General features: G+C 45.3%; 2 protein-coding genes across 5 annotated transcripts; both read right to left on the bottom strand.

Moving 5' to 3' along the window:
- Nucleotides 1–31,174: 31,174 nt before the first annotated feature.
- ZFAT (zinc finger and AT-hook domain containing) lies at nt 31,175–128,458 on the bottom strand. 2 transcript variants are annotated; one of them, XM_072151150.1, is made up of 17 exons: nt 128,324–128,458; nt 114,571–114,681; nt 113,699–113,860; nt 107,416–107,664; nt 106,171–106,347; nt 105,647–105,800; nt 99,903–101,254; nt 95,557–95,789; nt 86,474–86,561; nt 84,642–84,791; nt 84,275–84,448; nt 83,184–83,272; nt 68,329–68,467; nt 49,850–49,968; nt 46,655–46,778; nt 44,686–44,810; nt 31,175–31,640 (listed from the first exon to the last, which is right to left on the bottom strand). In XM_072151150.1, exons 2-17 carry the CDS (start codon nt 114,623–114,625, stop codon nt 31,401–31,403), a joined length of 3,630 nt encoding a protein of 1,209 aa, XP_072007251.1. In that variant the 5' UTR covers nt 114,626–114,681; nt 128,324–128,458; the 3' UTR covers nt 31,175–31,400. The 2 variants fall into 2 exon arrangements, with proteins under 2 accessions (XP_072007251.1, XP_072007252.1); XM_072151151.1 differs by lacking the exons at nt 31,175–31,640; nt 44,686–44,810; nt 46,655–46,778 and adding an exon at nt 48,313–48,471.
- A 5,302-nt stretch (nt 128,459–133,760) lies between these two features.
- LOC140132404 (speriolin-like protein) lies at nt 133,761–142,289 on the bottom strand. 3 transcript variants are annotated; one of them, XM_072151147.1, is made up of 5 exons: nt 142,211–142,288; nt 141,684–142,044; nt 140,442–140,477; nt 135,109–135,251; nt 133,761–134,135 (listed from the first exon to the last, which is right to left on the bottom strand). In XM_072151147.1, the coding sequence occupies exons 2-5, from the start codon at nt 141,991–141,993 to the stop codon at nt 133,803–133,805; spliced, it is 822 nt and encodes a 273-aa protein (XP_072007248.1). In that variant the 5' UTR covers nt 141,994–142,044; nt 142,211–142,288; the 3' UTR covers nt 133,761–133,802. The 3 variants fall into 3 exon arrangements, with proteins under 3 accessions (XP_072007248.1, XP_072007250.1, XP_072007249.1); XM_072151149.1 differs by lacking the exon at nt 140,442–140,477 and having other exon boundaries at nt 142,211–142,289; XM_072151148.1 differs by lacking the exon at nt 142,211–142,288 and having other exon boundaries at nt 141,684–142,166.
- Nucleotides 142,290–144,179: the final 1,890 nt, after the last annotated feature.

Here is a 144,179-nt window from a genome sequence, read left to right as displayed (position 1 = left end):
GATACACATCCACGTCTACCGCTATAATCAGAGCGTCTAATACAGAGTGAGATATATAGATATTACCAAACCTGGAGATGATAATGGAGATCCGAGAGACCAACATAAAGCAGTTCTTAAATTAATGCCGACATCATCCGACCTCATTACAGGACGAATATTCCAAACTTCTCATTTCAAGAGACAGAATCACTTAACAATGAAATACGTCAAATTCAAGCTGCAACTTACAGGAAGTGCAAATAATAAGCGGGAAAAAGATTTTTGGCAAAAAAAGGGGTTAACCTTGAAATATGCCCAGGTTATACCATATTATAAACTGTACATATATCATTATATACAGGAGATCCCCAGGTTATACCGGCTGTACATATATCATTATATACAGGAGATCCCCAGGTTATACCGGCTGTACATATATCATTATATACAGGAGATCCCCAGGTTATACCAGCTGTACATATATCATTATATACAGGAGATCCCCAGGTTATACCAGCTGTACATATATCATTATATACAGGAGATCCCCAGGTTATACCGGCTGTACATATATCATTATATACAGGAGATCCCCAGGTTATACCAGCTGTACATATATCATTATATACAGGAGATCCCTAGGTTATACCGGCTGTACATATATCATTATATACAGGAGATCCCCAGGTTATACCAGCTGTACATATATCATTATATACAGGAGATCCCCAGGTTATACCGGCTGTACATATATCATTATATACAGGAGATCCCCAGGTTATACCAGCTGTACATATATCATTATATACAGGGGATCCCCAGGTTATACCAGCTGTACATATATCATTATATACAGGAGATCCCCAGGTTATACCGGCTGTACATATATCATTATATACAGGAGATCCCCAGGTTATACCGGCTGTACATATATCATTATATACAGGGGATCCCCAGGTTATACCAGCTGTACATATATCATTATATACAGGAGATCCCCAGGTTATACCGGCTGTACATATATCATTATATACAGGAGATCCCCAGGTTATACCAGCTGTACATATATCATTATATACAGGAGATCCCTAGGTTATACCGGCTGTACATATATCATTATATACAGGAGATCCCCAGGTTATACCAGCTGTACATATATCATTATATACAGGAGATCCCCAGGTTATACCGGCTGTACATATATCATTATATACAGGAGATCCCCAGGTTATACCAGCTGTACATATATCATTATATACAGGAGATCCCCAGGTTATACCAGCTGTACATATATCATTATATACAGGAGATCCCCAGGTTATACCAGCTGTACATATATTATTATATACAGGAGATCCCCAGGTTATACCAGCTGTACATATATCATTATATACAGGATATCCCCAGGTTATACCGGCTGTACATATATCATTATATACAGGAGATCCCCAGGTTATACCAGCTGTACATATATCATTATATACAGGAGATCCCCAGATTATACCAGCTGTACATATATCATTATATACAGGAGATCCCCAGGTTATACCGGCTGTACATATATCATTATATACAGGAGATCCCCAGGTTATACCGGCTGTACATATATCATTATATACAGGAGATCTCCAGGTTATACCAGCTGTACATATATTATTATATACAGGAGATCCCCAGGTTATACCAGCTGTACATATATCATTATATACAGGAGATCCCCAGGTTATACCAGCTGTACATATATCATTATATACAGGAGATCCCCAGGTTATACCGGCTGTACATATATCATTATATACAGGAGATCCCCAGGTTATACCGGCTGTACATATATCATTATATACAGGAGATCCCCAGGTTATACCGGCTGTACATATATCATTATATACAGGAGATCCCCAGGTTATACCGGCTGTACATATACCATTATATACAGGAGATCCCCAGGTTATACCGGCTGTACATATATCATTATATACAGGAGATCCCCAGGTTATACCGGCTGTACATATATCATTATATACAGGGGATCCCCAGGTTATACCGGCTGTACATATATCATTATATGCAGGAGATCCCCAGGTTATACCGGCTGTTCATATATCACTATATACAGGAGATCCCCAGGTTATACCAGCTGTACATATATCATTATATACAGGAGATCCCCAGGTTATACCGGCTGTACATATATCATTATATACAGGAGATCCCCAGGTTATACCGGCTGTACATATATCATTATATACAGGAGATCCCCAGGTTATAGCGGCTGTACATATATCATTATATACAGGAGATCCCCAGGTTATACCGGCTGTACATATATCATTATATACAGGAGATCCCCAGGTTATACCAGCTGTACATATATCATTATATACAGGAGATCCCCAGGTTATACCGGCTGTACATATATCATTATGTACAGGAGATCTCCAGGTTATACCGGCTGTACATATATCATTATATACAGGAGATCCCCAGGTTATACCAGCTGTACATATATCATTATATACAGGAGATCTCCAGGTTATACCGGCTGTACATATATCATTATATACAGGACATCCCCAGGTTATACCGGCTGTACATATATCATTATATACAGGAGATCCCCAGGTTATACCGGCTGTACATATATCATTATATACAGGAGATCCCCAGGTTATACCAGCTGTACATATATCATTATATACAGGAGATCTCCAGGTTATACCGGCTGTACATATATCATTATATACAGGAGATCCCCAGGTTATACCAGCTGTACATATATCATTATATACAGGAGATCCCCAGGTTATACCGGCTGTACATATATCATTATATACAGGAGATCCCCAGGTTATACCAGCTGTACATATATCATTATATACAGGAGATCCCCAGGTTATACCGGCTGTACATATATCATTATATACAGGAGATCTCCAGGTTATACCGGCTGTACATATATCATTATATACAGGAGATCCCCAGGTTATACCAGCTGTACATATATCATTATATACAGGGGATCCCCAGGTTATAGCGGCTGTACATATATCATTATATACAGGAGATCCCCAGGTTATAGCGGCTGTACATATATCATTATATACAGGAGATCCCCAGGTTATAGCGGCTGTACATATATCATTATATACAGGAGATCCCCAGGTTATAGCGGCTGTACATATATCATTATATACAGGAGATCCCCAGGTTATACCGGCTGTACATATATCATTATATACAGGAGATCCCCAGGTTATACCAGCTGTACATATATCATTATATACAGGAGATCCCCAGGTTATACCGGCTGTACATATATCATTATGTACAGGAGATCTCCAGGTTATACCGGCTGTACATATATCATTATATACAGGAGATCCCCAGGTTATACCAGCTGTACATATATCATTATATACAGGAGATCTCCAGGTTATACCGGCTGTACATATATCATTATATACAGGAGATCCCCAGGTTATACCGGCTGTACATATATCATTATATACAGGAGATCCCCAGGTTATACCGGCTGTACATATATCATTATATACAGGAGATCCCCAGGTTATACCAGCTGTACATATATCATTATATACAGGAGATCTCCAGGTTATACCGGCTGTACATATATCATTATATACAGGAGATCCCCAGGTTATACCAGCTGTACATATATCATTATATACAGGAGATCCCCCAGGTTATATCGGCTGTACATATATCATTATATACAGGAGATCCCCAGGTTATACCGGCTGTACATATATCATTATATACAGGAGATCCCCAGGTTATACCGGCTGTACATATATCATTATATACAGGAGATCCCCAGGTTATACCGGCTGTACATATATCATTATATACAGGAGATCCCCAGGTTATACCAGCTGTACATATATCATTATATACAGGAGATCCCCAGGTTTTACCGGCTGTACATATATCATTATATACAGGAGATCCCCAGGTTATACCGGCTGTACATATATCATTATATACAGGAGATCCCCAGGTTATACCGGCTGTACATATATCATTATATACAGGAGATCCCCAGGTTATACCGGCTGTACATATATCATTATATACAGGAGATCCCCAGGTTATACCGGCTGTACATATATCAGTATATACAGGAGATCCCCAGGTTATACCGGCTGTACATATATCATTATATACAGGAGATCCCCAGGTTATACCGGCTGTACATATATCATTATATACAGGAGATCCCCAGGTTATACCGGCTGTACATTTATCATTATATACAGGAGATCCCCAGGTTATACCGGCTGTACATATATCAGTATATACAGGAGATCCCCAGGTTATACCGGCTGTACATATATCATTATATACAGGAGATCCCCAGGTTATACCGGCTGTACATATATCATTATATACAGGAGATCCCCAGGTTATACCAGCTGTACATATATCATTATATACAGGAGATCCCCAGGTTATACCGGCTGTACATATATCATTATATACAGGAGATCCCCAGGTTATACCGGCTGTACATATATCATTATATACAGGAGATCCCCAGGTTATAGCGGCTGTACATATATCATTATATACAGGAGATCCCCAGGTTATACCGGCTGTACATATATCATTATATACAGGAGATCCCCAGGTTATACCAGCTGTACATATATCATTATATACAGGAGATCCCCAGGTTATACCGGCTGTACATATATCATTATGTACAGGAGATCTCCAGGTTATACCGGCTGTACATATATCATTATATACAGGAGATCCCCAGGTTATACCAGCTGTACATATATCATTATATACAGGAGATCTCCAGGTTATACCGGCTGTACATATATCATTATATACAGGACATCCCCAGGTTATACCGGCTGTACATATATCATTATATACAGGAGATCCCCAGGTTATACCGGCTGTACATATATCATTATATACAGGAGATCCCCAGGTTATACCAGCTGTACATATATCATTATATACAGGAGATCTCCAGGTTATACCGGCTGTACATATATCATTATATACAGGAGATCCCCAGGTTATACCAGCTGTACATATATCATTATATACAGGAGATCCCCAGGTTATACCGGCTGTACATATATCATTATATACAGGAGATCCCCAGGTTATACCAGCTGTACATATATCATTATATACAGGAGATCCCCAGGTTATACCGGCTGTACATATATCATTATATACAGGAGATCTCCAGGTTATACCGGCTGTACATATATCATTATATACAGGAGATCCCCAGGTTATACCAGCTGTACATATATCATTATATACAGGGGATCCCCAGGTTATAGCGGCTGTACATATATCATTATATACAGGAGATCCCCAGGTTATAGCGGCTGTACATATATCATTATATACAGGAGATCCCCAGGTTATAGCGGCTGTACATATATCATTATATACAGGAGATCCCCAGGTTATAGCGGCTGTACATATATCATTATATACAGGAGATCCCCAGGTTATACCGGCTGTACATATATCATTATATACAGGAGATCCCCAGGTTATACCAGCTGTACATATATCATTATATACAGGAGATCCCCAGGTTATACCGGCTGTACATATATCATTATGTACAGGAGATCTCCAGGTTATACCGGCTGTACATATATCATTATATACAGGAGATCCCCAGGTTATACCAGCTGTACATATATCATTATATACAGGAGATCTCCAGGTTATACCGGCTGTACATATATCATTATATACAGGAGATCCCCAGGTTATACCGGCTGTACATATATCATTATATACAGGAGATCCCCAGGTTATACCGGCTGTACATATATCATTATATACAGGAGATCCCCAGGTTATACCAGCTGTACATATATCATTATATACAGGAGATCTCCAGGTTATACCGGCTGTACATATATCATTATATACAGGAGATCCCCAGGTTATACCAGCTGTACATATATCATTATATACAGGAGATCCCCCAGGTTATATCGGCTGTACATATATCATTATATACAGGAGATCCCCAGGTTATACCGGCTGTACATATATCATTATATACAGGAGATCCCCAGGTTATACCGGCTGTACATATATCATTATATACAGGAGATCCCCAGGTTATACCGGCTGTACATATATCATTATATACAGGAGATCCCCAGGTTATACCAGCTGTACATATATCATTATATACAGGAGATCCCCAGGTTTTACCGGCTGTACATATATCATTATATACAGGAGATCCCCAGGTTATACCGGCTGTACATATATCATTATATACAGGAGATCCCCAGGTTATACCGGCTGTACATATATCATTATATACAGGAGATCCCCAGGTTATACCGGCTGTACATATATCATTATATACAGGAGATCCCCAGGTTATACCGGCTGTACATATATCAGTATATACAGGAGATCCCCAGGTTATACCGGCTGTACATATATCATTATATACAGGAGATCCCCAGGTTATACCGGCTGTACATATATCATTATATACAGGAGATCCCCAGGTTATACCGGCTGTACATTTATCATTATATACAGGAGATCCCCAGGTTATACCGGCTGTACATATATCAGTATATACAGGAGATCCCCAGGTTATACCGGCTGTACATATATCATTATATACAGGAGATCCCCAGGTTATACCGGCTGTACATATATCATTATATACAGGAGATCCCCAGGTTATACCAGCTGTACATATATCATTATATACAGGAGATCTCCAGGTTATACCGGCTGTACATATATCATTATATACAGGAGATCTCCAGGTTATACCGGCTGTACATATATCATTATATACAGGAGATCCCCAGGTTATACCAGCTGTACATATATCATTATATACAGGAGATCCCCAGGTTATACCGGCTGTACATATATCATTATATACAGGAGATCCCCAGGTTATACCGGCTGTACATATATCATTATATACAGGAGATCCCCAGGTTATACCGGCTGTACATAAATCATTATATACAGGAGATCCCCAGGTTATACCGGCTGTACATATATCATTATATACAGGAGATCCCCAGGTTATACCGGCTGTACATATATCATTATATACAGGAGATCCCCAGGTTATACCGGCTGTACATATATCATTATATACAGGATATCCCCAGGGTATACCGGCTGTACATATATCATTATATACAGGAGATCTCCAGGTTATACCGGCTGTACATATATCATTATATACAGGACATCCCCAGGTTATACCGGCTGTACATATATCATTATATACAGGAGATCCCCAGGTTATACCGGCTGTACATATATCATTATATACAGGAGATCCCCAGGTTATACCGGCTGTACATATATCAGTATATACAGGAGATCCCCAGGTTATACCGGCTGTACATATATCATTATATACAGGAGATCCCCAGGTTATACCGGCTGTACATATATCATTATAAACAGGAGATCCCCAGGTTATACCGGCTGTACATTTATCATTATATACAGGAGATCCCCAGGTTATACCGGCTGTACATATATCAGTATATACAGGAGATCCCCAGGTTATACCGGCTGTACATATATCATTATATACAGGAGATCCCCAGGTTATACCGGCTGTACATATATCATTATATACAGGAGATCCCCAGGTTATACCAGCTGTACATATATCATTATATACAGGAGATCTCCAGGTTATACCGGCTGTACATATATCATTATATACAGGAGATCCCCAGGTTATACCAGCTGTACATATATCATTATATACAGGAGATCCCCAGGTTATACCGGCTGTACATATATCATTATATACAGGAGATCCCCAGGTTATACCGGCTGTACATATATCATTATATACAGGAGATCCCCAGGTTATACCGGCTGTACATATATCATTATATACAGGAGATCCCCAGGTTATACCGGCTGTACATATATCATTATATACAGGAGATCCCCAGGTTATACCGGCTGTACATATATCAGTTAATACAGGAGATCCCCAGGTTATACCGGCTGTACATATATCATTATATACAGGAGATCCCCAGGTTATACCGGCTGTACATATATCATTATATACAGGATATCCCCAGGGTATACCGGCTGTACATATATCATTATATACAGGAGATCTCCAGGTTATACCGGCTGTACATATATCATTATATACAGGAGATCCCCAGGTTATACCAGCTGTACATATATCATTATATACAGGAGATCCCCAGGTTATACCGGCTGTACATATATCATTATATACAGGAGATCCCCAGGTTATACCGGCTGTACATATATCATTATATACAGGAGATCCCCAGGTTATACCGGCTGTACATATATCATTATATACAGGAGATCCCCAGGTTATACCGGCTGTACATATATCATTATATACAGGAGATCCCCAGGTTATACCGGCTGTACATATATCATTATATACAGGAGATCCCCAGGTTATACCGGCTGTACATATATCATTATATACAGGATATCCCCAGGGTATACCGGCTGTACATATATCATTATATACAGGAGATCTCCAGGTTATACCGGCTGTACATATATCATTATATACAGGACATCCCCAGGTTATACCGGCTGTACATATATCATTATATACAGGAGATCCCCAGGTTATACCAGCTGTACATATATCATTATATACAGGAGATCCCCAGGTTATACCGGCTGTACATATATCATTATATACAGGAGATCCCCAGGTTATACCGGCTGTACATATATCATTATATACAGGAGATCCCCAGGTTATACCGGCTGTACATATATCATTATATACAGGAGATCTCCAGGTTATACCGGCTGTACATATATCATTATATACAGGAGATCCCCAGGTTATACCGGCTGTACATATATCATTATATACAGGATATCCCCAGGTTATACCGGCTGTACATATATCATTATATACAGGAGATCTCCAGGTTATACCGGCTGTACATATATCATTATATACAGGAGATCCCCAGGTTATACCGGCTGTACATATATCATTATATACAGGAGATCCCCAGGTTATACCGGCTGTACATATATCATTATATACAGGAGATCCCCAGGTTATACCAGCTGTACATATATCATTATATACAGGAGATCCCCAGGTTATACCGGCTGTACATATATCATTATATATGCCAGACACTGGACCCACTGGAGATCAGCTGGACACTGGACTCACTAGAGATCAGCCGGACACTGGACCCACTGGAGATCAGCCGGACACTGGACTCACTGGAGATCAGCCGGACACTGGACTCACTGGAGATCAGCCGGACACTGGACCCACTGTAGATCAGCCGGACACTGGACTCACTGGAGATCAGCCGGACACTGGACCCACTGGAGATCAGCTGGACACTGGACACACTGGAGATAAGCCGGACACTGGACTCACTGGAGATCAGCCGGACACTAGACTCACTGGAGATCACCAGTAGAGTATAACATAGGCGGTTTGGGCGGTAGCCCGGGGCCCAAGCCTTCTAGGGGGCCCATGGCCACCCAACCTCCCACCAAATTTTATACTGAGAAGGACCTTTACTAATGAAATCCTTGTACATCTGTTCCTGCTCTCAATGCACAAAAGAGCCATTTCAGGACCTTTGAAGGTCCTCCAAAGGTCCTGAAACCGCAGTTTGAAAGCAGCAGAAGGGACGGATCCTCCACTCCCCAAAAATCTGATTCTAGGACCAGATGTAGGAAGTGATTCCAGACTTGTAGGGGCCATAATATCCATACAGCCCCGGCCCTGGTGGTCTTATCCCCCCCCCCCCCCCCCCCCGGTGGAGATGACAGTGCCCCGATGTAGCAGAGCAGAACCAGTGATGACACAGCAGATATCAAAGCTTTTTCATCACATATAGAACTTTTTATTTCAGAACTTTTTTTTTTAAGAGCACCCGGCGCCTTGTAACCTCTTCTATGCGGCGGGGACGTGATTATTGGGTTGGAGCTTTCAGCCCGAAATCACAGGAAAGTTCAATCAGATTCCGGCGCTGTATCCAGGTCAATTGCTGCTCTTAGCAGACGGAGATTTCATCAGATGCCGGGGAACGGAATTGCTCTCATCTCGGAGGCTGACGATCCCTCCCTGAGGTTTAGACGCTGCGCTCGGAGCTTTCACACATTCGCTTAATACTATCAGGTAGTGAAATATTTGTGGGGTGGGGGAGGGGAGTTGGTTTTGGGAAATAATTGTTTAAAAAAAATTGTATTTAAAGTGAAAAATGCAGATGAAGCAGTGCTGAGAGTGTGGACATATATGCTACATCTGGAGAGATGTGTAATCAAAGCTTTGGGTATATTTTTAGTAGCAGCAGGACTGTGATATATGTTTTTTCTATTCCAGGATTGGAGCTTCTCAAAGTGCACTCAGGGCATGTCCTCACACTGTTGTGCTCTGTGCTCTCTACAGCCAATGTTAGGCATTGTCCCTGGACAGATGTGTAATTATAATTAGAGCTTTGTGTATGAGGTTAGTAGCAGCAGGACTGTGAAATATAGATTTCTATTCCAGACTTGTAGCTTCTCCAAGTGCATTGGGGTTTGTCCTTTCACTGCTCCTGTATTGTCCCTGGAGAGATGTGTTATCACACCTTTGTGTATGTTGTTATTAGCAGCAGGACTGTGAAATATGGATTTATATTCCAGGATTGTAGCTTCTCCAAGTGCAATTGGGTAGGTGTCCTCACACTGCTGTCCTCTGTACAGACAGTGTTAGTTATTGTCCCTGGAGAGATGTCTATTTATACCTTTGTGTATGTTGATAGTAGCAGCAGGACTGTGATATATGGATTTATATCAAAGATCTTAGCTTCTCCAAGTGCACTGGGACATGTTCTCACACTGCTGTGCTCTGTGCTCTCTGCCAAAAGTGTTGTTTGAATATATAATAGATCCAGCTCACTTCCCTCTATGTGAGGACTCCACTAGCACAGAATGCCAAGCTGTCAGGGGGGGTCCAGCCAAGGAGTCCAAAGTCTTACAGCATTAGGCAAGACATCCAGAAATAACAAGCGAAAGCTCAACGCGTTTCAGACATTTTCATGTCCTTAGTGCTGTGTATTGTCCCTGGAGAGCTGCATAACCTTTGTGTATTTTGTTAGTAGCAGCAGGACTGTGAAATATGTATTTATATTCCAGGATTGTAGCTTCTCCAAGTACACTGGGGGTGTGTCCTCACACTGCTGTGCTCTGTAATCTCTGCAGTCATACCCCTCCGTAATCATACCCCTGTGTGTGTTGTTAGTAGCAGCAGAACTGTGAAATGTGGATTTATGTATCAGGATTTTAACTTCTCCAGTGTGCACTGTGGCGTGTCCTCAAACTGCGGTGCTCTTTATTAAACTTCTCGGTGATTCCTCCCCACTGCTCTGAGTTACTGCTGTAGAATTCAATCAGGCGTCTTTTATTCAGAGCAGAGGGGAGGAGCTGAGAAGTGCACCTTAGCTTTTCCATTATAAAGCCAATCTCGGCCGAGGGAGAGGGGGATTTAGTAATAATAGTAACGATCTGAATCTCTAATGGGTTGAAGGGCATCACTTGTTTCTCTCTTTCGTGCAGGATCCTTGTGTAAGGGACTCGCTGAGACGGTTCAGTAAATTGGTCTCCAACTATGAAGGGCGAGGATTGGGGACTCCTATCATTTCTACTCCCAACTGGTCGGGACGTCAACTTTACTTTGTCACCAAATTGGTTTGTCTTGAGACGACACCTTCTCTATTCTCTGGGCTCCCCAGTTCTTACTCTCTTAGGGATCCACCAGGTCGCTACCTCTTGGAGAAGTCGCAATGCTGTAGAAAGGGAATCCATAGAGGTCGATAGACACCAGCGAGAAGCAAAAGAGGGACAAACAGGGACAATTTATACTCAATGTACAGGTAAAGGTAAGTGGAGGTCATGGACAATCACAGATCAAGGGGAGGTCAGGACAGGGTCAGATAAAAGGGCAAAGGTCAAATAAGGAACAGATGCCAATATTACAAACCAGTCTCACAAAAAAACAAGCCCTCGTACAAAGCTACGAAACATTGAATAACTAAGGCTCCTCCAATCCAATAACAAAGCAGACTTGTACACAGAGGGGCCGTGCAATAGAAACAGCAGGGGGCGCTATTCTAATATTATTCCGGGAATATCTACAGCTAAAAGATTTTTTAAATGAAGCATAAAAATGTAAAAAAAAAAAAAAAAAGATTTAATTATAGGTAAGATTTAACCCCTTAATTTAGCACAGTTTATAATAAACCTTAGCTGAATAATATAACCCATGTCTTGGTCTTTCCTCTCCCTGTAATTTTATAAATATTTTACCTCTGGAATGTAATATTTTGGTGCAGCTAATAACCGCTTCCCGCTGTGCGGTTACACATCACGGAGATACACGATCATTATCCGACTATTCCATTAATAGAGAAATAATAAGAGGCTCCAATCAGCCGGATGCCTGGAGAGCCCTCCCGCCGCCGCCTCTACGGGGTTATAAGGATAAGCAGCGTGATCACATAAATACATAAACACCCTGAGATGGAGGGTCCGCACACAGGAGGATGGGAAATTATGTGACAGGCAAGAGGAGTTTATTGGACATCACCTATAGGAGGTGAAGGAAAATGTATATTCCAGTATTTGCTTTGGGCTTAGGATCAATATCATATTTGAGGGGTCTGACATCCAAGACCCAAATCTTTGCAGCTCAGCCCCATTGAAGTGATTTAGGCCAATAACTGCAATACCGAGCTCAGCCACTATACAATGTGTGGCACTGTGCTTGGTAAAAGGTTGCAGCTGTCATTTGATTGCTGCAGTTATGGTAGGGTATGCATCCAGTGAATGGCACAAAATGCCATGAAGTGTTGTCATGGGTACATAACAAACAGTTTATAAATCTATATATTTTATATTAATTGTAAATGAAATGTAAATATAAAAACACATGACCCCTTTGAGAAGATTCCCTCCCTAAAATACCGTTTTTTTTCAAATTCAAATTTTTACTTCCCTAGACTTTCAGCCACCCTATGAGTAGACCACCCCTTTAAAAGATCTGTCAGGCTTCTGGGGTAGTGTACCCACTGGACCACCGCGGATGATGACACAAGCCAACACCAGGGACCGGAATCTAAGTAGCACCCGGTCTTCACCAGAGCCCGCAGCACAAAGCGGGTTGGACTTGCTGTGGCGTGGTACCACCAGGTCATTCCACAGGTGCAACTTTGTCCACAGCGGAAGCCGAGGCGAGGTGCAGAGTTGGAAGGCAAAAGCGTGGACGGGGACAGGCAGGAGGTGACAATGGGAAATAAAATCACAGGCACAAGGCAAAGATACAAGCTTTTTCAACGGCATAGAGTACGAAGATCCGACAGGGAATGCTGGGAGAGGTCGGCTTTTAACCGTTTCTTGAAAAGGGCCAGCACCAATCAGCGGTGTGCTGACTGCTGAAGCCGGCACGCGTGCGCCCTAGGAGACAGGGACATGCCGGACAGTAGTCGGTTACGGGGACAGGTGAGTGATGGTATCGGGGAGATGGGGCACACGGAGGATCACTGGTGAGCCACCCACGTGGGTCGTGGGAGCACCCGTGACAAGATCAATTTTATTTGCAGAGGTTTCACTGTATAAGGCTGCATTCACACACATGTATGGGGGACATATATACAGACGACGTATATACGGCCGATATACGTCCACCCTTACACTTCTATGGGCTCACGGCCCTGCACGTGCGGCACCGTACCGCTCCGTAGCCCGTAGAAAGATAAGACATGTCCTATCTTTCTACGTGATACGGCTCCGTGCACTGTATATGCCTATGGAGAGGGGCGGGGGGTGAGATGCGCTCATCCCCTGCTCCTCTCCGCAGCGCCGATGTATGCCCGCCATACTACGGTACAGTGGGCATACATCATCTGAAGGTAGGCTAAGATAAATGTATATGCATATATACATGCAAGCACACAAAAATAAAATATACACAGTAATATATATATTTATATAGGATAATAAAATGAAGATTTGTACGACAATTTATAAATGAAATCATAATTTTCAAAAATTCTTATAATATTAACAATAATTTACCAAATAAAAAAAATTATATGAAGAACATACAATAATATCAATTGCAAAAAATGATCAATTACATTGTGGGATATAATAATCAATATTAGTAAAATAAGAAAAAGTTGAACTGAATAATTAATGTATATTATTATTATAAATATTCAGTAACGCCCGGACGTCTCCCTCTAGTGGTGGCTGCAGGGAGAGACAATTTTAACATTTCTCTCGGTTACTCTCGGATAATCTGTATTAGGAATATGATCATCATATTAGGAACCGATGACTATAAAAATAAAAAATGCACATAAAGTTGTATCAGTACATAAAGGAATAGCTAAAAAAATTGTAAAAATAGAAATCTCCTTTAAATGTGCTGCGTATCAGATCACAGAGAGGTTGTTGCTGTACTCAATGCTGTGATGTGCGTGAGAGAGGGACAGAGAGCGATGTCTTCCAGGTGATGACCACAAGTGACTGCCAGAGCGTGAACAAAGGGAGTGAGAGTGAAAATCCAAGATGTGACCCAGAGCAGCCGCCCCGGGCACACGGAGAGATCCGGATATTATACATGATGATTGCCAAGTGAAGCAGAAATGATACAAGAGAAGCTCTATCTATGTTCTGTCTTATGCAGCGTGGGGGGCGTGGAAGAGACGGCTGAAGGGCCACAGAGGTGACAGATCACAAGACGAGTGTCGTCAGATATCAGAAGGAAACACAGAAGAGAAAATGATCCCAGACTCCAGGTATAGAAGGAGACTTCACATTCATACGGAATTGTTATTGCATCTGGACTCCACATTTCTGCCCTGACCTCGGCCTATCTGTGGCTGTTCCTTGCCTAACCCCCAGGTGCGTTTCAGTGACTTCTCTCAACCTGCTTGGACCAGCTGCTACCAGTATTGGGGCTTCAATCCTACCATGACAAAGTGTGAGGGGTTAAAGGGTGGAAACCGATCTTGAAATTAGCACTAAGCCAAACCGATCAGGTTACACAATGGGGGTGAATTTATTATTGCCCCTAAGCCTGATTTCAGGCAGATTTGGGCCAAAAAACATTCTAAAAGACCTTCACATTTATCATGGCTTTTAGACATTTTGGCACTTTTCCGACATTTTGGCCTTTCAAAGGAGGCGTGGTCTCAAGAAAGGGAGTGGTCAACCGGGAAATACTAATAGCTAATGGCAGGTCTAAAAGTAAGACTCGAAAACCTTTTGCTGCGCCAAATTCATCATTGTGATGTGCAAAGTAATTTGATACAATTCACTTAGTATCAGTCAATCAAATGCCAGGATAATATAAAGCTACTCCTGTAGCTGCATGCCCCTCCTCACCATAAACCAGTTACTATTTTACACTAGATGTATTTTTTGGAGGCCGTTATCTGAACACGTACAAAAAAACCTGAAACAAGAGGAGGAAAATTATGGGCTACTGCATATGATGGTGACGAAAATATCTCAGTCATAGTGGCCTCAACAACATGCAAACTCAATGGGGCAGATTTACTTACCCAGTCCAATTCCGCGGTTTAGCTGAAACCATCCGGTGGTCCAACGGCCACGCCCCCTGATTTCTGTCGCGTGAAAGCCGGCAACGAAGCGCCAAAATCCGATCATGTGGCAATTCGGCGCAAAATGGAAATCGCCGGGAAACCCAACGAAAGTGCGCAATTCGGACCCTTAGTAAATGAGCCCTATAGCATCCACAAACCTCTCTCTTCCCTTGATGGCTTCTGGGTTACTCACAAGCTCTTCTCCTAGTACTTACACCTTCTGTGTGTTCCTTGGTGTTACCTGGTTATCAAATGCACATAAGAAGGTGCCTAAGGATAATCAGTTCCTTGCCCGTTAATGCCTTTAAAAAGCGTTTTGTGATCTCCTACTGTCTAGTCTCTGTGTTTCTGACACCTCTGGCATGACCTCGAATCTGTCCTGCCTGCACTGGACCTAGACTCTACTACAATTCCACCTGCCTAGACCTCGGCTTGTTCTTTTCCATTCTCTGCCTGACCCCTGGTGCACTCGTATCTCCGTATACGTCTGGGTCATCTGATACATGAGAGATGGAGTGGTCTTGTAAAGTCCAGATACCGATCTATCACTTGGATCAAACCAATTAGGAAACACAATGGGGGAGGTTTATTATTCCTTCTCCCCCAAGTTTCTGGATGGAGCCTCATAGTAGATCCGGGATTCCCCGTCTGTCCACATCCCAATAAAGTCTCCAAACTTGACAAATCACTTGATCACTATTTCATCTTCCTCCTCTCTTTCCAATCCAGTTCCTCTCTTCCCGTAGCCCGTGCCTTAACCTCATACGACTTGTCTGCTTTATTCTCCTTCTCAGCTGTGTTCCAGTAACTGAATTAATAACTAAGCAGTACAAAAAAAAAATTCTACTGAATGATGAGATCAGCATTGGGACCGAGGAAAGCTCGACGGAAAATTTGTATCCAGACGTCGGAACAATGAAAAATGTTCTATAAATGAGCGCGACGCCTCGGTATTCGAAGCCTTTACACTTATTAGGAAAACAAAGTGCGTAAACCGTAATACCGGATCACCGAGACGCCGTGATTGGAATTGCACTTGTCGTTTGTCGTCTCCACCTCCCGCTCCTCCAATTTTTCGTATTCTGGGGTTGAGCGTGTGAAGATAAATAATTGATTAGGCCTTACCTTGTTTCACCTTCTTCCTTGATACTGCAGGATTCCGAGAGCGTATGTAGCGCACATTAATACCGGATCACAATGGGAGCGACGCCGATACTGATAACTTATTTACTCACTTGAAAAATAATGCATGACCTCATCGCGCCCAGCTCTTTGCTTCTGGATTCAGACATTTATGACTAAAGAAGTTTCGGCTTAAAGGGAACCTGGAAACAAGTCCCCGGGCTTGGCTGTATTCCTCTATTTCTTTCATTTTCTTGATCATTTATATCGTTTTTGTGATTTTCAAGCAAGATGGGCATGAAAAGGGACTAAGCGGAGAAAAACAGCAATAAATAACATTGAAGGAGGCGTCGGAGACTCCCGGGGTCGTATTATTAGGTTTTTTACAGTCATAATTTTCCTATTCTCCTTGGTGTACTATGTCGTTGGCTGTAGAGGCAGCTGCCTGGGATTGAGCACAACTTATGGAAAAGATGGGACCTGGCACAAGAAGTAAAACTCAAACTGCACAAACCTTTGGAAAGAACCAAAAAATAGATCAAACCAATGGAGTTTACTAAAACACTGTGTGGCCTGAGCCCTAAGAAAGAGGAACTTTTCGATTCAAACATTTGGGTATCGTCTTACAGTTTCCGACCCAAGGTTGGGATTTATTAGGTGAAACCTCAACCAATTGACCAGTGATTCAAAGATTTTATATGAAGTTATGAAGGAGAAGCCTTGACTAGTGTTGAGTTAATACATCACAGTTCTGGTTCAATGAGTTTGGCAGAACTTTGAACAAAAGTTTGCATTGGGCACCCCAACTTGACCTGAAACAGAATCATATTGAAATTAATGATGACCCAAACTTTGTGACCCCAAAATGGATGGAAAATAAGGAAGGTGGCCGTGCAAACCCTTAATTTCGAGGTGGTGCCAATGCTCCTGCAGCATTGGTGACTTATATTCTATCATTTTCCATCACATTCTAGTGGTGGAATGAAGCATGTATCTTCTCACTGCCCCTCCAACAGCCTACTCTCCTTACCTACCTGCCCTGAAAAGGGCAATTTTACATTTTTCTATTTCCCTGACTGTCCCTATCTCCTACCTGTAGCCTTTCTAGCTGGGAAAACATGTCAGCAGGGTAACATGGCCCGCCAGGACAATCACAGCCATATCCATACTGGGCAAGGCTGTGACTACTAGGGGCTAAAAGATGGTTGATGGGCTTCTCACCCGCTCATCAACCAGCTTTTCCAAATGAGCCAAACACCAATCTGAACCCACAAAGTTGGCACAGACCCAAACAGTGCAGTTCGGGTCTGCTAGTCACTAGCCTTTACACAAGTCCAGGACATTCGCCAACAATGTTTGTCAGTTGGTGGTGCAGTGTTGGGTAGAACCGACTTTATAGATACACAGTATTGGGTTTGTCTGTTGAGGATAGATATTCTGCGATACATTGCACTTCAATTAATTTGGTAAGTCAGCCAGATGTCCCCACCCATGTGGAAATCAGGACGGCAGGACTATGTCATCTACACCACGTCTGGTTGTACAAACCATTCATTGTCAACCAATATGTCTTCCACCCAAATCTCCTGAAGGACAAGGGTTTCTTCTAAATCTTGGATAAAATACAGTGAAAATTACTGCTATGTTGTCCAATGTGCATGTGCCCATGCTCTCTTTTCATAGTCTGCAATTCACTTCTATCTCATAGGAGCAGCATGGTAGTGGGCAGGAACGCAAAAAGAGACAACTAACTTAGAGAACGTGGTCCCAATGTTTGAAAAACATCTAGATAATCAGTAATATGACGGCCATAACCCCAAGATGGGGGCCATAGAGAGGAGTCCTATAAATTACAGACCTTCAGGTGTTCAATTTGCATAATGAATACTATAACCAAAAGTGGGAGTATAAGAAAGTGGAACAAGTTTGCAAGAAGAGGTCCAAGAATTTGAGCATTGGTGACATTGGCATCACAGCCAGTCCCGAGCCGTCTATGAACCTTATCCAACCATAGTAGATGGAACCAACGAGAGTTACGGATGATGTTCTCCATCAAATAAATTGATGTAGGATTTATCCATTTCATATAACATTTGGTTAAAGAGTCACTGACTCCTCATTGTGTGCAGGAACGTGGAGCACACAACGTTTTACGGCAATATATAGTCAACGATGGAGACAATCAATCGCAATGTACTCGGAGGTAAAACCAGAGACAACATAATGGATCCATTCATCCTACTTCATCCTGTAATGACCTCTCATGTCAGTTTTGAAGACTCATCATATAAAGACTGAAAACCCCCTCGATGACCCTCTTACGTTCCGGTCATGTCATTCAGGGTTGTCTTATTACATCCAATCAATGCAGATAATGTCTCATGGGATTTAATGAAGTAATATAAAGGGGATTTGATAAGTTCACACTCCTCTCTACCAGGTCACAGTCACACAGCGAACGGAATCGAAACTTGCAGTAGATGTAGGAGGAGGATTCACTGGTGGGACTTGGGTTTACCCCCAAAATGGTCCTCAAAAACCCAGTATAAGACATCCAATATGAGAAATGTGGAAGTTTATGGATGGCGAAGACCCAAAACAGTTAATTTGATGGGTCTGACACACACGCAAGGCCAAAAGTGACCACCTACCCACTCCCGTACCTCAATTCTACAACGAGGTCAACTACTACACCAACGTACTGTACTGCTCTAACGAGGGACAGTCACATACAGAAATATAACAGTTAATAATTCAGAAATTTTTTTCGGCTTCTCGCCTTCTAATGAAATTCTACGCTTCAATTTTTAATAGGAAATTAAAAAAAAGTAAAAAGTAAGTCTTAATAATAGATATTTATCATAATATCTGCAGCTCTCATTAAAAAGAATCCTAAATGAAGACTAATTACCAGGAATATTAAGCAAGAGGCGCAGTGGTAGAAGTATCTAAAAGTTTTGAGAAGACTCTCTAGTACAGTCTACATTTTGATGTTTGTAGATGGGATGGGAGAGAAATGAATGACCATGGGGGACTCCACCACCAGGACCCCCAGAATCTGGAGAATACTGAATGTATCAGGAGTCAAACCTGCCCACTGCTCCCTCATGTAGAGTCTATGAGGATGATAGAGATGGCCAAGTACAATGTTTCGCTATCTTCGTCAGTCTCATAGACATTGGGGGGGGCAATGGGACAGTAAGGCCACTGCTCTATTCGAACTCCAAAAAATCTTACATTAGAAAATGGAGTCCTAAAAATTAGAGCAGTTGACCACACCTCCAAAATTTTGGAATTTGCGAGAGACATTGCAATGCACGTAGCCAAATCACCTAACCCTACCTAACATTTTTTTTGCCCACACAGATTTCCCACTGTAATGGCCACAGCTCTGTATAATGTCCCCTTCCTGTGGGCCCCACTATATAATGCCCCTGGTTCTGGACTAACCACTGTTTATAATGTCCTAACCCCCCCACACTTTTAATGCCACCTTTTTGCGTAGCCCACACTGATAAACCCCCTGTTTATAATCTGTGTAGCCCCCCACGTATAATAACATCCCTGCCAGTGTCTTCTTCTGTCTGCAGAAGGCGGCTTAAAATGCGTTGGCTTGTTTATTTTGCTTGATATTCCAGTGTGAACTGTGGCTAATGTTGCTGGCTGTATTAAACTGATTGCTCCACCACAAGTTCATCTGCAGCTCATCTCTGGCCCAGTTAACTCGCGGTCACTGGGCCAACTATAAAGATTCCATTCACAGCTAGTCCCCAGCTGGCTATATTTCTAATTTTGTCTATCCCTTTTGACTTTGATTTTGTGCCGTACTCGCAATCTTCGTTGTGACTCAGCCCTTGCTTTTGGCTTGTGAGTCTTGTTTTGTCTCCTCACTTTGGTGTAGGGAGGGACTGTCTTCAAGTTGTCCTGTATCACATTGGATATGCAGAAGCATGGAGGCAGGTGACAGTTTGGGGGCTCAGTTTAGGGCTCATTGTCCCGTGAGTTCAGAGTCAGCATTACAGAAGTCTTTTGTTGGCCCCAGACTTTTAGTACCACTTTCTCTGTATCGAAAAATCCTCATTTTCTGTAGCAACTCCCCACTGACTTCTAACACCCCATAAAGATATTTACACGTTACCTAATGCTTGTTGAGTATCATAGCATTTTACTGCTTTTTACAATCACCTTGTTTCAGGGGTGACTTCAAGGTCCCACGTGTTGTGAGAACCCATGCCTATTGTCCTCAACTAAACCCTTCGGCCCCGGGTTATGAAGGGCATTTTCCCGCACAGGACTCATACATTGTGAAATCCTGTAGGGGTATTCGCTGTTCCTTTTATGTGAACTGGTGGTAACTCCAGGACCAATGTTTTTACTGCAATTTTCGCTTGACAAATAAAGAAGATCCATGGGGCAGACATTATGGAAACAACGTTGAAGGCTTGTGATGGATTATTCTTTTTTGCTATTCTGTGTTCCTGTCTGCTAAATGTTTCCAGAGATCTTGACTTTGGCTTGTACACAACTCTGCTTCAGTTTCTCAATGGATCTGCTGTGTCAGCTCTGACTTGTTTCTGACCCAGAGTATGACCTGACCTGACCCCTGCAAGAACTGCAACTGCCCTGACCTCAGCCTATACCCGACTACTCTTTGCCTAACCCCTGGTGCTTTGCACTGTGTAACTTGGTCCTTGGCTGCCAATCACCAATCCAGGGACCAGTCCAACTTTGGAATAAAACTGTGGTATTGGATCGGTGAGTGCTGCCACAAAGCCCTGGTCACTCACAGGTCTAATGCATATCTTTTTTATACAGAGAGCGTGACCTGGTGACCTTCCTCCAGGGAAGTCATTTTCCCTGTAAAAGGTTTAAGTGATAAAAAACCTTTGAGGTTTCTGGTAGAACGTCCTTTGGATTATCCAAAAGTCAAAAACTTTGGTGGCACACTTCGTCCCTTAAGACTTTGCACCTTTGGTATAAAACCAGTGCTCGAATTTTGGGTTTAAGATGACAATGAGAACAGAGCCACCATATTTGGTGGACTTGACCCGACTCCATATCACGTGGTTAGCGGTGTCCATCAATATCAGGTGATTGTCAGAGGTTTTCAGAATCAGAACCTGAAGTTGCCATGAGACAACCCTTTCCAATTGTCAACGATATTCCCCATAGCCAGAACATGAAGTCCGGTTAGTGAATGGTCTTCATAGCTCTGACCATCTTGTGGTCCATCATCGATACATTGGAGATAATTCCAGCCATCCCTGCGCCTCTTCTGCTCCGCTGAACTCACAATGAGAAAATTCTGGTGTCCAATTTTAAGGCGGATAATTCCTTTATTATTAGCAGCTTAATCCAAGCAGAAAAAAATCCTGTTCTGTTCTAACGTCTTGATTACAGGAGCCGCCGCGCGATAATGAAGCACATTGTTACTTGTCTGCCGTTACTCCGGGCTACCGATCCCTCATGTTGACCACTGACAGGCACGAAACTGGAGATTTCGGCATTCAATTATTTGCTTCTTTAATTTCAGAGACTTTCTCAGATGATGTAGCGGCGCTGAGTAGCAGCGTGTGGGTGTGCAGCGTAATTGCCAGGAGCATTAAGAGAATTGTTAACTTTTCATACAAGTTTTTTTTAAAAAAAAATATATGAAATTCAACTTTACATAATAAGAAAATGTACCGGAGGAAGAAAACCCGGATAATTACATTTATATAACACGGCTGCTGCACTCATCGACCTCCATGGCGAATCGCCTGGTTATTGGTCATTAAAGTATGATGAGCTATGAAGATTTTAGTGGTTTATCTATAATAAATTTGTTATGTTCTGCTCCGTTTCCGCTTCCTATATTTGGTCTTTATGTAACGTGCTGAGATTCGCAGAAAAGTCCATATTGTAGAAACCACTGGGCCGTGTTCTGTTCTGTCTCCGGTGTGGAGCTGATAGATGAAGAAATACTTTAAAAGATTCTATTTCTGTAGGATACATTCCCAATTATTCTTATGTGAGGAGTGTGAGAATAAGCAGAAGGTATCACATAGCGCTGTGCTCAGTATCACTCAGTAGGGGGCGCCCAACATCACTCAGGGCAGTAAGGGATGGATAATAGGGAGGGTAATTCGGTTCTGCTGCAGCTGAGATGTCTATGAAGAGGTTCTGCAGCAGCGGAGGTGTCTATGAAGAGGTTCTGTGGCAGAGGAGGTGTCTATGAAGAAATTCTGCAGCAGCAGAGGTGTCTATGAGTAGGTTCTGCGGCAGCAGAGGTGTCTATGAAGAGGTTCTGCAGCAGCAGAGGTGTCTATGAAGAGGTTCTGCAGCAGCAGAGGTGTCTATGAAGAGGTTCTGCGGCAGCTAAGGTGTCTATGAAGAGGTTCTGTGGCAGCTGAGATGTCTATGGAGAAGTTCTGGGGCAGCTGAGATGTCTATGAATAGGTTCTGTGGCAGCTGACGTGTCTATGAGTAGGTTCTGCGGCAGTGGAGGTGTCTATGAGTAGGTTCTGCGGCAGTGGAGGTGTCTATGAAGAGGTTCTGCGTCAGCAGAGGTGTCTATGAAGAGGTTCTGCAGCAGCAGAGGTGTCTATGAAGAGGTTCTGCGGCAGCTAAGGTGTCTATGAAGAGGTTCTGTGGTAGCGGAGATGTCTACGGAGAAGTTCTGCGGCAGCTGAGGTGTCTATGAGTAGGTTCTGCGGCAGCAGAGGTGTCTGTGAAGAGGTTCTGTGGCAGCTGAGATGTCTATGAAGAGGTTCTGCGGCAGCGGAGGTGTCTATGAAGAGGTTCTGTGTCAGCTGAAGTGTCTATGAAGAGGTTCTGCGGTAGCGGAGGTGTCTATAAAGAGGTTCTGCGGTAGCGGAGGTGTCTATAAAGAGGTTCTGCGGTAGAGGAGGTGACTATAAAGAGGTTCTGCAGCAGCGGAGGTGACTATAAAGAGGTTCTGCGGCAGCAGAGGTGTCTGTGAAGAGGTTCTGTGGCAGCTGAGATGTCTATGAAGAGGTTCTGCGGCAGCGGAGGTGTCTATGAAGAGGTTCTGTGTCAGCTGAAGTGTCTATGAAGAGGTTCTGCGGTAGCAGAGGTGTCTATAAAGAGGTTCTGCGGCAGCGGAGGTGACTATAAAGAGGTTCTGCGGCAGCTGAGCTGTCTACTCACTGAGAAGGTTCTGTGGCAGCAAAGGTGTCTATCAAGAGGTTCTGCGGCAGCGGAGGTGTCTATTAAGGGGTTCTGCAGCAGAGGAGGTGTCTATGAAGAGGTTCTGCGGCAGCGGAGGTGTCTATGAAGGGGTTCTGCAGCAGAGGAGGTGTCTATGAAGAGGTTCTGTGGCAGCTAAGGTGTCTATGAAGAGGTTCTGCGGCTGCGGAGGTGTCTATGAAGAGGTTCCGCGGCTGCGGAGGTGTCTATGAAGAGGTTATGCGGCAGCGGAGGTGTCTATGAAGAGGTTCTGCAGCAGTGGAGGTGTCTATGAAGAGGTTCTGCAGAAGTTGATGTGTCTAATGTGGCAATAAAGAAGATTTAAGGGCACCTGTCAGGGCAATAAAACGCTCTGGCAGGGCTTACTTAAGGTAGATTTAATCTCTTTCTCTATTGGAATATACCGTAAAGCTTAGAAACATTGACGTACTTCGAGGTCCAATCGATGGACCAAGCTTTCGGCAGTCCGGCTTATTCATGAGGGGGCCGTCCGAGGCACTCCCCTGTCTTCAGCTTCTCTTGGGGGCCACCCCTACCATACCAGATGCCGGTGGTGACTGCCTGGTTTGATGCTGCAGTCACCTCCTTCTCAGACCCCTCCTCATGAATCGGAAGCTTGGCCGCAGTGGTCACATGACCAACAAATGCAGCCCAGCTGGAGAAGTCATCATGGCACACCAGAGGAACAGGGTGTTTTTCCTTTGTCTCCAGTTCCTTCGGGCCATCGCAATCACTGTTGAACATCCAATAACCGTCATGGCCACTGATTGGCCGCAGTGGTCACGTGAGCAACACCTGAGGCCCTGCTGTAGAAGTCATCATGGCACCAGAGGAACATGGTGCTAGAGAATGCCGAGCACCTTTTCCCCAGTCTCCGGTTCCTGCAGGCCACAAGTTAACTGGAAAACACTGCAAACTCCACGTAAATTTTCCTGCAGAGCGTCCCTTCCCTGGACTGATGTCTTCCCCCATCACTGTCCATCTATTGTCACCCCCTCCTCCGCTCCCTAATACACAGCGCCATCAAAGACGACGGCCTGACGTCTCACGGATCACAGTCACCATTAGCTACAGCAATTTGTGGCCTGACTGGCTCTCATTAGGTCTCCGGAGCCGCGATCCTGCAGACTGTACAGTAAATTGCCACCCGGCTCAGCGTCCGTTGTGCATCTCAATGAGATTAAATAGAGAAGTAATGTAATTAGGAAACGTCTCAAAGAAAAAGATTTCATTATTCTCCGATGGGGAGAAGTCGCCGTAATGATGCAGACAGTGTCTTTTATATCTCTGCGCAATAATGATTGTTTCCCAACTAAGGGGTTTTCGGAGGGATTAATTCTGCGTTGTCTCATTACCGGAAATCAGGTCGTTTATTGGATGCTGGAAGATTATGGGATTGATGGGCGACTACGGAACATATTGGGCTCAAATAACCAAGATCTGGTTACAAAAATATGGCTTGAAAAGAATGAACAGCGCCATCTCTGACCATGGCTGTGTCAGGTATTACAGGTTGGTATCATTCAGGATAAATATCCGTTCTAGGGTTGAGATAAGTACTGCAGCTCAGTACCTAAGGTCCAAGCTGTAATACCATAGACAACCTGTGGACAAGCATGATGTTGTTTAAGCAAGAAAGCAGCCAAATTTCTTTAAAAAGTAAATTTCCTTTTCTCCACACTGAACCCCTAAAAATATCACATGTATGTGCACATGACCGTGTACATGGGGTATTGAGCTTGGCACACAATTTGCGGCTAGCTCATAGACCCAATAGAGGTCTATTGTGAAAGGTCATGTTGTCGTGAGCACGCCATATCTCACTGTACCATGACCACGCTGCGTGGCCTCTCTGCATTATGGACAGGAAAAGGGCCTGCTCTATCATTTGCAGTAGCCACTCATCTCCTATGGGACCCCATCCATCTCTAACCGCCCAAAACGGGCTGCAAACATTACTCTGTTTATAGTATTATGTTACCGGGTAACAATCACACTGTGCTCCTAAATAATATATATCCCAAAAATATACCAATGTATAAAAAATATACTATGTCCCTTTAATAGATTTAATATACAAATTATTTACATACGGTGCCCACTACTGCACAAGTCCCTAAATTAGTTGGAATTTTATTACTCTAATTTTATTATTCTGCTGGAATTTATTTATTTACCAGCTGGATTCTGAGGCAAGGGTCCCTGTGGTGCCCCCATAGGGCAATTGAAGCTTCATAAAGTGTCCATTCATATGAATGGAAGACAGGACAGCTGAGGTCCTCCAATGCGAGAAATGCTCTTTATGACCCTTCTTCACTATGGCCACAAAATTAGGAACCTGAACAGGGGGACATTTCCCAGTGGGTTGTATGAATGCACAGTCCCTTTAGATTTTCTTCTATATGTTTTTCCATATCTTTTATCTCAAGATATGCGGAGATGAGATCAGAAAACATACTTGGTGCTCTCTGCTGTTTGTCCATCCTGGTGCCTTGTTTGTGCGATTCAAAATGGCAGCCATGAGCTCTACCTTCTTTAAAAGACTAAGATTTGCCACCCCGATAGATGTTAAAGGACCTTGGAAGATGTCATGACCATGTAATCCAGAAAACGAGTTAGAATATGTCTTGGGTTTTCACACTGTGCATATTCTAAACCTGAGGAAGCCATTTTGTACTATGAAACGGGACTACAGAATGGACAGAGGCAGCAGCTTTCGTAAAGAGGATGCCAAGTATTTGGGCTGGAGAATAACTTTAAGACTCTTCACACACAACCCAAATTTAGGTGTTAGATGTCAAGTCCTTTAAAGTATCCGGAAACTTAGCAGACGACGCAATGTCTGACAATTTCCAATTTCAACTTTTTCCTTCATCTGCATCATTGATCTTCTCATTCCGTGAGCAGAAAGTCAAGAAAGATGAATAGACGCCATTAACTTCATTCTCATTTCCAAGATGGATAGTACGAGGAGGAATATTAACCTATTCCATTATCTCAATATCTTAGCGGATGTGAACGTCTTCATATTCAATATAGAATCAGATGCGGAGAGCTGGAGGATCAAGTCGGGTAATGAGGTGGTTGATGAAGATGCGGAAATACTGGATTTACATCGATATCAGTGGAGACTAAGTAATAAATTGGACTTTTTGATTGAATATTCATATCTCTGAAGACGTGTTGGTGAATTTAGTATCGGAGGTCTAAAATTCATTCGAGGGGATCTACATCAATGCTTATGGTTCTGAGCAACGGCTCCCAAATACGAGGCCGAAAAGGCAAAGATCAAAACGGTCATAAACACACCTGGAGTTCTGCTGGTTGGATGATACAATACTGAGTGTAGTTTTCGGTGGGAGATCTGGGCGTTTCACCTTCCAAAACCAGCTTGGCTTCTACATCTGGTGTCCTCAACTCACCTGCCCCACCTGTAACCACGGTTCTGCTAAATATTACATTCAGTGTGAACCATCGCCTACTGGATTCCAGACTGAAGAACCTTTAGGCATTCTAGAAAGAGGAGTCATGCAAAGCTTCTCCCTTATTAGGGCCAGATATTCCGGAATGACCGCTCGAGGTTCGTACAATCTTGATTCTGAGGTAGTCTTCTGAAATCAAATTAAAATTCTAGGATGCAAAACCTAAGAGATACAGGTAGAAGAGTACAATAGATACTGTAAAAAACTAACACTCAGTAATAAGGTAGTAATAATGTAGGATAAAATAAGAACTGAAGACAATGGAATATGGAAAAGAGCAGGAAGTCAAGGAGAACTGGATACTAGACCAAATCATAACCAGATCTTCCACTGGTGGCACTAATCAGACCAGTTAGAAATCGTTTCCAGTTGCAAACATGAAAATATTGATTGTCGAAGAAGAAAATTTTGGTCATAAACACATGAGAAGGTAAATGGACACAATCATAGAAAGCAGAAGACAGACCAGTGCAGCCATTAAAGATCTTTGTTCTGAGGGAGTCATTGAAAATGACCTAGACTTGTACCCAACTTTCTAGTACAGACTTACGTGGTCACACTGAAAAGGAGGGGGACACAAGAGGAAAATATTCTAAAACCAGTGCCCAATAGCCATAACGACAATGAGGTATGATAGAACGTGTACTAACAACAATGAAATAAGTTGAAGACCAAAAAGAAATTGATTCTTGATCATGTAAAAGATGGTCCACTTGTAGACAGGAGGGACACTGTATCCAATTGTGGACAATGAAAATACGACGTGAAGGTGAGGTGGACCACAACAAGATGGATCGAGACATGCAAAAACCCAACCACTGAAGAGCCTGGAAGACAAAACGGGAGACAGTGGTAAAGTCCTCCAACTATTAACTGTTTAAACAATCCTTTCCCATTCTTACTTTAGGAAGAAAAACTCTTAAAGACCATTCTACGACCTCCACCAGCTTCAAACGTTCTGCATCCTATATTATGTTTCACCGATTCCAGCAAAGGTAGAATTAGTTCTCCAGTACTCAACATTTCCGGGAAATCAGCACAGTTTCAGCACTGTGGGAATATGGTCAGAATTTAATGTTTGAAGTCCTCCTTCAGCTCGTAATTACATTTAGAATCAGAATTGGGACAGATGTCAGCCATAAACCTAGGAAGACCAGCACATCAGGAGGCCCAACCACCAAAGCTTGCAAATCAGATAAATGTACACATACTCCTAGGGATGTGCAAACTTAACAGCATAGCAAGGATGAAAGAGATATGCTAATCGAAATTCGGGGGAGCCTGTCCTAAACTAGGATGAAGAAATCACCAAACACAGGCAAATTACATATTTCTTACTAATTTGGGCATAACCTGGAGTTATGAGCCCCCTGCTAATAGGATAAGATCAGGAGGTATTGACCCACATTCCTTTCAAATCTTAGGATTGTATCTTTCCGTGCACCGCACTAGAGTACATACCCTCCCTGATTTTAGGTGTACCACCCCCAAGTATGGGGTGATATAGAACTGTGTACCCAGTGAATTGAAGATGGCTGCATCACTGTTACCATTTTTGTGAGTTTTATAACAATTCATTACAAACGTACCTCATTGAAGGGCAGCACAGTTCACATTAACATATGAACATCCCTCAGTCAGTGATGTCCCAAACTGGGTGGTGGGTGGGCGGAAAATCCAGAAGCTGAATAACTACTACTATTATTTTATTTTCATAACTTTTTATGTATGTATTGTATGTATGTTCTTGCAACTATTTTTTAAATCTAAGTTTTATGTTTGCACTGCACATCAGTGTATTAAATCTTGAAAATTTAATAAATCTCCGCTCGTTGACTTAAAGAGCTTTAGTTTACAAAGAGATAATGTTGCCAATATCAATTTTAATTGATCTTACAGCTAATTGGGTATGCTGTAATTTGGATTTCTAAATTGTTGAGGGATTTATGTAGACAGGTGCCTATTTGCCTTCTAACTATAGTTTGATAAAAAAAAAAGTATAGGTGGTGGCAGTGAAAGATTTGAGTGAGTGTCAGGGCTAAGAGAGTAGATTTTAGCATAAAGGCCCCATCTTGCATAGATGGGACGGGCTTTATATACTAAATTGTGAGGCTCGCTACTGTAAGTGGGGCCAATGACGTGACCTGAGAGTGGGGAATCATCACAACACTTTATACCTCTTTGCCTTTCTACTGTCAAGAGGGCTTTAATGGATTAGAATAGATAACTTGAGACCGCCTATGTGACAGTAAAGATCCTAATTAGCATATAAGGTGTTAAAAGTAAAAATACTGATTTCTCGGTAACGGCAGAGGCTAGAGAAAAAATTCCAACTGCACCAAAATCAGTTGAGTTCATAGGTGAAGGATAAATATAGAGATTAACGCAGTTCATCACCTCTGATGTGTCTTGTGTAGGACTCATTTCTCGACATCTTCCTGGAAAGCTTAATACCAGTATTTTATGTCCTATTGATTCCGTGCAGAGGTGAAGGAGACGTGGGGCTGTATATCCCATTACCATCCGTAATAACCACTAATAATAATAATAATACATTATAAAGGCATCTGCCGCACGTCTGATACCTGCTGATAACCCGAGTCTGTCCTTCAGGATGATGAAGTCTGGGCTACAATGTAATCATTACATGTAGATTATTAGAATCTGCGCTAAACGACCATCTGGACGTGAAGAGAATCACCAAGAAATTCATGAGGGTGAAGATGAAATATAATAATATTCAAATTACTTCTATATAGGAGACATACATGTAAAAATAAAGGTCATATACAGAATCTGAATATTAAAGTGAGGGGAATACTGCTACAAGTATTTGAAAGGGAACCTGTCAGCAGGTGTGAACATACACACAGCAGCCAGTGTTAGGTAAGTGCAAGGGGGAGGGGGTTTCCTCACACTGCTGAGCTCTGTGTTCTCTGCAGACAGTGTCGAGTATTATCCCAGAGAGATGTGTAATCATACATTTGTGTATGTTGTTAGTAGCAGCAGGACTGTGAAATATGGATTAATATTCCAGAAATGTAACACGTCCTGCTGTGTTCTCTGCAGCAAGTGTTATGAAGAGCTGTGTAACCTTTGAGTTAGTAGCAGCAGAACTGTTATATATGGTTTATATTCCAGGATTGTTAGGTATTCTCCCTGGAGACATCTATAACATTTGTTAATTTTGATAATAGCAGCAGAACTGTGAAATATGGATTTATATTCCAGGATTGTAGCTTCTCTAAATGCAATGGGAGAGTGTCCTCACAATTCTATCCTCTTCGCAGCAAGTGTTATGTATTGTCCCTGGAGAGATGTGGAACAAGACCTTAGTGTACATTGGCAGCAGGACTGTGATATATGGATTTATATTCCAGGATTGTTAGGTATTCTCCCTGAAGAGATGTATAGCCTTTGTTAATGTTGTTAGTAGCAGCAGGACTGTGAAATAAGAATTTCTATACCAGGATTGTAGCTTCTCCAAGTGCACTGGGGGCGTGTCCTCACAATTTTATTCTCTGTGCAGCCAGTGTTATGTATTGTCCCTGGAGAGATGTTGCTCAGTGCACAGGAATAAAAGTACAGGAGTGAGGACATGCCCCCAATGCACTTGAAGAAGCTACATTATCACAGTCCTCCTGCTACTACTTATAACTTAAAACGTAGATATTTCTCACATGTGAAGATAAATCTGGAAATAAGAAAAGTACAGAAGTAGCAGTAGACCATCCATTCATGAAGTCCAGGACTCCAGGCCAATCGCCACAGAGTTTATTCTATATAAACATTCCTCAGGATCAACTCCAGCTAAAAACAGTTTGTACAATTATTGCTCAAAATTATAAAATTAAAAAAAAAAATGTATTTCCAATGTGGATCTTTGGGGCAGTCATTGAGTAGCCGCTGGCGGCCATGATGTCTGGCGACCACATATTGGGATGGCGGGATGGAGTCCGGGTTAGATCTCCTGCAGGATGTGCTCCATGGTCCCGTCGGTCCCAGGCTGCATGGCTTCCTGGACGTATACAATGAACTCCGAGGTCTCCTCTCCTTGTGTATACACGGTGACTGTTTCGATCCCCTCTACGTCATCGGAGGAGACCACCAGGTGATGCTGCTCCCCCAACCCCACTGTGGCTTGTTGTAGAGCCTCCTGTATCATCACCGCGTGATTGGTAGAGCGCTCTTCTTCCGTCACCTGATAATGACATCACAACATTACATCATAGATTTGTGCGGCAGAGTGAAGAAATGATACAAAGACTCTACCAAATACAACAATCCCAGGAGCGCAGCAGTCTTGTACCCTAATTTTCAGCATGACCCTGTCCTGCCCCTCCCAGATGTCGGCATGACCCTGGGCCGCCCCCCAGGCGTCGGCGTCTCACCCTCCCCCTCATGCGTCCACGTGCCCCCCCCCCCCAAGGGGCCGGTGTGTCCCTCGTCTCACCCTCCCCAGGTGCCGTTGTGTCCCTGTCTCGCCCTCCCCAGGTGCCGTTGTGTCCCTGTCTCGCCCTCCCCAGGTGCCGGCGTGTGCTTGTCTCGCCCCCCAGACGGCGGCGTGTGCCTGTCTGGCCACCCAGGCGTCGGGGTGTACACAACTTCCCTAATATCTTTTATATGTTATATAAATCGTTAAACCAATGGAGGTTCCAATTCACACTGCCAACTATATTCAAGAAAAAAAAAATAAGATATGAAATTTAAGTGAAACTGGACATGCAACAAACTAATATTCTGCAAAAACCTTTTCCCGAAACGTTCCAAAATGTCATCTATTAGTAAATGTGGCTCTTGGTTTCCATCAGTGAAAGCCTTCCAAACCAAGAGAAAAGAATATCCACTACTTTATTGTCCAAGTAACATCGCAACGTTTTAATAAGAATCTACAGTCATGGTTAGTGGCAGCCATGAAGTATAAGTACATAATGGGGAATATTCCCCTAAACTAAACAAGTGAAACAGTTATTTTGTATAAAGACTCGTGTAAAATACAAAAGAGCAAATGCTATACAATAATTTAAAACCAAACACAATGGGGGGAAACAGAAAACGTTAAAGGACACCTACCAACAGGATGAAGGATTGTAAACCAAGCACACTGACATACTGGTGTGCGCCCCCCCCCCCCTGACAGCATCTTCTTTTAGCTTCTTATGCCCTTGTTTTTAAGAAAAAAGGCTTTAAAAATCATGCAAATAAGCCTGAGAGGCCCCAGGCTCCATAGATTTTAAGCCCCTTAGGCTTATTTGTATAATTTTAAGCCTTTTATTTTTGTTAGAACAAGGGCATAAGATGATAAAAGAAGAGCAGATCCTGTCAGAGGGGGCACACACCAGTATGTCAGTTTGCTGGGTTTACAATCCTTCATCCTGGTGGTAGATGCCCTTTGAATCTAAAGGGGTCAATACCGCAAGCTTTAGTTAGTATGGAAAAGCAATGAGACTCCCCCATTCACAAATCACAATCAGCTGTTGATGTCCATGTGACATGTAGCAGCCAATGAATGACTTCAGTGTTTTAAAAGGCCACATGGTGGACCCTGTTCCTTTGTCAAAATGGTGAAGACAAAGCTTTTGGAGGACATTGAAACTGCTATTATTAGCAAACACAGCCTTATACTCTTTGGAAGACTCATCTCCGAAGACCTTGGTATCTCAGTTTCAACATTGCACAATGTTATTAAAAAGGTCGACAAGCATGGAATGGTCAAGAACCTCCCTGGATGTGGGAGAAAGAGAGAGGTCTTCCAAGGTGCGAATGATGGAAAATATACCACATCAAACATCTAAAGACCTGAAGGTCAACCTGGAACTGTCTGGGTTCCTGGTCTGACAAGACCCATATGCCGCACACTCAACCAAGCAGAGCTTTATGGGTGAAGGCAAAGGAAGAAACCATTGCTGAAGAAAAGACCTCAAAAGTTACAAATGATCTTTACCAAAGGGACTTCTCGGGCCTTCGCCCTGGAGATCACAGAAGCTACTCCAGGCCTTGAGTAGCCTCTTCAGGCAAATAGCATAACGATTATAACAGATAAGTTAGGTTTTAGAAAATAGTAAAATTTGTTTAGATTAGCGGAATCTACAGTTGGGATCTACTAAATAAGTAGATTCCTGGCGGTAGGTTATTACTGCAGCCCACCATCAGGAACCCATGGGGGAGTCTCTTAGAAAGATGCTTATATCCTTTCAGTAGAGCTTGCTCCAATAAATGACTTTCTTCATGCTTAAAAGGGTCATCCAAAATCGTAGCATGAGACGAGGAAGACGTGCTCTCCAAAGAGCCTTGGTAACCTAAAGTGGCCAACGGTGGGGTGCGCATTGTTTGCCGGTCCGCAATGTCAAATGGACCATCTATCCTAAAGCCAGACAAATCATCAGTACAGATAACCATCTATAGCCGCCATCTTTCTGTAGCCTTAGATTCTTTTCACAAGGAACCGAAAACCATTCTCCATTTACACAATTTTCTAAATGCCCAGGTCACTGTGTGTCCTATGTGACTATATCCTAACATAAGTAAAATATGAGTAAAATATCACTATTTTAAGCTTATTTCATACATAGGGTCAGATTTACTTACCCGGTACTGTTGTGAAGGGGAATATCTGTACATGAGCTTTATAGTTTTATACATAAAGGGGAATATTTGTATATGAGCTTATAGTTTTATATTTTTATACTTTTATATAGCTGGCAAATACTAAAGTTTTTCCTCCTCAGCAATATGCTCAGATATATTACTTAAGATGGCGCCGGCATCCACTGATACTACCCAGCCAACACCCTATTCCTGGAAGTAGATCAACATGCTCAATTCCAAGAAGGCTTCATCACTCATATCGAAACTTAAGGTTTTGACAACGCCCAGGACATTATCTGCCCAGATACTGGAACTGACCAATTGGAGTGCACCAGATGTTAGACTGAATTTGCTTAACCCTTGCCCACTATGATGCTATATGATGTATAACCACACCTTTCTCTCTTCTGTATAAATCTGCTAACACGGAAATAAAGTCAGTCTTGTTGTCATGAGAGCAGTAGTACGGAGCTTGTTTGAGATTGAGACTGAATAACCTTATATCAGATTCCATCTTGAAAACGTGCACACTTGCTCTGTCTAATTTGAGGTGACTGACCGGACCGGTTAATTGTTGATTACGACCTCGACACTGTCGCGATGCGAGGTGCGTTGTCCGACGTGGATTTGGGTCTGCCGTGATTCACCAAGGTCGTGCGTGTCTTGCGACACAATTCTAAATGTTAAATCTTGTGCGTTGTCCGAATCCGTCAGGTTGTCCGATGGCCACACCCCCCCGATATCTGTCGCGTGCAAGCCACCGCCGTGAAACCCCACTTAAATGCGCTCCGCGGACCCTTAGTAAATGAGCCCCAATGTATCTATTCTAAAGCAAAGTACACAAATGTAAATTATATTATTGTAAAAGACACTGATCAGAATTAGAGAACACTTTCTGGTACGTTATTGGTGCTATTTTGGCACCTGTTGCTAAATTCCTTAATTATCTGACAAACCTGATGTGACTGGTACCCAACCACATTTTGCCAACTTTGCATAAATGTTGCGCCGTTGCAAAGTGACTAAAACCCTACGGCAGCAGGTTGTCCAAATGAAGGCCAAAGGGGTGACCCTGTCAGCCATAGCAGGAGAAGTTGGTCGTTTCAATTCTGTGATATCTAGACTATTGAATCTTTACAACATTAAATCTCATCCAAGTCCCCCAAGCAGGCGGGTCGCCCATAAAAGACAAATACAAAAGAGGACAGGATAATGCGGATAATCTCCATGGGTAATTGTTTCATCACTGCAGCTGGAATTGCTCATCAGTTCAGCTCTGAACTGTGGAAGGATCTTTCTCATCATACAGGTGTCTCAAAGTTTAGGAGCATTTGGACTGAAAGCCGACTCTGCACTGACCAAACCTCTTATTAGCAGAACGAATCAAAAGGCAAGACTCGCCTCTGCTGAGGAGCATGTTGTGTGGACAGAAGAGAAGTGTCCACAGTTTATTTTAGTAATGAAAGTAAGTTAAATGAGAAACATTAATGTTCACCGAAAACTGGGGAAAAACTGAATCCGAAGTGTGTAAAGAAGTCAGTGAAAGGTGGTGGAGGAAGTGTCATGGTTTGGAAAATGTTTTCCACAGCAGGAGATAGAGTGCATGCAAATGTGCATCAGAACCGTCTTCAAGAACATGCACTCATCATAAAATCAGCAGCTACTTTCATGCAGTAGAATGCCCCCCCTGTCACACAGCAAAATGAGTAAAGCAGTTCCTCGAGAACAGAAAACACAAACAGCCACAGCCTCATCTAAACCCAATAGAAGACCCCAGGAAAGTCCTTGGTGACAAAGATATGACTAAGAAACCCATAACAGGAAACCGGAAGAGTGGAGCAGATCCCAGCAGAGCCGTGTGAGACACTAGTGATGTCCTGTGGCCGGTGCGGAGGTCCTGTGCTCTCCCTACTGATTGGGGACTGCTAGGACCTTTTGTCTCACCAGACGGACCGTACCTAGGGTGACGTCACCGGTACCTTGTTAGTCAGATACAGCGAAGCCACCGGCCGGGGCTCGCGTGCTGATCTGCATTTTGTGGATTACTACTTGGCTTGGAAACGCTATCCGAAGTGAAATACACCTCACGAAAAGATTATTGCTCTACATGAGATTTACGAGACCTATGGGACAAAACCTCACTAAACGGAAGGAATCAAACTTCCCACACAGGAGGGGTGCCACTTACAGGTTAGTGCATCGTGCACACTGATGTTTAAATCATTGTAGATCCGTTTATCCGAACCTAATAGTCCTAATTTTATAGCCAGCGCAGGTATCCTTGTTTTTTACTTAAGGACTGCTAGGACCTGCAGAAAATATCATAATAATCTTTCCCAGTGCTCCAGTCATTGCTGTTCTCTAATTATGATCATCACGTTTATTTGCAAAATTAAGGTTTTATGTTGATACTTTGGTATTTTAGTAAAGCCCTGTTCTAGTGGCCGGGAGACCCCTTACACTGATCCATCAAATGGCCCTCAATGCAGATGACATTACAGGCAGTCCCCGGGTTACATACAAGATAGGGTCTGTAGGTTTGTTCTTAAGTTGAATTTGTATGTAAGTCGGAACTGTATATTTTATCATTGTAATCCCAGCCAGAACTTTTTTGGTCTCTGTGACAATTGGATTTTAAAAATGTTGGGTTGTCATAAGAACCAGGATTAACAATAAAGTTTCATTACAGACGCCTGTGATATCTGTTACAGCTGATTATTGTAGCCTAGGACTAAGTACAGGAAATTACCAACATCCAGAGGTCCGTTTGTAACTAGGGGTCCTATGTAAGTCGAGTGTTCTTAAGTAGGGGACCGCCTGTACTTCTAAAAAAAAACCTTGTTCTCTAATTTTGCTCTCCAGCGTATATTATAAATACCGTATATACGTATTACAGACGCCTTATTCCAGGTCACGGATATATAAATCACTCGCGCCTATTTATGTTCCCCTGCATTTCGCGCGCATGAAATGTCAGCTCTGCCGCGACGATCCATATTTTCTGCTCGCGGAGTATGATAAATCACAATCCTGGCGGAGGATTTGCATTTCAAAGTCGCTGTTTACATCATCTCACTTCTGAACGTCCTCATTTACATTCTTATAGAAGAGCCGTGGGGCCGCGTCCCCTCCGCTGGATAACACGGGGAGCCCCTCCCAGCCGCTAAACGAGTGACGGCGCCGGCTTCAATTCCCTGAGTCGGCATCTGGGCTCCGGTCTGATAGCAGCCTTGCGTTTAGATGAATATATGAAAGCGTCTGCTGAGGATCGCACCCTCCGGGTTAGCGCAGCACGCGGCTGCCGGTGCACTGGGAGTTCAGTGGGTGCAAGAGAAAAGAGGACGACAAAACCTTGTGAAGAACAAAGCGGAAACCGGAGATGAAATACAAAATATCTCACGTTCATTAAGACTCAATTATTTAGAGGGGATGTTGAGCCAAAACAGCTCAGAACGTTATAATTACCGGATCCTCAGAGGTGCCGATCCGACGTGACGGTCAGACGTGAGGACATGTGATCACAGCAGCAAGGACGCAAATCTGAGACGCAATGTTCTTCCAGTTCAGCGCATTCCATTTAAGAACCCAAATTTGTGACCTTTCCTCCCCAGTATTCAATATCCAGGGCAAGCAGCTACATCTTTACTCTTTGAACCCACTAATGTCAACAGTTTTATTTGGTAGCCACCGAGGGGACTCTTAAGGGTTCATTCACTTACAGCAAATAATTCTTATTGATTCTATAATGAAACATTATACAATTTTCCAATATACTTTCTGTATCAATTTCTCACGGTTTTCAAGATCTTCGCTTGCTGTCCCGCCATAGGAAGCTTCATTGCTTACTTCCTGTGAATAAACAGCCATCTATAGTCATGTGAAGTCACACAGGTGCACAGCGCGTTATATCCCTGGTCATGTGATGTCTCACAGGGGCACGTCACGCCTCATCTCTCAGGTCATGCGATGTCACACAGGTGTCACACTCTTTATCTCCCTGGTCATGTAATGTCATACCGATGAGCCGTGCACCTGTGTGATGTCACTGGTCATAAATGTCACAAAGATATGCGACTCACTATATCGCTGGTCATGTGATGTCACACAGGTGCACGGCTCATAATATCCCTGGTCATGTGATGTCACACAGGTGCACGGCTCATAATATCCCTGGTCATGTGATGTCACACAGGTGCACGGCTCATAATATCCCTGGTCATGTGATGTCACACAGGTGCACGGCTCATAATATCCCTGGTCATGTGATGTCACACAGGTGCACGGCTCATAATATCCCTGGTCATGTGATGTCACACAGGTGCACGGCTCATAATATCCCTGGTCATGTGATGTCACACAGGTGCACGGCTCATAATATCCCTGGTCATGTGATGTCACACAGGTGCACGGCTCATAATATCCCTGGTCATGTGATGTCACACAGGTGCACGGCTCATAATATCCCTGGTCATGTGATGTCACACAGGTGCACGGCTCATAATATACCTGGTCATGTGATGTCACACAGGTGCACGGCTCATAATATACCTGGGTCATGTGAAGTCACACAAATGCATGGCTTGTTATATCGCTGGTAAAGTGATGTAAAACAGATTGCACAGGCTGTGTGACATCATGGGTGACATCACATGATCAGGGATATAACAAGCGATGCACCTGTGTGACGTCACATGACCATAGGCCAGTTCTATCCACAGGAACTTTTCATTATACAAACGATATCAATTATTTGCGGAAAGTGGCTGGACAGTTATTATGCATTTATCACAAATGATGAGAAGCCTTTAAAAAAAATAAAGGTTAAAAAGTGCACAAATTTATATTAATCATCTGTTATACAAAAAAAAAAAATTATAAAATTATCATAGAAGCAAAAAACAAAAAAACAAAAACACTTTGCTGAAATAAAAGCACAGATCTTTTAAATTTATTCTTATTTATGTAGAGCATGTGACCAGCTGCTCGGAAGTAAAACAAAACCATCCGGGACTAAAAAGACCAAAAACTACCAAAAAGTACCAAAAACTAAAATAAGAGTGGCAGTAGAATTGGAGCGACACCGGTATCAATGGGCGAGTGTGGTGGTGATTATTTTGCTACATCATATAAATATTATCCATAATTCTCTGTACCTGCAGCCTGGGAGGTTCTGGCTCTATAAAGGGTGACATACATTACAGGGTAGGTACCTATAGGTTCCATTAGAGAGACAGTCTGCTTCCTTCTGGAGGAGAGCTAATTTGCATGCTACCTTTAAAAAGACCCTGTCAGGACACTTGCACATAAGCAGCCAGTGACAGGTTGCTATAGAGCTATTAACTGATTGACCCCCTTCTTTTAGCTAAAAATAGAAGGTGATTTATGTGAAGTGAAACTATCTTAGATTACCCGGCATCAGAGGGGGCGTGTCCTGCTTGGCCAGACCCTCCCATCCAGTACTCCCCATGCCTTATGCCTCTTTACTGGTCACAGTTCATGTCATGTGACCAGAGCAACATCTCAGGTCCTTAAGCCTCTTAAAAATAGCAATCTGTAACCCATGTATGTATCTGATCACATGAAATCACAACAGCCTCCATGGACTTCTAATCCTCCTCATCCTCCATGGAGGCTGCTGTGATCTCATGTAATCACATACATGGTGTACAGTTTGCTATTGTTAGAAGGCTAAAGGACCTGCAATGATGTCACTGGTCACATTCCATGAATGTAACACAAGGCACAGTGAAAAAAAAAATTGACACAATATTTCCTATCTGTACATAGAGCTTTATACGTCTGTAGCTGAATATCAGCAGATTGTCCCTAAGTGCAAGGAGGCAGAACACAGATTAGAAGAGACACTGAGCTGTCAGTCAGAATAATGGGGCGTGGCTCACTGCCAGCCTGAGAGAGAGAAGAGTCACAAACACCAGACATGAGTCAGAAGAGCTAATTTGTATATCAGAAAAACGTCTGTAATTAAGGTACAGGGCCTCACTGGCAGCTAATTCTAGGTGATATGAGGAGGACTTGTAACCCTTTATCAGCCGGCATTGTTACTCAGGGGGGGCAAAATCTGGTGACAGGTCCTCATTAAGCTTCCCTCCCAGACGGATCTTTACGTCTACACTTATGTAGCATCACTTGTAGCGTTGTGTTTGTTGTAGACAGTCCATTGCTGTGAAATCTTGTGCAACTCATGTACAAATGTCATCCAAGACGTTATATACCGGCGCCCACAGGAGATCGGCCATTACTGACGCTACAGCGACAGAGGTTACAGTGTCAGTCTGACCGCCGCCGCACTGTTATTACATTATTCCAGCAATTTCCTCATTCACAGTGACAAGAGCGAGACATGACGGGGGCCTAATAATAAAGATGGACGTTACAAGGAGCTCAGAACACATCGAGATGGTACAAGAGGAGGAGAACATAGAAGGTCAACTACACGAGGCAGAAGTACAGGGAGCAAGGGAGTAATCTATGTATCACAGATGTCGTGTATTACTTCTATCACATGTCACCCCAGGAACACCATTTAGCAGTAGAGTCACAATGTATTATACTCCAGAGCTGCACTCACTATTCTGCTGCTGGTGCAGTCACTGTGTACATACATGACATTATTTATCCTGTACTGATCCTGAGTTACATCCTGTATTATACTCCGGAGCTGCACTCACTATTCTGCTGCTGGTGCAGTCACTGTGTACATACATGACATTACTTATCCTGTACTGATCCTGAGTTACATCCTGTATTATACTCCGGAGCTGCACTCACTATTCTGCTGCTGGTGCAGTCGCTGTGTACATACATGACATTACTTATCCTGTACTGATCCTGAGTTACATCCTGTATTATACTCCGGAGCTGCACTCACTATTCTGCTGCTGGTGCAGTCACTGTGTACATACATGACATTACTTATCCTGTACTGATCCTGAGTTACATCCTGTATTATACTCCAGAGCTGTACTCACTATTCTGCTGCTGGTGCAGTCACTGTGTACATACATGACATTACTTATCCTGTACTGATCCTGAGTTACATCCTGTATTATACTCCAGAGCTGCACTCACTATTCTGCTGCTGGAGCAGTCGCTGTGTACATACATGACATTACTTATCCTGTACTGACCCTGAGTTACATCCTGTATTATACTCCAGAGCTGCACTCACTATTCTGCTGCAGGTGCAGTCACTGTGTACATACATGACATTACTTATTCTGTACTGATCCTGAGTTACATCCTGTATTATACTCCAGAGCTGCACTCACTATTCTTCTGCAGGTGCAGTCACTGTGTACATACATGACATTACTTATTCTGTACTGATCCTGAGTTACATCCTGTATTATACTCCAGAGCTGCACTCACTATTCTGCTGCAGGTGCAGTCACTGTGTACATACATGACATTACTTATCCTGTACTGATCCTGAGTTACGTCCTGTATTATACTCCAGAGCTGCACTCACTATTCTGCTGCAGGTGCAGTCACTGTGTACATACATGACATTACTTATCCTGTACTGATCCTGAGTTACGTCCTGTATTATACTCCAGAGCTGCACTCACTATTCTGCTGCTGGAGCAGTCACTGTGCACATACATGACATTACTTATCCCGTACTGATCCCGAGTTACTTCCTGTATTATAACCCGGAGCTGCACTCACTATTCTGCTGCTGGTACAGTCACTGTGTACATACGTGACATTACTTATCCTGTACTGATCCTGAGTTACATCCTGTATTATACCCCAGAGCTGCACTCACTATTCTGCTGCTGGTGCAGTCACTGTGTACATACATGACATTACTTATCCTGTACTGATCCTGAGTTACATCCTGTATTATACTCCAGAGCTGCACTCACTATTCTGCTGCTGGTGCAGTCACTGTGTACATACATGACATTACTTATCCTGTACTGATCCTGAGTTACATCCTGTATTATACTCCAGAGCTGCACTCACTATTCTGCTGCAGGTGCAGTCACTGTGTACATACATGACATTACTTATCCTGTACTGATCCTGAGTTACATCCTGTATTATACTCCAGAGCTGCACTCACTATTCTGCTGCTGGTGCAGTCGCTGTGTACATACATGACATTACTTATCCTGTACTGACCCTGAGTTACATCCTGTATTATACTCCAGAGCTGCACTCACTATTCTGCTGCAGGTGCAGTCACTGTGTACATACATGACATTACTTATTCTGTACTGATCCTGAGTTACATCCTGTATTATACTCCAGAGCTGCACTCACTATTCTGCTGCTGGTGCAGTCACTGTGTACATACATGACATTACTTATCCTGTACTGATCCTGAGTTACATCCTGTATTATACCCCAGAGCTGCACTCACTATTCTGCTGCTGGTGCAGTCACTGTGTACATACATGACATTACTTATCCTGTACTGATCCTGAGTTACATCCTGTATTATACCCCAGAGCTGCACTCACTATTCTGCTGCTGGTGCAGTCACTGTGCACATACATGACATTACTTATCCCGTACTGATCCCGAGTTACTTCCTGTATTATAACCCAGAGCTGCACTCACTATTCTGCTGCTGGTGCAGTCACTGTGTACATACATGACATTACTTATCCTGTACTGATCCTGAGTTACATCCTGTATTATACTCCAGAGCTGCACTCACTATTCTGCTGCTGGTGCAGTCACTGTGTACATACATGACATTACTTATCCTGTACTGATCCTGAGTTACATCTTGTATTATACTCCAGAGCTGCACTCACTATTCTGCTGCTGGTGCAGTCATTGTGTACATACATGACATTACTTATCCTGTACTGATCCTGAGTTACATCCTGTATTATACTCCAGAGCTGCACTCACTATTCTGCTGCTGGAGCAGTCACTGTGCACATACATGACATTACTTATCCTGTAAAACATATTATATTATCCTTGAGAGTTGCAGCAAAGATTTTCTTCTATTTTCAGTCTACGAGGGGTTTTCCTGTTTCCAGTGTGGACAGGGCATCAATATCAGATCAGTGAGAGGCCCAACACTTTGGACAACCAATCAGTGAGAATTTAGCACATTCAGCAGCAACAATATTTCCCTCCTGCATCACTCTGTTATATCTTGTGAGTTGTGCAGCAACTAAAAAGCTATATCAGCAGCTAAAAAACTGTATCAGCTCTGCTGCATCTAAATAAACTCATGATAACTGGAATAGCTGTGAATAGAGAAATGTTCTGAACAATCCGATATCAGGAGACTCGGGTGACGTAGTCCACGCCTAGGATGCAAATTGATCCTGATGGCACAGAGACTGACGTCTCAATATGGGAGTCTCTTCCTTAGATGTTATGGAATAGTAACAAGAGGTGAGGAATGGCAGGGAGCGCTCAGCACTTCCCTCAGGCACACCTACCACACTGACCCCGCACCAGCAGAGTATACAGTGGGAGGAAGACAGACTCCGTCACTGCCTGAAGGAGACTCCAAGGGTGTGAAGAATGAGCTCTTAAGAGAATCAGATCAAAACCTTAAAAAGCAGAGAAGAAGAGAGGCCCCGGAGCTGCGGATACGGCACATGTAATGCGGAGAGCGACAACATGCAGAGCATGTACAATGTGCAATACACTAGCTACGTGTGTGTATATTATTATTCTTTATATATTTTATCTTCTAGTATTTGTTTCAACCTAAAAAATTAATTCACAAGCTTAATGTGCTGAAATACAAAGTACCTGCTACCTGAGAGTGCCAGCATGAAGGCTACCGGCATCCCTTATACATCCTCACTCACACTCTGGTCATAATATAGTTAAAAAAAAAAAAGTCTCCTTAGTTTGCGCACTGCAAAGCAGCCCCCCCCCCCCTATTCATTGTCGTTTGTGAAGGCAATCCATGTTTCTTTAGTGTGTTTGTCTATGAAGGCCGAATATGACTTAGATTGAATCTCCCTACAATTGTTTATAAAGCTCTGACCGGTGAGCCTTACATCTTTCTGCTCTATGCCCTGCTATAGTACACTATAAGCACTATCTTCTAACAGAACACCTTTCGGGTCTCTGCTCAGCACAGAAAAGAAGTGCTGAGCAGAGACACGAAAGGTGTTCTGTTAGAACATTGTGCTTATAGTGTACTACAGCAGGGCGTAGAGCAGAAAGATGTAAGGCTCACCGGAATCTGATAAACTGTTATGTTAGAAGATGATGCCAATACTATAGACAAGCAAGGAGCAGAAAAAGCAGCTCCAAGACGTATTCAGAATGCATACACACGCTCCTTGAAGACTCGAATATAGGATTAGCTTCACAATAGACTGTTAATGTGTTACCAAAGACTGATGTTCCAAAAAAAAAAAAGTTTAAGAAAATGTACACAGAACTCACGGCCTACACAATATTAAAACTTTACTGAAACAATAGCACCACGAACAGCCCCAACAGGTTCTATTCAACATTGTATGTAATCATAAATTTTGTAACCACCATCACCTATAAATATATATTTTTCAAAAATACACTCTGGTTTTACTTATTGAATTTTTTCCCACCACAGTTACTAAGCTACAAACGAGGCATAATGCCTAATGAATGCAGAGCACTAAAGCTACTGCGTCATCATCGGGTGTAAGTAGCGGTCTCACCTGTTCCACCACGGTTACAGTTCCGGGGGCCATGGCAACGACAGAAGCAACGGCATCGTGGGATTCCGTCCCCAATTCAATGATCTGCTGGAGTATGTTCACAGCCGTGGGGTCAAGCTTGTCACCTGAAGAGAAAAATCAATAAGTACAGGTTATCTGGAGGCGCGGTAAGAAGGTCTGGTCATGTTCTCGACGTCTTCTTACAACTTTTACGGAAATTCAGGCAGCTCGATGGAAAATATTAGATATACATAATTAATGAGCAGGAAATTAAACAAGTTGACTTTACTTTCAATCGTTGTGTACGGAGGAGCTTTATTATGTTGTCTTTTCTCTCCTTTTTTTGTTAGCGCTGTGAACGCTTCCTCTAAAGCCGCCATCTGTACGACCATCTGCAGCACTTCTGATACACAAAGCAAAGCTTCTGCAGAGATGAAGCTGAATAATGTTCCGAAATTAGGCTGCTTCTCCGTATACATTATAAGGGGATGAATCAAGATGGGAGAGGCCTGAAGAGCTAGTGGCACTTTTGTATGGACCTGCAAATATCTAACCACCATAGTTCTGTGGAACGTGTGGAACACATCATACGATCCTATACCTGTGAGCCCCATTGGGGATAGGGTCCGATTTGGCAAGCTCTGTGTAATCTGTGTGCGCTATATAAAGGAATTATAAATATACAGTTAAATGACAACATCTGCACTCCTCCATCTCCAAGACCTACATTGGCACAACCTCGGGGATGTAAAGCGGAGATGACGGGCAACTGCAAATGCCCACTTTCTGTATGATGGGGGAGGTTACATATGCATGGGTGAGACTTACCGCAGCACCAAAAACACCTCACTATATGGATGATCTAAATTTGTAAACATATTGCTTTAATTGGAGATTTTATTATTTTTTTTTTTTAGCTCTCTCTGTCCCTCTCCAAGCGGTAAATCTCAGCATATACTCAAGAATTTATGTCCCATGCTAAGAACTTACTGGTTGGCTTTAGTTTTTATGTTTCTAAATGAGTGGCGAACAAATGTGGTAACACATGTCTTTCCTTCTTCTACAGTTCTCTCTACCCCTCTCGCAGCAGTAAATCCAAGCATTTATTTCAGGAATTCCATTTAGTCTGAAGATCTGGAATGTCACCCCTTAAAGCCACCACCACAACTTAAAAATGATAGGATGACTTTAATTTGTAAAAAACTATAAAAGATGTGATCCCAAGGATTTATTCAGGTCTCTTTTTCCCCTCTCCCAGCACAAAATCCAAGCATAAACTCATGATTTGCAGAAGCCCTGGATAATCTTTGTGGCTCATTGTTACTGAGCTCTGCTCAGGTTTTTGGAGAGATCAGTGTATGGATTCAGTCCATTCCTGTTTTTAACGCAGACGGGAGGAGCTGTAATCAGCAGATTGGCCAGAAACTTCTCCTGCAGCATCTGCTGCAATGGAAATACACTATTACGCATGGGTGAGCCGAGTCCACCAAAACGCCAGATGCTTTTATAGGGTGTTTTTTTCTCTGATCTGGATCATACAATCTCTCGAAGACATCCATATGGACAGAAATAAGGCATCTGCCATCAGCTGACAATTGGCCACATCTCTGCTTGCCAAGTGATCAATAAGGAACAAATATGACCCCTCTTAAAGCCAACTTGACTCACAATGGATACGAGAAGCAAGTTTTTGGGCACCTTCCCAAAATTTTTAGTTTTAGAATTTTGCTTCCAGACTATATGGCTCATAAAGGATTTCATTGGTCAATGGATTTGGGGTGTAAGAGGAGGATTTACCCTATCATTGACAAAGCAAATAAATTCTCAGGTCCTAACCCACCCCCCCAACCGACTCCCCCCCCCCCCCCACATGGAAGAAGCATAACACCCGGCGACATTATTATTTACTCGCTGGCTCTTTAGTATTCATCCATCTTCCTGGGAAGACAGAACTTCACGCTCCACTTACTGGTTTCCGAGGTATAGCGGAGATCCTGGAGAGCGGCAACAGCTGTCTGCGTTCCCTCAACATCTGCTTCGGCTTCAGTGATATGAAGGAACTGGGTAGAGACCTCCTCGCTCACATCCGACTGCTACACCAAAGAGAACGAGAGAAGAGAAGGATGAGATGTGCTGCGGAGAGGACAAATGTGAAGTGTCTGCAGGGGAGGAAGACTCGTTTGTTCTGTATGTTATGGGACAGCGGGTCTTAGAGTATCGTCAAGTACTGCGGCTATTTTGATACAATGTATCCAGAAGTTTCCTTGATTCTGATTCTTTAAAGGGGCTTTCCAAGGATTACTCTGAAGCTATAGACCTCCATAACTAAATCCCTCCCCCTCACAGAGTACATGGAGCAGGAATCTCCATGTTCCTGTAGTGGCCAGATGTCATCATGGCAGCCATGACTCCTACAGAAGTGTATAGGAGCCAGAACTGTAGCTACAGCACCCGACCACTATGGAGGACAGAGAGCTACTCGCTTTCTGATCCGTTCACTCTTCTTACATGCGTGGCCATGATACAATTAATTATTGCTGATTAATAGTAATTTCTAGAAATTTCCTGTAAAGTGAATGGGAATGCTAATAATTACCCATTACCCATCCATGGGGTAGGTCATAATAGGTGATCAGACCCACAGATGTAGTCCCGATGTACATGATCTGCGGCATCAACTCTCCATACTGGCTGAGAGAAGAGATAAGTACTGGGAATACTCAAGTTCCCCAGGGGAGGGGCAGCGGGGAAAGTGAACGCTTATTGTCAGGATTCTCCACTAAGAGTGTTCACGGCTAATTGCTCCTGCAGGGGGGCGGGGGCGTTGGTCCCTGCGACTACTGGCTCCTGCGGGGAGGGGCCCTGCGACTACTGGCTCCTGCGGGGGGTCCCTGCGACTACTGGCTCCTGCGGGGGGGTCCCTGCGACTACTGGCTCCTGCGGGGGGGTCCCTGCGACTACTGGCTCCTGCGGGGGGGTCCCTGCGACTACTGGCTCCTGCGGGGGGGTCCCTGCGACTACTGGCTCCTGCGGGGGGGGGGTCCCTGCGACTACTGGCTCCTGCGGGGGGTCCCTGCGACTACTGGCTCCTGCGGGGGGGTCCCTGCGACTACTGGCTCCTGCGGGGGGGTCCCTGCGACTACTGGCTCCTGCGGGGGGGTCCCTGCGACTACTGGCTCCTGCGGGGGGGTCCCTGCGACTACTGGCTCCTGCGGGGGGGTCCCTGCGACTACTGGCTCCTGCGGGGGGTCCCTGCGACTACTGGCTCCTGCGGGGGGTCCCTGCGACTACTGGCTCCTGCGGGGGGCCCCTGCGACTACTGGCTCCTGCGGGGGGCCCCTGCGACTACTGGCTCCTGCGGGGGGCCCCTGCGACTACTGGCTCCTGCGGGGGGCCCCTGCGACTACTGGCTCCTACCACATTGTAGAAGTGAAAACAGTCTGTAATGTCTCGCTTCTGTCCGGAGATGGGATCCTTTAAAGTTGTGAGTATTTGGCTGCACTACAGAGACTACCAGATATATATCTGCCTCATTCCTCTATCAGGACCTCTCAGTAGTGCAGCCAGAGGCTTCGGGCCTGTAGCTTGGAGGACTCGTATCTCAGTACAATAAGAAGATATTGAGAAAACGTTTTCACATTTCTACTCCGGGGTATTTTGTAACATCAGATCAGGTTGGTTTGTGCTCCGGTCTTGAGCCAACTGTGTGTATAGGCAGCAGACGAAAGCCTTATCCCGAATGATCTTGGGAAATCCAGGCAAACGTTCCGTCAATATCCGCCGCCACTGGGAAGGGAATGAGATGAAAGGCACAGAAGGCAGCGGACGCTCTATTTACTCCTGGCATTGTCTGCGCATTAATCACTGTTCTCAGATAGCGCGGAGCAGCGGGGGCTTATCTGACAACCCCCTGACAAGTCGTACATTCATCACCTGCCCCCGTCCTGCCCGTCCGCCAGCACCGGGGACGCGCCTCCATCTACGACGACTCATTATACCTGCAGACGTTTAGGAATGGAGAGTCGCGCTGCTTGTTCATCAGATAACAAGGCGGAATCCATCCCCAAAGGCCAACGGCACTTCAATAAATCAGCAGGGCCAACAAACCCCAAATGTCGCTTTCCCCGGGATGGGCGATGCCCCTCATCTCATCTGCATTTTTCATCGGTGACAATCACAATGTAACCAGCGGCTGCAGGGATTATAATGATTTTCAGATTGCGAGATGGAAGGGAGAGGAGAGAAATCAATGTGCGAGTGTCTGATGTGCAGCTCCGACTGTGAAAAATGACCGGAGAAGAGGCGCAAATGTAACGGGAGGAGGGGGGGGCGGCGCGTCTCAGGGCACAAATATATTCCCTACAGATAGAATGCAGAATAAAAGGGCATAAAAGGAGAACTCTAGAATCTTTTATGGTATATACCACGTATTTTATACAATATGACGCCTGAATGTGCTGCCATGAGGATTTATAGTAATTTAACTATTTTTTATTCGCTTTAAAAGGAAATTTACCATCAAAATCCATCACGATAAACCAGCTACACTTACTTATAGATCCAGGCACCGGGACAAACTTCTTATATTGGTTATCCATGGCCACCTTCCTTCTAAAATCAACTTTTAAAATTATGCTAATGAGCTAGAAGGGCTCCAGAGCCGCTCCATGCTGTAGAGTCACAGGCTGTTATATGGTCTTGATCTCCCCCTTCAACATCAACACTTTCCATACAGCAGGGGAAGGGAGAAGTGCTCCTGCCCAGTGTTACAGCCTGTGAAGCGGAGGGGCTCCGGTAATGCATGATCAATTGGCATAATTTTCAAAGTTGATTTTAAAAGGAACAAATCCATGGATAACAAGTAGAAAAAGATTACCAGTGACATGAGGCCTGGATCTATGAGTAATGCCCCTGAGTAAGTTTATCATCATGAATTTCGATGGTAGATTTCCCCTTGAAACGCAGTCACTGTCATAGTCGGGATCCTCCTCCCCTAGGCGACACGACCCGAGGTCAGAAATGTCACCGTCCCTATAGATAATCATTATAAATTACGGTTATTTGGCTTCAATCAGGTCCATTCATGTTGGAATAAAGACAATTTCTGCCTAATTTATCACACTTTGTGCCCCTGTATTACTCCCCCCCCCCCGCACGCTCTTACCTCCCACCCCGCGTCCTTGTCACTTTCCACCAGTTTCAGGCCGTGCTTGCTCTTCAGATGTCTGTTGAATTCCCATTTGGTTCCATAGACGAAGCTGCACACGGGGCACTTTATCCCTCCTAAAACCGAGAGAAACAGAACAGAACGATCCCACATGAGAGTACACGGAGATGATGGTGAACATGCGCTCACCTACGTGATGTCAGCGCAGGACACAAGACTCCAGATAATGAGATGCGCTAATTACATCTGGAAGCCGCAAATATGCAAAAAATATTAATAATATGTACAAAAACCTAAGGTGGAACTGAACAGGGAGAAGGGCGGAACTCAATGTGAGTCACATGACTGTTACACAACAGATACAATGTATCAACAGATTTTAAATCTTAGCTGTGATTTTCTTCTTGCAAAATCTCAGGGCGATAGTTTTGTACATTGAAGGGTTTGTTATAACGGGTAGTCATAGAAGGTCCAAGTGTCCACAAGGCTACGCTCAGGTCCTGCCGATACTAGAGGTAAGTGAAGCCTCTGAACCGCAATGACAGGATAAGACTTACTAAAACTTCATAAAAGTCACAATTTCTGCATCAAACATTGTTGATTGCAAAAGTGCTTTGACCTTTCGCCATTTCTATCAACTCAACCAGACAGTAAGAGAGACGTGTAATTAGCATATTTGGTATAGAAACTAACGCAAAGTCATGTTAATTAGGCTCTAATGATAGATGGGAGGAGCCGGGGAAGAGGACACACCCTGAGACGTGTCAGCTGACAGATGAGAAAATATTTCAATGCTCAGAGACAGTTATGTCTACAGGAATTATTCCTCCTGTGATCGAATCAGTGCAATAACAACTATAAAAACAGCAAGGGAAAAATAAAACCTTCATCCCAAAGGACAAATACTACCATGATGAAGAATTATAGTAGTTATATTCCTGTACATAGGGGGCAGTATTATAGTAGTTATATTCTTGTACATAGGGGGCAGTATTATAGTAGTTATATTCTTGTACATAGGGGGCAGTATTATAGTAGTTATATTCTTGTACATAGGGGGCAGTATTATAGTAGTTATATTCCTGTACATAGGGGGCAGTATTATAGCAGTTATATTCTTGTACATAGGGGACAGTATTATAGTAGTTATATTCTTGTACATAGGGGGCAGTATTATAGTAGTTATATTCCTGTACATAGGGGGCAGTATTATAGTAGTTATATTCTTGTACATAGGGGACAGTATTATAGTAGTTATATTCCTGTACATAAGGGGCAGTATTATAGTAGTTATATTCCTGTACATAGGGGGCAGTATTATAGCAGTTATATTCCTGTACATAGGGGGCAGTATTATAGTAGTTATATTCCTGTACATAAGGGGCAGTATTATAGTAGTTATATTCTTGTACATAGGGGCAGTATTATAGTAGTTATATTCCTGTACATAAGGGGCAGTATTATAGTAGTTATATTCCTGTACATAGGGGGCAGCATTATAGTAGTTATATTCCTGTACATAAGGGGCAGTATTATAGTAGTTATATTCCTGTACATAAGGGGCAGCATTATAGTAGTTATATTCCTGTACATAGGGGGCAGCATTATAGTAGTTATATTCCTGTACATAGGGGGCAGTATTATAGCAGTTATATTCTTGTACATAGGGGGCAGTATTATAGTAGTTATAGTCTTGTACATAGGGGGCAGTATTATAGTAGTTATAGTCTTGTACATAAGGGGCAGTATTATAGTAGTTATATTCTTGTACATAGGGGACAGTATTATAGCAGTTATATTCTTGTACATAGGGGGGCAGTATTATAGTAGTTATATTCCTGTACATAGGGGGCAGTATTATAGTAGTTATATTCTTGTACATAGGGGGGCAGTATTATAGTAGTTATATTCTTGTACATAGGGGCAGTATTATAGTAGGTATATTCTTGTACATAGGGGGCAGTATTATAGTAGTTATATTCTTGTACATAGGGGGCAGTATTATAGTAGTTATATTCTTGTACATAGGGGGCAGTATTATAGTAGTTATATTCCTGTACATAGGGGGCAGTATTATAGTAGTTATATTCTTGTACATAGGGGGCAGTATTATAGTAATATTCTTGTACATAGGGGGCAGTATTATAGCAGTTATATTCCTGTACATAGGGGGCAGTATTATAGCAGTTATATTCCTGTACATAGGGGGCAGTATTATAGTAGTTATATTCCTGTACATAGGGGGCAGTATTATAGTAGTTATATTCTTGTACATAGGGGGCAGTATTATAGTAGTTATATTCTTGTACATAGGGGGGCAGTATTATAGTAGTTATATTCTTGTACATAGGGGGCAGTATTATAGTAGTTATATTCCTGTACATAGGGGGAAGTATTATAGTAGTTATATTCTTGTACATAGGGGTGCAGTATTATAGTAGTTATATTCTTGTACATAGGGGGCAGTATTATAGTAGTTATATTCCTGTACATAGGGGGAAGTATTATAGTAGTTATATTCTTGTACATAGGGGTGCAGTATTATAGTAGTTATATTCCTGTACATAGGGGGCAGTATTATAGTAGTTATATTCTTGTACATAGGGGGCAGTATTATAGTAGTTATATTCTTGTACATAGGGGGAAGTATTATAGTAGTTATATTCTTGTACATAGGGGGCAGTATTATAGTAGTTATCTTCTTGTACATAGGGGCAGTATTATAGTAGTTATATTCTTGTACATAGGGGGCAGTATTATAGTAGTTATAGTACTTAGTGGCAGTTTTGCAGTAGCGCCAGTGACTAAGGTACATGCTTGAAGCTTGAGAACAGCTTGGTTTGCTTTTTATTCATTTATAGACCAACTCAGACCCCGCACACTCCCACAGTAAAGCAAGTCTCGGTATTTACAAAGTTACTTGGCTGTTCAGTCTCGCTGTGAAATGTTGTTTATGGTAGAATTATACTTTACCACCTCTTCCCTTTGTGAGTACGGATATAAAGAGTCAAGCAGAGAGCATGCTGGGTAACTGCGCATTTACCAAATTATTGCTAATTATAAAACTTTGTCTCTATTATCAGCCTCTGCAGAGCGTTAACCTTTTCAATTCTGCGCAGAGACCCTCTTTATATAGGAACGCGGCGGCAGGGATAAGTTACATCTACTAACAATAAACAGGTTTTAACGCCAAAGCAAATACGCGCTCTTCAGCGTCCTCAAGTGATTGCGCATAATCAGACTCAGAACATTCAGGCTGATTTCATGCACTTGAGCTGCCGGATAATAATGCCGGGTCTTTTCATGAAAATCCCATCCACAACTCTCTACCCTGATTAATTACAGACTTATTAACCAGATGATTCTTTTGAGGATCATTTCGATTGTTAAAGTTCTCACAGAAGTGAAAAACAAAAGTTTTACAAACACAAGGCCGACCGCCATATTGTTCTCTGGAGAAAAACGGATTATTGCTAAGTAACTTGGAGCAATGGTCCAAGAGTCTCACCTAAAATGTTCCGAAAAGCAGTATTATAGTAGTTATATTCTTGTACATAGGGGGCAGTATTATAGTAGTTATATTCTTGTACATAGGGGGCAGTATTATAGTAGTTATATTCTTGTACATAGGGGGCAGTATTATAGTAGTTATATTCTTGTACATAGGGGGCAGTATTATAGTAGTTATATTCCTGTACATAGGGGGCAGTATTATAGTAGTTATATTCTTGTACATAGGGGGCAGTATTATAGTAGTTATATTCTTGTTCATAGGGGGCAGTATTATAGTAGTTATATTCTTGTACATAGGGGGCAGCATTATAGTAGTTATATCCATGTACATAGGGGGCAGTATTATAGTAGTTATATTCTTGTACATAGGGGGCAGTATTATAGTAGTTATATTCCTGTACATAGGGGGCAGTATTATAGTAGTTATATTCTTGTACATAGGGGGCAGTATTATAGTAGTTATATTCTTGTACATAGGGGGCAGTATTCTAGCAGTTATATTTCTGTACATAGGGGGCAGTATTCTAGTAGTTATATTTCTGTACATAGGGGGCAGTATTCTAGTAGTTATATTCCTGTACATAGGAGGCAGTATTATAGTAGTTATATTCTTGTACATAGGGGGCAGTATTCTAGTAGTTATATTCTTGTACATAGGGGGCAGTATTATAGTAGTTATATTCTTGTACATAGGGGGCAGTATTATAGTAGTTATATTCTTGTACATAGGAGGCAGTATTATAGTAGTTATATTCCTGTACATAGGGGGCAGTATTATAGTAGTTATATTCCTGTACATAGGGGGCAGTATTATAGTAGTTATATTCTTGTACATAGGGGGCAGTATTATAGTAGTTATATTCTTGTACATAGGGGGCAGTATTATAGTAGTTATATTCTTGTACATAGGGGGCAGTATTATAGTAGTTATATTCTTGTACATAGGGGGCAGTATTATAGTAGTTATATTCTTGTACATAGGGGGCAGTATTATAGTAGTTATATTCTTGTACATAGGGGGCAGTATTATAGTAGTTATATTCTTGTACATAGGGGGCAGTATTATAGTAGTTATATTCTTGTACATAGGGGGCAGTATTATAGTAGTTATATTCTTGTACATAGGGGGCAGTATTATAGTAGTTATATTCTTGTACATAGGGGGCAGTATTATAGTAGTTATATTCTTGTACATAGGGGGCAGTATTATAGTAGTTATATTCCTGTACATAGGGGGCAGTATTATAGTAGTTATATTCTTGTACATAGGGGGCAGTATTATAGTAGTTATATTTTTGTATATAGGGGGCAGTATTATAGTAGTTATATTCCTGTACATAGTGGGCAGTATTATAGTAGTTATATTCCTGTACATAGTGGGCAGTATTATAGTAGTTATATTCTTGTACATAGGGGGCAGTATTATAGTAGTTATATTCTTGTACATAGGGGGCAGTATTATAGTAGTTATATTCTTGTACATAGGGGGCAGTATTATAGTAGTTATATTCTTGTACATAGGGGGCAGTATTATAGTAGTTATATTCTTGTACATAGGAGGCAGTATTATAGTAGTTATATTCCTGTACATAGGGGGCAGTATTATAGTAGTTATATTCTTGTACATAGGGGGCAGTATTATAATAGTTATATTCCTGTACATAGGGGGCAGTATTATAGTAGTTATATTCTTGTACATAGGGGGCAGTATTATAGTAGTTATATTCCTGTACATAGGGAGCAGTATTATAGTAGTTATATTCTTGTACATAGGGGAAGTAGTGTATTAGTTATAGTCTTGTACATAAAAGTAATATAATGACATATATTCATGAAAATAGAATACATAATATCTGTTAGCGATTAATGATATCTATACCCAGGACATAAACCTAAGAAAACTACATTAATATATACAGAAAATAAAGAATAACGATATGTATTGATATGACCCCAAGACAGCCTGGAAATAAGCTACTGTTCATGAAGAGCAGATAACCTTTAGTGTACTAAAATGTCATGAAAACCATAATACATATTGATTCAGTGACATTTCGAGGAGGCGATGAAGATAACGCGCTGTATAAATTTCTCCACACCAAAAAACGACAGATCTGTCAAAGGGGCTTTTAATGTAGTGTTGATGTGATAGGAAGGCTGTCATTACTGCTGTGCTGCCTTAATGTAACGTGTAATTGACTTCTCGGAGCGCGGTACATGAGTAATGTACAATTTTATGGCTATCTGGTAGATGGAGGGGGTCCTGCTATAAATACAGAGGAATCTTGTGCTGCTAAAAACTAGAAAAAGTAGGGTAAAGTGGACTAAAGAAAGTTTCTAAGCCTTAGCTTCACATTGTTGTCCTCAGAAGTTCCCTGGTTTACTTTTTTGTTCATATCCTTCCCTTTTGCTGATACTCAGAGTCACTAAAAATAAGGCTACACCAAGTGGAGGGAGCAAAGAAACCAAACTGGTTACAGAATACAGAAAAGTACATTGTTGGAAAGAGGGTGGAGGTGGTGGAACTTGGCAGAAAACAAGCACTGAACTCTAAACTTGCAGCTCCACAAGCAAACATTTCAGAACTGGATACAAAAATATGATACCTAAAGATTGTGTTCCGCAAACATAAAAGTAAATAGAAATCCTTAAAGGGAACCTTTCATCAGAAACCTCATTTTCACTAAAAAGACAGCTTGCAAAAGCCCATTATAGCTGTATTGCACATCTGCCTTCTCTAAGCATTTGCATTACAATATAATTGTGTGTTATAACTTACTTTGAACATGGACAGAATCCTCTGTGTAGTCCCAGGGGTTGGGCTTTGGTTTGGCTGCATTTCTAAAAACATGTGACTTGTCTGTGCTGCTCACTCCTCAGCTCTCAGCCCCCAACTTTGTGCTCCTGTACAGCTCCTCCCTCTCCCACTGATTTCAGCTCACCATGCAGTGAGCTCTGAGAAGGAGCAGGAGGGAGGAGCTGTACAGGAACACAAAAGGTGGGAGGCCAAGAGCAGCACCGACAAGTCACATGTTTTTTGAAATGCATCCAAACCAAAGCCCAACCCCTGGGACTACACAGAGGATTATGTCCGGGTTCAAGGTAAGTTATAACACAAAATTATATTGTAATGCAAATGCTTATGGAGAGCAGAAAGATATATTTGCAATACAGCTGTAATGGGCTTCTGTAACCTGTCTTTAGTTATAATGAGGTCCCTGGTGACAGGTTCCCTTTAAAGGGAAATCTGTCAGTTAAAATAACCCACACTATCCAAACATCTTTGAAAACTGGCATTATACAGCAGTACAACTATCCCTATATTGTTCCTCTCCTTGCCTGAAAAGTTCCACTGTCCATTTGTAAAGTTGACTCACCATCTATGAAGATTCATGTTCTTCTAGCTCAGCCATGCCTCCAGCTTTCTGACTGACAAGAGGCCCACTTTCTCTTCACTTGAGTCACCTCTGCTCTTCTACAGAGAAATCAGCTACCTCTCCCTCAGGAATTCTCTTCAGTGAAAGGAACTGGAGGCACAGCTGAGCAGATAGGTCAAGAATGTGCAAGACACAGCTCAGAGAAGATATAATGATTGGACTCACATGGAGTCATTTGCATAAATGGGGAGTCAACTTTATGAACGGACTGTGGAACTTTACAGGCATGGGGAGGAACAATATAGGGATAGTTGAACTGCTGTCTTATAGCAGTTCTCAAAGATATCTTTAGTAAGTGTGGGTTAAAATGACCGCCTCCCTTTAAGGGTGTCCGGTTTCAGCCAATAATGGATATTATGTGTATTATGAAGAGTTATGTAATTTTCCAATACACTTTTGTACCATCACTTGATTTCAAGTGCAGAGGCGTAGGCAAGGTATAAATCCTATAATAGTGTAGCCAGTTGGCTATCAGTTATCTGATTACCCAGTTATAAAGCTGTTTTTGGGGCTGGAGTTCTCTGGCAGTGATTTTGGTTGTTCCTCTTTCGCTAGACCTGGACCATAGTACTTGACCTACTCCTACATTTTAAGGCCACCCCTTCCTCCCAGTACAGCGCTTTGACACCTACACAATCTTCCCCATTGTAAACCTTTCAACTTTATCGGCACAATAAGGTCAAGGACCCAAACTATCAACTTTATTAACCCTTTAATGTCATTATCAGAAGTAACTAACTCTATTGTAACCTGAAGCTATAGAGAAATATGAAGCTGCGGTGGTGACCGTCGTTTATAAAAGTCTCACAACATTCGGAGAAGACGTCGCCCGGAAATAACCGGGGCAGAATCACTTATCACTGACATATCTTCCATTTGACAAGCATCTACTGTACATAGAGATGAGCGGTAGTATACAAGCTGCCATGGCACAACCCAGAGTCAGGTGTGGCTCTGTTTTTGGAAGAAATCGGCCATGTTTTTCAACCTCTGGACAATCCCTTTAAATGGAGATGAGCTGCTGCTTTGAAGCTGCCTTAATAAAGAAGATGTATTATTGATATTCTGTGTCAAAGTATGGATTATTTTTGGGACAGTAAGGGGGGGGTGGGCTATGACAAAAAAGCAGGACATAAGATAAACTTTTCCTCCTGTTAGTCAACATCTTATTTTTGGATATTCTGAGCCAAGGTAACACTAGATATATTAAGGGAAGGCTGACATGGGGCTCACGTAGGGTATAAGTATGCGATCTTGGCAGTTTTAGGAGATTTTTTTACATCAGTAAAATTCGCCAGTGACAGATGAAAGGAATGAATTGCGCTCTTCAATGTCATTAAGATCTTTTCCTCGCGGCACGAGGCCTCGGGCTCCTCCGCAGCCGCTAATGATACTGTAACGGCCTCCACTCACTCAGGCAACAAGAAGAATGGGATAATGTATGCAACGCCGCCCATTATTAATAAATGGATTCCCTCAGAGTCCAATTTCTAAATGTGTTCATTGCAAAAGGTCTTTGAGAGAAGCTGCCAATGGGCAGAAGAAAATCTCATTTGTACGAAGGTTTTTGGCCATTTAAAATCCCCGGAGCCATAAACACTGGGCAGCGGACACGGATTTCAGCTCCAGAGAGACAATAAAACTTCACTCAAAGCCATTTCCGATATAAGGTTCACAAACAAAATGCAGGAGAGGAGCAAAAGATTCTACCTCCACCGCCCAGTACCCAAATTCCTGGACTAAGACCCCTTATACACGCATCATGTGGGGACATATATCCGGCTGCAAGTTGGCGGACGGATATACATCCCCATAGACTGTTATGGCGACCCGAACCTGCGTTTGTGGCTGTGCTGCACCGTTTTCTATGGATAGGGGAGGGGGGAGCAGAGCTACGGGCTATGGCTTGGGCTATGGCCGAGGGAGCACACGTTTGTGTAAATGCAGCCTAAGGCTGGCAACGATCGTTGTGGAATTTGGACCGTACGTTGGCAATGAACACTGTGTGGGGATCCAAACTACCAGCCGCCCTCTTCAAATCATATCATATAGTTGTACAGATTGCAATCCAAACTCTGCACAGTTCTATAGCATACAGAGCCACACGCCTGGTCCGATTCGAAAGAAGAGATTCTCATCTTTAAACTGACACCAGACTCATGGTTCTGGCTGCTACAGAGGCCGTTAGCCTCTCAAAATGAGACATCTCGAGGGAAATGTGACTCTTCTCAGCTCATTTGCATATCATTTTGGAGGGGATTTATTTTATTTAATATAAAAGAGGAAAATCTTGAAAGGCCGTTTCCTCACCTACGTCCTAGTGTAGCAGTTATAATGGGGCTAGTAGTATAATGGGTTAAAAATCTAACAACAGGACCTATTGAAGAATCTCTGTGATTCAGGGTAACCCTCATCCCCTTTAATAATTGGGTTACTATACAGTCGTTGTGTCATGGGCTTCCCTCCAGGCACGGTAACCAATCTGGGTCTTCTCTGGAATGGTTGTCCCTTAGATGTAATTCACACTTCAGCCTGTGTCTGCCTCACTACAATCCGCCCCCTGTGCACCAACCATTCCAGATGCATATCCAGAAAAGATGATTGATGCCTCATTGTTTGAGTGCAACAAAGGTAAGTTTTTGTTGCTATTAAAGGCATTTTGGACCGGACACATTCCCTTTAAAGGGTTTTTTTTTTAACCAAGGCAGCAAGTTATCCCCTATTCACAAGCTAAAGCATCCGACTGCTGGATCCCCCACAATCACGAGAACGGGAACCCCCAGCCACCTGGAGAATGGGAACCCCATTCTCAGATGGGTGGAGCAGCAGATCGAGCGTGTATTCATTACTATGGGAGTGTTGAAAATTGTGGAGCGCAGAACTCCTATTCACCAAGTGCTGGAGATAGGAGAGAGTGTTGTGCTCCACACTTCCATACTACTGACTAGGAAGCGTCCGGCCGCACCTATTAGCCAGAACCAGATCCCACTCTCTGGTTTGGTGGGGGTCCTGTGTTAGTCAAGGGTGGGGGTCCCAGCAGTTGGATCAGCACAGATTGGATTGTTATCCCTATCCTGTGGATTGGATATAACTTCCCAGCTTGTCAAAACCCCTTTAAATTTACAACTAGACAATGTCTTTAAAAGTGGTCTGATTTTGTCTTCTCTAAGGGTTTCCAGTAATATTATGTGTCTCCAATCTGGGGTCTCCAGTGACACTATGCGCGTCTAATCTGGGGTCTCCAGTGACACTATGCGCGTCTAATCTGGGGTCTCCAGTGACACTATGCGCGTCTAATCTGGGGTCTCCAGTGACACTATGCGCGTCTAATCTGGGGTCTCCAGTGACACTATGCGCGTCTAATCTGGGGTCTCCAGTGACACTATGCGCGTCTAATCTGGGGTCTCCAGTGACACTATGCGCGTCTAATCTGGGGTCTCCAGTGACACTATGCGCGTCTAATCTGGGGTCTCCAGTGACACTATGCGCGTCTAATCTGGGGTCTCCAGTGACACTATGCGCGTCTAATCTGGGGTCTCCAGTGACACTATGCGCGTCTAATCTGGGGTCTCCAGTGACACTATGCGCGTCTAATCTGGGGTCTCCAGTGACACTATGCGCGTCTAATCTGGGGTCTCCAGTGACACTATGCGCGTCTAATCTGGGGTCTCCAGTGACACTATGCGCGTCTAATCTGGGGTCTCCAGTGACATTATGCGCGTCTAATCTGGGGTCTCCAGTGACATTATGCGCGTCTAATCTGGGGTCTCCAGCGACACTATGCGCGTCTAATCTGGGGTCTCCAGCGACACTATGCGCGTCTAATCTGGGGTCTCCAGTGACACTATGCGCGTCTAATCTGGGGTCTCCAGTGACATTATGCGTCTAATCTGGGGTCTCCAGTAATGTGTGTCTAATCTGGGGTCTCCAGTGACATTATGCGTCTAATCTGGGGTCTCCAGTAATGTGTGTCTAATCTGGGGTCTCCAGTAATGTGTGTCTAATCTGGGGTCTCCAGTTTAATACTAAAACTAATACTATTATTATTATAGTCATATATTAGAATACAAATATTCAGCACATACTGCACTGATGAAACTGCACCAAATTATTGTATAATTTTGGCGTTTGAGTCCATTATAACACCTAAATTATAATTCCACCTAAACAGTCACTGACTCCACGGTGCTTCCTGTATCGCAAACATTCTTGAAAAAACTTAAATAAATTAGTGCTCTAAATCCCTAGAAATACAATTTTTTTTTAAAGGATATGAAAACGTGGCTTTTAGTGCAGTCACCCTCTGCCATAGCCCTTCTCACTATATCCCCAAACAAAATCTAAGAAAACATAAGTATACAGTCAGGGAGGCTACACTACCATCTCCAACAGTATAACTGTGTGACAGGAACCGGTCTTATTATCAGCAGTAACTGTGCTGTATCACCAGGTAAAGGATCCCAGGAATATTTTTGGATAGGAAGCAATAACTAAGTAAGGGTACGCTCACCGATGCATACATACATACATACTGGGGAGGGGGGGGGACCAGAGAGTTGAATACAGAGGAGGCAAGACAGAAATAATCCAACACCGCACAGCGTTTGATAGAGAACACAAAGTCATGCACGACAGGAGGTTTTAATTAAGAGCAACAAATCTGGAGCTGCCGTGGAATGTGCAACCGGCTGGAGGATGATTGACATCAAGACCGGAGAAAATTTCATTCCCAGACAAGTCGGGTAACAAACGGGAAAGAAGCGGTTATTAAAAAGTTGCTCTTATTAAGCGGTGACACAAAGCTCGCCCCACCATGGTGACAAGGCGCAGACACCAAAACCCTCGAGATGAAGGGAAGAATTGCACTAAACCTGGCAGACACAGCGACACCAGGGGCTACCGGTCACATGACTGCACGGGCGGCCACCAATGACCAGCCCGTCTCATCCCGGTCACCAGGGCCAAGAGGAGCCGCCGAGACTCTGCACCGCACCAATTTGTTAGGGTCTGTCTGGGGATCAGCTACACAGAAGACAATGGGGCTCGTTTCCGTCAGGTTTTCCGAATTTTACCGTTTGGCACCGAATTGCCCTGAGATTTTGGCGCGCGCAATCGAATTGCGGCGCATCGGCGCCGGCTTGCATTCAATGGAAATCGCGGCGGTGGCGATGGAGGGGGCGTGGCCATCGGAAAACCCAGACGGATTCAGGAAAACGGCAATGTTTAAAAAAAAAAAAAATGTTTTGCTTGACACGCACTTACAAGCACCAGGAAGAAGAAGGTGAACTCCGGCGGACCTCGGCGCAGCAGCGACACCTGGTGGACATCGGGCGCACGACCCTAGTGATTCCCGGCAGGACGCGAATCCACGTCAGAGAACGCACCGCTGGATCACGACTGGACCGGGTAAGTAAAAGCGCCCCAATAAACACAATAGCTCCCGAAAGACCGGCTGCATCTGTGTAAGGGGGGGGGGGTGGGATTGGCTGACCTTCCCGTCTGCAATTTTCTTTTTTGAACCAAGCTAATTTGTTGTATTTAACATTGTTTCAGGACCAAATAGATGTCGTTATATTTTTTACAGGATTGTAGATTGGGGATGGGTCCTGACACATGCGCTTTATGTATGTTAGTAGCAGCAGGACTGTGACTTTTATTCTAGGATTGTAGTTTCTCCAAATACACTGGGGTGGGGCAGGGGGATTAAGTGTAGCCACACTGATGCGCACAATGTGCACACAGCAGCCAGTGTTAGGTATTGTCCCTGGAGAGATGTGTAACCACACCTTTATGCATGTTGATAGTAGCAGCAGGACTGTGACATATGGATTTATATTCAGCATCTACAAGTGCACCTGGGGAGCCATGCTCACAAGTCTGTGCCATTTGCTCTATGAAGCCAATGTTATGTATAGTCCCTGGAGAGATCTGTAATCATACACAGATTTATATTCCAGGATTGTAGCTTCTCCAAATGGACTGGTGGTGTGTCCTCACATACAATATATTTAAAGGAGATTAACAGAACATCCACCATTTTTGTGGAAGAGACATTGGTGCACATTCACTTACCCGTCCGGAGGAGTTAACAGAGAGTGCATTGTCCGTGTATAATGCCCTGTGCCGCGATTCACTAAGATTGTGCGTCCAATATCCTGCATGTGTCTCTTCCCCGCTCAGGTCCACAGGATTTCACCTTCTTCTTCCTGGTGCATGTAAGTGCATTGTCCGTGTATAATGCGCTGTGCGGGGAGTCACTAAGATCGTGCGCCCGATATCCTGCATGTGTCACTTCCCCGCTCAGGTCCCCGGAGTTCACCTTCTTCTTCCTGGTGCATGTAAGTGCATTGTCCGTGTATAATGCGCTGTGCGGGGAGTCACTAAGATTGTGCGTCCAATATCCTGCATGTGTCTCTTCCCCGCTCAGGTCCACAGGATTTCACCTTCTTCTTCCTGGTGCATGTAAGTGCATTGTCTGTGTGTAATGCGCTGTGCGAGGAGTCACTAAGATCGTGCGCCCGATATCCTGCATGTGTCACTTCCCCGCTCAGGTCCCGGAGTTCACCTTCTTCTTCCCGGTGCATGTAAGTGCATTGTCCGTGTATAATGCGCTGTGCGGGGAGTCGCTAAGATCCTGCGCCTGATATCCTGCATGTGTCGCTTCCCCGCTCAGGTCCCCGGAGTTCACCTTCTTCTTCCCGGTGCATGTAAGTGCATGGTTTTGCAACACAATTTAAAAGTTAAATCCTGCAGTCAATCCGAATCGGTCGGATCGTCTGGTGGCACGCCCCCCAATGGGTGTCGGATGGGGGGGCGCCAAAAACCAACCAAACACAATTCCAGCACAGACACCTGTTAAATACCTGTCCTAGTTGTGCAATCCCGAACAGTCCGACGAAAGTGCGTTCCACGACCCTTAGTAAATGAACCCCATTGTATGAGTATTTTAACACATTACTGATTGCACCTGAAAAGGAAGGTCTGACTCTAAAGAGGTTTTAAAAGATGCACACCTCACGATAAAATATCCATTTCAGAAGGATTTGCGACCCAGAACCCATTCCAACAGCACCAGAACTTAACCGTTTTCTTCTGGATCTGTTCCCCTGTACAGTCCCTTCACTTGGAATGGAAGATGATTTGTATTACCCCAAAATGACCCCTATACATTGGACTGAGCCATCTGCTTCTGGCCATTTCCACTCCAGTGTCCTGGGACCGGAAGGTGTCAGCTGATTGGTGGGTGTTTGATATAAGAGATAAGTCATTGCTATCTAATAGGTGGGGATTTAAGTCTTGAGGTGTGTTTTTCCATCTTTGTGCAGATTCTCTGGTACCTGTAGCATATCCTGCTCTCTCTGCCTCCTGCTTATAAGAGCTGATGGGAAGACACCTCTCACAAGCAGGAGGCAGGGGAAACAGATGGAAGCTCCATCACACAGGATACATGGAGACTCTTCAGAGTGAGTTATGGGACAGCAGTGGTCACTGATCTATTAATTTGCTGTCCATTGATTAGACTCAGAGGACTTGATACAATATATCAAGACTCCACCCCCAATCTCTCTGCAAAGCTGGAGGCATCATGGGAAATTTTGATCGAAAGGGGGAAGAATGAGATACGACAGATAACAGTCAGTTAATTACAGGTCAACCAAAACCAGCCTTCCTTATACTACGGTGGCCTCAACCAACCAAACCTAATTTAATCAATCAGACAAAGGGCTAAACCTATGAAAAATTCACTTTATTTTCATTTTCCCCCATTTAAGTTTTTAAATAAGCCGTGTAAATTGAATAAGCCTTTAACAAATTGAAATATAAAAATATGCACGGCATAAACCAGTCGCCCTTCCCAAGGTGCAGCTATAGATGCCAAGGGTGCATCAGCAGCTCCTACTAAATTCTGTCTTAAAGGACATCTACCATTTGTTTTTATGCATTGTGAACCAAACATACCTTGAGAATGCTGTAGCTACACTGATGCAGAAGCATATCTTGTTTAATCCCTGATCCGAGTCGTTTTGCTCAAAAAACTATTTTAAAATTCAGGACCTTGGGAAAGCTGGGTTGCACGCTGGCTGCCGTACATAAACACATTACTTCCACATACACGGGAGCTTCCTGAAATGTCCAGGACTAATCAACCTTAGCTGGATGACTCATACACAACAGTTTGGGGATGGTGCACCGATTGATTACTTCTGCCTGTCAGGGACAACACAGTGATGCCGTGTTCTCAGCTTATGATGGGCAGGACAAGGGTGGAACAGTGTATAATTATGGGAAAGAGGAGAAGCGCCGGTGAAGCCACAGGAGCAACAGAGCCTCATTATAATAATTTTATTATTGTTTTTTTGAGCAGAACTACTCAGCACAGGGATTAAACAAGATATGTTTCTGCATCAGGGTCACTACAGCAATCTCAAGGTATGTTTGGATCACAATGTATGCAAACAAAATGGTAGATTTCCTTTAAGCTGACAGACTGGATGGTGCACACATCAAACGGCTATATCTCAAAAAAAAAAAAAAGTACTGTAATCTCCCCTTTAACAAATCAGGATTCAGTTTCTATTACAGAAAATGAGATCTCCACTGTTAGGCCCCTATCACACTCACAGCGAGTGCTGCCTGGATCTCCCGGACCGAACACTGCAAAACGGAATTGAACTGACATGCGGAGTTCAGTCCCAGTTTGCAGCATTCGGGCCGAGAGATGAAGGCAGCACTCGCTGCAAGTGTGATGCGCTCAACTCGCAAGTGTGGAAGGGGCCTTAAAGGGAACCTGTCACCAGGGACCTCATTTTCACTAAAGACAGATTGTAAAAGCCCATGACACCTGCAGTGCACATCGGCCTCTCTGTCTTTTCTAAGCATTTGAATTACAATATAATTGTGTGTTATAACTTACCTTGCACCCTGCACCAGTCCTCTGTGTAGTCACAGGGGTTGGGCTTTGCTTTGGATGCATTTCTAAAAACAACATGTGACTTGTCTGAGCTGCAGGCTGCCTCCATCTTTGTGTTCCTGTACAGCTCTGTCCCTCCGCCACTGATGTCAGGCTGACCAGGCTGTGACCTCTGAGAAGGAGCAGGAGGTGGAGCTGTACAGGAGCACAAAGGTAGGGGGCTAAGATCGGAGGAGTGAGTAACACAGAACAGACATGGCACATGTTGTTTTTTGATATGCATCCAAACCCAAGTCCAGCTCCTGTGACTACCCCAGGATTTTGGCAGGGAGCAAGGCAAGTTATAGAACACAATTATATTGTAATGCAAATGCTTAGAAAAGGCAGATTTGCACTGCGGCTGTAATAAGCTTCTGCAACCTGTATATAGTGAAAATGAGGTTCCTGGTGACAGATTCCCTTTAAAGTCTGGAATGGAGACCCATACATAAGTATCCAAATCTTTACAACAACTTTAACATAATATATTTCCAGTTCTGTAAAAACCTAGAAACACAATTCATGATGTGATATTAAAAAGGGGTGATTCTAGGTGCCAGGGTTTGGAAGATATAAACTTTTGAAGCGCTCCACCATCTTGACGTCTGTACATGTGCTATCCCCAAGTGATTTGCAATTAGGACTTGAACGGGGATGAAGAACTGAACAAACAAAAACAAAACATTTCGATCAATTGAATTTACACGAATCGAGCGTGTGCAAAATATCACTAAAGACTCTGGTTCGGTTAGCAGCGAAACCCTCAGAGTTCTGGCGGTCGAGGGGTTAACCATGTAAATTAAAAATCAAAAAGGAAAAAAAATCAATTGGAATTAGGAAGAAGCCGTATCCTCCCCACAGCTCATATATATATATATATATGGAGAAGAAAATTTACTTTAAAGAAGGCGCCTCGATCTGCGCGGACCTTGAAAGAGCCTTAAAAAAAAAAATGTCCGCCTGGTAACAATCAGAATGTATAATCAGCGCCTCGACCCTGAGCCGCGCATAATACGAAGATTGATGTATTATTAATCTGCAGGGGGAAGCCCCGCTTTCATCTTTTAATAGTCCCTTATCACAAGCCGCAGAGATCGGCGCGTCCGCCTGGTCACACCCCCCTATTACCATCACTTACTGTAAACTCTACTCACAGCCAAAGCTGTCACTCAAAAACTCAGCTACGACCGTCACTGGTTATGACAGGGCATGAATAAGAATATACTTACCCAGACTTACCTTGCAGTAGCGACCTACATTTGGCGCTAGGGATATAGTTTTCTTTCTGACGGAGGAGAGCTAATTTGCATACTTTTTACATTTATATAATTGTTACTATAATCATTTATATAAATCGGATTTATTTGGAAAATTTGGAAAAAATTTGGAAAGTGCAGGAAGCGGATGAAGTGCTTCCTCCTCCTCGCTCCTGTAATCATGTGATCAACTACAGGAGCTGCTGGGTCCCAGAGAGACTCGTCTTTCTAGAACCTGGAGTCCTGCTCCTCCCTTTAAGAGGACCTGTCACCAGATTTTGACCCCCTGACTAACAATGCCTGAAGATAAAAGGGTTACAGGTCTTCCCCATTTCACCTAAAATGAGCTGCCAGTGGGGCGCTGTAACTTACAGACGTTTTTCTGATATGCAAATTAGCTTTTCTGACTCATCTCTGGTATCTGTGACTCATCTCTCTGTCAGGCTCACAGTGAGCCACGCCCCATTATCCTGACTGACAGCTCAGTGTCTCTTCAAAACACTGTTCTGCCTCCTTGTACTTAGGGACCGTCTGCTAATATTCAGCTACAGACGTATAAAGCTCTATGTACAGATGGTACATTTTTTGTCAATCTTTTTACATAGTGCCTTGTGTTACACTCATGACATGTGACCCGTGACATCATCGCCGGTCCTTTAGCCTTCTAAGAATAGCAAACTGTACACCATGTATGCGATTACATAAAAATCACATCAGCCTCCATGGAGGATGGAGAGGAGAAGTCCATGGAGGCTGCTGTGACTTCATGTGATCAGATACATACATGGGGTACAGTTTGCTATAGTTAAGAGGCTAAAAGAACCTGAGATGATGCCACTCTGGTCACATGACATGAATTGTGACCAGTAAGGCATGGGGAGGAGTAGATGGGAGGGGCCGGGCAAGCAGGACACACCCCCTCTGATGCCAGGTAATATACAATAGAAGGTGATTTATGTGAATGTAAGTGAAACTATTTTTAGCTAAAAGAAGGGGGTCAGTCAGTGATTAGAGATCTATAGGAACCTGTCACTGGCTGCATATGTGGAAATGAGCTGACAGGTTCCCTTTCAGGCCTTGCACAAGATATAATACAAAGAATCAGATGTGAATGGAATGTTCCATTGACGTAAAGGCAATATTTCCGCTGTTACTCAGACTAATGTCCAAGTTACAGGGGGAACTAAGCCGATTAAAGGGGACTCTTACACCCCGCAGCTCCTGTAGTTCCCCGCCACCAGGCGATCACATGATCACTGGATACAGAAAGACAATAAGGTACCAATGGATAGAACTATGAAGACCCCCGGGGTTACTGACCTTGCAGGACAAGGGCCTCGGATGAGACTTCTCCGGATGCAGAGTTGACACATTCTTCGTTTGGATGCTTTTTGTTGTAATGTCTCTTCAGCGAGCCGGGGATATTACACGAGTAATGGCATAAGGCACAACCGAACGGCTGCAAGGAGAGGAAGAAGAGGATTCAAAAACACAGAAAGGTCCTGGAGAAAGGAATTTAAAAAGGGGATTGCAAAAGAGGCTCGGAGTTTTGTGAGAGGATGGAGACCACCTCCTATGTTGTCTCCCGTGCACTGCACAAGGAGAAGATTGTGTCTCCATATCTACAGCACATCCCGATAAGTAATAGCATCCTGGAGGATAGCAGTATATACAGCGCACTATTTAGGTGAATAGATTACTTACTATTAGCTGCAGCATCCCAAGCTCCTCCTCTCCTCTCCAAAGGCTTAAAATTAAGATGTAATTTGTAACTTCAGTGAAAACCAGTCAGTCAGTCTTGGTAGACCAATACCGATTCAGCAAATAATGAACAGGTTTTCCAGGAGAACTTATTCTGCTCCAGCTCCAGGTTCCCGAAAACGTTGGGATGTCACTTCCTCCCCGTAGGAAGTGACTTCCTGGGAATGTCCATTAATTGGCCAAACCTGGCCTCATGTCACTTCCACTCAAGTTTTGAGCGCAAAAAACTGGGAGACCTTTGGATTCAGAAACCATGAGCCAAAGCAGGGTAAGTGGACCTTCTATACTGGGGGCATCTCTAACTGTACCCCTAGCTGGTTTTCCTGGAAAATACCCATTTTTCAATAATTATTATCACAGTATATTCCTTTGTAATTTTGATTTATGCAAAGTTAAAGTTTCTGACCCCTGAACTTAAAGGGGGTTTCTTTGTTAAACATATTAATCACCGACCCATAGACTAGCTTCTCAATATCAAATTAATGAGTGTCCAACCCAGCACCCCCACAGAACATCCATTTTCAGCAGCTGCTGAATGAGACAGGAAACACACACAGCGCCGTTCCCTGTGTAGTGGTCACACCAGGTTACTGCAGATCTGCTTCTAATTATGCTGCATTGACTCTGTTTAATGCCCAAATTACCATAAACGCTAATCTATGGGGCTGCTGGGTGTCCATCCCCCACCAATCTGATATTAAAGACCAATCCTTAGGACAGGTAACATGTAAAAACTTTTTTAAAATTGAAAAATCATAGTCTATACCCCAGCGTATAAACCATATACCCAGAGTGCACCTTATATATATATAAACTAAATTTAGCACAAACCGGCAAAATACAGGAATTTAGCACAAATCTGATGTTCCGACAACTGGAAATAAACGATAAGAAATCTCTGACCTCCCGGTGGAGCCTCGGTGACCCGACAATCTGCAAACCTGTGATAACGAGCCGCTGAGCCACGGCACTGGCCGCCTCCGGGTCCAGATCCCACTCTACAGCTAGTATAGAGACGCGCCCCTGAGAGCTCGCACATTCAGCGTCGTGTGTCCGGAGCTGGCGGCCAGGATTTACGGATTATGTAAAGCGCCGCCATCATCTGTCGTGTCTGACAGGTATTCACGTGCAGGTGCCTTTTGTATGCGGCAGGGAGGCCATTCATAAAGTTCTTGGCTCCACATACAGATGTTTCTGTAAAATTTGGAAGGCCAATTTGGATTAACCCTATAGGGACACAACCTATTTTGGGCCTTGACGACCAGACATCTGCTCTTTTTGTTATTTTGTAGATTCCCTCCAAAAGTCGTAACTTTATTGTTGCATTAGCAGAATTCCGTGATAGATTATCGTTGATTTGTAGGTTTTAGCGTAACCATTTTGGATACATTGAGTTTTATCCATTTTTCTTTTTAGCGCTCTCTTTGTGTTAGTTTTTTACAACATGGGGTGCTCCCACCCGTTAGCTGCTCTACAAAACAGTGGGAGGCAGAAGAACACAGCCGCATCCATACGTATCCTGTACATAGGTTATGAGTGATAAAAAAAGATCTGGAAACCCCTTCATTCTTCCGTTATGTCGATGAAATTGTATCCATCACATGGCAGGCGGGCGGATACCATCTTTCTGAGAAATCCAGGAAATTGAAGGACATGAGGACGTAGAAGAACCTCGCTCCATATGAATGAGGAGGCGCGGGGGATCGGCACGTGTTGGAAGAAAGATGGAAGATTCTTTATTATAACAGAAATGATCCAATGTCTCAGGGTCATCGCATCTCTGGGGACGTGTTCCTCCATGAACTCATCACACGGCGTCCCCCGCACATCATCCAGAAGAAAGAAGAATCTCTGTCACAGCGGATTCATAGACCGAACAAAGCGGAGCCGACCCCGCAACATCTCATTGTCAGCCGCGTGCAGTGTATAATAGAAAGAAAACAATCCACACTGTCATCCAGGAGAGGAATGATACAATCACTACATCACATTACAGCGCAGGGTGCTTCAAGGTCATGGAGACCGCAAAGAGAAATAAAAGCTGCTGCAAGGAACACATGTACATAGGGGGCAGTATTATAGTAGTTATATTCTTGTACATAGGGGGCAGTATTATAGTAGTTATATTCTTGTACATAGAGGGCAGTATTATAGTAGTTATATTCTTGTACATAGGGGGCAGTATTATAGTAGTTATATTCTTGTACATAGGGGGCAGTATTATAGTAGTTATATTCTTGTACATAGGGGGAGTATTATAGTAGTTATATTCTTGTACATAGGGGCAGTATTATAGTAGTTATATCCTTGTACATAGGGGGCAGTATTATAGTAGTTATATTCTTGTACATAGGGGGCAGTATTATAGTAGTTATATTCTTGTACATAGGGGGCAGTATAATAGTAGTTATATTCCTGTACATAGGGGGCAGTATTATAGTAGTTATATTCCTGTACATAGGGGAAGTATTATAGTAGTTATATTCTTGTACATAGGGAGCAGTATTATAGTAGTTATATTCTTGTACATAGGGGGCAGTATTATAGTAGTTATATTCCTGTACATAGGGGACAGTATTATAGCAGTTATATCCCTGTACATAGGGGACAGTATTATAGTAGTTATATATTCCTGTACATAGGGGGCAGTATTATAGTAGTTATATTCCTGTACATAGGAGGCAGTATTATAGTAGTTATATTCTTGTACATAGTGGGCAGTATTATAGTAGTTATATTCTTGTACATAGTGGGCAGTATTATAGCAGTTATATTCTTGTACATAGGGGGCAGTATTATAGCAGTTATATCCCTGTACATAGGGGGCAGTATTATAGTAGTTATATTCCTGTACATAGGGGGCAGTATTATAGTAGTTATATTCCTGTACATAGGGGGCAGTATTATAGTAGTTATATTCTTGTACATAGGGGGCAGTATTATAGTAGTTATATTCCTGTACATAGGGGGCAGTATTATAGTAGTTATATTCTTGTACATAGGGGCAGTATTATAGTAGTTATATTCTTGTACATAGGGGGCAGTATTATAGTAGTTATATTCTTGTACATAGGGGGCAGTATTATAGTAGTTATATTCTTGTACATAGGGGCAGTATTATAGTAGTTATATTCTTGTACATAGGGGGCAGTATTATAGTAGTTATATTCTTGTACATAGGGGGCAGTATAATAGTAGTTATATTCCTGTACATAGGGGGCAGTATTATAGTATTTATATTCCTGTACATAGGGGGCAGTATTATAGTAGTTATATTCCTGTACATAGGGGGCAGTATTATAGTAGTTATATTCTTGTACATAGGGGGCAGTATTATAGTAGTTATATTCCTGTACATAGGGGACAGTATTATAGCAGTTATATCCCTGTACATAGGGGACAGTATTATAGTAGTTATATATTCCTGTACATAGGGGGCAGTATTATAGTAGTTATATTCCTGTACATAGGAGGCAGTATTATAGTAGTTATATTCTTGTACATAGTGGGCAGTATTATAGTAGTTATATTCTTGTACATAGGGGGCAGTATTATAGCAGTTATATTCCTGTACATAGGGGGCAGTATTATAGTAGTTATATTCTTGTACATAGGGGGCATTATTATAGTAGTTATATTCTTGTACATAGGGGGCAGTATTATAGTAGTTATATTCCTGTACATAGGAGGCAGTATTATAGTAGTTATATTCTTGTACACAGGGGGCAGTATTATAGTAGTTATATTCTTGTACCCAGGGGGCAGTATTATAGTAGTTATATTCTTGTACATAGGGGGCAGTATTATAGTAGTTATATTCCTGTACATAGGGGGCAGTATTATAGTAGTTATATTCCTGTACATAGGGGGCAGTATTATAGTAGTTATAGTCTTGTACATAGGGGGCAGTATTATAGTAGTTATAGTCCTATATAGTTAGTAGTTATATTTCACCACCCGAACTCCGGTCCATATAGTTTGGCCACCATCCATCTGGCTTCTCCTATCCTTCTTATACACGAATCGATAGAAGGGGGGAGGTCGCAGACGTCGGACTTTCAGTGTTCTTCTTCCTAATGGTATATTTTACTTACAAATTGACAAAACCATTTTAACCAGTTAATAGGTGAAGATGTTTGGGGGCCATTGGATTCTAGCACTTTTTGTGTTGCGAGGCATGTACACTAACTGGGGAGCACCCGATTACCTGCTCAGCACATAGCAAGTACCTATGTCTTATGGGAAGGTGCCTGAGCAATACGAGACCTATGAAGAAGGTGTCTGAGCAATAAGTATCCTACAAAGATGCCACTTACAGATTGTATACAAGACGGGTGTGTCAATTCTTAACAAGACTGTTGTCGGAAAGAGGTATTACCCCCTTCCTTCGACCAAATAGCCTTTTTATTGTTACAAATGGCTTCTGTCCTGACCTCAGCTTCACCAGGACTTCATTGATATTTGGGTTAGCTGCCTTTTTCTTGAAGGAGCGACTTTGAGGTTATCTATCATATAATGAGCATCCTATATGGAGATTAGGGGTTGAAAACCAGGAAATCACTTAAGACAACATTCTTGAGATTGGTCCCGGGTCAAATCCACCCAGTTGCAAGATTGATCCTCACCGGGTGCGTATTGTTTTAGGAACTAGATTTTTTTGATGGAACATTGATCCATGAATTTACATGGATTTCCAAATATCAAGTGGGGAAGGATTCGTTCCCTAATATTGGCCACTGGTGAAAATAATACCATAGCCTAAGTACCATCAAATGTATCACATACCATATATACTCGAGTATAAGCCTAGTTTTTCAGCACAAAAAAAATGTGCTGAAACCCCCAACTCGGCTTATACTCGAGTAAAAAAAAATAAATCAAAACCCACCTTGCTGGCTTCCTCCTCTGCTGGCTATATACTGGTGCAGGGGGCTGGCTATATACTGGGGGATATGGGCTGGCAGGCTATATACTATGGGGCAGGGTCCGGCAGGCTATATACTGGGGGATATGGGCTGGCAGGCTATATACTATGGGGCAGGGTCCGGCAGGCTATATACTGGGGGTCAGGTGCTGGCTATATACTATGGGGCAGGGTTCGGCAGGCTATATACTGGGGGAAATGGGCTGACAGGCTATATACTGTGGGATATGGGCTGGCAGGCTATATACTATGGGGCAGGGTCCGGCAGGCTATATACTGGGGGTCAGGTGCTGGCTATATACTATGGGGCAGGGTCCGGCAGGCTATATACTGGGGGCAGGTGCTGGCTATATACTATGGGGCAGGGTTCGGCAGGCTATATACTGGGGGTCAGGTGCTGGCTATATACTATGGGGCAGGGTCCGGCAGGCTATATACTGGGGGCAGGTGTTGGGTTTATACTATGGGGCAGGGTCCGGCAGGCTATATACTGGGGGCAGGTGCTGGCTATATACTATGGGGCAGGGTCCGGCAGGCTATATACTGGGGGCAGGTGCTGGCTATATACTGGGGACAGGTGCTGGCTATATACTATGGGGCAGGGTCCGGCAGGCTATATACTGGGGAGGCTGGGACCAATGCATTTCCCACCCTTGGCTTATACTCAGGTCAATAGGTTTTTCCAGGTTTTTGTGTTAAAATTAGGGGCCTCGGCCTATACTTGGGTCGGCTTATACTCCAGTATATACGGTACATATACAACATAAGACAACTGATGGGTAAGATCACTTTTTCCTCCAGTCTTCCAGAATCCATAGATAACAGTCACGTAGTAATACATCACACCATCAATTCATATCTACAGAAGAAGAATAATTCTGTGTCACGCTAATTCCGTATCCATGGCAGCCGCTGCTACTTAACCCTCTCCAGTACATTCCCTTTTGTCACCTTTCGAGGTTTCCATTCCCATTGTTTCTACGACCTGCCATGAATCCGAGCCGTGCACATAACTAATCCCATCCGCGTGGATCGCGTTTCAGGCAGATATCCAGCCGTCACTCAAAGCTTGGCACGCAACGCAGATGGAGCTTCAGTGCCGGCTCGGCAAGAGGAAAATTACTCTTTTTATAACTTTTGTTTTGCAGAGGTTTTCAATCCTGTTACCGGAGATTGAAGGGGAAAAAAATGTAATTTCTTATCGACTAAATTTATCTGTGAATCCCAGGGGGAAGAAATGAAAAACTTCACTGGTGGCTTTATACTTCTTGTACTCAGAATACTCACCTCCACTGATCCCCCACGGATATGAGGAACAGCGTCCACTCCACTCCCAAAACCCATCCCAACACCCTCTCCCTCCCACATGGAGAAGACACGAGCACAAATCTTGGAGAACCTCAAGGTTGTAGGGTCAAAAAAACAAAAATACAAACCACAGAGTCCCGACACAACCTGCAATGCCACGGCAGTGAAGAAGCCCGTGATGCTGGAACCAGGGCAAGTACACTTCCCCCAGGCTCCATGTGGTCTCTTATAGGATTCCTGGAAAAACCCTCTGACAGTTTCCAATAAATTTCTGACCAGTGCCGCATATGTGGTCATCTCAGATCTCATTCTTCTCCCAGTGTTCATAGCGCCTCACCACAATGCCGCTATACACAGTGGGGCACATTTACTAAGGGTCAAAATCACGGTTTTCCGAATTTGACCATTTTGCGCAGAATTCCCCCGTTTTTTTTGGCGCACGCGATTGGATTGTGTCGCATCGGCCCCAGCTTGCATGCAACGAAAAACGGGTCCGTCGGAAAACCTGATGGATTTGGAAAAGTTGCGCTATTTTGTTTTTTTCGCTTGACACTTACATGCACCAGGAAGAGCAGCAGCAGCACCTGGTGGATATCGGGCGCACAACCTTAGTGAATCCTGGCAGAACCCGAATCCTCGTCGCAGAACGCGTCGCTGGATCGGTTAAGTAAATCTGCCCCATTTTGCTCCTCCCAACTATCCAGTGCCGGACGAGGTTTCCTTGAGCCCTCCACATAATATTATTCTGCGGGACCACCATTTATAATCCCCCAGGAAAAAAAAAAAGATCCCCCAGCCTTCAAATAAGGTTGCCTTCTGCTTTATCTATGGCATCAAGTAATAGGTGATAGTCCGGGCCCACCAGAGGATCTGTGATGTTTTGGTGGACCAGTATGACACTGCAAGTGTCGGATCATGGAAGGTCCTCCAACAAACAGGACTTTATCTTCTTCATGCTGCTGGAGGACCTGCACCATGGTCACACAGCCCTCTTCATAAGAGCTGTGTACTGATTAGGTCTTTGTCACCCTCTTAAAGGAACACTCCAGTCAAAGCCAATGCATAGAATAATACATGGTGCAGGGCTCGACTCTCATTGTATTCTTAGAACCTTGCTAGAACCTAGAGTGCTGCTCATGCCTTCAGGCCCTGCACAAGATAGAATTTTTACGAATCAGCAGTGACTGGAGTGTTCTTTTAGCAATGGCCAATCCAGTTGTCCCATGTCCTTGTGGACAGAAGATGTCATTACAACCATGTTCTGGTTCCTGCTCTATGTCCCTGTGTTTACAGACTGGCAAACATTAAGTAATTTCGTAGGGTTCAGGTTTTGATCCATCACTAATCATGTATTGATAGCTTATCTGATGAATACTGTAGTACTTCTTTCCTGAAGTCCATAATTTGGTTTGCTCCCATCCCCAGCACTGCTTAAAGGGATAATTCCTGCTTTGGCTTCCAGTTCCAGTGTTGCAGACGTCACTTGTGACCTAGAAGAAGTGATCTTTCGGGCCAAGCTGGCAACGTGGGAGACCAGGAGACTGCAGTGACTCTGAAACCAGGGGCAGGGCAAGTACACTTATTTTTTAATGACCCTTTCCCCCTGGAATTCTCCCCTAAAGGGGCTACGCCAAGTTTGATTGTTATCCCTTATGGCTTGCTGGAGGACCTTTCGTGATGTGATACTTGCAGTCTCCAGAGCATGAAACGGTCCTCCGGTGCGCCTCGGCTATAACCTCATAATTGATGCCATATCCCTTAGGTTAGTATCTAATCAGTGGGTTCCAACTGCTGGTACGGGGGTCCCATTCTCACTTATTGAATGAAGCAGCAGGTGAAGCTTACGCTCTTCGCTCCCACAATATGGAATGGAGCAGGAGGAGGACACATGATCACTCAGTAGTGAGAACCGGACCCCCACTTTGTTCTCATGATCAGTGGGGGTCCCAGCTATCAAACCCTCACTGATTAAATTAGGGAACTGGTGCCACCCGTTTAGTACAGAACCATTGGGTTGGACTATACGGCGATGCAGGGAATGTGGTTCTCTGTATATAGATATACATGGAGAGAGATGCTCTTGCTAGAAAGATTTGGCAGAGATGTTGTGTTCCTAAAAGGCGGAGAATCGCTTTGATGTAGTAATTCGGCAGCACTTAACCGCGTCCCCTTTTATTTGCAGAATCCCATTTGATGACATTATGAATATTTCCAGCGTTCGCCCACTTACCATCCCCCCCGATAATCAGAGCCATTAGCGGCTCTCAGCGCCCTCCATTACCTATGAATAGCTGTGAATACAGTAAGCCGCCAGCACGTAGCGCAGATTAGATACCTTGTATTGTGCAGGACTGAAATGAGCGCCGCACGGGGGGGGGGGGGTGTTAATTATTCATGGAGTGTAATTATCGGCTGCACTCGGCAGAGCTTCGCTTACTGTTTATTGAACTACAGCGATAGTGAAGCTTAAAGGGAACCTGTCATCTCTTACAACCCCATTCACACACAAGAAGAGACTTCTTAACCCTTGTCAGGGCGCTAGGACTCTATACATTCACATTCTGGAAGCAGCATCATATATACATATTCTGCAGAAATTGTGTAATGCAATGATCGTCCTGGGTGTTGCTTTCCGTGCAATTTCTCTCTCTCTCTCCCTAGAACGGACATTCATAGCAAAAACTCTGCTGGACTAGAATCCCAGAGGTGTCTGATCACATAGACGTCTATGGAGAGGAAGTGGAGCCTAGTCATAAAGGAGAGACACATGTACAGACTGCCAGAGATTATAGGAAGCTTCTATCTCACCCCAAGTGGTTTGTTCCCAGTAGTAATGTTGGTATTTATCTGTAGTGCTGCTGATGCTTACGAATAATAGGAGGAGAGACTGCTGAAGATAGGAGTAGGTTTTTTTTTTTTTTAATCTATCCCAGTGTGTTTTTTTGCCCATCAGTACAGGTCTGTACTTCTCTATAATGTCCTATATGTTCCTGCTAATTCTCATGATAGAGGAGAGACAAAAAGGCACAAACAGAGGCTGCTGGAGATAGAAGTAAGTTTCTATCTTACCCCAAGTGGTTTATTCCCTTCAGTACAAGTCGGTACGTCTCTGTAAAGTTGTATACAATGCTACTGATACTAGAGAAAAGTCAAAGAAGCAGGCAGAGGCTACTGGAGGTTATATTAAGTTTCCACCTCACCCCAAGTGGTTTATTCCCATCATTACAGGTCAGTATGTCTCGATCGTTCATGAGCACGGGAATATATAGGATATTATAGAGGAGAGACAAAGTAACAGACAGGGGCTGCTGCAAATAATAGGAGTCTTACCCCAAGAGCTTTAGTCATATCAGTAGTGTTCAGTTCTTTTCTATAAAATCCTATATGGATAAAACCTTGATGCTTTAGTGATAGAAACCTATAGAATCCCGATGCCGGTTCTGAGTGGTAGAGACCCCGAAACAGACAGAAACTTCTGCAGCGAAAAGGAAGTTTCTATCTCACCCTAAATGTTTTACTGACATCAATACGTCTGTATAGTGTCCCATATGTTCCAGTTGAAGCCTCAGATTAAAACTTGAAAATATGCAAATACTTTTTCCAAAGTGAGAAATGGAAAACAATGCCTCCTTTTACTACCTTGAAAGGCGGCCCCCTTAACACCAAGGATGACTTACAGGGATTAAAAGTGGTCAGACACAGTTTAGTCTCACCTCAAGTGCTTAAATTTCCACAGATCAGGACTTGTCACGTCCTATATGAGTGATGCTTCTGTGCGAGAGATAAGAGACACAGACAGAGGCTGCTGGAGGTAATAGGAGAGGTCTATCTCTCCCCAAGTGTTTTACTTCTCCATAATGCAAGTTACTATCTCACCTTTATTCACAACAGTACGGGTCAGTACTTCTCTATAAATGTCCCATATGCTCCTGCTGATGCAGAGTGAGAGAGAGGAGAGATGTAGGCAAAGACTGAGGCTGCTGGAGGCAATAGGAAAAGTTTCTATCTCACCCGAAATGATTTATTTGAAACAGTTCTTCTCCATAATGATCCTCCTTATGCTACTAAGTAAATGATACCTCCTGTGTGTGCAGTGTATTGGAGACCTGATAGCATCTAGTCTACAGCCTCGAGCGCCGAGACAACTGAGAATTATACATAGGGACTTGGTCACACTTCACTTTTGTCAGAATTTCCAACGCTTTTAGGATTTGCACGGCTCAAAACAGGTATTTAACAGGAGTCTGCGCCGGGATTGTGCCGCACGCGATCGGACTGTGGCGCGCATGCGCTGCTTTCATGCGACAGAAATCGGGGGGCGTGGCCGTCAGATGATCCGACTGATTTTGTGTCGCAAAATCAAGAACTTACATGCACCAGGAAGAAGGTGGCGGACCGGAGCGGGGAAGCGACACATGCAGGATATCGGGCGCATGATCTTAGTGACTCCCTGCACAGCACATTATACACGGACAATGCACTTACATGCACCAGGAAGAAGAAGGTGAACTCCGGGGACCTGAGCGGGGAAGCAACACCTGCAGGATATCGGGCGCACGATCTTAGTGACTCCCCGCACAGCGCATTATACACAGACAATGCACTTACATGCACCAGGAAGAAGAAGGTGAACTCCGGGGACTTGAGCAGGGAAGTGACACATGCAGGATATCGGGAGCACGATCTTATTGACTCCCCGCACAGCGCATTATACACGGACAATGCACTTACATGCACCAGGAAGAAGAAGGTGAACTCCAGGGACCTGAGCGGGGAAGTGACACATGCAGGATATCGGGAGCATGATCTTATTGACTCCCCGCACAGCGCATCATACATGGACAATGCACTTACATGCACCAGGAAGAAGAAGGTGAACTCCAGGGACCTGAGTGGGGAAGCGACACATGCAGGATATCGGGCGCACGATCTTAGTGACTCCCCGCACAGCGCATTACACACGGACAATGCACTTACATGCACCAGGAAGAAGAAGGTGAACTCCGGGGACCTGAGCGGGGAAGCGACACATGCAGGATATCGGGCGCACAATTTTAGTGACTCCCCGCACAGCGCATTATACACGGACAATGCACTTACATCCACCAGGAGGAAGAAGGTGAACTCTGGGGACCTGAGCGGGGAAGTGACACATGCAGGATATCGGGCGCACGATCTTAGTGACTCCCCGCACAGCGCATTATACACGGACAATGCACTTACATGCACCAGGAAGAAGAAGGTGAACTCCGGGGACCTGAGCGGGGAAGCGACACATGCAGGATATCGGGTGCAGGATCTTAGTGACTCCCCGCACAGCGCATTATACACAGACAATGCACTTACATCCACCAGGAAGAAGAAGGTGAACTCCAGGGACCTGAGCGGGGAAGCGACATATGCAGGATATTGGGCGCAGGATCTTAGTGACTCCCCGCACAGCGCATTATACACGGACAATGCACTTACATCTACCAGGAGGAAGAAGGTGAACTCCGGGGACCTGAGCGGGGGAGCGACACATGCAGGATATCGGGCGCAGGATCTTAGTGACTCCCCGCACAGCGCATTATACACGGACAATGCACTCGGAAAAAGGTAAAATGTGCCCCATAGAGTCTGCAGAGGGGAAAACTGCTAAACAATGCAAGTCATAGAATGGGGAGGTTTAGCATTACTCCTCATGTACACAAAGTATAAAACATCTGTAATGTTTTTAGAGTCTTTTTATACTACTAGCATGTCCTTTACCTGTGTTCGGTCCTGGGCCGCCTTCATGGGACTGTTATGACCAATCATGTGATCACATGGGCGCACACACACCATAAGGAGGGGTATATATTGTATTTGGCTGTTTCTCGTGTTCCTTGTTGATTGCCGAGTGCAGGTCGGCAACCAGCATTTCACATAACCCAACGTTGTGATTGTGCCCTGTTCTGCGTTCAAGCAAACGTCGTCTTGAACTTCTTAAGATCTGAAGCAATGTCAATATCCCCAATTATTGCCCCAAGGGAAAAGGCTAGGCCCCGGTGGGGAATGTTGCAAAAAGCACTGTTAGAACTGTACCCCATGTGGGCACTTTGGATGAATATCATGGAACCATAGTCAGATGGTTGAGACGTGTCCCTCTTAAAGGGGTTTTCTCATACTCCTATAGATTGAAGCTTCCCGATTAATGAGGGGCTGATGTGCTGCAACCAACTGATAGTTGTGAGAAGGGGGCACATACTTTATGTCACAGCTGGAGGGCGGCGTGCCAGAGGGGTGAGGATTTCATTACTACCACATAACGTGGACGTGTCCCAGGACCGCGCTATATTAAGTCTTACAGGTTACCGTCACTGTCAGATCGAGGTCAAACCGTTAACTAGTGGGAAATAAGAGGAAGGACCGGGCTCTTCTTTATCATTTTTAATATGCGCCGGAGTCATTGAAATTTTTTACGCGCTCATCTCATTTACACTCCTCGGCCCTGCAAGGTATTTTATAGAATTTAAGACTTTAATAAAAGGACGGATAATGTAAAGAGTAATAGGAGATTATATCCGGGAAGAGCCACGGCCCAGGAAGGACGATGAATTGTGGGAGAACTGGAGATGGATAATAAAAAGGAGCCGCCGATGAGACGACGAGATTAAAACGCTTCACTTCCCGGGGGCCGGGGGAGGACGAAACCCTTCTACAGAAATTTAAAAGGATACTAAAAAGTATCACGACAATAAAAAGAAACTTCAACTCACATCCTCCTCCGCTCAGTCCAATACTAGGGTTAAAGGAAATCTACCATCAAAATCCATCATTCGGGGCTCCCCTGCTCATAGGCGCCGGGGGGGCTCCACCTGCTCATAGGCGCCGGGGGGGCTCCACCTGCTCATAGGCGCCGGGGGGGCTCCACCTGCTCATAGGCGCCGGGGGGGCTCCACCTGCTCATAGGCGCCGGGGGGGCTCCACCTGCTCATAGGCGCCGGGGGGGCTCCACCTGCTCATAGGCGCCGGGGGGGCTCCACCTGCTCATAGGCGCCGGGGGGGCTCCACCTGCTCATAGGCGCCGGGGGGGCTCCACCTGCTCATAGGCGCCGGGGGGGCTCCACCTGCTCATAGGCGCCGGGGGGGCTCCACCTGCTCATAGGCGCCGGGGGGGCTCCACCTGCTCATAGGCGTCGGGGGGGCTCCACCTGCTCATAGGCGCCGGGGATTCAAGAGTCCAGGACGGTGTAGCTGTGCTGATAAATGTTTTAAGGGTTTTACAGGACACATGCTGTATGCCCATGGATAGCACACGGTTCCCCGTGTCTCAACCAGTCAATGGGGTCCTGCATATGACCCGAATGCGCTATTCCTGGCCCTGATTGCGGATTGGGCAGTCCCCTATTGTCATTAGTGCCTGAGCAGAGCTCTGTTGTTTGCTGCTCATGTAAAGCTCTCGTTCATGTGAATGTGGCCAGACACTCAGGATATTGATCTGCTGCCTCTTGGTGGCAACATTGGAAAACTGCTCCATAGTTGCTTAGTGGTAGATCAAGGTAAGGCCCCCAATGATGCGAAAACCTATTAAATGAATATGTACTCCTTGATAAGGCTGCATAGACTGTACATGGGTCAGTAAAGCAGCATCCGTCCTTATATTGTCCTTCTATATATCCCATTGTTGAGTTAACTAAAAAAGCCTCAGACACTTTCAGTTTTCCAACTGAAGTGAATGAGCAGAGTTGTACATGTGTCCCGCGTCCCGTTCCACCCAGACAATAGATGGGGGTCCCGGGAGCCCCTTTCTGAAGACTTGGGTGGGTCCGAGCAGTTTTGAAACAAGATTTGTGGATTTTTTTATAACAACAAGGGACCCACCATATAGACGTCACACCCCCTCCCCCAGGCACTGCCCCATCCCACCCCTACAGGCACCTTACAGCTGATCAGTGCAGTCTGGGACTATAGTAAGATCCAGAGAAGTCACCAGACGTCACAGGGGGCAGGGGGATTTGCTTTAACTAGGGGTCATCTGTAAGTCGGGTGTCCTTAAGTAGGGGACTACCTGTAATCTCTTTCTATTCAGCCCAAGTATCTGAGTCCACACAAAATATGCACAGGGTAAATGATACATGTAACCAGTTTCCGATTCTAGAATGTGTCAACTTTGAAAGATGAGGACCAGGCAGATAACTACTGTGTGACCAGGACTTACCTTGAACGAGGTATGTTGTTCCATGTGTCGGAGAAGTTGGGGCTTTTGGCCCGCGGTAAACTCGCATATTGTGCACTTGAATTGTTTCCCTGCAGAAAATACATTGCACAAGGTGGACAGGAATGAGAAATAGTCACCTAGACAGTAACATACACAGCAGATTAACAAGATCAGCTATTAGCAAAAGACATGGCAACCGCTGCTGGTTCAGTGTCTGCGTTCTGCTGCATTGTGGGAAATGCAGGATGGCCGAAATCACGAGGTCACAGTGGGTATTGCTACTAAATAATTGCTAGGGGCTCACTGGTGTTATAAGCCACGGTAATCAACACCCACAAAGTTGTGTCCATAAAAAGTATTACTTGTCCCGCTAAAAACAAGACAAAACACGGCCCATAGGCAGAAAAATAAGTTACCGGATTATTTAATATACAAGAACAAAATCTTGATAAAAAGCGGCTGCGTCTTTTAGCCCAAAGGTCAGCAAGATCCAGCACTGATGTCCTGGAAATCAAGTGAAGCACTCCCCCACCAGGCGGGCATGAGTATTACTGCAGGACCTAGAGTGATGTCAGGAGCATGTGACTGATCTCATGCTTCCTGCACCACTGCAAGGTCCTTAAACCTTTTCATGCTGCCAGGGGATGGGCCCAGAGAAGAAGTTGTGGCTCGGATCGGAGACAAAGGAAAGCAGCGTGTGAGAGTGAGAATGGACGTAGCACTACTCAGTGTGTTCATGTAAGTCAATGTCCGTCCAGACCTGAGTGAATGGATGTAGCAGAGCTGCGTGTGAATAAATGGATGTAGCAGAGCTGCGTGTGAATAAATGGATGTAGCAGGGCTGCGTGTGAATAAATGGATGTAGCAGAGCTGCGTGTGAATAAATGGATGTAGCAGAGCTGCGTGTGAATAAATGGATGTAGCAGAGCTGCGTGTGAATAAATGGATGTAGCAGAGCTGCGTGTGAATAAATGGATGTAGCAGGGCTTCGTTGGAATGGACTGAATTGTGAAGTGGCCGGGATAGTAGCGAGTGCAAGTTATGTAAAATCTCTCTACTATGAGGGGGAGGGGGAAGACCTCTGCTCTCACCGTCTGCTGTGTGGAGGAGTTTGTGGCTCTTCAGGGTCCCTTTGGTTTTGAACTTTTTGCCGCACATGTCGCAGAGGTGCGTCTTCTCGGTGCTGTGCCGGTTCATGTGCGCCTTCAGGTTACTCTTACTGCGAGTGGCGTAGTCACACACCGAGCACTTGAATGGTTTCAGACCTGGATGATGGGAAGAAGGAAAAGATTATCATCATCATCCGCCTATAAGGAAGATCATATACATCAGACTTTAGGATCAATCCCTGTATAACTATGGAGGGGTGCGAGGCTTAGGCTCGGTAACGTGTTACTGCAGAGGAAACCCCAGCAAGGTGATAGGAAACCCAATACATGACAGACAAGGGGGCGGTACCTTCATGGGCCCAGATATGGCGCTGTAGGTCAGAGCCGTTCTTCATGAAGTAGGAGTCACAATACGGACACTTCGCCGCTCTCTTTCCTATCAGACCTTTCATCTGAACTTTGCGGCCCAAGACCTCGGAAATGAGATTTGCCGAAACCTCTGCAAGAAGTAAAGTGGGATAAAGAGTTAATACTGATAATACTTAAAAATGAAGACGCAACCATTAATAAGATCTGTAAAGCTGCAAGGCTCCTGCTTAGTAATCGCTGACTTTCTGTACGGATTTCTGTATTCCTCAGGCCAAAAGTATCAACGACCGATCATGTGGCGTCCATCAGCAACGTGAAGCAGCGCCTGTGGCGTCACTACCCCCTGGGTGGACACGGACGTGGACTGCTCCACGTGCTGCAGGATCGGCTCTAACTGAAGTGAATGGGACCCGGCTGCTGTCCGCTGGTTCTGTAGGCTAACACTGTCGCTAGGTCATTTAAAAGTTTGGGCACTTATTCAATGAAAAAAGAACTGAAACTGGATGATTGTTGCAATGAATAGGACTGGTTGAGGCCCCCCCCCCCAAAAAGGGCCAGATTTACTTACCCGGTCCATTTGGCGCGTTCTCTGCGGTGGATTCAGGTCCGGCCGGGATTTATTAAGGTAGTTCCTCCGCCGTCCACCAGGTGGCGCTGCTGCGCTGAAAAGCATCGGAACGCACTGGAATACACAGAGCCGGGCTGAGTGAAGGTAAGTGCAATTTTCGCGACACTTTTTTTTTTTTTTAAATGCGGCGGTTTTTCCGAATCCGACGGGTTTTTGTTCGGCCACGCCCCCCATTTCCGTCGCGTGCATGCCGGCGCCGATGCGCCACAATCCGATTGCGTGCGCCAAAATCCCGGGGCAATTCAGGGGAAAATTGGCGCAAATCGGAAATATCCGGGTAACACGTCGGGAAACCGTGAATCGGGTCCTTAGTAAATGACCCCCAGTATCTTTGTATAGGTGAGATATAGAGGTCGAAGCCTGAAAGGAAATCTCCCATCACAATCCATCATGACAAACTCACAGACCAGGACCCATGACTGTGGGAATCTTCTCATATCTCTTAGCCATGGCCTCGGTCCTTCTAAAATCAACTTTATAATTATGCTAATCAGTCAGAAGGGTGTGGACCGGGGAGGGTCGGAATCGGTGTCACACTATCCATGATTGACATTAGCAGCTCTTCTTGAGCCACTGATATCTGTAGGCAATCTGACTAATCGATCCCGCCCCCGGAGCACTTGCAGGCCGATTTCCATATCCATTAGAAGAACATAACCTCTGTGTTGCGTCAATGGTTTGCAGCCATAGTGATAAGATTCTGCTCCAATTTTTTTCCCCCTATATAGCAATTTTGTTGGTTTGCAGGTCATTGTGGACATAGTCACCCTTAAAGAGGTTGTCCCAAATTTTATTGATAGCCCCCCCCCCCCCTTTTCATCAGTGAGGGTCCTAACACCAGTAACCCACTAATGACGGGAAAATGGCGAGTGCTGTCCTCAGCAACTTCCCGTAGACAAGAGTTGGATGCATGTTCGTCCTCCTGCTCGATTCATTGGTGAGATTACGACCCCCGTTCTCGTAACCAATCATAACGCGGGTGCTGTTCCCACTAATAACTGCAGCAGCAGGTCCCCTTGAGACAACCCCTTTAAGCAATGCTCTAAAGATGGGTAAAAATCACAGAAATTAACAGAGGAAAGCAAAAAAAAAAAAATCCCAAATTTATAAATTCCAGGAAACATTTCGGCTGCATTAGAGATGTGCGCCGCCCCCCCCCCCCCCCGGCCCCCCTTTTTCCTTACCAGGATGATTCGCCTTTATGTGAGATTTTATGAGACGATCATCCGAGAAGGACTTTTCACAAGAAGGACAGGAATAAGTCTTTTTGTCCTGCAGGGGGTGAAAAAGAAGGAAAATTAAAAGATGCAATCAATAACGTTACAGAATAATTGTGACTTATGGGTCTACAACGGCAGAGAATTGATCAGCCAATAATGTGGCCGATGAAGCAGAAGGATTTAGTGCAGGATGAGGTGTTTTTTCTGCCCAAATGCAGAGATTTTTTTCTGGTTTCTTAAATTACATTAAAAAAAAAAAAATTCTATTTGTAACAACTGCTGGCAACTTAGAGACTAAACAGTCTTGTACTATACAGACGGTCCCCGGGTTACATACAACATAGGTTCTTTAGGATTGTTCTTAACTTAAATTTGTATGTAAGTCGGAACCATATATTTTATAATTGTAACCCCAGCCAGATTTTTTTTTTGGTCTCTGTGACATTTATATTTTAAAAATGTTGGATTGTCATACGAACCAGAAGTAACAAATCTTCATTACAGACGCCTGTGATAACTGTTACAGCTGTTCATTATAGCTTAAGGCTAAAGTACAGCAAATTACCAATTACCAGAGGTGCGTTTGTAACTAGGGGTCGTATGCAAGTCGGGTGTTCTTACGTAGGGGACAGCCTGTACATGGTTGTAGAGAGATGCACACTGTTAATCAGGGGTTAATCAGGATTTAGTATGGAAGGCCTATCCCCCCGGCTCAGTGCCCCCCGCACCAGTCGGCTCCGTGCCCCCCCGCACCAGTCCGTGGCAGTCGGCTCCGCGGCTCCGCGCCCCCCGCACCAGTCCGTGGCAGTCGGCTCTGCACCCCCCCCCCACCCGCACCAGTCGGCTCCGTGCCCCCGCACCAGTCGGCTCCGTGCCCCCGCACCAGTCCGTAGCAGTCGGCTCCGCTCCCCCCACACCAGTCCGTGGCAGTCGGCTCCGCGCCCCCGCACCAGTCCGTGGCCGTCGGCTCCGTGCCCCCGCACCAGTCGGCTCCGTGCCCCCGCACCAGTCGGCTCCGTGCCCCCGCACCAGTCGGCTCCGTGCCCCCGCACCAGTCCGTAGCAGTCGGCTCCGTGCCCCCCGCACCAGTCGGCTCCGTGCCCCCGCACCAGTCGGCTCCGTGCCCCCGCACCAGTCGGCTCCGTGCCCCCGCACCAGTCGGCTCCGTGCCCCCGCACCAGTCGGCTCCGTGCCCCCGCACCAGTCCGTAGCAGTCGGCTCCGTGCCCCCCGCACCAGTCGGCTCCGTGCCCCCGCACCAGTTCGTAGCAGTCGGCTCCGTACCCCCGCACCAGTCCGTAGCAGTCGGCTCCCATTCAATTTCAATGGGACGCATAGATGAAAAAGTGGGGTTTCCGCCCAATTGAAGCGCCACATCGCCGACCATCCGGCTTACAGGAACAAAAGACGGTTGTTGGGACAAAGCATCAGCCACTCGCCAGTCAGTAACAATCAGGTATCGATGGAGTCCTCTAAATTTTGATCTAAATATCTAATGAGATTAACCATAGATTATAAAAATCGGAAAACTCAAAGTGAGTAGAACAGAACCAGTGTCAGCTGTAATGGTGTTGAACTCGATTAAAAACCACTCCCCATCCAATGTGTAAAGTCCAAAACGATTAAGTTGGCCGTGTACAGAAACCTCTCCATCTGCTCTTTCCCTAATCCTTTTAAAAATTCTGTTGCTTTTAAGAAATTTTATTATTTATTTTTACAATCCATTCCTCCTAAATTTACTCCCATTCGTTTCTCACTCAACAAACGCGAAAATGCGTAACAGTCACATCGGAGCTAAAAGGTTTCCAGCCGAACGACTAAATTACTGCCAGTCTCTTAATACCCACCGAGGAGGAGGTTGTGCTCACGAGAAAACTTACAGCCTGTAGAATTTTCTTTAAAGATCAATCAATCAATCAATGGGGAGAGGTTCCTTCCAGGTGAGACGGTCTACATCAAAGAATTTTACGAGAGGAGAAGTCAACTCCTTCACCGTTCCCATATAATACTCAAAAAACCTAACTTCTTCAGCCGCAGATGAATTAATCGTGCCAGCGTGTGGTAGAGCCGTCTATGTTCCCGCCGGCCTTGTATGAGCTTCCACCCATTATAGATTCGGTGAGGACAGGCACTGCAGGGTGCTCGACTCCAAAGATTGTACATTCCCCCCACCCTTCTCCCAGAGTCAACCGTATTAAACGCTTCTTCGGGGCGTAATTCACCAGGAAATCCAATCAGCCGGGAACAAACCATTGGAGGTTTTTTTTTCTCTATCCACACGGCAAAAATCAATGTCTCTTCCCATCACGGTGAGGACGTCGGATTAGAGAATGTGTAGAGAAGATGCATAAAAGCTGACACGTCCCCGGAGTGTTAGCGGAGAATAATGGCGCGGCTCTTAGAAAAGCTTTACGGACAACAGCTGCATTGTATTTATACTGACAGGGTCGAGAAGGACTGTCGTGGAAAGTAAGCGCGAGGATACATCCGTTACGCGAAGCCCATTTCAATGCATAATATATATAGACAACACTGCTCTTTCCAAAGACGCCGCTACTCATGCGTTTAAAGGCAATTACAATACAGTACGGGGCGATCACAGTCACACTTCACATTACTGTCACTGCAGAAGCAACCACTCCGACAATGCCGTTTTGCTAAATGTCCCCATCACGTCGTACCTCAGTACAGGGACATATTCTCATTATTCCAGAAGGAACTTTCTTCTGTGTTCTCTATTTATAACGACTCCAACGCTCCAGGATTCCCAACACCATCCACTACAAATTGGATCATTTTGTCAGTGCTCACTGGCAGATTTAACTGCAGCCCTAAAGAGCCTACAAATTTTGCACTGCAATCCTAAACTTCTGTATTTATGGTCTATGTGGTCCAAGCCAAAAAGTGGAATTGAACATAAAAAAGGTAGTCAGATTCTCCCCTAAAGGGCCTTGAACACTGCCCAATGCAAACCACGGTGCTTAGCTACTGCCAACAGCGCCAACCGTTTAACCTGCTACTCCATTTTGGACGGGAAACAAGACCCTTGTTTGAACTTGTACCAATCAAATGAATATCTCCTAACAAATCTACATAGGTTGCCTACATGCCTGTTCGTAGCTATTCCTCGCTCCCATTCTGGGATAAGAATCTAACACGGACACCACTTGGTTGACTATTTTGACATCAGCTTTGTTCCTGTGCGGTTTCCTCCCGTTTCACAGCCAGTAACTGGTGCCAGTGGTCCAACCACTACACCCAACTTGGGTTTGACTCTACTGCTTACAGCCCTGGCCTTTACTCCACATCAAAGTCCATACTATGGTTAACACAAAGGGGTTTCATTTAGGCGGTGTTAACAAACTGGACTTTGAACGGGCGCCAATGGAATACGTGTTTCAACAGAAACATGTGAACGGTAACGAGTTAACAATGAAAAACACCGGGCACTCGTTACCGTACACAAGCATTTCTGTTGAAACGCACATGTGATCGGGCTGAGCGCTTCTCCCTTCAGATGGCACATGTGAATTCAGACTCAGACTTTGGCCCCCTGCAACAAATATTGTTTAAAAATCCAACCACAAGTCGTGGGTTTCTAATGTTGGTTGGTGTTGCCCATTCAATTGGGCTGAGCAGCATGCAGATCCTGTTGATATCTTTTCCTTTCCAACTCTGATGACTGATAAATGCTTATTTCATTCTTACATAAACCTGCAATGAAGTCTGTCAACAGATTGTCCGATCCAGAACAAAGCCCAAAAAAATGGTCAAGCATGAAATGTAGGCTGAACACAAGCAACGTTGAATTTTGTCTCACCAATTTCTAAACATTACACTCAGAGTGGAGGAAATTACTTTGCGGGGGGACAAGCTATATGATCTGTCGCTATTCCATCGAGTTAGGTCCTTCCCATGATGTTACCTTTAGACTTGAGTTCTTGAAGAACTCATTGAGGAAACTTTTTTGATAGAAATATTAGTACCTTAGTAGTTTGCTTCCTATCTACGGAGCCGGAACCCTTCTCCATCTTGCCGTTCATGAAATCCTATCACTTTGTCGGCGATAAGCTCATATTAATGCAAATAGTGTCACGCTTGCTTCTTCGACGTGACCGATTCATGCGGCAGAGTGTCATCTACTGATACATCTTCCGCGTTTTATTTACAAGACCCCCGTGGAGCATCCAATGAAAAACCATTTCAGAAACGTTCCATAGAAATGATGCAAGGGAGAAGATCTGCCTCCGCTTGAGAGCAGCACGTTGCCAATTTTATGCACCTACTTCAACGACGCGAGGCTCGGCAACAATCTAACAGTGGGGAGGCTGAATAATTGCATGCACTAAAAGTTTTATCTACGTCTATAAATATATATCAGTGTACATGGCATTTCCCATAGAATATACACCTGGGTCTCTAGCCGCACATCATTAACGATGGCAGCGATGGTTTCCTGCAGCACATCGTGGCCTTGACTGAAGCATTAATGGGTTGGACAGGCGAGTAATTTGTCACAAAAACGCAAGCTTGTGAAGAAGGCCTTCATTAGAGAGAACAGCTCTACCCAAGTCCACCGGCATCCGCCTACAGAATCCCCTGCCGTCTGGTCTCGGTGGCGAGGTCTTTGTCGTGTGCATGGGGCTTAATTAAAAGCCCGACATCGACTTTCACAGTCACACCTATTGATTACCGCCACCACGGAAATAGCTACAAACGCGTCGGAGAGACAACTGGGAGATGTGACCGCTGCGATATAGCTGATGGGGCGGAAATTATACCGAACTGGGAGCCCGGAGATAGAGAAATGGCTAAAGTTTCTTCTGGATTTTCAGGAGATCTGAAGTGTTCTTTTACTTTCCATTTCTTACTAAAACATTTCATGTTGTATTTATGCAAAAAATTTTTGTCGGTCCTATCACTACCAGATTATCTGTAGGGTTCAGAGGTCCTTTTACTATTTGGGGGGTGATTGACTGTCCTATAGTATGGTCACCCGTGGGTGACTGACTATCCTATACCAGTGGTGGCGAACCTAGGGCACTAGAGCCAGAGATGGCACTCGGAGAACTCTCTGTGGACACAAGGGCCATCTCCCAGGCACAGAGTTTGCCAGACATGGCACCTTCCTGCAGTCTTGGGCAGTCCAAGTAGTGCTCTGCTGTTTTAAAGTGACGCATCCTTTGCTGCTTGGTCCTGTCCGAAGAGTGAAAAGGTGTGGACAGGGTCGGATTGGAGCTCCAAAATTCTGGTAGCAATAAGTTTGTTGCTGCCTCAATTGCCATGTTGCCACTTTGGGAAAAGCTAGTGTTTTTTGGGTCTCATTTTGGGCACTCGATCTCTAAAAGGTTTGCCATCACTGTCGTATACCATTAATTCCCAGATTATGACACCAGCAAGGGGCAGAGTTTCTGTCACTACACAGCAGAGGTGGGATTGACCAAGAGGCCGGCATACACCATCCTTACACAGTTGCCAGATCGAAAACAGAATCGGAGTTCATCTCTCAGGATTATGTGGTCCCAGTTGCTATCAATGGAAAGATATGTAATGTTCTCCATGACACTAAATTTCCTTCTGCTAAGCTTCTAGAAATGGTCTGGGCAGAGACAAGGGGATTAGGGGTTGTCTGTGTCTGGCTGGAGGACAATGGATCTGTGAGAGCTGCTCATGCTCGTTCCTCTCTAGTGGTGGTCGTTGTAGGTGTCCCAATGGACCAAAGATTCTAACAACTGGATTAGAACCTCCAGGATGGTGCAAAATTTCTGGAAATAACCAAAGTCCAGTGATGGGCCCCGTCTGAAAGTGGACATAAACGTCTTCAAGAGGCTTGTGAAGAGTTGTCCTATGGTCAACGATCCCTCATGTAGACCCAAAAGGGGCCTTTATTATTTATCCACATTTACGCCGCCTTGCGACAAGAGGTGTTTCTTCCGACAATGTCTTGGTACAAACATTTAGGTTAGAAAACATTTGGAATTCACTGTTTCTTTTATTACCAATTCTAACTGAAAATATAGAGGAGGGAAAGAGGAACAAATAGAAAATCAGATCTATAAAAACAGCGTTGGGTGCCGGCAGCTTCTGCAGTAATGGTGGAAGTAGAATGAAGGCGGATAATGTCAGTGTGGAGACGCCTCCAGGCTCCTCAGCACCGGGCACACAGGTACGAGCCTCCAGGCTCCTCAGCACCGGGCACACAGGTACGAGCCTCCAGGCTCCTCAGCACCGGGCACACAGGTACGAGCCTCCAGGCTCCTCAGCACCGGGCACACAGGTACGAGCCTCCAGGCTCCTCAGCACCGGGCACACAGGTACGAGCCTCCAGGCTCCTCAGCACCGGGCACACAGGTACGAGCCTCCAGGCTCCTCAGCACCGGGCACACAGGTACGAGCCTCCAGGCTCCTCAGCACCGGGCACACAGGTACGAGCCTCCAGGCTCCTCAGCACCGGGCACACAGGTACGAGCCTGCAGGACTGTGATATCACACACAAATATTTAGGAAGCAGATGCAGCCTCCATCATCGGCTGAAGGCATGTTCTCTTCTCACTGTAGTTATGGAAACGAGGTATTGTCATTCACACGGTGAATACAGAACGTCCGCCGGCTTGCAAGGAAGAACCACTAAAAAGCAATTCTTTAGGCAAGATTTTTTCTTTTTTTCTTTAACCTCCTAAGGTTAAGGTGACATTGGCAGCAGATTGTGTGCGGAATGAGCGAAGGAAAACAAAGAAGGTACAAGAGAAGTGTTACTCACAAATGGAACAGGCAAGCGCTTAACCCCTTAGGGCCTGGGCAAATTGGGGCTTTCAGGAGGCAGATTTTTCTGTTTCATAGAGAATACTGAGAAGCCATTTCTAAAGAGTCTGTGGTCCGAGTTACCTTGGGGCCCTGGATCACAATGATTATGTTGTAGAAGAGCCAATAGGAAGACTAAAAGTGTAATCCTTAAAGGGAACCTGTCTGGGCGATTTGGGACACTAAACCACCAACTGGCCCTTACGGGACGGTGATTTAGTGTTCAAGTTGTCCTTATACTCGCCTTGTCCCTCTTTCCACATGGCTCCTGAACAGTTCGTGTGAAGCCAGGGTATTACGTTCACTTGATGGACCTCAAGTGGAAGAGGCGTCGGGGTGGGTTCTGGAGATGAGAGTCCGATGTTCCTCATTTTTGCCCACCCACAGCCCTTATACAGGTCGATTTCAGACCCCAAACCAGAGGTCCATAAGGACCTACAATGGGTACTAAAAGTATTCAGAATCCTTTAATTATTTGGTTTAATTAATTGGTCAAAAAAAAGAAGGAATTTTTTTTTTGCTAATTAATGTGCACTGTGCCCCCATCTTGACAGAAAAATGTAGATATTTTTGATAATTTATTAAACAAGAAAACCTTAAATTGCCCCCGGCGATAAGTATTCGGCCCCTTTGCTCAGTGATGAGTAGAAGCTGCTTTGGAGCTGGTGCAGCCAGGAGTCTTCTTGGGAAGATGCTACAAGTTTCTCCCCCTGGATTTGGGTTTCCTCTGCCTCCTCCTTGCAGATCGTCTCCAGTTCCCTCAGGTTGGATGGTGAATGTTGGTGGAGGCCATTTTCAGGTCTCTCCAGAGATGCTCCTTTGGGTTTAGGTTCGGGCTCTGGCTGGGCCAGTCAGGAATGCTCACAGAGATGTTCTGAAGCCTCTGCTGTGGTATTTTAGCTGTGTGCTTAGGGGCATTGTCTTGTTAGATGGTTCGGCCCAGTCTGAGGTCCAGAGCATCTGGAAGAGGTTCTCATCCAGGAGATCTCTGTACTTGGCGGCATTCATCTTTCCTTCCATTAACCCCAGTGGTCCTGTCCCCCCCATAGCCAGACGCCGCCCCCCATGTGTCACTGCTGGGATTGTATTTGGAAGGTGATGAGCGGTGCCGGGTTTTCTCCACCGCTTAGAATTAACACCAAAAAGTCCAATCTTCATCTCATCAGAGCAGAGAATCTTATTCCTCATAGTCCGGGATCCTTCATGTGTTGTACACACTGTATGCGGCTTTCATATGTCTTGTACTGAGGAGAAGCTTCCAGATTCTGCCATAAAGCCCCGACTGCTGGAGGCTGCAGTGATAGGTGACTCCCATCTGCCTCCTGCATCTCTGGAGCTCAGACACAGGGATCTCTGGGGATCTTCTTTACCTCTCACCAAGGCTCTTCTCCCATGATTGCTTATTTTGGCTGGACGACCAGGTGGAAGAAGAGTTGTGATTTTCCCAAACTTCTTCAATATAGACATTTTGGAGGCCATTGTGCACTTGAGTACTGCAGAAATTATTTTATAACCTTGGCCAGATCTGTGCCTTGCCACAATTCTGTCCCATAGCACCTTGGGCAGTTCCTTAGACCTCACGATTCTCATGTGCTCTGACATGCACTGCGAGATCTCATATAGACAGGTGTTAGCCTTTCCTAATCAAGTCCAATCAGTTTCAGTAAACACAGCTGGACTCCAATGAAGGAGTAGAACCATCTCAAGGAGGATCAGAATAAAATGGACAGCATGTGAGTTAAATATGACTGTCACAGCAAAGGGTCTAAGATATCATTATTTAAATAAGTGCATATGTGGCTTCTGCAAGTAAGGCTTTTCCTCACACTGCTGTGTTCTGGGCTTTTTGAAGACATTGTTAAGTACTGTTACTGGAAAGCTGTGTAATCATACATTTCTGTACCTTATTATATGCATTCACTCAGGAAAAGGGGTGGGACTAAGGAGTGATGTGCAATAGAGAGCCAAGAACACAGCAGTGTGAGGACACACCACAGGCCTTTAACCAGTTCCCGAAGCATCGGCTATTCCTCTCTCAGCACATGACACACAGAACACTCACAGCACCTTCTCCATGAGGTTTCCTCTCTATGTTTTCTAGGAATTAGGTATCTGCTGTAAAGCAAATCTTTGCTGCCGTAGTTGCAATATGGCAAAACTTTGCGCAGAAAAAAATATGTAATTACATTTTTTTTTTAAAAAATGTAAAAAAAAGCTGAAAAAAAATTACTTGTCTGCAACACCTACCAGCTCAGCGTGGACCTTCAGATGGGCTTGTAGCTTGTACTTGTCAGGACTGGAGTAGTTGCAGCCCTGAGCAGGACACTTCATAGACAGGTTACTGTGCTTCTGGATGACGTGACGCTTCAGGCAGTTCTTGGTGATGGAAGAGTAGCTGCACTGGGAACAGTAGTAAAGGTGCTCCCGGGTGTGCGTCCGGACATGCATGTCATAGTGGACCTGATACCAGAATAACTTACCTGTAATATGAATAGGAGACAAGAACTGAGTAAAATATGGACCAAAACAACCAGCTAGAGGAGCAGAAGCAGCAGCAATCAGCTAGAGGAGCAGAAGCAACCAGCTAGAGGAGCAGAAGCAGCAGCAACCAGCTAGAGGAGCAGAAGCAGCAGCAACCAGCTAGAGGAGCAGAAGCAGCAGCAACCAGCTAGAGGAGCAGAAGCAGCAGCAACCAGCTAGAGGAGCAGAAGCAGCAGCAATCAGCTAGAGGAGCAGAAGCAGTAACCAGCTAGAGGAGCAGAAGCAGCATCAACCAGCTAGAGGAGCAGAAGCAGCAGCAACCAGCTAGAGGAGCAGAAGCAGCAGCAATCAGCTAGAGGAGCAGAAGCAGCAGCAATCAGCTAGAGGAGCAGAAGCAGCATCAACCAGCTAGAGGAGCAGAAGCAGCATCAACCAGCTAGAGGAGCAGAAGCAGCATCAACCAGCTAGAGGAGCAGAAGCAGCATCAACCAGCTAGAGGAGCAGAAGCAGCATCAACCAGCTAGAGGAGCAGAAGCAGCATCAACCAGCTAGAGGAGCAGAAGCAGCATCAACCAGCTAGAGGAGCAGAAGCAGCATCAACCAGCTAGAGGAGCAGAAGCAGCATCAACCAGCTAGAGGAGCAGAAGCAGCATCAACCAGCTAGAGGAGCAGAAGCAGCATCAACCAGCTAGAGGAGCAGAAGCAGCAGCAATCAGCTAGAGGAGCAGAAGCAGCAGCAATCAGCTAGAGGAGCAGAAGCAGCAGCAATCAGCTAGAGGAGCAGAAGCAGCAGCAATCAGCTAGAGGAGCAGAAGCAGCAGCAATCAGCTAGAGGAGCAGAAGCAGCAGCAATCAGCTAGAGGAGCAGAAGCAGCAGCAATCAGCTAGAGGAGCAGAAGCAGCAGCAATCAGCTAGAGGAGCAGAAGCAGCAGCAATCAGCTAGAGGAGCAGAAGCGGCAGCAATCAGCTAGAGGAGCAGAAGCGGCAGCAATCAGCTAGAGGAGCAGAAGCAGTAACCAGCTAGAGGAGCAGAAGCAGCATCAACCAGCTAGAGGAGCAGAAGCAGCAGCAATCAGCTAGAGGAGCAGAAGCAGTAACAGCTAGAGGAGCAGAAGCAGTAACCAGCTAGAGGAGCAGAAGCAGCAGCAATCAGCTAGAGGAGCAGAAGCAGTAACAGCTAGAGGAGCAGAAGCAGTAACCAGCTAGAGGAGCAGAAGCAGCAGCAACCAGCTAGAGGAGCAGAAGCAGCAGCAATCAGCTAGAGGAGCAGAAGCAGTAACCAGCTAGAGGAGCAGAAGCAGCAGCAACCAGCTAGAGGAGCAGAAGCAGCAGCAACCAGCTAGAGGAGCAGAAGCAGCAGCAATCAGCTAGAGGAGCAGAAGCAGCAGCAATCAGCTAGAGGAGCAGAAGCAGCAGCAACCAGCTAGAGGAGCAGAAGCAGCAGCAACCAGCTAGAGGAGCAGAAGCAGCAGCAACCAGCTAGAGGAGCAGAAGCAGCAGCAACCAGCTAGAGGAGCAGAAGCAGCAGCAACCAGCTAGAGGAGCAGAAGCAGCAGCAACCAGCTAGAGGAGCAGAAGCAGCAGCAACCAGCTAGAGGAGCAGAAGCAGCAGCAACCAGCTAGAGGAGCAGAAGCAGCAGCAACCAGCTAGAGGAGCAGAAGCATCAGCAACCAGCTAGAGGAGCAGAAGCATCAGCAATCAGCTAGAGGAGCAGAAGCAGCAGCAATCAGCTAGAGGAGCAGAAGCAGCAGCAATCAGCTAGAGGAGCAGAAGCAGCAGCAATCAGCTAGAGGAGCAGAAGCAGCAGCAATCAGCTAGAGGAGCAGAAGCAGCAGCAATCAGCTAGAGGAGCAGAAGCAGCAGCAATCAGCTAGAGGAGCAGAAGCAGCATCAACCAGCTAGAGGAGCAGAAGCAGCATCAACCAGCTAGAGGAGCAGAAGCAGCATCAACCAGCTAGAGGAGCAGAAGCAGCATCAACCAGCTAGAGGAGCAGAAGCAGCATCAACCAGCTAGAGGAGCAGAAGCAGCAGCAACCAGCTAGAGGAGCAGAAGCAGCAGCAACCAGCTAGAGGAGCAGAAGCAGCATCAACCAGCTAGAGGAGCAGAAGCAGCATCAACCAGCTAGAGGAGCAGAAGCAGCATCAACCAGCTAGAGGAGCAGAAGCAGCATCAACCAGCTAGAGGAGCAGAAGCAGCATCAACCAGCTAGAGGAGCAGAAGCAGCATCAACCAGCTAGAGGAGCAGAAGCAGCAGCAACCAGCTAGAGGAGCAGAAGCAGCAGCAACCAGCTAGAGGAGCAGAAGCAGCAGCAACCAGCTAGAGGAGCAGAAGCAGCAGCAACCAGCTAGAGGAGCAGAAGCAGCATCAACCAGCTAGAGGAGCAGAAGCAGCATCAACCAGCTAGAGGAGCAGAAGCAGCATCAACCAGCTAGAGGAGCAGAAGCAGCATCAACCAGCTAGAGGAGCAGAAGCAGCAGCAATCAGCTAGAGGAGCAGAAGCAGCAGCAATCAGCTAGAGGAGCAGAAGCAGCAGCAATCAGCTAGAGGAGCAGAAGCAGCAGCAATCAGCTAGAGGAGCAGAAGCAGCAGCAATCAGCTAGAGGAGCAGAAGCAGCAGCAATCAGCTAGAGGAGCAGAAGCAGCAGCAATCAGCTAGAGGAGCAGAAGCAGCAGCAATCAGCTAGAGGAGCAGAAGCAGCAGCAATCAGCTAGAGGAGCAGAAGCAGCAGCAATCAGCTAGAGGAGCAGAAGCAGTAGCAATCAGCTAGAGGAGCAGAAGCAGCAGCAATCAGCTAGAGGAGCAGAAGCAGCAGCAATCAGCTAGAGGAGCAGAAGCAGCAGCAATCAGCTAGAGGAGCAGAAGCAGCAGCAATCAGCTAGAGGAGCAGAAGCAGCAGCAATCAGCTAGAGGAGCAGAAGCAGCAGCAATCAGCTAGAGGAGCAGAAGCAGCAGCAATCAGCTAGAGGAGCAGAAGCAGTAACCAGCTAGAGGAGCAGAAGCAGTAACCAGCTAGAGGAGCAGAAGCAGCAACCAGCTAGAGGAGCAGAAGCAGCAGCAATCAGCTAGAGGAGCAGAAGCAGTAACCAGCTAGAGGAGCAGAAGCAGCAATCAGCTAGAGGAGCAGAAGCAGTAACCAGCTAGAGGAGCAGCAACCTCCCTTTTCTCACCAGATTTTACCCCATCTAACTACTACCCCCTCAGGTGGGGGATGAAATATCCTTTCTAGAATTTCCTCTTTTATATGAAATCTCACCCTTTTACCTTTAAAATATATATATATCCTAAAAAGTCATGCGACAATGCGCAGGGAATAGACCGCTTTTTCAGAAGCTTCTATCTTGAGTTCTGTAGCACTTAGAAACAGGTTGTTATATTAAAGATAAGAAAATCTTCTTTCACATTGCATAACGATTTGCAACTGTGAGCTATGGAACTGGAGATACAGAAAGTTAAATACATGGATGGAAACGTGAGCTGCAGAAACATTTCTATATACTATAAAACCGAACACTGGGGTGACTGAGGTTACTTTTCCCTGCAGCCTCTAAACGTGACTCCTTTTAGGCAAATTTGACTCTTATGCTTATTATTACTTATAGATTTCACAGAAAAGAAGGAATTATAGAAACTCATATCTGACCTGAGGGGACTGGGAGTTTTATGGGGTTCAAATCTGGACACAGGATCCCTTTAATGATCCCAGGCAGTGGGATCACACGCCGGATGCCCCAAACTATCAATCTAAGGCCTCATGCACACGATGGTGTGGGAACCAGCTCCCATGGCTGCCGCTCGGCTTTCAATTGAGAGAGGAGTGTGAGGATAGGTTGGTGTAGATTAATACCAAATCTCAGACTTGTATAGAAATACTTCCCCCCATATACATAATAATGGGCAATTTAGATTGTAAGATCTACCACGGGCAACAAGTTATGATGATGACATGGCGTCATGAGGCCTGTTTGCAGCCCTGCCCTATACAAGTCAGCAGTGCTGCAATACCAAGCACAGCCTCTATACAAACGTACGGCGCTATAAACTGTTCATCAGTGTCTGACACCAGCAAACTTTAACTTTAGAAGGTCCTACAATTTTCTGAGAACTTACCACAGTATTCACATTCTAGCTCCCCGTAAATCTTCCTGATCTTCTGAAACAAGTCCAGCGACAACTGTCTCTTGTGCAGTCCATTCAAGATGGCCATGAAGGCCGTGGTCTCTCCTGAGTTTACTGGCCCTGGGATGGCAGAAGAGGAAAGTCCTGTGTTTTCCGTCTCTAAAGTGGTCTCCACCGGACCTCCTTGGCTCCCACCCTCAGGACGTCCGTACGAAATCTGATCAGTCAACGATTCTAACGCCACGGGTGTGATCTCACTTGTGACATGAGCGATGACCCCATCTTCATGGTGTCCACCTGGTAGGTTCCCAAGATTGGCATATAATCTGTTATTTTCCTTTTCGGTCAGATCACGCAGAAGATCCTCTGTGGACACGTCCGCAGACGGCTCAAGAGAGTCCGCTAGCTTTGACGTGGTGCAAACTGCTTGCTCGGCACCAAGTAACTGTGGTGGCTGGTCTGGAAGTAAACCAGTACTTGGAGCCTTTGAGTTCCGAGACTGTTCCATAGAGTTCTCCTGTATGGACGTAGGACCGACCGGTAGAGGTGAAGCTTCGTTGAAGTCCCGTGGAGCGTCCCCATCAACGTCACCCAGAGCCTCTTGTTGAATGTCGCTCCCGGGCTCCAAAAGGCAAAAACTGTGATTAATGGAGTCACTGAATACCAAGTCCTCTGGATCATCGGGATGAAGCTCTTTGATGTGCGCTTTTAACCTTACGGTACTGACAAACTTTTTGCAACACTTGGTGCACACGTAGACGAAGGGATGCTTCCGAATGTGAAGCTCGAGAGACTGATACTTAGTAGCTCCGTGGTCGCAGAGCTCGCAGGCGAACGGCCTCTCGTCTCCATGCACCAGCATGTGCCGGTCTCTCTCCAGCTCGTTCTTGAATTTGCGCTCGCAGATGTGACAGTCGTACAAGAGCTGCCGCTTTCCCTCGCGGGTCAGTAACCTTAGCTCATCGAAGTTGTCCTTCACCTTCTGGTCCAACAAGTCGTGGGTTTCTTTGATGTGCTTGATGAGGTTCTTGACGTCGGAGTACTTCTTCTTGCAGAAGCGGCAGTGCTGCTTGATCTTCTTGTGGACGCGCTCCACGTGGACCTTCAGGTGGCCTTTGCTGAGACAGCTGAACGCGCAGTGGTCGCAGCTGAACTTCTCGCCGGTGTGCTTGCGCATGTGCACGCTGAGGTTGGCTTTGATGGCGCTGGCGTAGTTACACAGGGGGCACTTGTAGGGCTTCTCATTGGTATGAATACGCAGGTGGGCCTGCAGGGAGTGCTTGAACTTGAAGACCTTATTGCAATATTCGCAAGTGAAAATTTTCAGCTGGTTTGGGCCTATCCTGCAGGGGAAAAAAAAAAAAATTCACTTCTAGAGTGCAGAGAAAATTTTTATTTTTTAAAGTGTTTATAATTGTTCACAGGTTTTACATTAAAAATGCAAAAAAATCCAATAATTCCAAATGTAACCTAGTAGGATAAGATGCTAGAAAGATAATTTTGTGTATGTTGTTAGTAGCAGCTGGACTGTGAAATATGGATTTATATTCAGGCATGGCAGCTTCATCAAGTGCACAAGGGGCGTGTCCTCACACTGCTGTGCCCTTAGCACTCATCATTGAACAGTTCTACAGTCTTTCACCTCTGTTCTATGTGACTGTGATAGTTTTTAGCCTGAAGCCTTCTACAAGATGAGCTGAGAGCTTTCTCTAAAGCATGGTGCCTGAGCACAAGGTTCCCTGCTCGCTAGATTCTGTGATGATTCGCTTGTGTTCCTGAGCATTCAGGTTGTGATCTTGTTTACCCATCAAAACGTTAGATTGTCCTCAACTCTGCCTGTACAATTGATGGACTTCAGAAAGAGTCTCAAATAGAAACGTAGGATGGACTGAATTTTGGAAACTTTTTTTTGATACTTTTTTACACTTCAAGTTCGTTGTTGGTAATATAATGATACTTAGCTGCACTTCGGTCAAAGCCTGGTCCAGTGGGTCAAATTCTGGCAGCATAACAATTCTATTTTTAACCCTTTCATTGCAGATCACTACAGAATCATGTAAAGATACCATAAGAAAATGCACCGAAATATAGAATATTCACCCGGCTCATTGGCCCAACTATGGAGGCCCCAAGGTCCACAAGTCTCTACACAAGACTTAAATCTTCTTTGAGACTAATTTAAGTATTGTAAATATTTGACCATTATTATGTGCACTAAGATTTAGGAATCGGGCAGAATATAAGATACAAAGACTAAAGAGAAATATGCAGCCACAAGAGTTGCAGGGTTCTCCTTTTACTCCATTCTCACTAAACAGGAGCATAATTTGGGACATGTACAGGTGGTATCTAATCCGCATTCATAGAGGCATCAACACTACCTAGAGCTGAGCTGCTATATCCAAGCTGCGATTTTATATAAGCCTTGTCCTTATAGAGAGATGAGCTTCTGTATCCAAGCTGCAATTGTATAGGCATTCACCGTGCATAGGGCTGAGCTTCTATATCTGCCTTGTTAAGATAAGGAATGCAGTAAAAAATGTATATATGATTTTTTTAGGGGTATTGCTTCCAGACCCGGGGGACCCAGGGGATCCCAGGATTGCTTCACCCTCCCTGGATCAGGGAACAACACAGGAAGTGGAGACCCTTGGAAAACAGGATTCCTAAAAGCCACTCATTGGCTGAAGCAGGTCCTAGGATTCCCCCCCCCCCCACCCGGGAATTTACGGCATGGGCCAAAAACTGGAAGTACTAAAAGAAATCTGGAAGTTGGGGGTGGGTTAGTAAACACTTTAGTAATTTTTACAAATTTTTAGTTTCAAGTCTGAACAGAAGCTTACATGATATTAAATGGGTGCTTCATAAATTGTATACAACGGTACCGGCAGACGAAATGGGACACCAATTCCTTACGGGAACATATCGGTGAGGTCATCAGTGAGGGAACGTTTATCATGACTCGCTCCTTACCAAATTTATCTACTTCACTGCCTCGTGCTGAAGCGGTCTGTGCCGGGGGAGCGAAGACTGATTGCAGAAACATGTAGAAAGCTCTAATCTACGTCATGGTGAAATTAAAGCAGCTGAATGTAAACCCCTCCGGAGAGCGACATCTCAAACCTAGTGCAAAACTCCAGCTGCTCAACACAACAGCACCTGACAAACCTACCGGCGACAACTGCATAACTTTACTTTTCATTTTACTGCATGGTGGTAAAGAAATCCAATAAAGTATACATCCTGTACTGATCCCGAGTTACATCCTGTATTATACTCCAGAGCTGCACTCACTATTCTGCTGCTGGTGCAGTCACTGTGTACATACATGGCATTACTTATCCTGTACTGATCCTGAGTTACATCCTGTATTATACTCCAGAGCTGCACTCACTATTCTGCTGCTGGTGCAGTCACTGTGTACATATATGACATTACTTATCCTGTACTGATCCTGAGTTACATCCTGTATTATACCCCAGAGCTGCACTCACTATTCTGCTGCTGGTGCAGTCACTGTGTACATACATGACATTACTTATCCTGTACTGATCCTGAGTTACATCCTGTATTATACCCCAGAGCTGCACTCACTATTCTGCTGCTGGTGTAGTCACTGTGTACATACATGACATTACTTATCCTGTACTGATCCTGAGTTACATCCTGTATTATACCCCAGAGCTGCACTCACTATTCTGCTGCTGGTGCAGTCACTGTGTACATACATGACATTACTTATCCTGTACTGATCCTGAGTTACATCCTGTATTATACTCCAGAGCTGCACTCACTATTCTGCTGCTGGTGCAGTCACTGTGTACATACATGACATTACTTATCCTGTACTGACCCTGAGTTACATCCTGTATTATACCCCAGAGCTGCACTCACTATTCTGCTGGCGCAGTCACTGTGTACATACATGACATTACTTATCCTGTACTGATCCTGAGTTACATCCTGTATTATACTACAGAGCTGCACTCACTATTCTGCTGCTGGTGCAGTCACTGTGTACATACATGACATTACTTATCCTGTACTGATCCTGAGTTACATCCTGTATTATACTACAGAGCTGCACTCACTATTCTGCTGCTGGTGCAGTCACTGTGTACATACATGACATTACTTATCCTGTACTGATCCTGAGTTACATCCTGTATTATACCCCAGAGCTGCACTCACTATTCTGCTGCTGGTGCAGTCACTGTGTACATACATGACATTACTTATACTGTACTGACCCTGAGTTACATCCTGTATTATACCCCAGAGCTGCACTCACTATTCTGCTGGTGCAGTCACTGTGTACATACATGACATTACTTATCCTGTACTGATCCTGAGTTACATCCTGTATTATACTACAGAGCTGCACTCACTATTCTGCTGCTGGTGCAGTCACTGTGTACATACATGACATTACTTATCCTGTACTGATCCTGAGTTACATCCTGTATTATACCCCAGAGCTGCACTCACTATTCTGCTGCTGGTGCAGTCACTGTGTACATACATGGCATTACTTATCCTGTACTGATCCTGAGTTACATCCTGTATTATACTCCAGAGCTGCACTCACTATTCTGCTGCTGGTGCAGTCACTGTGTACATATATGACATTACTTATCCTGTACTGATCCTGAGTTACATCCTGTATTATACCCCAGAGCTGCACTCACTATTCTGCTGCTGGTGCAGTCACTGTGTACATACATGACATTACTTATCCTGTACTGATCCTGAGTTACATCCTGTATTATACCCCAGAGCTGCACTCACTATTCTGCTGCTGGTGTAGTCACTGTGTACATACATGACATTACTTATCCTGTACTGATCCTGAGTTACATCCTGTATTATACCCCAGAGCTGCACTCACTATTCTGCTGCTGGTGCAGTCACTGTGTACATACATGACATTACTTATCCTGTACTGATCCTGAGTTACATCCTGTATTATACTCCAGAGCTGCACTCACTATTCTGCTGCTGGTGCAGTCACTGTGTACATACATGACATTACTTATCCTGTACTGACCCTGAGTTACATCCTGTATTATACCCCAGAGCTGCACTCACTATTCTGCTGGTGCAGTCACTGTGTACATACATGACATTACTTATCCTGTACTGATCCTGAGTTACATCCTGTATTATACTACAGAGCTGCACTCACTATTCTGCTGCTGGTGCAGTCACTGTGTACATACATGACATTACTTATCCTGTACTGATCCTGAGTTACATCCTGTATTATACTACAGAGCTGCACTCACTATTCTGCTGCTGGTGCAGTCACTGTGTACATACATGACATTACTTATCCTGTACTGATCCTGAGTTACATCCTGTATTATACCCCAGAGCTGCACTCACTATTCTGCTGCTGGTGCAGTCACTGTGTACATACATGACATTACTTATACTGTACTGACCCTGAGTTACATCCTGTATTATACCCCAGAGCTGCACTCACTATTCTGCTGGTGCAGTCACTGTGTACATACATGACATTACTTATCCTGTACTGATCCTGAGTTACATCCTGTATTATACTACAGAGCTGCACTCACTATTCTGCTGCTGGTGCAGTCACTGTGTACATACATGACATTACTTATCCTGTACTGATCCTGAGTTACATCCTGTATTATACTCCAGAGCTGCACTCACTATTCTGCTGGAGGATTACCATGCACTAAAGTGGACAGTATAACTTGCACTACCTGCTGGAGTGAGTGGCCTGTTCCTGAGGGACTTGTGGGATGGCATATTCCTGGTATCCTCTCCTTAGACTGTTTTCTGGATCAGTCACCTGCTGGTTCACTTCTGGTTCCACCACCGGAGCTGCAGCTTCTATGGGAACTATTTTTGTTGCACCTGTCACGAAGATAATATAAGAGGATCTGCAGAACAGTCTAATCGCTCAGGTCAATAATCAGTTTTCAGTGGGTGATCTAGAGAGAACGGAACAGGAAGCAGGCGGCACCATTTCTCGTGTAGTGGCGACACCACGTTACTGCAGGTGAGCCCCAATTCATTGAAATCAGAGCTGGACTGACCCATTTCTGCCACTACACTGCACTGAAATGGCGCTGTCTGTTTACGGTCCCATTCTCAGTTTATCAGATGATCCTTGGGGAGATACATGTCAACCCCCTCAAAAAAAAAAGAAATATCTGATATGCAAAACCTATCCCTGTAATATTTTTCTCTGGGAGAACCCCTTTAAACATGAACAGACGGATACCTGGGATAGCTTCATGTGCTGTTAGAAGAACACTGACGATGGGATTCACCCCTTGAGTTTTCTCGGTATCTTTCGACTGTGGAGCCTTCTCCGTTTTTTGCAGACGGGATCTCTTTGGCGGTTTTTCCTTCTCCTTTTCATTATCCGGCAGAATAAACTTCCCCTCAAAGTCATTGGCTGCAAAATACAACAATTAAAAGATAGAAAACGGCCGAGACAACTGGCCGCAGCAGTAGCCACTCCGACTTCCTCATATCCAGGTTGTCTGCCTATGGGAGGGGGAGATGGGGCAGTTACTCCAGGGAACTCTCAAAGTGTCCTGTGATGATACACCATCATTGCTTCGATGCCACATTAATATTTGACCACAGCATCTGAGTGGTTAACAGGCTGTCAGCCCTATAACAGAGTAGGCACATGTCTCATGAGGTTGCCAATGACTAGACCAAAATTGCTGCTATCTTCGATGGACAACGCCACTGGTGCCTACAGGTTGAGTCTGGTATTGCAGCTCAGTGCAACTTGCTTCAATGACCTTAGAGTTTCTGGGGCAGATTTACTTACCCGGTCCGGTCGCGATCCAGCGGTGCGTTCTCAGTCAAGGATTTGGATCTTCCAGCGATTCACTAGGGTCGTGCACCCTATGTCCACCAGGTGTCGCTGCTGCGCTGAAGTCCGCCGGAGTTCAACAATCTACCCCGGATGCAGGTAAGCACGTGTGAAGCAACACTTTTTTAAACATTCTGCAGTTTTTCCAACGGCCACGCCCCCAATTTCCGTCGCGTGCACGCCGGCGCGCCACAATCCGATCACGTGCGCCAAAACCCCGGGGCAATTCGGCAAAATTCGGGAAATCCGACGAAAAAAAAGCAATTCGGGCCCTTAATAAATGACCCGCTCTGTGATTATAGCAAGTGTTTTATTAGGCTCAATGGTGACTGATTTCTAGCTCCGCTTTTGTAGGGCAGCATGAAATCTATTGAATGTCTGACCAGGCTCTCAGTTTCCCTGCCCCCATGCTTTACACTGCAGCGTGTATAGTCCCTAGTGCATAGTCTACATGGGGTCATATAATCAACCGCGAGTTTATGCTGCGTTGTATTGCGGGAGATGTGCTGGTGCTGAGCAGCAAATGTAAAGAAGCAAAGGATTGGCAACAATGGAATTCTACAGCGACCATGGATACATTTGTAGCCCTGCTCTGCATGTGCATATAGACAAGGAGTCGCCAGTCATCGCAATCACCTTGAGTGACGTCCTCATCGTCGTTCAGCACAATGATGCAGATGTGTTTCTTCAGCTGCCTGATGTTGGAGAAGGTTCGGCTGCATTTTCGGCACTCCAGGCTGTCAGGCACGGGCTCCGGGGACAGACGTCCCTCCTCGGTGTCCTCCTTAGGCACGCTGCCATTGCTCTCAACAGACTCCTCCTCAGCTATGGATTTCTTAGTGGAACCCTTAGGTCGTCCTCGTTTCCTCTTTACAACAGACGATTCTAGAGAGAGACAAAAATATATTCAATTTCTTCAGTAACATCAGCAGCAAGAGCCAAGAGCGACCCATACCACACAGGGGCAGCAGGACATAGCATGGAGATATTCAGTCCCAATATTCGGAATAACAAAAGTTAGATTCTCTCTAGCCCCATGTAAATATAAAACTCTAATTATACTGCCCCTATGTACAAGAATATAACTACTATAATACTGCCCCCTATGTACAGGAATATAACTACTATAATACTGCCCCTATGTACAAGAATATAACTACTATAATACTGCCCCCTATGTACAAGAATATAACTACTATAATACTGCCCCCTATGTACAGGAATATAACTACTATAATACTGCCCCTATGTACAAGAATATAACTACTATAATACTGCCCCCTATGTACAGGAATATATCTACTATAATACTGCCTCCTATGTACAAGAATATAACTACTATAATACTGCCCCCTATGTTCAAGAATATAACTACTATAATACTGCCCCCTATGTACAAGAATATAACTACTATAATACTGCCCCCTATGTACAAGAATATAACTATTATAATACTGGCCCCTATGTACAGGAATATAACTACTATAATACTGCCCCCTATGTACAGGAATATAACTACTATAATACTGCCCCCTATGTACAGGAATATAACTACTATAATACTGCCCCCTATGTACAAGAATATAACTACTATAATACTGCCCCTATGTACAAGAATATAACTACTATAATACTGCCCCATATGTACAAGAATATAACTACTATAATACTGCCCCATATGTACAAGAATATAACTACTATAATACTGCCCCCTATGTACAAGAATATAACTACTATAATACTGCCCCATATGTACAAGAATATAACTACTATAATACTGCCCCCTATGTACAAGAATATAACTACTATAATACTGCCCCCTATGTACAAGAATATAACTACTATAATACTGCCCCCTATGTACAAGAATATAACTACTATAATACTGCCCCCTATGTACAAGAATATAACTACTATAATACTGCCCCCTATGTACAAGAATATAACTACTATAATACTGCCCCCTATGTACAAGAATATAACTACTATAATACTGCCCCCTATGTACAAGAATATAACTACTATAATACTGCCCCCTATGTACAAGAATATAACTACTATAATACTGCCCCATATGTACAAGAATATAACTACTATAATACTGCCCCCTATGTACAAGAATATAACTACTATAATACTGCCCCCTATGTACAAGAATATAACTACTATAATACTGCCCCCTATGTACAAGAATATAACTACTATAATACTGCCCCCTATGTACAAGAATATAACTACTATAATACTGCCCCCTATGTACAAGAATATAACTACTATAATACTGCCCCCTATGTACAAGAATATAACTACTATAATACTGCTCCCTATGTACAAGAATATAACTACTATAATACTGCCCCCTATGTACAAGAATATAACTACTATAATACTGCCCCCTATGTACAAGAATATAACTACTATAATACTGCCCCTATGTACAAGAATATAACTACTATAATACTGCCCCCTATGTACAAGAATATAACTACTATAATACTACCCCCTATGTACAAGAATATAACTACTATAATACTGCCCCCTATGTACAGGAATATAACTACTATAATACTACCCCCTATGTACAAGAATATAACTACTATAATACTGCCCCCTATGTACAAGAATATAACTACTATAATACTCCCCCTATGTACAAGAATATAACTACTATAATACTGCCCCCTATGTACAAGAATATAACTACTATAATACTGCCCCTATGTACAAGAATATAACTACTATAATACTGCCCCTATGTACAAGAATATAACTACTATAATACTGCCCCCTATGTACAAGGATATAACTACTATAATACTGCCCCCTATGTACAAGAATATAACTACTATAATACTCCCCCTATGTACAAGAATATAACTACTATAATACTGCCCCTATGAATAAATCTTATACATGTTAGACCTGGGCAGTTTCCTCTTCTAGGCAGAATCCCTTGCCCTGTTGCGGTGGTGACATGGAGTGATACTGACGTGATCTATGACATTAGAGGCAGTGACGGTGATTAATACCGCAGACACATTACAGTAGATTATTCAGGTGCTTGGCGCAGCCGTTGCGCTGTGGAGGAATCATACAGCGTGTATAATGAAGCTGCAGCGTCTCCGGGCTCAGAGTTCAGGTCTCGCTCGTCTCCTGGCGCTCGCTGTAACTCGCTGGCAGCTTGTCGCTGTTTACGGTGAACATGGAGCTAAATGATCCATGATTGTAGGCGAGACATGGAAGTAAATGAGCATCTTATGGGAACAGCAACAGCGCTGCCCCCGGGAGATACAAACCCCTGCAGCAGATTCAGCCTTCAGCCTGCAATCATTCGATGTAAATCCTTTTTTCACAGTCCTGCTGCTACCAACAACATACACAAAGGTCTGATTACGCATCTCTCCCGGGACAGCACCCCAGTGCACTTGGATGTGCCACAGTCCTGGAATATACACCCCTACATCACAGTCCTGCTGCTACTAACAACATACAAAAATTGCAATCACACAGATCTCCACGGACAACACAGAGAGCACAGCAGTAGGACACCCGCTCCCCCGGGGAGCTTGGAGAAGCTATAATCCCGGAATATAAATCCATATTTAACAGTTCTGCTGCTACTAACAACATACACAAAGGTCTGATTACAGATCTCTGTGTTATGTAACCTCTATACTATGTTTCAATCATGCTCCCACCTTGATATGTGACATGTAATAACCAGGAGACTCTTGTGTGACAGCGTGGAGCAGAGGCCCGGGCAGGTTGTTAGTGTAGACACGTTCCAGTAGAGGGGACGAGTATCTCCGGGGACGTGCACCAGGCTCCGAGTCGCGGATGATGATTGTGCTGATGATTGACAGGCAGTTATCTGCTGCGGGGGAAGGGGGCGGCAGGTTCATTGTGAAGCTCCCGGCCCCTGCAGCTGCCCCTCAGGACATCCGCTGTGATCTCGCCCTGATCCGTCAATAACAAAGCCCAACGCCACGCTCGCCACATACATCATCCGCTAAGCAGGAAAGCGCTCCGATTATTAACCCATTGTCTGCATCTCAGGGACGAGGAGCTGCTAACACGCTCTCTATTAAAGGGATGTTCCATCAGAGCCGACTGAGGTCGAGGACTTTTACAATGTGAAATGGCCCTTAAAGGGAGAAACCCTCCATATGGAAAGGACACGAACGTGGCGGCCAATCATTGACCCTTTTACCCATTCCTCACGAGAACTAACACAGATTCTGGTTATTATGAGACCTATCACACTTATTATCTAAAAAACTTCACCTCTATAATCTCTGTCTGCGAATCTGCAGTCATTCCTGGTGGTTGGTGCCCCGGCCGCTACCACCCGCTCACCCCGGCCGTTGCCACCCGCTCACCCCGGCCCCTGCCACCCGCTCCTCCCACCTTTCCTCTCCATAGACTTCTATGTAAATGACATCTTAGTGAAACATTGTTGTTACCAGAGAGCAGTGCATTGGGGGAGCGGATTCTGTCACAGCCAGGGTGTTAGGTCACATGTCTGACTACCGGGGGCTTGTTGTCAGATTCCATAAGTGCCCAGCAACATTTTTGTAGACATTGAAATCTTACACACATTGCACAAGGATCTAGGCACTGAGCTGCACTTCTTCTTGGTTATACATGAGCTGCATTTCCTTGGCTGGCCACTATACATTGCATGGAGCTGTCCGCTTCTGGTTCGGTCCACTGTATAGGTTCTGACCTTGGTGAAAACCAAACACCGGGCATTGCAAGGCAACAGTAGCAACCGCTCAATTTGGAGCAACCTACAGAGGGCAGTCTTGCTATTTCTGAACCCCCCCTTTAAAGGGGGTGTCCTAGAACTATACTATTGATGACATCACCACAGGCTGGGCCATTAATATCATGTGTCGGGGGTAGGGGGGGGGGGTGGACACCCATAAAAGCCACCAATTAGCTTTTAGCAGAGACCAAAATGTTCAGATAAGTCCTGTAGTTTCTTCACAGCGCCATATAAGGTGCAGTGGTTGCTGTTGGTATTGCAGCTAAACCGCACCTACTTCAATGCAGCTGGGACATGTAATTGATGTACCGGGTCACAGGTCAGTGTGTGGCTCCATCTATATAATCAATATTTCAGTCCTGGAAAAGCCCATTAATTACAGGAAGAGATCGCCACCCAATTAGTGACTGGAGCTCTTTAAGACATTATGTAAATGAGCCCAATCCCTATAAACACCGGATAACACTTTCCGTTTTAAAGACTTGCAAATGTATGCGCATACCTGGCGGCAGCGGCTCCTGCCATGCCCAAATTATAGCGGCAAATGGAATATTTGCCAGCATTTAAAATGCAATAATTTTAACAAATTCTTCCCCCGACATTAGAATATAAAAGTGATTATTAAACAACGAGGGCCTTCAAATCTGCATAATATTTACATAATGCCAAGGCCTGGCGCCGGATCAAGAGGACGTGAAAGTATAAACCCTTCATTCCCTTTTCATTTTAGTTCCAATTATTACTTGACTAAAATGGGAGGAGCTGTGACAAACAGTCTGGGACAAATTAAAGGGTTTTTCCATCATAGACCTTTATTGCATATCAACCGAAAGTCTTAAAAATCTAACTACATGCTGCACCTTAGCTGCCCAATAGGGCTGAGGATTACCGTGACCGACAGTCTGGTAATCAATAATGGAAGTCCATGTGCTGTAAGGGACCTCTGGCTGGGAAGGCTAATCCTGGAAGTCCTAGGTAGTATACGGTAGGTCAGAGATCACTAGTGGTCCCAGAGATCAGACCCAAGTGATCAGACTTATCTCCTATGGATAGGGGATATACTGTCCCATTACATATGCCTTGTCTGTAGCGCCAGTTCACTGAGCCGCAGTTCTGATGCAATCTAAAAGATGTGATTCTTATCTTTAACATGACACCAGCAGCACGTTTCTAGGTGTTTGAAGAGAAATAAGGGTGATTGAAGCGACACACTCCCAGCAACCTCCAGAACGGATTAAGCTAAAAACTACTCTTTTCTGCTCTTAGTCACATGACTTCAGAGATTTTTACATAAAAGAGAAATTTCTAGAAAAAAAATCCTCCTTTCCTGAGGGGACTACTAGTTTAATAGAGTAAAATCTGGAGACAGGTTCCCTTTAAGATTGTTCCGCCACATTACTGCACTTTCTACACCTCCCCTTTAATGGATTGAATATCATAACATTGCGGAATCTACCACCGGGAATCTACTTTCTGAAGTAGTTCCCGATGTATTATTCCGCCTCCATGCCCCATCCCTAAACGATTTTTACCCAACTCTGCTATCCAACCTTTGCCAAAATAAACTTTATTTCTGCTTTATGCAAATTAACTGCACGGAAAACTGGTGGGCGTGGCATAGCCTCAGAGAGCTTCGGTGGCAAAGGCTACTTCCCGCCCCCAGTAGTCCCTGCAGATCTGCCGACCCGCTCGTCTTTTTTGTTCGGGCAGGTCTCCGGTAGCAGGTGAGCTCTGTGCAAGTGCAGTAGCTCCTGTTCCATGCGCAGAGCTCTCCTACTACCGGAGCATCGCCAGCAGACGGATAGGCGCTACTGCACTTGCGCAGAGAACTCAGATGGTGTTGGCGACGCACCCAAACAAATTAAGACGATTCGATAGGTGGATCTGCAGGGGCTACTGGGGGCATGGAGAAGCCGTTGTGCAGCGATTTCTCCGAGGCTACTCCACACCCCCAGTAGCTTTTCATCAACTCTTTGCATCCTTTAATAAGGATTGTTCCGCTGAATTTTGGCACAGTTGGATTTTTCTCTCCAGCTTCCAGCGTTCCCAAACAAGACAAATATACTGTTCACACAGGAGGGGTCAGGAGACTCTCATCTATAACCCCCCCGGACAGTAGAAAAAGGCCAAGCAAACAAACCTGGGTCTCACCTTCTGCGCTGCGGCTGGGCGGCACCAGTGGTCTCAGCGGGATGATGATGTGCTCCGGGCTCAGGCCTTCTTTGGTGTGATTCTCGGTAACGTGTAGCAGGAGCTCCGAGTGACTGGGGGAGAACAGGTTACACAGCTTACACATGTAGATGGAGCTGGATCCTAAAAAATAATAAGAATACTGAGAAGTTACACAGTATAGAAGAAGTGGCTCCGCACACACGCTACTATAGCATCATTTACTCTCCTCCTAGTTTTATCCTGCAGCTGCTTTTCTCTTCCTGTGGAAAGTTCAGCTTGTCTGTATCTAACCCAGAATAAGTTGCAAACCGGCGCATGCGCCAGAGCTGTGTGCGTGTTCAACGGGGAATTTGTAATTGATGTAAAATATATTTTCCTTTTTTCAGGGTGACTAAATCTGGGACGCATCTTAGGCTACATGCACACTGCCGCTTCCTGCCGTACCGTAGCTGCTCACCTCCGCCCCTCTCCATAGGAACATATGGTGCACGGCGCCGTAACACGGGAAAAGATAGGACATGTCCTATCTTTTTCCCGGGTAAGGAGCGGTATGGTGCCGTGAGCCCATAGAAGTGTATGGGGGACGTATATCGGCAGTATTTATGTCCCCCATACATGTGTGTGAATGCAGCCTTATAGTATCAAAACAATTTGACACTGCCCAGTTTGCATTGGACCTATGGCTACTCCTGACAAATGTTGGATTAGGAGGAAGAAAAGAACCTGGTAAGTAGAGAAAGCAGCATTTTCCTTTGATGAGATTTATTAGAAGATTTTGATGCAATGTTTTGGGGATATTAGTGCCCCCTCCTACATCTCATACACATTGTTACTACTCCTCCTGCACGCACCTTCATTCAGCCGGGAGACGTTGTCATTGTTGCAGGTGTTTTCTACTGAATGCATTTGGCCGGCGGCTGCACCTCTCCATAGACAGCGGTGGGACCGTTAGCACCGGCAGACTGCAAAATAAGCGGGAGATCAGATATTACAAGGAGGCAACGAGATCCCCGATCCTGGATTGTACGGGAGAACTCGGAGAAATCCATTGTCACAGTCAGATCCGTAATATCAGCACAGAAGTTCCATATATATTCTCATTACAACTGCGCCTTCAGCTCTGATCAGCACCAGGGACAGCAGGTCACATAGCCGTGCATCGCAGGGAGCGTTACTGGTTGTTGTTGTTGTAACTTTCTGTGTTTGGAACCACAAGAGATATAACGGATCTGATTGTGGCGATCGATTTCTGGGACGATCCGGTCGTCTTTGATACTACACGACCTCCTTCCTATAAGATAAACAATGCCCTTGATTCAATAACTAAAATTAGGTTATCCGGTCCAGGATTTGGTTACACAAAATGACATTTCTACGAATCTTTTTTCTGCTCTTTCCCGTTTATTTTCACGTATTTCTCCCTCTGATGTCCCTGGATGATTTCCAGTCCCTGAATAACCAGAGGAAATTCTTCTCATATGACAACATCACACCGGCCTCACCTGCAGCCAACAGCCGGCGCCCCCCGCAGTGTGTACAGATCAGGAGATGAACCCCCCCCCCCAATGTTACAGCCTCATCTGTAGGCGGCCGCAGGATGTGATCAGAGGAGATTCAGAAAGGAGAAAATAGAAAATGAGGAGGAGGAGGAGGCTACAACGTGGGCCAGACATGAGGGAACCAGACCTTTGTGTATGTTGTTAGTAGCAGCAGGACTGTGAAATATGGATTTATATTCCCAGATTACAGCTTCTCCAAGTGCACTGGGTTGTGTCCTCACACTGCTGTGCTCTGAGCTCTCCGCACCTGGCTTCTCCACTGCCCTTTTCTTCTGATTCAGGTACAATGTGCAAAACGAAACTAATTGACTTATACAGAGAGAAAGGGCTGTGCAGCAGGACAATGGAATGGAAATCCATATATCATAGTCCTGCTGCTAACACAAACATACACAAAGGTCTGATTACACATCTCTCCAGGGACAATACATAGCACTGGCTGCAGTACTACATACTCATGCCTGCTGACAGGTTCCCTCTATGAGAGCCCATGCTGATACATTTCTTGATCAGTTTCGTTGGAGTTTTGATCAAATTTGACCAAAATGATGCCTAAAAAACAAGAGGCCGCCTTCCTGACCCAATAGTGGAAGCTTTATTACTCGTCCTCCGGACATTGTGCAGGCGCCGCTGTATTCTAGGTTTGTGGTTTACAGGAGACGTCTCAGATACTGAGCAGTGAAATAGAGAATAAATTACCAGCGGCCGCGCAGATCCTTCATCAGGATGATACTGACTGCAGACCCAGCGCCAATTTCATCTTCTATTCCTGCACTAACCGGATTTCAGAGGGACGAGATATCAATATAGTGCGACATGAAGGCTGAGCGCAAATGGGTGTCAATTACCGGGAGGCGAGAAACCTCAGACATCACATCCACAGGCAGGAGGAGTCCTCACACCCAGATATACCATACAGGGGGGTACACAGTGACTGCAAGAGCAGAATAGTGAGTGCAACTCTGGAGTATAATACAGGATGTAACTCAGGATCAGTACAGGATAAGTAATGTCATGTATGTACACAGTGACTGCACCAGCAGCAGAATAGTGAGTGCAGCTCTGGAGTATAATACAGGATGTAACTCAGGATCAGTACAGGATAAGTAATGTCATGTATGTACACAGTGACTGCACCAGCAGCAGAATAGTGAGTGCAGCTATGGGGTATAATACAGGATGTAACTCAGGATCAGTACAGGATAAGTAATGTCATGTATGTACACAGTGACTCCACCAACAGCAGAATAGTGAGTGCAGCTCTGGAGTATAATACAGGATGTAACTCAGGATCAGTACAGGATAAGTAATGCCATGTATGTACACAGTGCCTGCACCAGCAGCAGAATAGTGAGTGCAGCTCTGGAGTATAATACAGGATGTAACTCAGGATCAGTACAGGATAAGTAATGTCATGTATGTGCACAGTGACTGCACCAGCAGCAGAATAGTGAGTGCAGCTCTGGGGTATAATACAGGATGTAACTCAGGATCAGTACAGGATAAGTAATGTCATGTATGTACACAGTGACTGCAAGAGCAGAATAGTGAGTGCAACTCTGGAGTATAATACAGGATGTAACTCAGGATCAGTACAGGATAAGTAATGTCATGTATGTACACAGTGACTGCACCAGCAGCAGAATAGTGAGTGCAGCTCTGGAGTATAATACAGGATGTAACTCAGGATCAGTACAGGATAAGTAATGTCATGTATGTACACAGTGACTGCACCAGCAGCAGAATAGTGAGTACAGCTCTGGAGTATAATACAGGATGTAACTCAGGATCAGTACAGGATAAGTAATGTCATGTATGTACACAGTGACTGCACCAGCAGCAGAATAGTGAGTGCAGCTCTGGGGTATAATACATTTACTTAAATAAAATGACCATGTAAGTGATTAACCACATAATTTGACAATATGAAAACCTTATATTGATCTATATTATTAACATGGAAAGTGGGGGGATGCTGATAAATGACACGTGGGGTGTAATCACACACTGCAGGGTCTGACACTATTGGATGTGGAATCAGCGCCATCTAGTGTCTGCACAGGAGCGGTGCTCTGGTACCATCATCCAGTGCACAGTACGGAGCGGTGGAGCCTGGAGACTCGATTAACCTCATTAACCCGGCAAGAGGGCGGGGCTCACAGCCGATTTCTTATCTACAACTTGTGTACATTCAGGATCCGCATGATGAACAGTGTAACATGTATGTGTAAGCGGGGGCTCATTACAATGCAGCATCACTTATCCATTACCTAGAGGATTAACATTCCTGCCAAGTAGTGTGTAGTATCCCCCCAAAACACCTGTGGTCAGGGGTCAGCATGGGCGCTCTGACCCCCTGTGACTACACCCCCCATACACAGCGAGCTGCCATGTCCTGTGTGTCCTGACACCTTTCTATCACAGCCAGCAGAGGTCAGGGGTCAGCATGGGCGCTCTTACCTCTCTGTGACTACACCCCCCATACACAGCGAGCTGCCATGTCCTGTGTGTCCTGACACCTTTCTATCATAGCCAGCAGTGGTCAGGGGTCAGCATGGGCGCTCTGACCCCTCTGTGACTACACCCCCCATACACAGCGAGCTGCCATGTCCTGTGTGTCCTGACACCTTTCTATCATAGCCAGCAGTGGTCAGGGGTCAGCATGGGTGCTCTGACTCCTCTGTGACTACACCCCCTATACACAGTGAGCTGCCATGTCCTGTGTGTCCTGACACCTTTCTATCATAGCCAGCAGTGGTCAGGGGTCAGCATGGGCGCTCTGACCCCTCTGTGACTACACCCCACATACACAGCGAGCTGCCATGTCCTGTGTCCTGACACCTTTCTATCATAGCCAGCAGTGGTCAGGGGTCAGCATGGGTGCTCTGACCCCTCTGTGTCTACACCCCCCATACACAGCGAGCTGCCATGTCCTGTGTGTCCTGACACCTTTCTATCATAGCCAGCAGTGGTCAGGGGTCAGCATGGGCGCTCTGACCCCTCTGTGTCTACACCCCCCATACACAGCGAGCTGCCATGTCCTGTGTGTCCTGACACCTTTCTATCACAGCCAGCAGTGGTCAGGGGTCAGCATGGGTGCTCTGACCTCTCTGTGACTACACCCCCCATACACAGCGAACTGCCATGTCCTGTGTGTCCTGACACCTTTCTATCACAGCCAGCAGTGGTCAGGGGTCAGCATGGGCGCTCTGACCCCTCTGTGACTACACCGCCATACACAGCGAGCTGCCATGCCCTGTGTGTCCTGACACCTTTCTATCATAGCCAGCAGTGGTCAGGGGTCAGCATGGGTGCTCTGACCCCTCTCTGACTACACCCCCCATACACAGCGAGCTGCCATGTCCTGTGTGTCCTGACACCTTTCTATCACAGCCAGCAGAGGTCAGGGGTCAGCATGGGCGATCTGACCCCTCTGTGACTACACCCCCCATACACAGCGAACTGCCATGTCCTGTGTGTCCTGACACCTTTCTATCATAGCCAGCAGTGGTCAGGGGTCAGCATGGGCGCTCTGACCCCTCTGTGACTACACCCCCCATACACAGCGAACTGTCATGTCCTGCGTGTCCTGACACCTTTCTATCATTGCCAGCAGTGGTCAGGGGTCAGCATGGGTGCTCTGACCCCTCTGTGTCTACACCCCCCATACACAGCGAACTGCCATGTCCTGTGTGTCCTGATACCTTTCTATCATAGCCAGCAGTGGTCAGGGGTCAGCATGGGCGCTCTAACCCCTCTGTGACTACTCCCCCCATACACAGCGAGCTGCCATGTCCTGTGTGTCCTGACACCTTTCTATCATAGCCAGCAGTGATCAGGGGTCAGCATGGGTGCTCTGACCCCTCTGTGACTACACCCCCCATACACAGGGAGCTGCCATGTCCTGTGTGTCCTGACACCTTTCTATCATAGCCAGCAGTGGTCAGGGGTAAGCATGGGTGCTCTGACCTCTCTGTGACTACACCCCTCATACACAGCGAGCTGCCATGTCCTGTGTGTCCTGACACCTTTCTATAATAGCCAGCAGTGGTCAGGGGTCAGCATGGGCGCTCTGACCCCTCTGTGACTACACCCCCCATACACAGCGAGCTGCCATGTCCTGTGTGTCCTGACACCTTTCTATCATAGCCAGCAGTGGTCAGGGGTCAGCATGGGCGCTCTGACCCCTCTGTGACTACACCCCCCATAAACAGCGAGCTGCCATGTTCTGTGTGTCCTGACACCTTTCTATCATAGCCAGCAGTGGTCAGGGGTCAGCATGGGCGCTCTGACCCCTCTGTGACTACACCCCATACACAGCGAGCTGCCATGTCCTGTGTGTCCTGACACCTTTCTATCATAGCCAGCAGTGGTCAGGGGTCAGCATGGGCGCTCTGACCCCTCTGTGACTACACCCCCCCCCCCATACACAGCGAGCTGCCATGTCCTGTGTCCTAACACCTTTCTATCATAGCCAGCAGTGGTCAGGGGTCAGCATGGGCGCTCTGACCCCTCTGTGACTACACCCCCCCCCCCCATACACAGCGAGCTGCCATGTCCTGTGTCCTAACACCTTTCTATCATAGCCAGCAGTGGTCAGGGGTCAGCATGGGCGCTCTGACCCCTCTGTGACTACCCCCCCCCCCCATACACAGCGAGCAGCCATGTCCTGTGTCCTAACACCTTTCTATCATAGCCAGCAGTGGTCAGGGGTCAGCATGGGCGCTCTGACCCCTCTGTGACTACACCCCCATACACAGGGAGCTGCCATGTCCTGTGTCCTGACACCTTTCTATCATAGCCTGCAGTGGTCAGGTGTCAGCATGGGCGCTCTGACCCCTCTGTGACTACACCCCCCATACACAGCGAGCTGCCATGTCCTGTGTCCTGACACCTTTCTATCATAGCCAGCAGTGGTCAGGGGTCAGCATGGGCGCTCTAACCCCTCTGTGACTACACCCCCCATACACAGCGAGCTGCCATGTCCTGTGTCCTGACACCTTTCTATCATAGCCAGCAGTGGTCAGGGGTCAGCATGGACGCTCTGACCTCTCTGTGACTACACCCCCCCATACACAGCGAAATGCCATGTCCTGTGTGTCCTGACACCTTTCTATCATAGCCAGCAGTGGTCAGGGGTCAGCATGGACGCTCTGACCCCTCTGTGACTACGCGCCCCCTTACACAGCGAGCTGCCATGTTCTGTGTCCTGACACCTCTCTATCATAGCCAGCAGTGGTCAGGGGTCAGCATGGGCGCTCTGACCCCTCAGTGACTACATCCCCCATACACAGCGAGCTGCCATGTCCTGTGTCCTGACACCTTTCTATCATAGCCAGCAGTGGTCAGGGGTCAGCATGGGCGCTCTGACCCCTCTGTGACTACACCCCCCCCCCCCGATACACAGCGAGCTGCCATGCCCTGTGTGTCCTGACACCTTTCTATCATAGCCAGCAGTGGTCAGGGGTCAGCATGGGCGCTCTGACCCCTCTGTGTCTACACCCCCCATACACAGCGAACTGCCATGTCCTGTGTGTCCTGACACCTTTCTATCATAGCCAGCAGTGGTCAGGGGTCAGCATGGGCGCTCTGACCCCTCTGTGTCTACACCCCCCATACACAGCGAACTGCCATGTCCTGTGTGTCCTGACACCTTTCTATCACAGCCAGCAGAGGTCAGGGGTCAGCATGGGCGCTCTGACCGCTCTGTGACTACACCCCCCATACACAGCGAGCTGCCATGTCCTGTGTGTCCTGACACCTTTCTATCATAGCCAGCAGTGGTCAGGGGTCAGCATGGGTGCTCTGACCCCTCTGTGACCACACTCCCCATACACAGCGAGCTGCCATGTCCTGTGTGTCCTGACACCTTTCTATCATAGCCAGCAGTGGTCAGGGGTCAGCATGGGCGCTCTGACCCCTCTGTGTCTACACCCCCCATACACAGCGAACTGCCATGTCCTGTGTGTCCTGACACCTTTCTATCATAGCCTGCAGTGGTCAGGGGTCAGCATGGGCGCTCTGACCCCTCTGTGACTACACCCCACATACACAGCGAGCTGCCATGTCCTGTGTCCTGACACCTTTCTATCATAGCCAGCAGTGGACAGGGGTTAGCATGGGCGCTCTGACCCCTCTGTGTCTACACCCCCCATACACAGCGAACTGCCATGTCCTGTGTGTCCTGACACCTTTCTATCACAGCCAGCAGTGGTCAGGGGTCAGCATGGGCGCTCTAACCCCTCTGTGACTACACCCCCCATACACAGCGAACTGCCATGTCCTGTGTGTCCTGATACCTTTCTATCATAGCCAACAGTGGTCATGGGTCAGCATGGGCGCTCTAACCCCTCTGTGACTACACCCCCCATACACAGCGAGCTGCCATGTCCTGTGTGTCCTGACACCTTTCTATCACAGCCAGCAGAGGTCAGGGGTCAGCATGGGCGCTCTAACCCCTCTGTGACTACACCCCCCATACACAGCGAGCTGCCATGTCCTGTGTGTCCTGACACCTTTCTATCACAGCCAGCAGTGGTCAGGGGTCAGCATGGGGGCTCTGACCCCTCTGTGACTACACCCCTATACACTGCGAGCTGCCATGTCCTGTGTGTCCTGACACCTTTCTATCATAGCCAGCAGTGATCAGGGGTCAGCATGGGTGCTCTGACCCCTCTGTGACTACACCCCCCATACACAGGGAGCTGCCATGTCCTGTGTGTCCTGACACCTTTCTATCATAGCCAGCAGTGGTCAGGGGTAAGCATGGGTGCTCTGACCCCTCTGTGACTACACCCCTCATACACAGCGAGCTGCCATGTCCTGTGTGTCCTGACACCTTTCTATAATAGCCAGCAGTGGTCAGGGGTCAGCATGGGCGCTCTGACCCCTCTGTGACTACACCCCCCATACACAGCGAGCTGCCATGTCCTGTGTGTCCTGACACCTTTCTATCATAGCCAGCAGTGGTCAGGGGTCAGCATGGGCGCTCTGACCCCTCTGTGACTACACCCCCCATACACAGCGAGCTGCCATGTTCTGTGTGTCCTGACACCTTTCTATCATAGCCAGCAGTGGTCAGGGGTCAGCATGGGCGCTCTGACCCCTCTGTGACTACACCCCCCCCCATACACAGCGAGCTGCCATGTCCTGTGTCCTGACACCTTTCTATCATAGCCAGCAGTGGTCAGGGGTCAGCATGGGCGCTCTGACCTCTCTGTGACTACACCCCCCCCATACACAGCGAGCTGCCATGTCCTGTGTGTCCTGACACTTTTCTATCATAGCCAGCAGTGGTCAGGGGTCAGCATGGGCGCTCTGACCCCTCTGTGACTACACCCCCCATACACAGCGAGCTGCCATGTTCTGTGTGTCCTGACACCTTTCTATCATAGCCAGCAGTGGTCAGGGGTCAGCATGGGCGCTCTGACCCCTCTGTGACTACACCCCCCCCCCATACACAGCGAGCTGCCATGTCCTGTGTCCTGACACCTTTCTATCATAGCCTGCAGTGGTCAGGTGTCAGCATGGGCGCTCTGACCCCTCTGTGACTACACCCCCCATACACAGCGAGCTGCCATGTCCTGTGTCCTGACACCTTTCTATCATAGCCAGCAGTGGTCAGGGGTCAGCATGGGCGCTCTAACCCCTCTGTGACTACACCCCCCATACACAGCGAGCTGCCATGTCCTGTGTCCTGACACCTTTCTATCATAGCCAGCAGTGGTCAGGGGTCAGCATGGACGCTCTGACCTCTCTGTGACTACACCCCCCCATACACAGCGAACTGCCATGTCCTGTGTGTCCTGACACCTTTCTATCATAGCCAGCAGTGGTCAGGGGTCAGCATGGACGCTCTGACCCCTCTGTGACTACGCGCCCCCATACACAGCGAGCTGCCATGTTCTGTGTCCTGACACCTCTCTATCATAGCCAGCAGTGGTCAGGGGTCAGCATGGGCGCTCTGACCCCTCAGTGACTACACCCCCCATACACAGCGAGCTGCCATGTCCTGTGTGTCCTGAAACCTTTCTATCATAGCCAGCAGTGGTCAGGGGTCAGCATGGGCGCTCTGACCCCTCTGTGACTACACCCCCATACACAGCGAGCTGCCATGTCCTGTGTGTCCTGACACCTTTCTATCATAGCCAGCAGTGGTCAGGGGTCAGCATGGGCGCTCTGACCCCTCTGTGACTACACCCCTCATACACAGCGAGCTGCCATGTCCTGTGTGTCCTGACACCTTTCTATCATAGCCAGCAGTGGTCAGGGGTCAGCATGGGTGCTCTGACCCCTCTGTGACCACACTCCCCATACACAGCGAGCTGCCATGTCCTGTGTGTCCTGACACCTTTCTATCATAGCCAGCAGTGGTCAGGGGTCAGCATGGGCGCTCTGACCCCTCTGTGACTACACCCCTCATACACAGCGAGCTGCCATGTCCTGTGTGTCCTGACACCTTTCTATCACAGCCAGCAGTGGTCAGGGGTCAGCATGGGCGCTCTGACCGCTCTGTGACTACACCTCCCATATACAGCGAGCTGCCATGTCCTGTGTGTCCTGACACCTTTCTATCATAGCCAGCAGTGGTCAGGGGTAAGCATGGGTGCTCTGACCCCTCTGTGACTACACCACCCATACACAGTGAGCTGCCATGTCCTGTGTGTCCTGACACCTTTCTATCACAGCCAGCAGTGGTCAGGGGTCAGCATGGGCGCTCTGACCGCTCTGTGACTACACCCCCCATACACAGCGAGCTGCCATGTCCTGTGTGTCCTGACACCTTTCTATCATAGCCAGCAGTGGTCAGGGGTCAGCATGGGTGCTCTGACCCCTCAGTGACTACACCCCCATACACAGCGAGCTGCCATGTCCTGTGTGTCCTGACACCTTTCTATCATAGCCAGCAGTGGTCAGGGGTCAGCATGGGCGCTCTGACCCCTCTGTGACTACACCCCCCATACACAGCGAGCTGCCATGTCCTGTGTGTCCTGACACCTTTCTATCATAGCCAGCAGTGGTCAGGGGTCAGCATGGGCGCTCTGACCCCTCTGTGACTACACCCCCCATATACAGCGAGCTGCCATGTCCTGTGTGTCCTGACACCTTTCTATCATAGCCAGCAGTGGTCAGGGGTCAGCATGGGTGCTCTGACCTCTCTGTGACTACACCCCCATACACAGCGAGCTGCCATGTCCTGTGTGTCCTGACACCTTTCTATCATAGCCAGCAGTGGTCAGGGGTCAGCATGGGCGCTCTGACCCCTCAGTGACTACACCCCCATACACAGCGAGCTGCCATGTCCTGTGTGTCCTGACACCTTTCTATCATAGCCAGCAGTGGTCAGGTGTCAGCATGGGCGCTCTGACCCCTCTGTGACTACACCCCCCATACACAGCGAGCTGCCATGTCCTGTGTGTCCTGACACCTTTCTATCATAGCCAGCAGTGGTCAGGTGTCAGCATGGGCGCTCTGACCCCTCTGTGACTACACCCCCCATATACAGCGAGCTGCCATGTTCTGTGTGTCCTGACACCTTTCTGTCATAGCCAGCAGTGGTCAGGGGTCAGCATGGGCGCACTGACCTCTCTGTGACTACACCCCACATACACAGCGAGCTGCCATGTCCTGTGTGTCCTGACACCTTTCTATCATAGCCAGCAGTGGTCAGGGGTCAGCATGGGCGCTCTGACCCCTCTGTGACTACACCACCCATACACAGCGAGCTGCCATGTCCTGTGTCCTGACACCTTTCTATCACAGCCAGCAGTGGTCAGGGGTCAGCATGGGTGCTCTGACCCCTCTGTGACTACACCCCCATACACAGCGTGCTGCCATGTCCTGTGTGTCCTGACACCTTTCTATCATAGCCAGCAGTGGTCAGGGGTCAGCATGGGTGCTCTGACCCCTCTGTGACTACACCCCCCATACACAGCGAGCTGCCATGTCCTGTGTGTCCTGACACCTTTCTATCATAGCCAGCAGTGGTCAGGGGTCAGCATGGGTGCTCTGACCCCTCTGTGACTACACCCCCCATACACAGCAAGCTGCCATGTCCTGTGTGTCCTGACACCTTTCTATCATAGCCAGCAGTGGTCAGGGGTCAGCATGGGCGCTCTGACCCCTCTGTGACTACACCCCCCCATACACAGCGAGCTGCCATGTCCTGTGTCCTGACACCTTTCTATCATAGCCAGCAGTGGTCAGGGGTCAGCATGGGCGCTCTGACCCCTCTGTGACTACACCCCCCATACACAGCGAGCTGCCATGTCCTGTGTGTCCTGACACCTTTCTATCATAGCCAGCAGTGGTCAGGGGTCAGCATGGGCGCTCTGACCCCTCTGTGACTACACCCCCCATACACAGCGAGCTGCCATGTCCTGTGTGTCCTGACACCTTTCTATCATAGCCAGCAGTGGTCAGGGGTCAGCATGGGCGCTCTGACCCCTCTGTGACTACACCCCCCATACACAGGGAGCTGCCATGTCCTGTGTCCTGACACCTTTCTATCATAGCCAGCAGTGGTCAGGGGTCAGCATGGGAGCTCTGACCCCTCTGTGACTACACCCCCCATACACAGCGAGCTGCCATGTCCTGTGTGTCCTGACACTTTTCTATCATAGCCAGCAGTGGTCAGCTTACTATCATCTATCACCTTTCTCGAACGGCTTTATTATGTCCCCACATGTCGGGATATAAAATATTTTTAGCTTAGGGAGTTTGATGAGATGAGAATCTCTTCTGTGGGATACATTATGGTACCAGTACTGCAGTGGAATGGGTTAGAATCCAAACCTTATAGTCATGAAATTTCTATTATAAAAACCCAGCAGATTCCTGTTCCTGCAGCGCCCTCTAGTGGCAGCACAGGCTCACTGCAGCCTCTCACAGACCCGTAATCACAGATGCTGCAGTCACTTACCTTCTATAATGAGAGGGCGCAATGTTCTGCAGCACATCCCACATGCCCATATGTCTGACACAGACACTTTTACTGCTTTAAGGACATTACCCATTCTCTGCCATCTGCCACGTGACCCCTGGGCGCCCAGACACAAGACCTTCCCATCCACCCACACGACACGAGCTTCGCCATTCGCTATCATTAATCACTGTCAAATATGTCAGAAGGATCACAAATTGGAGGCTCCGGTGGGGCAAGATGTCACCATGAAAAGAGTCAAAAAGAACTTCGCTCCTCCCAGTGTATATAAAAATTTACATCAGGAGGGTAATGAAAAATCCCCATAGCCGCAGCTCCTATGTGCACAGCTGTGTCTCCATAGTAACAGACTACAATCACCTGGTGTAGTCTGATCCTACAGTAATATTTCCCCAACTTCGGGTTAATTTAACATTTATATGGACGCCCAAAGAAGGGGACAACGAGAGAAATGGTTATGGGGTACAGGAACTACACATGAATTTTTTTTTAAATACTTAAAGGGGTTGGACACTTTTAAATAAGTTGCCCGTGTGCCTTTAATGCCCAGCAAAAAATCCCAGAGATCAGAAAGATTGAAGCAATGAAGCGACAGACAGGAGAAGTAGGAGAACCCCGGCCCTGGCCCCTTGAGAATTGCTCTAGAGCTCCCACTATTTTTGAGGATTCCTGTGACATAGTTGTGCAGAAGCTTCTTTTTTGCGGGATGATGTGTATTTTTCGGTGGCATCAATTAAGATCATTACACAATCTTTGTTAAAGGGGTTTCTCCAGGGAACCAGAGGACACTAAGGGCGATGCCACACATGGCGTTTTTGGTGCGTTTTCAGTCCGTTTAAAAAAACGCATCCGTTTTTGTTCGTTTTGCCCCAATTATCTTAATAGATAAACAGATTGTAAGCCGCCAAACAGCCATGTGTGGCATCACCCTTAGAGGGCGCCCACAAGCTGCGCTTGCGCCTTGGCCCGATCTCATTAGCAATTTCCAGCTAAATGCATGCGATTGTTTACCGATCGCATGTGGTTCACTGAAAAAGCAACCTTTACTCATACATCCAGGTACTGTGACTGTGGTAATCTGCTTTTATGTGCTCCTGCCCAAATCAACTTTTAAAATTATGCGACTGAGCCAGAAGGTCTCTTGCTGTTGTTACCAGAGCCCTTCCGTGCTGTAGTTTCATAGGCTGTTACACTGTGCAGAGCCCTCCCCTCTCACACTGTATGAGATTACAGCAGGGAGGGAAAGGGGGAAAATGCTCCTGCACAGTGTGACAGCCTGTGAAGCTCAGGCTGTCATGAGCTCTGGTAACACCCCCAGGGCCCTTGAGATTCATTAGCATAATTATACAAGTTGATTTTAAAAGGGAGGAGGCCATGGATAAGAAATATAATTAGATACCACAGTCCCGGTGCCTGGAGCTGTGAGTAATGTCCCTGGTTTATCAGGATGGATTTTCGTGGTAGATTTCTATAAACTTTTATTTATTTAACTTTGTTTTTTTTACTATTTTGATTAGGCCCCTTGGGGTACTTGCACACTAGGGGGGTCTGATTGCTGAGCCAATATTTTACCTCCGGAAGGGCGTTATACAGATCCTGCTATGGGATCCTTGTTGAGGGTCCCGGGTGTCATACTGTTTACCCCCCATTGAAATCATCTGTCGTTTTGTGTCCACAGCTCCAATGTAGACCTATGCGTCTTCATGGTAACAGACTACAAGCAAACCTTAGTAGTCACATCCATGGTCACACCCATCCGTCTCCGCCTTACATGGAGCATGTGACCGCAGGATCAGACTTCAGCGCTCCATCAGTAGTCTGTTACCATGGAGACACACTTCTCCGCATGGGAGCTGTGTACACCTAATGTAAGAATGGAAAAAGTTGCTAAAAAAAAAGTCTTCAGCAGCTCCATTCACTGACATGAAGCGTGACAGCACAAACCAAAGTGTGAACCATGCCCTAAACTGTATGCGGTATGTACAGAACCACCTAAGTGACGGGATATAAGACCCCAGCTGCAGTGAGTGTGCACTCCCCCTCACACTACACTCACCCTGTGTACACTGCATAAGTATTCACACCCATAACATAAGGACTTGCCTGCTAGTCCTCCGCCATGAGCGGCCCAGCTCCTCGCCATCCCCCAGTGCGGCGGGATATAACGGGGGAGACGAACACTGCACTCCCGGAAGCTGCAACAGCGACATCCACACGGCCCTGACAGCCAGCCAATCAGCGCCGTGTATACAAACTCTCCTCCAATCACGGGGGGCATCTCAGATGAAACCCAGCATGACGACGATCTAAAGCGCTCGTTGATTGGATAGAAGTGAGTTGTAGGTGGGAATACCGGAGAGAGCAGTAGAGGGAAACATTGTACTAAATTTGATGCACAGAGGAGTCGGCTGTGAAGGGCGACGCCATTTTTTCTTAGATTTAGCTGATTTGGTTACAGGAACTGTAACCGGTACTCAATACTCTGCTGGTCCTTGTGACGAGCCTGCTGCCATAGAACAAATCATCAGCTCCATCCACCTCCGAGATCAGTGACTTGCACTTCTGCTGTCATTGTACCCCATAATGCTCTGCTCACTCCTACCCCTGCTGTGTAGAATCTAGTAAAATCTTCAAAGGGCAATTTTCCTTCATTCTGCTGTAGCTATGCTTGTTAAAGTGACCCTGTAACAGCTTACACCAGCCAGAAACTATAAATGTCATTCCCAAAAAAAATTTTCTGCTCTTTTAAACAGAAAATAAAGTTTCAAAATGTACCTGGCAGCCTGCCAAATTGGACCCCCAAGTTATGGAGGTGTTCCTCAGGGTGCCCGAGTCATGGGGGCGGTCCTCAGGATATCCAAGTCATGGGGGCGGTCCGCAGAGCATCCGAGTCATGGGGTGCGGTCCTCAGGACATCCAAGTCATGGTGGTGGTCCTCAGGGCACCCGAATCATGTGGGTGGTCCTTGGGGCATCCAAGTCATGGGGGCGGTCCTCAGGGGATCCAAATCATGGGGGTTTTCCTCAGGGCATCCAAGTCTTGGGGATGGTCCTCGGGGCATCCGAGTCATGGCGTCTCTGAGTCATGGGGGGTGGGAGTTCATGGGGCATGGAGTCATCCTCGGAATTTCTCTGAGTATCTCTCTCCTCTCCCCCTCCGTTCTAATTCTCAACTTTACAAAGGGGGTGGGGCAGAAGATGTAGTGTGGTAAGAATATTTATGCACATATTTATGGTTGTGTCACACCCATTGCCCCACAGAGTATAATGCCCAGCCTAATCCTCTCCGTTGTGACCCTATATAGTGTAATGTCCCCTTGCCTTTGGGTCACCCACTGTTAAGGAGGTCGCACTGGTTTCGGACGCCATCTTGACTACTGTCCGCCATCTTAGATACAGCGGCCACCTTGGGGGGGGGGGAGGTATGCTTCCCTCTTAGAAGCTATAGGGTTAAATGTTTTAATTCAGCTATTTTTCTCATTTAAACTGTTGTTTGACTTTTCACAATATCCTTGGCATTTCTTACTGTCCTTCGGGCCTCTGTATTCTTGTTATTTATTTTGGTTATGAAGAAGCTTCTAGGAGCCATTGTGTAGATAAGCATGGCTGTAAACAAGGCCTAGTCATTTCTCCCAGAATGTGCTGGTACAAAAACATAATGGCCAATAGAATCTAAGTGTCTTATCAACATCCCAAATGCTGATCTTCATGTGTTAAAATATAGCGGTAATTGTTTGAAATAAACAGTTTGATTTGAGTACATGGGAAGACCGACTGTGTTTTTCATTTACTCTGTCAGCTCGCTGCCGGCAGCTATCTCATCCTCCCTCAAAGGGTTAATTAGGACTCACCTTACAAAAGTCAAGAGGGCTGTTGGGGCCCTGCATAAAAATCCCTAACACCCACACTGTAAAATGTCACATTGTCCTCCTGGTTGTTGTATAATTTAAAAACACACACACACAGTTACTTACCTTTCCTTGTTCCTTCCTCCTCTGCCGCTGGGATGCCCATCTCAATACTTTGTTATAACCTTTGTAGGCAATGACAGAGGTCAGAGGTTCTCTGTAAGTCTTTACAAGGTAGGTACACACTGTTGCTGGCCCATTTCTCCCTGCAGATATCCTCCAGAGCCGAGATGTTTTGGGGCTTCGCTGGGCAACAAGGACTTTCATCTCCCTCCAAAGGTTTTCTATGGGGTTGAGATCTGGAGACTTTGAAATGCTCCTTACGGAGCCGTCCCTTATCCTGGCGCTGTACATGAGGAGTTGTGCTTCTACTGATCATGTGGCGTTGCCCTAATACTCTTCTGAAACATCCAAATGTTCTCCAGCATTATTCCGATGGCCTGGAAATGTCCTGGGATTAAGAGGGGGACACGTGTGGCACTGCAGGATCTGAGTCCCTGGTGGTGTAGTGTGTTATTGGCGGAAGCCTTCAGTACGTTGGTCCCAGCTTTCTGCAGGTCAATAGGTCCTCGTGTTGGTTTTGGGATTTTTGATCACCGTTCCGCTGATCATTTTGACCCCACAGGGTGAGATCTTGTGTGGATCCTCTGATGGAGGGAGATTATCAGGGTCTTGTATTTCCCCACTTTATAATTATTGCTACCACATAGGGGAACAAGCTGCTGCCTATTTCAGATTCAGTCTTCCCAGCACAGTGCATGGAAAAAAAATTATATAGCCAGCAGCCCCTGCTCCAAGTATATAGCTATTAGCCCCTGCCCCAAGTATATAGCTATTAGCCCCTGCCCCAAGTATATAGCTATTAGCCCCTGCCCCAAGTATATAGCTATTAGCCCCTGCCTCAAGTATATAGCTATTAGCCCATGCCCCCAGTAAAAAGCCAGCAGCCCCTGCCCCCCAGTATATAGCCTGCAGCTCCCGCCACCCAGTATATAGCCAGCAGCCCCTGCCCTCGATATATAGTCTCCAGACCTTGCCCCCCAGTATATAGCCAGCAGCCCCTCCCCTCAGTATATAGCCTGCAGCCTCTGCCCCCGAGAATATAGCCTGCAGCCCCTGCCACCCAGTATATAGCCTGCAGCCCCTGCCCCCAGTATATAGCCTGTAACCCCTTCCCCCAGTATATAGCCAGCTGTCCCTGCCCCCAGTAAATAGCCTGCAGCCCTCCAGTATATGGCCTGTAGCCCCTGCCCCCATTATATAGCCATTAGCCCCTGCACTCAGTATATAGCCTGCAGCCCCTGCACTCAGTATATAGCCTGCAGCCCCTGCACTCAGTATATAGCCTAAAGTCTAAACAGTGATTGGAACCGGGGTTCAGTGTGATTGTCCAACGAATGATGGCGCAAAGAGGAAAAGAAAGGAAAGGCAGTCCAATATTCCTTGCTAGTAAAGAAAAATCTGTAGGTTTTTCCTCTGCCTCTACATCATTCGGACATATAACTATCTAGGTAAATGTCAAGGTATAGCCAGTGCACAGGGCAACTACCGCCGAATGTGCATGAGAATTCTTTTATTTAAAGATTTTTTACTTAAGGCCTTTTTAATTCCTATCATTTTGAGTATAAAAATTAAAGATTACTGTCTTCAATCAAAGCTGTGCTACACTATTGCTTTGTATTTCGTTCTATATACACGTTTCTGGATCAAGGTGGAACGAAAAAGAGCGGTCGCTCGGTTTCTGAGCCGGAAGGAAAAGAGACCAACACAGCTGCTCGCTGCGTCCCGCGAGCGGACTAACAATCGCATCACAAGGAAGGATCTGCTTGAGAACATGAGGGCTTTTATTAACCTCATTCCCACCTTACCAAAGGTACTGTTTTCACTGGCTATACCTTGACATTTACCTAGATAGTTATATGTCCGAATGATGTAGAGGCAGAGGAAAAACCTACGGATTTTTCAGTATATAGCCTGCAGCCCCTGCACTCAGTATATAGCCTGCAGCCCCGGCACTCAGTACATAGCCTGCAGCCCCTGCACTCAGTACATAGCCTGCAGCCCCTGCACTCAGTATATAGCCTGCAGCCCCTCCCCCCAGTATATAGCCAGCATCCCCTGCCCTCAGTATATAGCCTGCAGCCCCTGCCCTCAGTATATAGCCTGCAGCCCCTGCCCTCAGTATATCGCCTGCAGCCCCTGCCCTCGATTATATAACCAGAAGCCCCTGCCCTCAGTATATAGCCAGCCAGCCCCTGCCCTCAGTATATAGCCTGCAGCCCTCCAGTATATAGCCAGCCAGCCCCTGCCCTCCAGTATATAGCTTGCAGCCCCTGCCCCCGCAGTATATAGCCTGTAACTCCTGCCTCCCAGTATATAACCAGCAGCCCCTGCCCAGAAGTATATAGCCTGCTGCCCTTGCCCTGCAGTATATAGCCTGCAGCCCCTGCCACCTCTTCCCCCCAGTATATAACCTGTAGCCCCTGCCCCCCCATTATATAGCCAGCAGCCCCTGCCCCCAGTATATAGTCAGCAGCCAATGCCCCCATTATATATAGCCAGCAGCCCATGCCCCCAGTATATAGACTGTAGCCCCTGCCCCCAGCATATAGACTGCAACCCCTACTCCTAGCATATAGCCATTAGCACCTGCCATCAGCATATAGCCTGCAGCCCCTGCCCCCAATATATAGCCAGCACCCCCTGCCCTCAGTATATAGCCAGCAGCCCGTGCCCTCAGTATATAGCCAGCAGCCCCTGCCCTCAGTATATAGCCAGCAGCCCCTGCCCTCAGTATATAGCCAGCAGCCCCTGCCCTCAGTATATAGCCCGCAGCCCCTGCCCTCAGTATATAGCCCGCAGCCCCTGCCCTTAGTATATAGCTATTAGCCCCTGCCCCCAGTTTATAGCCTGCAGCCCTCCAGTATATAGCCATTAGCACCTGCCGTCAGCATATAGCCTGCAACCCCTTCCCTCAGTATATAGCCTGCAGCCCCTGCCCCAATATATAGCCAGCACCCCCTGCCCCAATATATAGCCAGCACCCCCTGCCCTCAGTATATAGCCAGCAGCCCCTGCCCTCAGTATATAGCCCGCAGCCCCTGCCCTTAGTATATAGCTATTAGCCCCTGCCCCCAGTTTATAGCCTGCAGCCTGCAGCCCTCCAGTATATAGCCTGCAGATGGCCCAAAAACAGTGGGTGCTCACATTACAATAATGCCAGGGTGCTGCTGCTGCTGTATTGTATCTGTCTGGTTATAGAAAAAGACGGCTAAAAAATAAATAATTAATTGGATATGATACAGCAGCAGTACCCTAACATTACTGGGGTTTGAGCACCCACTATTTTTGGTAAAGGCTTGTGTGCAGAGCCCATGATATAGCCGGCTGTGTTCCCGGGTGCGTGCAGACTGCAGTTCATGACATCGCAGGCTGCAGGCTCGGAGGGGAGCGGTCCCCTAAGGCTAATGGGTCCCATAATAAGGCTGCATCGGCTGTAGTTACGCCCCTGGTCCATGGCATTGGCATTGCTCAGCTGTATCGGGGGTTCCCAGCACATGTGCCATTCTCTGTGACCCTATCTGTACATAGCTGGTTGTACTATGTTTCTATTGAAAACCCTAAACCAGAATATTTGGCTTTACGTATATTTATTGGCAGGAGTATTACAGGATCTTACAGACGGAATAGAGGTTTTCCATCTCGCTTGGAAAGCTTACACAGACACTTCAGCAGAATAAGGACATTCTCCAGATCGGAGCTCGGCACCGCGCAGTAAGCGATCTTCTTCAGGTTTTCGGGGTCACATAAGCTGTGCATTTCGGTGGAGTCTGGGGGCGGATGCTGCTTCATGATCCCGTACGCGTTGACCATGTTCTCCGAGAAGGTTGGATGGATGGCCATGTCGTAACCATACTGCTTCAGCGTTTTCATCATCTCATCATATCTGTGCGTCATGGAGGTCCGCTTCTTCTCGTCAACATTTCCTGTCGCAGGATCAGTAGCTGCCTGATAAAAATGTTGTACAGTGAGAGGAACATTCATGTGGTGGCCAAGAAGAAGTAATAGATGTCTCACTGTAGTGATTAGTAGCTGCCAAACATCTCCTCAAACATGCTTGGACCATCATCAATGAGACAGGGGACTCAGAGGTCAGGCATTAGGGTTACCTATAGTCCAGGGATGTGATGGTGGGATGAAGAATTCTTCTGTGATGACTATAATCTAAGAATATTAGAGACTATAAGAGAACCACGTACATACGGAATGAGGAACATATCATTAAAGAAGTTCTGATCTTATAGACTCCACGGGTTAGGGGATAAGTGTCTGATTTCTGGGACTCCCGGCAATCAAGAGAATTCCTCAAAATGCCTCTTACAGATCTTTCTGCACCCTGAACACTTATACTCATAAAGCTTCTATCAAGCCCGAAAGCGTCAGCCCCCATCTGGACTTGTTGTGGCGGATCCCCAATGGGGCAGATTTAACTACCCGGTCCTGTCGCGATCCTCGAGGTGCGTTCTCTGACGAGGATGAAGTCCGTCGTGATTCTTCAAGATCGTGTGTCCATTTTCCTGCATCCGTCGCTTCCCCGCTCAGGTCCGCCGGAGTTCACCTTCTTCTTCCCGGTGCTTGTAACTGCATTATATGCGACACAATTCTAAATCTTAAATGTTGCACGTTGTCTGAATCTGTCGTCCACGCTCCTGATTTGTGTCAAATGCAAGTCAGCGCGGTTGCGCCAAAATCAGATCGCGTGGGCCAAAAACCCCACTTCAATGTGGCGGAAAATTTGGCGTGAAACGGAAATAGTCGGGGTCCGATTAAAAATGCGCCTTGCGGACCCTTAGGAAGTGTGCTTCATTGGGGCTCATTTACTAAGGGTCTGCGGAGCGCATTTTTGTTGGGTTTCCTTCCGTTTCCACACCAAAGTTTTGTATGGAATTTGAAACTTTTTAGTTTGTATCCCATGTATTACCTCTATGATCTTCTGTGGGATGTTGGCTACAGACACCCCGTACAGTCTTGTCTGATCAGGAAAGATAAAGGTCAGTATTCTGCGATCCAGCTGAAAGGCGATCTCCCCTATGATCTGCTGCATTAGATGGAGCTGTTTGGAATCTGCGGAGGACAATGTTAGAAATTTACCACCATAAGTATACAGGACTCCTAGACCTCCCACGTGTTACCCAACTCATACATCAAAGAGTACAACTTTTATTTTTTGCAAATCCAAGTTTTGGGAGTGATCTTCAAACTGTACATGATTTAAATGGAAGCAGTGTAATTCTTAATATCCCCTGTGGTGGCGCTGGAGGTGCAGATGTAGAGGTTTTATACAGTATAGAGTGGAAACCAGAAGTTTACATACACTATATAAAAAGGCACATATGAATGTTTTTCTTGCTATCTGACATGAAATCAAAATGAACCATTTTTGTTTTTGGACAATTAGGATTATAAAAAAGAAGAATAATTTGTGATAGAATTTTAAAGCATTTGTATTACTTTCTGCAAAGTAAAAAGTTTGCATACATCAAAATTACTATGTATTTAAACAATTTGAGGCAGCCCACATCATGATTTCATGTCTTTGAATCTGGAAGGGAAATGTGGACTTGCACAAGTCTGGTTCATCCTTAGGTACAATTTCCCAAAACCTGAAAGTGCCTCATTCATCTGCACAAGGAATTATGCAGAGAGAGGGAAGTGCTAAAGAAGGTGAGGGGAGGGTGTAACAGCCTGTGAAGTTACATCACTAAGGGGCTCTGGAAAGACCCCCAGAGAACTTCTGTGTCATTAGCATCATTTTAAAAGTTGATTTTAGAAGGAAGGAGGCCATGGATATAAGAAGATTATCACAGTCACGGTTCCTGGATCTATGATTAAGTGCCCTTGGTTTATCATGATGGATTTTGATGGTAGATATAGTATAAAGGCAATGCTACCAAATACTAATGAAATGTATGTAAACTTTTGACATTGCAGAGAGTCATAAAATGCCTTAAAAAATTCCCTCTCTCATTATTCTGGCATTTGCCAAATATAAATAATTTTGGTCATCTTAATTAACCTAAAACAGGAAAGGTTTATTCTGATGTCATGTGAGGAAACAGATATGCGTGTCAGACAGCTCATGGAAACTTCTGGTTTCATCTGTAAGATATACATGATGCACAATATAGTTGTGTTTTGTAATGGATGTTGTATATAGGATACAATATAGAGGTGGTGTACTATATAAAGCTATATGTAGGGTACAATATAGAGGTGGTGCACAATATAAAGCTATATGTAGGGTACAATATAGAGGTGGTGCACAATATAAAGCTATATGTAGGGTACAATATAGAGGTGGTGTACTATATAAAGCTATATGTAGGGTACAATATAGAGGTGGTGTACTATATAAAGCTATATGTAGGATACAATATAGAGGTGGTGTACTATATAAAGCTATATGTAGGGTACAATATAGAGGTGGTGCACAATATAAAGCTATATGTAGGGTACAATATAGAGGTGGTGTACTATATAAAGCTATATGTAGGGTACAATATAGAGGTGGTGTACTATATAAAGCTATATGTAGGGTACAATATAGAGGTGGTGTACTATATAAAGCTATATGTAGGGTACAATATAGAGGTGGTGCACAATATAAAGCTATATGTAGGGTACAATATAGAGGTGGTGTACTATATAAAGCTATATGTAGGGTACAATATAGAGGTGGTGTACAATATAAAGCTATATGTAGGGTACAATATAGAGGTGGTGTACTATATAAAGCTATATGTAGGGTACAATATAGAGGTGGTGTACAATATAAAGCTATATGTAGGGTACAATATAGAGGTGGTGTACAATATAAAGCTATATATAGGGTACAATATAGAGGTGGTGCACAATATAAAGCTATATGTAGGGTACAATATAGAGGTGGTGCACAATATAAAGCTATATGTAGGGTACAATATAGAGGTGGTGTACAATATAAAGCTATATGTAGGGTACAATATAGAGGTGGTGTACAATATAAAGCTATATGTAGGGTACAATATAGAGGTGGTGCACAATATAAAGCTATATGTAGGGTACAATATAGAGGTGGTGTACTATATAAAGCTATATGTAGGGTACAATATAGAGGTGGTGTACAATATAAAGCTATATGAAGGGTACAATATAGAGGTGGTGTACTATATAAAGCTATATGTAGGGTACAATATAGAGGTGGTGTACTATATAAAGCTATATGTAGGGTACAATATAGAGGTGGTGTACAATATAAAGCTATATGTAGGGTACAATATAGAGGTGGTGCACAATATAAAGCTATATGTAGGGGACAATATAGAGGTGGTGCACAATATAAAGCTATATGTAGGGTACAATATAGAGGTGGTGTACAATATAAAGCTATATGTAGGGGACAATATAGAGGTGGTGCACAATATAAAGCTATATGTAGGGTACAATACAGAGGTGGTGCACAATATAAAGCTATATGTAGGGTACAATATAAAGCTATATGTAGGGTACAATATAGAGGTGGTGCACAATATAAAGCTATATGTAGGGTACAATATAGAGGTGGTGCACAATATAAAGCTATATGTAGGGTACAATATAGAGGTGGTGTACAATATAAAGCTATATGTAGGGTACAATATAGAGGTGGTGCACAATATAAAGCTATATGTAGGGTACAATATAGAGGTGGTGTACAATATAAAGCTATATGTAGGGTACAATATAGAGGTGGTGTACAATATAAAGCTATATGTAGGGTACAATATAGAGGTGGTGCACAATATAAAGCTATATGTAGGGTACAATATAGAGGTGGTGTACAATATAAAGCTATATGTAGGGTACAATATAAAGCTATATGTAGGGTACAATATAGAGGTGGTGTACAATATAAAGCTATATGTAGGGTACAATATAGAGGTGGTGTACAATATAAAGCTATATGTAGGGTACAATATAGAGGTGGTGTACAATATAAAGCTATATGTAGGGTACAATATAAAGCTATATGTAGGGTACAATATAGAGGTGGTGTACAATATAAAGCTATATGTAGGGTACAATATAAAGCTATATGTAGGGTACAATATAGAGGTGGTGTACAATATAAAGCTATATGTAGGGTACAATATAGAGGTGGTGTACAATATAAAGCTATATGTAGGGTACAATATAGAGGTGGTGTACAATATAAAGCTATATGTAGGGTACAATATAGAGGTGGTGTACAATATAAAGCTATATGTAGGGTACAATATAGAGGTGGTGCACAATATAAAGCTATATGTAGGGTACAATATAGAGGTGGTGCACAATATAAAGCTATATGTAGGGTACAATATAGAGGTGGTGTACAATATAAAGCTATATGTAGGGTACAATATAGAGGTGGTGCACAATATAAAGCTATATGTAGGGTACAATATAGAGGTGGTGTACAATATAAAGCTATATGCAGGGTACAATATAGAGGTGGTGTACAATACAAAGCTATATGTAGGGTACAATATAGAGGTGGTGTACAATATAAAGCTATTTGTAGGGTACAATATAAAGCTATATGTAGGGTACAATATAGAGGTGGTGTACAATATAAAGCTATATGTAGGGTACAATATAGAGGTGGTGTACAATATAAAGCTATATGTAGGGTACAATATAAAGCTATATGTAGGGTACAATATAGAGGTGGTGTACAATATAAAGCTATATGTAGGGTACAATATAGAGGTGGTGCACAATATAAAGCTATATGTAGGGTACAATATAAAGCTATATGTAGGGTACAATATAGAGGTGGTGTACAATATAAAGCTATATGTAGGGTACAATATAAAGCTATATGTAGGGTACAATATAGAGGTGGTGTACAATATAAAGCTATATATAGGGTACAATATAGAGGTGGTGTACAATATAAAGCTATATGTAGGGTACAATATAGAGGTGGTGTACAATATAAAGCTATATGTAGGGTACAATATAGAGGTGGTGTACAATATAAAGCTATATGTAGGGTACAATATAAAGCTATATGTAGGGTACAATATAGAGGTGGTGTACAATATAAAGCTATATGTAGGGTACAATATAAAGCTATATGTAGGGTACAATATAGAGGTGGTGCACAATATAAAGCTATATGTAGGGTACAATATAGAGGTGGTGTACAATATAAAGCTATATGTAGGGTACAATATAGAGGTGGTGTACAATATAAAGCTATATGTAGGGTACAATATAGAGGTGGTGTACAATATAAAGCTATATGTAGGGTACAATATAGAGGTGGTGTACAATATAAAGCTATATGTAGGGTACAGAAGTCTCTTATGATGCACGTTAAATGTAGTGCACAATATAGAAACACTTATAATACTGTATAGATTATATGTAGTGTACAAGTTTTTTTCAATAAACGTTATACAGTGGGGCACAGTTACTTACCCGGTCCTGTCGCGATCCCACGGTGCGTTGTCCGACGAGCATTCGGGTCTTCCGGGATTCACTAAGGTCGTGCGTCCAATTTTCTGCAGTTGTCGCTGCTGCGCCGAGGTCCGGCAGAGTTCACCTTCTTCTGCCTGGTGCATGTGAGTGCTGATCTTGCGACACATATCGTTTTTTAATTCCGTCAGGTTGTCCGATGGCCACGGCCCCGCGTGAAAGCCGGGGCCAAAATCCATTCCCGTGAGCCAAAATTCCAGGGCAATTCGGCGCAAAAAGGAAATATTCGGGAAACCCGACGGAATCGGAATTGTGTACAATTTTTTTCTTGATACCTTATACATTCGGGCAAATTTACTTACCCGGTCCTGTCGCGATCCCCGATTCGGACGGTCCGACGAAGATTAAGTCTGGCGCGATTCACGAAGCTCGTGTGTCCAAGTTCCTGCATCCGTCGCTTCCCCACCGAGGTCCGCCGGAGTTCACCTTCTTCTTCCCGGTGCATGTAAGTGCGTGTCTTGCGACACAATTCGAAATGTTAAATCCCGTGCGTAGTCCGAATCCGACTGGTTGTCCGACGGCCAGGCCCGCCCGATTTGTGTCACGTGCAAGCCGGTGCCGATGCACCAAAATCCGTTTGCGGCCGCCAAAATCCCGTTAAATGCGGCGCAAAACGGAAATCGTCGGGAAACTCGACGATAATGCGCTCCGTGGACCCTTAGTAAATGAGCCCCATTGTGTGCAATGTAGAAGTCACTGACAATCATGTGGTGTACAATATAGAGGTTTTATTTCCAATACATCCCAGTGCACTATATAGAAGTCACTTACTCTGAGGCGAGTGCACTCCTATTTCTTTGCTCTTTTCTGCATGTGAAGGAGACGAGAAGAAAGATAGAAATAATTAAAATTATAATTTGATTCATTTGATTGATTTTAACCCTTGATACAATAACAAGTAACAATATCGACCATGCTGTATAATAGAAAACACTGGTGGTTGGACGGCACATATCGCCCAGTGGCTCCGATGTACATCCCTGCCATCAGCTGCGGGGTTAAAAGATGGAGTCGGAGGAGGGAGGGGTTATTTTAAAGTCTGAGATCTCAAATGTAAAACTTATGCCAACACCCTAGTCATGTCCTATTGATAATATTGGGTTCTTAAAGGGGTTGGCCATGTTTCCTCATACAACGTGTGTAAGTGTGTGGGGCAGGAGATTAGGTAAGTTACGAATATACATCTAGTAATAGTTCTCCTGCACCTGTTTCCTGATCTGTAAAGTGAAGCCTCCTGTCTTTTACTTCATCAGCCAGAGATTCCTGACCATAAAGTGGCCGCAGATCTGTTCAGTTAGAGATAACATGACCCTCCATCTGCGGCCATTTTGTGGCCAGGAATGTCTGACTGATGAGGTGAACAACAGGAGGAGGCTTCACCCTACTTATCACTTACCTAATATCCCGCCCCCCCCCCCCCACACACACACACACACATGAGGTAAAGTGGCCAACCCCTTTAAGTCCCTAGTAGGGTCATGACCTCCACATACTCAAGAGTTGAGGAGCAATGAACATCTTTTCTTTTGATATCTCTTTTTCTTAGACATACCCCCATAGTAGTGCATGCGCAGGTACATGGACACCTCAGATTGGACACCGGACCATGTACTGATAGATGGTATGTGTATGTGGGCGGGAGGGGGGGTATAGGATATAAATCCGGGGTGACCATGTTTTTCAATGTACAGGTAGTTCCCCACACCCGACTTACATACAACCCCTAGTTACAAACGGACCTCTGGGTGTTGGTAATTACTGTACTTTAGTCCTAGGCTACAATAATCAGCTATAACAGTTATCACAGGCGTCTGTAATGAAGCTTTATTGTTAATCCCGGTTCTGATGACAACCCAACATTTTTAAAATCCAATTGTCACAGAGACCAAAAAAAATTTGGCTGGGGCTACAATAGTAAAGTATTCAGTTTCGACTTACATACAAATTCAGCTTAAGAACAAACCTACAGAACCTTGTATGTAGCCCGGGGACTGCCTGTACATCTTTTCTTACCCGTCCCTGTGCCAGGGCTGCCATGTTGTGTGGTGCCTTCAGTTTGGTCCATGTGGCCACCATCCATCCTGGAGTTCTTGGGCGGTCTTGTTTGCTTGGCATCGCTATCCTCGTCTTCCTCGTCCAGTCTGAGCTTTGTCATATGACGCTGGATCTCCTCTGGATTGCTGTGTAACTTTTCCAAGTTGGTTCTCAGGTCTACGTTCTCCTGTAGCAGAAGTAACATCCTCCTGAGTTCCCTATTCTGGACCAGTAGTTCATCATTTTCGGTCTTGATGACCTCCGTCTGGGGGATGATGGTCAGATCCATTCTTTCTGGTTGTAGGATATCTTGCGTCTGGGGGGATGATGGCCGCCGTCACTAGGGAGACAATGAGAATCACGGAACCTCACAGAGCGGCGCTTTATGACATCACCCTCTCCTACGTATGGCAGAGGATGTTGTGTAGGTTTTACAAGATGTCTGAACCAGACAGAACAGGTTACAGTGAGGCCTGAGCCATTAATATAAAATACACCAGATTTACCAACATGGAGGATCCTGACTGATAAATCGTCACGTGTCCATAGTAACCAATCAGGGATCAGCTTTCACTTCATAGACAACATTGAAAAAATGTAAGCTGAGATCTAATTGGTTGCTATAGGCACAGATGACAGTTTACAGTTAGGCCTAATACATTATGTGGAGGTTACATGAATAATAATAAACGTATATAATATGTTTTCAGCAGGTTGTTATATCCTAAGATTGTAGAACCTTTGGCTACATTCACACTGCCGTTGCCCGCCGTACCGTAGCTGGTACATATCCTGTCTTTGTACAGGATACAGAGCCTTACAGTTCCACACGTGTGCTGCACCGTACCGCTCCTGTTGGGCGCCGGACACCCATTGCCGTCTATGGTGGACGTATATCGGCCGTATATACATCGTCTGTATATACGTCCCCCATACAGTAGTGTGAATGAAGCCTAATTCAGTATAATATCTAGTCTGATAGTTATAAAATACACCAGATTTACCAACAGTGAGGATCCTGACTGATAAATCGTCACGTGTCCATAGCAACCAATCAGGGATCAGCTTTAACTTCATAGACAACATTGAAAAAATGTAAGCTGAGATGTAATTGGTTGCTATAGGCACAGATGACAGTTTACAGTTAGGCCTGATATATTATGAGGAGGTTACATGAATAATGAAAGAATATAATGGGGCTTATTTACGAAGGGTCCCGCGGCTACATTTGACTTTACAGGGATCGCGCCGGGGATTGTGCCGCCCCCGATCGGATAATGGCACAGCTGCGCTGCTTTTACGCAACACAGAACATGGGGGCGGGCCGCTGGACAATCTGACAGATTTGGACTAAGTGCGGGATTTAACATTTAAATCTGCGTAGCAAGCCAAGCACTTACATACACCAGGAAGAAGAAGGTGAACTCCGAGGACCTGAGCGGGGAAGCGACACATGCAGGATATCGGGCGCAGGATCTTAGTGACTCCCCGCACAGCGCATTATACACAGACAATGCACTTACATGCACCAGGAAGAAGAAGGTGAACTCCGGGGACCTGAGCGGGGAAGAGACACATGCAGGATATCGGACGCACGATCTTAGTGACTCCCCGCACAGCGCATTATACACGGACAATGCACTTACATGCACCAGGAAGAAGAAGGTGAACTCCGGGGACCTGAGCGGGGAAGTGACACATGCAGGATATCAGGTGCACGATCTTAATGACTCCCCGCACAGCAAATTATACACGGACAATGCACTTACATGCACTAGGAAGAAGAAGGTGGACTCCGGGGACCTGAGCGGGGAAGCGACACATGGAGGATATCGGACGCACGATCTTAGTGACTCCCCGCACAGCGCATTATACACGGACAATGCACTTACATGCACCAGGAAGAAGAAGGTGGACTCCAGGGACCTGAGCGGGGAAGCGACACATGCAGGATATCGGACGCACGATCTTAGTGACTCCCCGCACAGCGCATTATACACGGACAATGCACTTACATGCACCAGGAAGAAGAAGGTGAACTCCGAGGACCTGAGCGGGGAAGCGACACATGCAGGATATCGGGCGCAGGGTCTTAGTGACTCCCCGCACAGCGCATTATACATGGACAATGCACTTACATGCACCAGGAAGAAGAAGGTGAACTCCGGGGACCTGAGCGGGGAAGCGACACATGCAGGATATCGGGCGCAGGATCTTAGTGACTCCCCGCACAGCGCATTATACACGGACAATGCACTTATATGCACCAGAAAGAAGAAGGTGAACTCCGGGGACCTGAGCGAGGAAGCGACACATGCAGGATATCGGGTGCACGACCTTAGTGACTCCCCGCACAGCGCATTATACACGGACAATGCACTTACATGTACCAGGAAGAAGAAGGTGAACTCCGGGGACCAGAGCGGGGAAGCGACACATGCAGGATATCGGGGGCACGATCTTAGTGACTCCCCG

This window comes from Engystomops pustulosus, chromosome 5 (assembly GCF_040894005.1).
Source record: "Engystomops pustulosus chromosome 5, aEngPut4.maternal, whole genome shotgun sequence".
NCBI lineage: Eukaryota > Metazoa > Chordata > Amphibia > Anura > Leptodactylidae > Engystomops > Engystomops pustulosus.
The sequence above is the reverse complement of the archived record's forward strand: the minus strand, read 5'-3'. Positions and strand labels throughout refer to the sequence as shown.

What these genes read in the sequence shown, in the direction of transcription:
- ZFAT (XM_072151150.1), bottom strand. Translation starts at nt 114,625, where the DNA reads ATGCATTCAGTAGAAAACACCTGCAACAATGACAACGTCTCCCGGCTG. An exon ending in ACTCCTCCACACAGCAGACG is followed by an intron (nt 83,273 to 84,274) that starts GTGAGAGCAGAG and finishes TATTTTCTGCAG; the next exon opens with GGAAACAATTCAAGTGCACA. An exon ending in CGAGGCCCTTGTCCTGCAAG is followed by an intron (nt 49,969 to 68,328) that starts GTCAGTAACCCC and finishes TCTCGGTTTTAG; the next exon opens with GAGGGATAAAGTGCCCCGTG.
- LOC140132404 (XM_072151147.1), bottom strand. Translation starts at nt 141,993, where the DNA reads ATGGATCTGACCATCATCCCCCAGACGGAGGTCATCAAGACCGAAAAT. An exon ending in AGGAGTGCACTCGCCTCAGA is followed by an intron (nt 135,252 to 140,441) that starts GTAAGTGACTTC and finishes TGTCCTCCGCAG; the next exon opens with ATTCCAAACAGCTCCATCTA. An exon ending in TCCCACAGAAGATCATAGAG is followed by an intron (nt 134,136 to 135,108) that starts GTAATACATGGG and finishes CATTTTTATCAG; the next exon opens with GCAGCTACTGATCCTGCGAC.